Raw genomic sequence first — 121145 nt, 5'->3', positions numbered from 1 at the left:
ATGTTCGAATGCAGAATGACGCCGTCCTCTTTGATTTTTGGCATGCAGAATGTTTGACCACGGTTACGATTTGTCAAGGTGAATCCAAAGAGAGACAACCACAAATGATTATGAGAGAGATCTGCAGGTGCAGGTCAATGATAGGATTTTGGGTTGGCAGACCAGCACCACGTCATGCTGTTTGCAACCATAATTACATTTTGTGACATGGCATGAGTGCTTTTCCATCCAACCATCAATGGTAAAAAACCATTACTTGCCCTGATGATATGTTGAAGGTGGTACAAGGAGTATTTAGACTTTTTTTTAAATACATGTTGCAATACCACCAAGTAATATACTCAAAATTAAGTAAAGAAAGTAAAGAAGTAAAAGTAAGTAAAGAAGTATCAGCAAAATGTATTGACTGAAGCTGTCAAATAAATATAGTGGAGCAAAAAACTCAATATTTACTTTCAAGAGGTTGTGAAGTAGAAGAGCATAAAAGTGAAGTGCAAGTACCTCAAAATTGGGACAATCCAAGTACAGCACTTGAGTACCACCACTCTGAGGCTGTCACCTGCAGCTCTTCAATCCCAAATTCACACCAGACACAAGACGGCAGCCTTAATGCTGAAGAAATGTCCGTCCAGTCAATCCACGCCTACTCTGACGTCCATCACACTGTCACAGCGGGAGGACAAAGTGTCTTTACCAGGCTGAATGTTAGCAGGGATTCAGTGGGATAAAACTGTTTTCACCTGTTTTCAACTGTTTTCCATGAGAAGTTTACTTGAAAAACTTTTCTTTTTTTTTTTTTGTGTATTATTATGTCTCCTATCCGCTGTATCTCCACATGGTCACAGCTGAAACAGAAATCTCTTAGTGAAACTTGGGGTCTCAATCAATCAGGACAGATTTAGTCTTAACTTTTCACAACATAAACAGCAGGAGATTCATGTGATCTGAACGGCGGCTTGTATCACATTTAACAAGCCCGCATCTCAAATTGCTGCTTCACAATAAAAGCCTATGATTTACCAGTGGAAAGCTTTTATTGTGGAGGTGATATACTGCTTTGAATTAGCTGTATGTAGAGTAAATACAGCCCCAGCACAGCAGCAGAGGAGCATTCAGTGCTGACTGGTGAATAACTTTGGTCGATCCCTCCTGTAGAATAATCATCTTGTATTTCTCTCTCTTATTCCTCCCTCTTTCTCACCTCTTCGTCTCCATATTGCAGACTGTTTCCGTCTTGTTGTTCTTGTGTGTCTTGTTTCCTATGAAGCGGAGCAGGAAGGAGGGAGGAGATGAGCTGTGTAATCAACAGTGCTTCACGGGGCTCCATTCATCTCTCTGCCTCTATAGATGCTGGCCATAGGGGACACACACACAACACATACACACACTCACACACAAACATAATCAGAACAAACACAGACTGCACAGCTGGAGACATAAAGGTACACAAATGTATAGTGAAAAGCTGCCGTATCACTGTGCTACCACACGTTTAACAAGAGAGTAAGAGTCTACAGCCATGCTAACAGCTCTGTGAAGCTGCACTGAGACACAGCAGCGGTTTGAGCTAAATGCTAACGTTAACATGCAATATTGTCAAACCAATAAGTGCCACTGATCTGGTTAGCATGCTAACCTCAGCATGCTAACATGCTTGCTATAATAAGATATGTTATCTTATTATAATGATATAAAAATTCTGACCTGATTATGGTGACTGATGAAAATTTATGGGACGATTTACAATGACAATCATTTTTGAGACATTTTGCAATAAAATCCACAGATGTGTACGTCAAGGTGGCGCTAGAAGAAGAAGCTGTCCACACACTGAAATTTCAAATTCCCATGTTTTTATTAGTACAATGTTTTGACTTGCAAATTTGTCCTCTTGCAATATTTTGTTTTTGTAACTTGTTCTGGCTGGGAAGATATTCTATGTGAATAAATGGCTAATTTACCTCAACATCACAATAACAATCCAAGCCTGATTTTTATGCATCTTCTTATTTCTTCTTTGCTTTAGGCTATGACGCACATTACTTCATTGCAGAAGCATCTTGCGACATGAACCACTGTCCTCACTCCACTGTCAGCTTCAGCTGTTGTTCACTTTTTGTTCATTCAGCAAAAACAGGCCATAAAAAAAGAGTTTGTAAAAATATCAGCAGCAAATGAATCCCGTAATTGCCTATAAACAACCTTATCAACCCCGTGCAGACGTAATCTGTTTTGCTGTTGGATGCTAAAATGTTTTACTCGCTGGCTTTTTTATACAACGCTTGTCTTATTTGGGGTCCCCGTTCATGTTTGTGTTACTTTCAGTGAGCAACCTGCCGACGCTATAGAAAAGGCTCTTTACACTGCGATGCTTCTGTCCTTGTGTACTCTGCTGAGTGCACTGTGGCCAGTGAAGTGCACTGCTATCGTGTTGACAAGCGTTCGGCTGCTCGCTGTGAGCATGCTGTCCAAGCACACCTTATCACAGGAGCATTGACCTTTTACTACAAGAACCTGCCTCAGTCTCCGTCTCCGCCTTTCTCCTGTCACTGCCTGTCTCCATGCCTCCCTGCCTTTTGCCTCCATCTGCTCCTCTGCCAGACTGTCTTCTTTTATGCATTTCCATTTGTCTTCCTGCTGCTATCATCAGCTGTCTTTATTTAGCTGTTTTTGTTTACTTGCATTTATTTGTCTACCTGAAAATCCCTTATTTATGTTTGACTCTGATTTCCTGTCTGTTCCTACCATCACACTGATTCATGTTTCTATCCTTTGAGGAAAAATCAGAAACAAAAAGGGGAAATTTGTATTTTGTATTTAATGATGGTGCCCTCATCTCTGCATTAATTCAGTTAGTTCTCTGTCTACTTAGATGGATTGGATTAACTTTTTCCATACATTCCATCCATTCGATTTGCTTCATTTCAAACTGCATTTGCATAAAACGTCACTGCAGGAGCCACAACTACGATAACCCACATTCATTTTCCAGCACTCTAACTTGAAACTGAAAAAAAACATCTTGTTTTGCAGCTTAACTTTTTGAACGAGCTACGAGAAAAGTCCACTGCTAAAAGCAGTTGTCAGGCCACGTAGCTGATTACCTGCTCATTACACATTAAACAGCATGTAAATGTACCTTCAGATGCCACGTTGGTCCATTTACACAACACATTATCTGTACATGGCTTGTAGGCTACAGCAAAAATTGTGTCTCTTCTTCCCCTGCTGGTGCTCAGCCTGCCAGCAGCAACACAGACTTGCTCCAGCTTGCTGAGATAAGAGTATTTCTGATATTTCCCCATGGACTTTTTGTCTTCCTCTTAACAATAGAAAACTATTAATTGAAAAAACACAAATGTATAAATTATGTTGAGATTTTTTTTTTTTTTTTTTTTGACCCCAAAAATCATCAGACATGTGGTGGTATCAGCACCAGCCTGTATAAGTTACTAAATTTGAATTAAGTTTTATTGAAATCTTTGCTGCACATGAAGTTCGAAGTTTGGGTGTTTGAGGGTGTGTTCAGCCCCTTTGGCTCAACAGTCACTCTCACTTTTGCACTGTTCTTTGATTTGTACTGACAGGAAAACATTTGCAGAAATTATATCAGGGCAACAACAGAAATAGGAGCAGCATCTCCTCTAAGATAAACAGGTTTTGGCACAAAATAAGAAACAAGAGCTCAGAGTCCAAGAACAGTAGGTCAAAACATTGTTCTGCTTTATTAACAGGAGCTAGAGAGCAGCAAAAACTGACATTTATTTATATGAAAATGTCATAGTATTACTTCAAGTACGTTAAGGGGTCCTCCGGGCAGATTTCACTGAATTCATTCAGTAAATCGACTTCTACATTTTAAATCATGGATCACTGTATCCCAGTTTCAATCATTCCTGTCCACTTTAAGACCGGAGGTAAAACAAACTATGAAACAACTTGGCTTTCATCAGTGCATCAAAGAAGCAACTACAGACAGAGAAATTCTCCTTGAGCTCACCTGTAAGAACAGAGTCGTGTTTTACAACAGCCATGAAACACTTGCGATGGTTCCTCAGGATAAATGAGCTGTTTCCAGTTGTTTCTCAGTGGATGTTCAAGATTCATGTTCTTTTCCAAACTGGCTGTTTCTTGCATGTTGTGACACATTTTACATTCACAGCCAATGAATGTTGTTCATTCCTCGAATCAAACGAGGGAATAGCTCAGCAAAACACACACATATATGTCAATGCTAAGACACCGTAGGTTAAAAGTTAGCCATGTGAGGATGGTTAGGTATATTGATTAAATGTGGCAGAGTTACATGTTTCGCCAAGCTCACGTCTCTCATGTCATGTGTTGCACCTCACACACACTGATTTGATGGTCTTTATTTCTGCCTGCCACACACAGGGCAGGTTTCTCACATCCCACAGACAGTTTTAATTGAAAGAGCACAAGGAAAGTTAATTTATACTGTGCGCCATGAGCCACTTAAATGGAGAAATGAAAGTCCTCCCGACTGAACCTTGACCTGGACAGAGTGATTAGGACGGGGCATAAAGGTCACGTCTGTTCTGCCTGCCTGCTCGGCTGCCCGCCCGCCCAAACCTGGGTGTTGCCAAGGCAACTGCGAGTTGCAGCAGCAACGTCAAGATCAGCTGACACTGATGCGAGATGACAAGACCACCGGGAGAGGAAGAGAGAGTGAATGGAAAAGGAATAATTAAGGAACAGACTGAAGACATGAGGACGTTTCCCAACGGCGTGTATTTAAAGCGACGTGCTGGAAGAGAAAAACTGATGGAATAAGATGCAAATAGAGAGTCAGACAGAAGAGGAGAGATGGGAAATAACATGGAGGGGTATCGTCAGTGTTCAAATCAGTTATTTCTGAAATCACTCCAGCTCTAAGCTCACACACACACACACACACACACACACACACACACACACACACACACACACACACACACACACACACACAGCCATGTAGTCCGCTGAGATTATGCAATTGAATGTGTGTTATTCCATCATAATCCTGCCTGGCTGGGTATTAACACTGAAACTTTTATAAGAAGAGCAGGTCTAAAGTGTTCTCTTTCTCATTTTCTTCATCTCCTTTTTGAACATTTCTCTCTCTCTCACACACACTCACGCAAACACACACTCAGCTGGACGGTTGTCATTTCTGAACCAAACATCTCTCTCTATGTTCTAGCATTAGCATTAGCACAGCGCCCTGCTCTCTCCAGGTAACACTGCACTGAGTTTAGCTCAGCTGCTGAAGCTAAACCATCAGATAACATGGTGACATTTCTTCAGGAAGACTCATATGGCTGACGGTCGACATTAATCCTGAAACGTACTCCTTCCTTCAGATAGCAACACAAGTCACGGCTACATCATTACAATCTTTTAGTTTTTATATGTTGGTGAAAAATGTCATTACTTCAGACTTCTTGTTCTCAAATTGTCTATTGTCATCTTCATGGTAATTTTGGAACTTTGTGTTTTTATTCTCTGTTGTTAAGCATGTTTTTAAGCATTTCATCCTTCCTTCTGACTGTGTTGAACAATCTTTATGGCAACAAAGCAGTTTACCCCTGCAGGGATCAATAAAGCTTTCTGAATCTGAAGACAAAAAGAGTCAGGACGGCAGGTAACCAGCTGTCCAAAAACAAGACTAGAGACAACTGTTACCACGTTCACAACAGACGATTTGACAAATGCTGTGTGCAGAGCTGGTTGGCTGATGAGTCTCAGGTGTGCTCTGGTGATGGGGGCAGGTGGACCCAATCCTGCTGGTGTTACCTGCAAGACGCACCCACAAACAGACAGGGAGAGACAGACAGTACATTCAGGGGGAAAGGGAGGCAGTCAAATCTAACACAAATATTACTTCTTATCAATTGTTTTCGTCATGAAATTTTTTTTTGGCATAGTTTTAATTTGCATTAGCTCAGAATTTGTTTTGGATTTTTAGGTTTACTTTCTAACATATTTCAGAAATTCATTTTATTTTCAGATTTTCTGATTTCACATTTTTATTTTAGTTTCTATGACATTTTAATTTAACTGAAACAGAAACTTAAGAGTACAAAATGCAAAGCATGTTTAAAACTTCTGTCAAGTTGGCAGATTATTATGGAGCAAAGTCAAACTTTGTAGTATTTTCATTGAAATATTATTACTTTCCAACAGACATTGATACATGTTTGTGGTGAAAACGTGACTTCAAGAAAAATGTGCACAATTAAAACGAGGAAAAAGCAGTCCACGAAGAACAGAGGCCTCTGTGCTTGGCAGAAGTCCAGTGGATTTCTAGTCCATTGTCTCTCAGCCACAACTAATCACCCGCTTGTCCACGACTAATGGACCTTTGCAGATTGAGCCGCTGAGCACTGATGAAGTCAAGAAGTGACTGTGCGTCTGCATCAGGATTGTTCCTTCAGCAGCCAGCGAGTCTTTAGTTTCTTTGTTCTGTTGGAACATTTAATGTGCAGAACTGAAATCTATAGAAGACTATTTTTGAAATATAAACATGTATGTGATTCTTCAGACAAATTTTTTTGGATGTGAGTTCACCTGAAACCAGATCAACATTGAAGAAGTGAGTTGATGAAGCCTCTTAAACCTTTGCAGACATAATATTTTCACACACGTCTTTCAGTTTTCTCCAGTTTCCTGAAATACCATGCAACAAATGTTTAGAAAAAGCTTTCATACTTTAATATGCTTTCCAGATCATGTATTGGCTGGGAACCTTGTGTTTGTCAGTTAGGCTGTCTAACACACACACACACACACACACACACACACACACACACACACACACACACACACACACACACACACACACTGACGTCAGTCTGTCAGTCTTGCTGTGTCTCTGGGGTCCATCCAGGAAGAGACAGAAGGCTGAGCAGCCAGAGGTAAAGACCTCCGCTGAGCTACCACGGTGTGTGTGTGTGTGTGTGTGTGTGTGTGTGTGTGTGTGTGTGTGTGTGTGTGTGTGTGTGTGTGTGTGTGTGTGTGTGTGTGATAATAAGAACGTATGTGCGTGAGACAAAGAAACACAGAGAGCTTTATTTATGCTCATCTTTCTGTGATGCCATGATTTTCTGTGTGTTCCTGTGCAGACACGGGGACAGATAAAAGTGTTATATAACCATGTCATGATGGATCACCAGGTATCCTGTGCTCTGTGTGTGTGAGTGTGTGTGTGTGTGTGTAGCTGTCATAGTAAGCTCAGTCAGGGCAAATCTATCTACACACACACAAAGTGGAAGCACAAACCTCTCCTCTGTTACATCAGAGAGCCCAGTGCTCTTTATTTTTAGTTTTTCTATAAAGCTAAAAATCGTTTTTGATATTAAAATTGTATTTTTTTTTCCAATTAAAGTAAGAAATCCGTCTGTGGTTCTGTCTTTTTTCTTTGATTTGGAGGGATTCTGGTTAAACTACAATGTCATCAGTCTCACTTATTTCTTCATCTTCTTCAGCTGATAAACCTTTGATAGTTAATGTTCACACTGTTTGGTTTTGCGGTCTCACGTATGTATAAATAAAACCATAAAGACTGTATGAAACCTTGATATTTAGGGATTTTCATGTACATGTACACACACGTATATTTTAGTATGAATAGTCCATGCATCTAATCCTGACCTAAAACCCTAAAAAATGAATTAGGACCAGAAACTGTCATCCCTCTCACTGGTCCTCACAAAGACAGACGTGAAAGTCAAAGCTGATGGAGGAGAAGCAGAAATGTCCTCTTTTCCATCCTTGCTCCTTGTCAACGTTTGGTACCTAGGTTACCCACAATGCAACTCAACTGACAGTTCAGTCGGACATTCAGATGTGTTATGCTAGTAGCAGCTAATGTGGCCTCAAGTCACGAGCCTCAAGCAGAGACGAGGCGGCTTCAGGTGTCTGGTGACCTCACGCTTACTTCCTCCACACATGGCCTCAAGTGACATCATCTGAGGCGGTTCATCACATATGCAGTGAGGCCTGTACGCAGACTTTGTGTAAAATCAGCAGAGTTTCTCTTAAATGCAGTTTGTAGTGAAAGAATCAGGCTGAAAACATGAAACGGAGCATAAAAGATGTTTGTGACACACATGATAAAATACCCACATTGATATTCATTCATGTATACATAGATGCACACAGGAAGCGGAAACGTGCACCGTTATGATCATTAACACACACACACACACACACACACACACACACACACACACACACACACACACACACACACACACACACACACAGAAATGAGAGCAAATAAGCTGAAAGAAGACAGAATGTGTCTGAGCTATCGACAAACTGTAAATTGTGTTTTTGCCTGTGTGTGTCTGTGTCTGATGGAGTGTTGAACCATGGGAGGTGAGCGGCTTTGCACCAGCACGTGATATGTGCAGCTGCGTGTGTGTGCGCGTGTGCGTCCCAGTGGGCGTGCAGATACAGAGGTGACATTGATTTGTCTTTGAGGATGAGGCGTTCCCTCTCATGCCGCTCTTTCACACCTCTCTACCTCAAACCTCCAACCTCCTCCCCTCCTGTTTTTACTCCTTCATTATCTCTTCGCCTCCTGTCTTCCTCCCTTCCTCTCCATTTTTCACCCCTCTCCTCTCCAGCCACTCTGCCCATCCTTATTTCCTCTCATCTCTGATCACAGTGATGAGGGTAATTTGCTTTAGGTCCTCATGAAGCAGCCTCACTTCCTCACTGTGATGTGTTTCCTGTTGCAGTAGGAGATAGAGGCAGGAGGGTGGAGGGGGTGTAAATCAGTTGTTTATCAGCTGGGTGGAGGGAAGCGGTTTTATTCCATGAAGAGGCGAAGGGCTGGGAGGGTTTAGAAATGCGTTATTAGGTGGTGATGATCGAGGGGATGTTTTAACTATTGATACCTCAATCGCTTGCTCAGCCTCCGTGATGCTAGCAGCCACTCTGTCCATCACTTTGGTCCTGCATGAAATATCTCAACAGCTATCGGATGGACCGCCATGAAAATTCATTCACACGTTCATGTCTCTCAAACTGTAGAAACTTCAGTGATCCCCTGAATGTTTCTTCCACCACCACCACCATCTGACTGACATTTGTGTTTTTTTTTTTCTTGAAATATTGAGATTGTATTTATAATATGTGATGTTCATGTTCCTCTGAGGATGAGTTGCTCCTTTCTTAGCATGCTAACATTAGCATTTAGCTCAAAGCGCAGCTGTGCCGAACTACAGTCTCACAGAGTGGCTGTATTTTTCCTCACACAATGATCTCGGACAGATTTCAGGGAGACAAAAAGTTGTTGGCCACCACCAATTTTGCTGGCTGAAATTTATCAGCTGGAGCTAGCATAAGCTAATGCTAATGCTCTGAATGTGATTGAATTTTACAGTCAAATGTGTAGCAGTGGATTTATTTAGAGGTGCCTTTGTGTTAGTCTCAGTTTTAATCAGATTTTACACTAAAGTACTTTGAATACAAGCATGAAATTAGATATTTTATTCATCCTCGGGGGAAATTCATGTCACAGCAACAGCACATGAACGAAACACACAGAACAACAAATATTCCTCAAACACAAGCGCCAACAGGAAAGTAAAAGTTTATGCATTTTTAAGCGTGTGCATGCATAAGTGTGTAAACTGTGGTTTGATAAGACAGAGCTGCAGAGGTCCAGCCTGAGCTGATGGCCACCAATGATGTCCTGTGCTGCTGACACATTGGGGGTTTAAGTCTTCGGCTGAAGTCACTCATCTTCTCAACCAGCATCTCATGGAGGAGGTGGGAGGTGTTGCTCAGCGTGCACGCCAACTTGGACAACATCGTCTTCTCTGTCACTGCTTCCAGAGACTGCAGGTCGAGTCCTGCTCCAATCACTGTCCGGTCATGTTTAATAAATGAGCTTCCTGGAGAAAGACAGCTGTCCGATGGTTGCTGAGCTTATGTAGACCAGAACGTTCTCTCGTGTCTTTGATTCGTCCTCCCGCTCTCTGACCCAGAAACTGTGGAAGGAGAGAATCGACCTTCAGCGTCTCAGATGTGTTTTACAAACGCTCCTCCAAACACATGTGCGTGCGTGTGTGCGTGTGTGCGTGCGTGCGTGCGTGCGTGCGTGCATGTGTATTGGAACATGTTAGTTAATGCGTCTGCTGTCTGTGCTGCAGACTGAATCCCAATCACATGTTGGGAAAGTCTCTGGAGAATGCAGGTTCAATTCTTCTTTCCAGTCTTTCGTGTGTGTGTGTGTGTGTGTGTGTGTGTGTGTGTGTGTGTGTGTGTGTGTGTATTGACAGAGAAAGAGAGAGAGAGAGAGAGAGAGAGAGAGAGAGAGAGAGAGAGAGAGCGTGTAAATAATGATTTTGTGGCCGTGTGACTGTGAGTATGTGTTTAGGGGGAAGGGAAATGATAGTCAGTAAAGGGGAAATGAGTGAAAACACAGAAACCTGAATGTAAATGTGAAACATGTGTTTTATGGAAACTGAAATAAAACTGAATTGTTTCACAGCTTTAAGCAAAGACACAAACATTTACACAAACACTTCTTTGATTCGTCTTGTTGTCACTTCTTCTGTAGACTCGCATCATTCTTCAGCTCCATCCTCTGCTCTGTGGACCCACCCTCAGCCCACCGGGCTCCCCGGCTGGACGTCCCCTGGAGACAGCTGGACGTCAGGAAGTAACTGAGCTTGTCTATTAGATGCAAGAGGCATCACCTGTGTTTCTTTGGCCAACTGCTCTATTGAGTCTCAAACTGATCCTGGGATCCTGAAGTTTTTGGTTGATATTTGGGCTCAACACTGGTCAAACTGAGAGTTTAGTTGTGGCCACTGATGGCCTCGTTCATGATCATTATAGACTTTTTATGTTTTTTACAGTCATATGTTAATATAACATTAATCAATAAGCAGCTTATTAGACCTGCAGTACACGCTCTGATTTCATGTAAAGATAACAAAAGAATAAATTGCTTTACTTGGATTTGTACTTCCTTGTGTTCCTTCCACTCATGTAGCCTGAAACTTGGACATAATTATGAATCCATGTTCCCTCAGGAAGTCAGGCAGGGCCGTCTTAATACGTGTCCACATTAAAGCAGAAAAACGAGGCACTGTAACCCATTTTTAGTCACTCATCGCTCTCAACTCGTGTTTTCTCTCTTGTGCTTTATTGAACTCTGTCAGTATTAATTTTTAGGTGATTTCTCTGCCATCAGTGTGTTTCTTAACTCCTGCCTAATTTAACCTCCTGAGGACAATAAAATGTCCTTCACGGATGTAAAGTCAACACATGGATGGATCCATAATATTAGACATGTTAATTTGTTCATTTAGCAGAACCTTAAGCCTTTAGAGGTTAGTGGAGATCTGGAAAAGGAGATTTTTCCTCTGAAGGGAACAAAATGATCCAAACAGCACACAAACATGACACCTCCGATATAGCAGCTTGTCACAGCCCACACATCGAATATATGACATCACTGAGACGCCATCGGTGGCTACGATGAGCGATCACGGCTGTTTACGCGTGAGAGAGATATTTAAAGAGACAAACAGAGTGTGTGCTGTCTCTTTTCAGTCAGGAGGGAGAAGGAGGAGGCGCGGGCACAGATGGAGTGTTCATTTGCTTTGTTTGTGCCAGAAGTCTCTTTTTGGCAGACGTTAAACACCAACAGACTTTATCTGTGCTACAAATTCAACACGATGAGCCAAGTGCACAACAGCAAGCTCGACAGTGATGAAGCGACTGATCACCTGATGTTACCTGAGTCCAGGCAGTCGTGGTCATGCTAAGGAAGTGGACTTAATGGGACCGGTGTCTTCCTCGTGATGATGGTGACATGCTGATGCTAAGCAGGTGTAATGTTCAGTTTAGCTTGTTAGCATATTTGCTAATTAGCACCAAGCATAAGGCACAACTGAGACTAATGAGGATTGTCAGATGTTTTTACAGATGTTTTAACGTTTGACCTGATCGTGGCACAAAATGAAAAGTCTGAGGATGACCAATTTATTTCATGGGAACACATCCAACAGTTCTCAACACATTTCACTCAAAATCAGAGTGGTCAACCTCATGATGGAGCATGATTAAAAAAAATAGAAATAGAAATGCTGTGGATGTAAAGATGTAAAGTCTAATAGTGTGTCATGCAGCCACACTGGAGCTTTGGCAGACTCTGTCGCTTTGTCTCTCAGTCTGACTCTGCAGCTGGCGAAGGATCCAAACAGATTCTCCCTTCTGAGCCCAGCAAACACCACCAGGATCCACGACACTCACAGAGGCACTTAGAAATATAGATTTTTGTGTGTGTGTGTGTGTGTGTGTGTGTCCTCTTGTTCAGTTAATGAGTGTGTGTGCTGTACTGCAGGTACAAAGGGACAGCGGGTCCTGTAGGGGCAGAGGGAACATACCCTCATGTCAAGGACACAGATGCTGCCCAACTGTTCCATTTACACACACACACACACACACACACACACACACACACACACACACACACACACACACACACACTGTTTCTTCTTCTCTTCTTTCCTTTTATTTGTTTGTTTACAGATAATTACAGGGCTAATATTTACAAAAAAATGCCTGGATTCCACCAATGGGAATATTTTAGTCTCTCTGGTCTTTATAACTTCCATCACAGGAAGAATCTGAGAAATATGAACTTGTTGTCTCACAAAGGGGGATGCAGATGATTGCCACAGAAATAAGGACAAGCTGCAGTCACATATTTACTTCAGAGCACAAAGACTGGGTGCAGAGGTGGGTCAGTTTAAACTGGTTCCTTCAATATGACGCTGGATTAGTAAGTGGGAGAAATGGTCTCTTGCCTTGAGGCCCCAGAACTGAAGGGGCTCCTGTGTGAGTGTTCAGCCTGAAAACAGCTCTGCATTAAACAAATGCTTGGGACTGCATTGGTTTGAAACACAATGCAGGAAGGCAAGTTTGAGAAATATCTCCATTCATTCGAATGCACGCCAAAACAGCTGTTTGAGGCAGGAATTTACAAGTCTGGACAGTTGCTATCATGTCAAAGTTATCAAAGTTATCCTCTTAAAGTTAAATGATGGCTCTCTGGAACACGAGAGAATATGAGCTGCAGCAAAGCTTTTGCCTCTCTCGTATTAGAAAGAAAGAAAGAGAAATGAAAGCAGAAGCAGATCACAGGATCGAGTGACAGTCAAGATCAAAGATTTGAGAGACACTGAGAGTGAGGAAGAAGGAGAGAGTGATGGAGGAGACCTGGGAGACAGAGAAAAGAGGAAAATGACGAAGAACAAATGAAAAATAAAGAGAGGAGTGTCCTGAAAACGGTCATAAATCACTGTTTTTAAATCACTGAGTCAGTTTTACAATGTGACGATGCGACGATTACGGTTCGGTTAACACACAAAAACAACTTTGTGTAAGGTTTAAGGAAAGCTTAATAAAGGTTAAAATAAGTAGTTGGCTAAGATTAGAAGACCTGTGTTGTCATTGTTACAACAATACAGCTAACAGACGTATTAAACCTGTGACAAAGACGTGGTCTCTTTTTACCTCAGTGGATTCTCCTATTATAATTACAGTTTTCATCAGCAGAATGAAGTGAAATGTGTTCACAGCTCTGTGAATTGAACTGACATCATGAGGAGTGGAGGGAGGAAAGAGTGAGAGGACAAATAAGAAAGACCCAGAACAATGAGTGTGTGTAAGCAGCATTACTGTGATCTAATGTCCGCAACACGACATAAATCTGCAGTGTTGAATTCAGCTAAATGCATTTTACACACACACACACACACACACACACACACACACACACACACTCGCAGAAGGGCTGCAGGCTGCAGGTTGTCTGTATGAAGCATGAAGTGTGCAGGTTGGGCAGCAGATGACTGATGATCCCTGCGAGATTAGAGAGGCTCAGCACCAGAAGTGTTACGCAGGCTGAAATTCTGAGGGTGCACGATTAGAGCAGGGGGTCATCGGGGTCCTTCTCCAGAAAGATACAAGGATGTAATGACAATTTTCTGCAATTTGGTATATATGTATTCAAAGAATTAGATTTTCATGTTAATTATCTATCTGTTATGATCGATTGAAACGGTTATTCACTCACTTCTACATCAGCTTCGACGCTGCTGCCACTTCACCCCAAAATTCCAGGGACATAAATTGACATATAAAGACTGCAATATATCCACAATATAAATTAAGTTAGTGAACATGAAGAATGAAGAGATGCTCCTCTGCATCTTGATCTGGAGACATCAAACTGAATTCAGTGTGTTGCTAACGATCAGCTCACTTCCATAACATTAACACAGCTCTCCTTTACCAGTATTAACTAAATAGGATGCTATGCTATCACAAGTCAAGACTAGCTCGTGTGTTATATGTGAATTATGTCTATATTTCTCCAATGCAATGAATCCTGCAACTTTTGGAAGAAACCAACACCACAGGGACAGGGGTGTGTGACTTCTTAAGGTATGATCTATGACATAATTAGAAGAATACCTTTCACTCATCATATAAAAGGATCATAACTGCGAAAAGTGAAAGTCATAAAAGAATAAAAATGTGATTTAAAATGTTGAATGAACACGACGCATCTGCTCAGAATGACGCTGTGTTGTGTTGATGTGAAGTTCGGGTGCTGAATGTGATCTGAGGACACCTAAACATCTCACCGACACATTATGACAGCGAACGCTTCATCGTAACATTGATGCATTCCAGAACAGTCCAGCTTTGTCCTTGTTTGACTTGCTAGTAACTCCTTTTGCTAGTGAAGCTAGCAGTCTGTTGGTCCTCTGTGCAGCTGTTTATAGTCCCCAGAGGATGAGTCCAACAGACATTTGTGTCCTGTCATTTGTGTGCTGATGGATGGAATCCCAGACAGACTGTGGAAAATCTGCTGAGGTTTCCTCTAGCGCCACCATGAGGTTGACATTTGTAGTTTTAAATGAAATGTCTCAGCAACAAATGGATGCTCTCTCTTATTCTTATCAGCTTCTTTTGATTTTTGTTCTGCTCTCTCTTTCCTGTTCTTTCTGCCATGTTTATCTCTTGCCCTTGTGAAGCACCTTGCAACTTTTAGAAAATCAGCTACACTGGCCAAAAGATTAGTCATCACAGCTGAACAGTGGATCTTCTCTTTACTACATTATCTCTTAGCAAAACTCGTCAAAGGGGTGAAATGTGTATGGAAATTAAGCCATGAGTAAATGATGAAGGAAATGTCTTAAAACAAGTTTTAATTTTGCTTTCTTGTGGAAAGAAAACCTTCTCCAGGGTAGTCTCTCTAATTATTTAGGGAGATGGAATAAGTACAATGGAATCACATTTTACCCTTCGGGCATTTCATTGAGTTTCACCTTTGCTTTCCTGTCTGTTCCAGATACACAACCCTGCAACGTTAAAGCACGTCATCATGAAACATGTCCACAGAATGAGCAGCTGAAAAAGATTTTCGTATCATGGGATGCTGATGGCTGCTCTTACATGTGTCTGATGTGCAGGACTCGTCACCTGCAGCTAAAGGTACCAGCTCTAAGCTACGCTAAGTTTTACCTGCATGTCAGCTGAGTGTGTGTTCAGCTTCAAATGAACACACACACACACACACACACACACACACACACACACACACACACACACACACACACACACACCGCAGCTGCAGCTCCAGGACGGGCTTGATAAACACCGGTATTCTGCTGTTATGCAATACCTAACCTCTCCACAATTCTGAGCTATTTCATATATTGTGTAAACAGCCGAAGGAGAGACATTCAGCGAGTCCTGCAAAGTGAAAGCAACATTCGACACGATGTTTGACACTAACTCGAAAACTCTTATCAGCTGTGCATCATGCAAAGCTTCTAAGCATCTAAATTACACACAAAAAAGCTCCAATAGTATGTGTAGTTACACCTGTTCAAGTTTTGAAATGTCTGCCTCCAGCTCATTGCAGTGAGCTGCAACTGCAACACCTTCCCCCTTTTCTTGGATAATCCACAGAACAAGCCGTCAGCAGTTTACATAGAAACGATTTTGCTGGTAGGAAGTTATATCTATTTATGTAATCTTTCACCGAGCTCATTGCTTGCACTGTATAACATCTTGCTTACTTGACCAAATTTCTCCAGATGAGACATCGCAGTCAGGCCACTTCTCAGAGTTTCTGTTGGATCCACAGCGCCTTAATGTCAGCATTTCTTTGTGAATATGTAAATATCTTCTCCACAGATGAGGATCATCCCCGGGAGGGTGAAACAATGCAGGTGGCTCGGGCTTTGCTCCATAAATAGCTCGCAGGCTGTCGTCATTTGTTGGTGTGACATTTTCATCGTAAAGGTTAGATGTTGCAGATGTTGCAGGGCGCATTCTTCTCATAGCTGAGGCCTGTCGTGCTCCGCTGTTCTGTGTCATCGCCTGCGGTTACACTTGTTATTTCAATGTGATTTGTGAGATCTGATTCTTGAGATCAGACTTCATGAAATCACGTCACTGTATGTCCACACTTGGCATGGAAACAGTGCTTGCGGGGCTGCTGGGAGTATTTATTTAAAATGGTGTCTGCATTGCTTCTTCCTCATCTTGCTCTCCATCTCTTTATGTTGCTGTAACATTCTGGCTGGAAGTTCTCCAGACTATGCTTAGTTTGGGTCAGACCATTTTTGGCTTTACAGACCTGTTAGTAAATGTGTCCAGGTGTGACTGGAAGAAATGTGCAAGAGGAAAATGTAGGTCTGAAGCCTTTGATACTCAGTACCCTGCAAAAACAGAAGGAACAGAGTTTTTTTGTTCTCAAATAAAAGCCTCTTCAAATAAAAGCTCACGTTAAATTCAGCATAATGTACATTTCCATGGCATAAATTCTATCAGTACAGGAAGAGACTCATGCTATACATACATTTTAACTCTGGTTGCTTCATTTTATGGATCACTGTTAAGTTCCTGTTGATGAACCTCAACACTTCCTTCCTGTTTCATATTAAAAGCATACCAGAAAAGGAAAGGAAGTAAGCTGCAGGAAGATTGAATTTAATGTGACTGCACAGGAAGCACAAAGTGTGACCTGCCACTGGTGCAAAAAGCAAACACTGCTAACACACTAAAAGCCCAAAATGTCAACGTCATGATGTCGATAATGGAAATTAAGGTATTAACCAAACTCAGCGGGATTCATCCCGTGGAGACCACGAATGTCTGCACAAAATTTGATTGAAAGCCAAATCTGCTGAGATGCAACACAATGCCAACGACAGCTACATGTTCTCATAAAGGTAGTATTTATTACAGGTCTGTTATTTGGTGGAATTCTTTACCAAAAATGGATTTCAGAGTTTCAGTTCACTCAGTTGCTGTTTGACGATGAGCGTTTCCTTTTGTCATCTGTCACCTCAAAAGCAGTTTTAACTGTTCTACAAAGACAATTCACCTTCACCTGGAAGTATGTGGCTTCTCTGTGTGCCTGTTTAAATGACTAAACCTCAGTTTTCCCAAGGTTTTGCAGACTATTTCAACTAAAATCAAGAAGCGGCCACAGTGTGGGGAAGCTCTGCTTTGATATTTTGATCATGAGGTATTTCTAATTTTGGACAAGCAGCTCTGTCCCATTAAAATCCTCTCTGCCTGCAGGGGGCTCCTCTCTGAGAATGACTGCGAACTGTGAGTGAGGTGCTGCAGTCCTCGGTCCTCTGCAGAAAGGAGAAAGTCCTGACAAAGATTTCACATTTAGGATTTAAGCTAGTCGCATCTGATCTTACGTTGTTTGAGAGTTAAAAGAGGAGTTTGCAATGAGGAAGAGGAAGTGGTGCTCTGCATGCAGGTTACTGCAAAATCAACACAAGATGAGCTAATAGTTAAATTTAGCATCAGGTTCGGTTCAGTCAAGGCAGATTAAGCTCTCGTGAAGTGTTGGGATCAGGGATGCAGCTGTGATTGTGAAGGTTATGGTTACACACTACTGATGGCAAAATGTCACTGAGTGTCCTCAGGAGTAAAGGAGAACAAAATGTGTGTGTGTGTGTGTGTGTGTGTGTGTGTGTGTGTGTGTGTGTGTGTGTGTGTGTGTGTGTGTGTGTGTGTGTGTGTGTGTGTGTATCTGCCAAACCTCAAGTACTCAGTTCTTGTGTCTGAAGTGCAGCAGTCAGTTCCTTTTTGGGCATTTCAGCCTAGTTTGCAGAGAAATTGGGGCGCGGCCTCAGACAGACAGTTTATATAGAAACTAGAGCTCAGACTCTCTTCCGTCCTCTCTCTCGCTCTCTCTCTTCCTCTTCTCCGATCAATTCTTCACCAGCTCCTCGCTCTGTCTGACCATTTTTGAACTATTTTTTCCTTTAAGTAGTTTATAATAAGTGGTTTGTAGCTTTAGGGTTGCTAGGCTAACAGGTTTCTTCAAGTCTGTTTACAATGTCTGTCTGATCCGATACACATTTACTTAAATGGTGATTAAATGTGCATCAGACAGATTGGTATTATTACTGTAGATACAATAAGGAGGTGCACTTCAGTAAAAACTAAGGTCAGCAGAAGTCAGTCACAGGCAGCTGTCTCAAAGCCGTAAGGTATGCATGCATTGATCACAGCTTCATTGGCTTATCAATAGCTCCACCTCAAAATCTTGCCAACTGCAGTCTCACATTGTTGACACATGGACACACAGGACATATAGGCCCTCCATTCTGCATTTATCCTTCACAGAGCATCTGTTTTTCACTCAGCCGGGCCTCTTTTCCAGCTCACTGTGACACAGAAAATAGAATAAGCGAATATAGAGCCTTAAGTAAAATGATAACTAGTGATTTCACTTCCACAGTCGTGAGAAGGAGCTCAAGAAGACTCTGAAAAATTGTGAAGTCAGAGGAAATCCTTCTGAACTGATCCTTCTGCGTGTGACTGATGGACGAGCTCCACAAAGGTGGGATTTATGTGATGCCTGAATGGAAGTATTTCATGCTGCTCTTCAACAAGAGGGTGAGTGCTCTGTTAGCAGCTCATATCTTAAGCACTTAAAACAACACAGAAAAGGCAATTTAACACAGCTTTTGTTTCATTTTTTTCTGTTGTGACACTAATTGGGAAGAAACATGGACGGTTTTGCCACATCTGGCTTTCTATAATCCATTTTTGATGTGAACTGTTTGTACCTATCGGTCAAATTAATTTGATTTCATTGGCTGGAACATCACACAGCTGCTACTTTTAGAGCATCTTCAGACCTTTTCACTGTTATTAATGATTATTGATGTACCAGGTCAAGATGCTCTTTCTAGGAAAGCAGCAGTAATCAGTGACCGATCAGCATCACTGAAACACACATACACACACACACACACACACACACACACACACACACACACACACACACACACACACACACACACACTCAGTCTTCATATGATTGTCCCACTCCTCCATCTGCTCCTCCTCTCCAGGCGTTCATCGTGTTTTTCTGCTGACTCAACAGGAAGTCAGCTCTGTATTCTGCTGCTGCTCGTTCCCGCAGATTTCCCAGAAGGCCGCTCTCACTGTCCTGAGATTAAGACGCTCCACGCGGGAGATCCGGCTGTCTTCAGGGAGAAGTGGTGACGTGCACACAACCGGAGTGATTATTGCTTTCTGCCTTCTTCACTCAGAGATGTTGGGAGAAATTAAACTCTTAACAAGAACAATTACACATCAAGGCCACAAGTGAATCTTTGAAAATCTCTCATCTCATGTGGTCTCCTCCTCTCTTGGTCTTCAGTCACCAGAATAAAACACTGATGAACCTTTCTGCAAACCACAAATTTCTGCTTTTCATATCTATAATATCAATGTTTTTGCAATTAGTATCAAACTGACGTAGTTCAGATTAACATTAATGTATCGCCTCTGTCCAAAGTCTGGGTGTGTAAGTGCTGTCTGGAGTTACAATTTAAATCAAACTCCATGATTTCTGTTATAATAATACATCATTTAATTAAAACCAAGTTAGTAAGAGACACACAAACTGCTCTGGTTCGTCTTTTGTCTGCACGACGTTCAAATGAGATGAAAACATGAGGATTTATGGGAGTGATTTGTGGAGCAGTGGAACGTGGTAGAAAAGTTTATATTTTCTAGATTATAACCAGTATTTTAATGGAATCTGATGACTATATTTTCAACATATATATATAATTTGTTGTACTGGATCAATATAAATACATTGCAGTTTTCTATGTGTGTTTATGCACAAGCGAGGCATCATCTCTGCTTATGTTTACAAGCCCAGCTGGTCTGATCTGGTGCTTTTTACAAAAGAAAGCTGGTGCAAACCCAAAAAAAAGGAGGAAAAAAAAAAACACAATTTAACATTTCTCACAGTAAAATGGGCTTTCCTCTCAAGTCTTTGCATTTTTAAAGCTTGTTTTTAAGTTTGTTAGCAGAAAAAAGTTTCCCCGCATGTGAATCATTGTGAATTTTGACCACTGATATCAGTCTGTGTCATTACACTTGTGTTATTCTGAGAAGAAACATGTCCACACACACACACACACACACACACACACACACACACACACACACTGCCCCCACAACCACCCTCCTGTGAGTTCTTTAATATCCTGCCCTGTTTCTGCATCCAGCCAGTCCCAAAATAAACAGGAACCTGCTGCTTGTTTGACTCATTTAGCAGAAAAAAACACTGAATGGTGACAGAAAACTGCAGGAAATTCAAACACATGCATGCAATCGGCAATAAAATAACCAATAAACATAATTTAGATTAAACATATGTGAAGAGAAAATGTACGTTCACACCATATTATGCACTTGTAAGCACAAACCTATATAGTCAGGCAGGTAAGCACTTCCAGTGACAGCAGGGCTGCGTGGGGAGCATGTCAGGAGAGGGTTCATTACGCACATAGACGTACAGTTTATGCACAAGTACACACTTCCACACCTTGAGTCATCAAAGAAGCATCCAAAACACAACAGGAATAGCACTAATCCCCTGTTCTCCATGCTCTATAAATAACTGTTCTGTTCTTGTTAATCTGAGGAAGCGAGCGGGAGCCATGAAAACAGAGACAGGCTGCTCAGAGGACAGTTCCTGCCTCACTGGAGGTTCTGCTCATTTCCTGCATTCCTTCAATGCTTTACATCAGTGAGCACGCTCACATCCACACCAGTGTCCTAGTTACGCTCAGGTGTTTGGAGCGTGCAGGTGCTTGTCCCTGTAAACCCAGATTAGCCTTCATCGCGGGTTTTGAGAAATCTGATTATGCTAGATGAAGTGCTCAGGTAGAAATTGATCCTGATCGAGGTTTCTGATCGCTGTCAGCCACGTTCAGTGATGCGTCCTCAACCCGTGTTATGCAGCAGTATGTTATTCACAAATGTGATGATGAGTGATGTGCTGATGAATGACACACTGAGATGAATGTGAAAGTACATCGCTGCTCTGATGACACTTCGCTGGCATCTTTTTCCACTACTGACACCACTTTAAGTTACAAGTTATTAGAATAAGTCTCCAAGAAATGAAAGTAAGTCAATGTCCCCAAAACAATAATGTCCCCAAAAGTGATGAAAACCATCTGTGTGTGTGTGTGTGTGTGTGTGTGTGTGTGTGTGTGTGTGGCATAGTGTAAACCTTGACTGACAGGAATGAGGAGACAGCTGGTACTTCTCTCAAAAACATACAACATACAAGATGCATAAAATCTGTACACATACGCAGAAAAACACACCTCCATAGTGAAACACAGACCCCTCTCTCTCCCTCTCTCTCTCTCTCTCTCTCTCTCTCTCTCACGGTGACTGATAGTGCTGACAAAAGACTGCGATGAGGAATCGAGCCTGCACCCTCCCGGGATTTTCCCCACGTGCAATTGAGATTCAATCTGCAGCACCGAGACGAGGACCATTAACCAACATGTTGACAACGTGGACACGCTCATACAAACGCACAGAAACCTTCTAGTTTAGAATCAAGATACAGCACAAACCAAAGCACATGCGTCCGTCCATCAGCGCCGGTCTTTGGTCTTTCTCTGTTTGCTGATTTGTCTCTGATATCTTTAGCATAATTTTGTCTTTCCACCACTTTTTCTTTTCTTGTCCTGTGCTCTCAGGGTGGGCCCCCCTGTATTATAAAGGATAAATTCAAGAATAGCAGCCTGTCTTCCTGTCTTGTCTCTCTAATCTCCACCTGTCCTTCTCCTCCTGTGTCTCCCCGCCCATCCCTCTTTTTCTGGTTCCCATTACTTTCCAAAGCTGTCACCTTCGGACCAAATGGCTGTGTAGAGAAACTGTGACTCCATTGATTTTCAGTAGATCTTTCTTCTGCTTGGAGCCCCACAGCAAGGCCTGAGTTATAGGACTTCATAACATATTGATTAAAACTCTGTCAGATTGATTGAGGACTGCAGAGAGTCCTGCATCAAGGCGAGGCAGCTCTCAATCTCCTGGATGACGACCGGTTAAAGCCAGCATGCCGCCTGCAGCCGGACAGAGTGAACTCAAGAGGATTGTGTGCTTTTTTGCTATTTACAGCCTTAGAGTAACTTCTTCAACACTGGAAGATCCCCCTGCAGGTGTATTGATAAACCGCAGAGCTTCATTTTAAGATGACGTGATTGGAAAGAAACCACACATTAGGCTGAATTACAGGGAAATAAGTAAAATAATGCACACGCAAGTATTTTTCAGGGATCAACATATAGGCTATATCAAAATATGGCAAACATATGCAAAATTGGAAATGTGTTTCATTGTAGTGGTTCTTCACAGTTCTACCAGAAATGTATGCAGCACATGATAATACTGAAAGTCTAATCCTTTGCATGAATGGCATCTAGAATATTTCCATTTGAGGTCAGATTTCCACTGTTGAGGCATCGCTGTCTCAGTCTTATTTAGTCTGGTTTGACAAGTAGCTTATGGTTGCTAATGTAAGCTAATTTCGAGACTTACTGCTGTGTAACTGACTGATGTTACGCTGTGTTTTGCCATAAGAATTCACCATCGTGCCATCAAGTGCAAAAATTCAAATGAGACCTTTCAGAAAAATGCTGCAAACCGAGTAATGTACGCGAAAATGGCAACACACAAGGCGCTCGTAACTGTTTAACTGTTTAAAGTCACGTAAAGGCCAACTCATTTTCTAGCAAGTAGGGCAGCTAATGTGGCACTGAGTCATGTTTCCTCCACTGAAAGGACACCCAAGAGGACGATTTAGCATGTTTTATCGACTGTCAGAGCATCCAAGAGTGCTCTTCAGCCGCATTTATGTTTTTAACACAGAGGTGCTGGGGGAGTGATTGCCCCCACTTTGTCTTCAGATGACCTGTCAGATCTCCTTCCTCAGTGAAATACCTGAATAGTGGCTGAACAGTGACATCTCTTCATGTCAAAGCCGGCATGTTCAGGATGGTCTGCAGAGTCTTATTCTGTTCAGACTCTGTTCTGTCACCTCCTGTTGTCGTGTTGACGTGATGTAGCTCGTGAACTGGTCAAAAAGCAGATTTGTGAATTCTGAATGAATTATTAATTTAAGAAGATGACAGAAAATCAAGCAGTTCTTGAATACTGAGGATCTCTGCAGTTAAGTGAAGCCAACTGAGGACCATTTGTGTTCACAAAGGTACTTAATATTGTACAAATATAACCTGAATAACAGTCTAAAGACTAACTGTGTACATATTTAGAAAACACATGCACAAAACCTGAAATGAAAACTACACTTTTGGTTGAAGTTGAGTGATCCTAAAGCCTTCTCTGACAAAACAGCAACATCTTTAAGGGCAGGAAGTATTTTTTTTTTTTTTTAAATAGACCATTGATGAATAAATTCAGACCAACCTTTCCAAAATGAATGTAGAACGTCTTGAGATTAAACACTTCCTGTGGAGGACGATGATAATCTAAATTTAATACACTTCTAGGTCACAGCAAACTGGCTAAGCTGTCAGAAGAATGACAACCAGAACATGTATTTAGCATCTGCGGGTTTTTTGACAAATGGGACAATCTAAAGGCTTATTTCCCAAATGTCATATTGTGAAAAAAAGCGGTACATGCGAAGAAACTGATCCGTCACCTCAAAACTACCCAAAAGTTTAAGTGTGAATGTATTTGCAGAGACAATGTACGACTCCTGCAGCAGGTGGAAACTAAAGGTTTTCCCTCACTTTGCTTCAGTTCTATAAAACATTATTGTGACAGTATTGCCCTAGTTTTATTTCTTCACTTCTGTTATGTCTGACTTGTTTATCTTACATATTTAATCTCTTTATATTCTATTTTATTTCTCTTAATCTTTGTACTTTTACTCGTCTCATTGCTGCATTTGTAGTTTTGAAATGACAGAAGCACCTTCTCACTATGCTTTGAGAGGTGCTGTATGAACTAAGTATAATAATAATAATAATTATAATAATGATAAAAGAAAAAGTAATTGTATGAGAGAAAGCTTGTATGATTGCAGTTGTATGTTCTTCCAAAGAAACATTTTTTTTCATTCATTTGCAAAAACAGATTGAAGACATTCTTAAAATGAATAACACTGTCGTTGTTTTGTTTTGTTTTTATTGTATAGTCTAAAATGAGTTCATCCTTATGGAACTGCAAGAGTCACCGCGGATCAGACTGAGCAGCATTACAACTACCAGCAGTCTTTACTGCCATCTAGTGTCTGCTATCATGAGGTGCAGCATGAGGATGATTATGCAGATATCAGCTGTTTTTTTCTGGGGGGGGGGGTTTGAGTTTATCTCTGGATGAATACTAAAACTTTATCTCTTATACATTCATTTTTATTTCTATTTGTGTTATTGTTTACAGTACACAGCTGCACTCAAACTAAACACACACATATTGCTTTATTGTTCATTTCTGTATATTTATTCACCTTTATTCACTGTATGTATATCTATACAGACATTTTTCTTTAAATCTTTGCACTGGTTGAATAATAAACTGCACGTTGTTATACTGGATTTTTGCTGTGACAATAAAGTCTGTTAAATTGAATGCATAACATTCATCCTTCTACTGAAAAAGTTTTAGACTTTATCACTGCTGGTTTTCCCAACTGTAATTATTGAGCTGCTGTTCAGTTGTACTATAGATGGATACATAGATGTCCTGTAGATCTGCACTGATCCAACAAATAAAGCATACAAAGCCCTAACAATTGACAGTAATTATGATGAACAATAAATAAAACACAGCCCTACGAAACACATGCATGCACACACGCACAGCACTAAACAATCCCATCCCATCACAGGTGTGTGGAAGATGTATTGGACGACCCCTGTGGCAAACAGAAACAACCTCTGGTGTTAAGTGGCCTGACTGCAATAGATACAAAATGACTGCTTTTATCAGTTTAGCTTACACTTCTAGAAGCTGAAGAAAAGGATGAGTCAGGTCTGCCAGGAGTATCTGGATGTTCACTTGCTCCCAGCATTTTCAATGCAGACTGCAGCAGACGAGCAATCGGAGTTTATCTGTGCTTAATAAATTCAAAAATGACCATACCACGCTGTTATAAAGCCATATTTGGGAATTGGAATTGTTGGTTTCTTTGTAGATAAAAGAGCTTGGTCTGTACCAGCTCTATATGGAAAGTGTCCTGAGACAACTTCTGTTGTGATTGGCGCTATACAAATAAAATTGAATTGAATTGAATTGAATTGAATATTTTTATGTACTTCTCAGCAACATACATCTAAAGTCTACATGCAGCTTCAGATCCTTCCACCATTCTATATAAGACTTTGATCAGAAATATGTGGAGCTTTAATAATGAATTTCACTGGGGGCTTCTGCAGCTGCATTACAGGGGAAGCAACCAAACTGGTGCTTGGGTCAAATTTCCACAGTTATTAATTTATGATATATAAAATTTTCAGCCACACATGCACGTGAGAACACTTTGTATCTCACTGTAGTCTTTTTATGTGTCATCGTAGTATTTTTGTATATTTTTGTAGTCATTTTGTGTCTCTTTGTAGTCATTCAGCATGTTGTTCTAGTTTTTTTTTTTTGCATCTTTTTCTCGGCTTTTGTGTCTCTGTGGTCATTTGTGTGTGTTTTTGTTTTATATATTTTTGTACTTGTTTTGGCTCTTTGTTTTCTCTGTGTGGTCGTTTTGTGGATCTTTGTAGTCGTCTTGATCAAACAGAGGCTCTAGGCCTGTTCCAGGTGAGCCAGTTCAGTAGTCCACCCATGCATGAAACGCAATATAAATGTAGAAAAGCAAATAAATACATTCACTGGGCTAAGCAGTAAATACAGATCACACACACACACACACACACACACACACACACACACACACACACACACACACACACACACACTGAGCACAGCAAAAACAAAAGGTTTTAAGCATGTAATCTATCAGTTGCTGTCCACTTACACATTCTGCTCTTAGTCAATAACTTCTGATGTCACCGACTGATTGGATTTATCGATTTATTGATTTATTGATTGTTGGACTAATTTCCAGGTTTCCTGCTGATTTTAGCTGATTGTCTGGGCTTTTTTGCCCCAGCTTTCGCTGCATCTTACTTTTCTTGCTGATTTGATCAAATAGTTATTTAATTCTTTTTATTGATCATTTTCTTTTAGATTTAATGTTGTTTTTAAAATTCACCCAAATTGGTAAATCAGTGTCTGGTCGATCGATTGACAGACACTTGTTCACTCTGGTCCAGACTTGAATATCACATCAAATCCTGGATAGATTGGCACAGCGTTTGGTGCAGACGTTCATGGTTTCCACACAACGAATCTGAATGGCTTTGTGGTGGACAATTTGGGCTCAAAATGAAACGACTGGACAAATATTGATCAGTGCAGACCTCAATGTTCCATAAAGAATTCAGTGAAATTTTATGTCATGTTTAAAATCGCTCCTGATTTACTATATTGTCCTCTGAAAAGCAGAAATTACAGTTGTTCAATACTGCAGCTGTCAGTGGTGACGTGAAATGTTGATGATTCACTCAATTTACTTCTCAATAGAACAAGGCTTTCAAACTCAAATTATGCAAGGGTCACTGGCCAAATTGTAGGGGGCCAAGGGGGACCGCTTGAACACTCAGCTATCAAAGTAGATAAATGAATCATGAATGAATGAATGTATGAATGAATGAGTTACAGTCAAGTCAGGTCATCTTTATCTGTATAGCACATTTCATACACATGAAAACTCAATGTGCCATACAGTAAAATGTAGAAAACAAATAAACGAGACAGAAATCACATATGAATACTAATATATAATATATAAATCCAAAAACCTGAGAGACATGAAATATTTTAAGACTGCCTTTTAATAGAACATAGAGTAGCTGCAGATCTCAGGTCAGCACCATAACACCTAAACACACCTTCACCTGATTCTGTATTGATTCTAGGCACATTCAGCTTTATGATCAGGGAGGGATCTGATTGGGTTATAATTAGCAAGATGCCCAAAAATATCTACAGGAGCCAGGCCATTAATGGCCAGTTTCAGACATAGCTGCCATCTTCTTGTGTCTTTTTAATGTTTTGCATGACAAACATTGACAAAACGGTCAGAAAAAGGTCTGTAGAAAATGTATCGTGAAGCTGGAGTAATGACTGCTGATAGATGGTGAGTTTCAGGGTTTGCAGTGGTTGTGTAGGTGGCGTGGTGGGAAAAACAGGGCTGCTTGTTGTAAGAGAAACCCACACAAAGCTGGATCAGCTGACACGACGCTGGACTCAGATACGGCAGCAGCGGCCTCGTGGAGACAGTTGCCTTGGAGATCGGCGCACGTCATCCCGTCGCGGTTGCCATGGCCCTCCTGACGTCAAAGCCCCTCGCAAGATGCTCAGGAAACCCCCTGGCGCGGTCGCCATGGATACTGGCGGGGGAAGGGGTGGGGTTTGGAGGAAGCGGAAGTGTCAGAGCAGGCGGAAGTGGTACTGCCCTGAATACCTTGAGCAGCGAGCGGAGGACGGCTTGATAAATTCCCATCGTTCAGAGAATAAAATCGGGATACCTAGTACGCTCGAAATGTGAGTTCACTTGCTTATCACTCGATTATTGACTTCTGTACAGGATAAGGAGGGTCTTTCGAGGTGGACAGCAGCCCCAACGGTGGCCCCATTCCCTGCCTCTGCGGCGGAAGGTGCCTATTGTGGTTAGGGGCTGGGTGTGAGGATTTAGGCCGAGTCTTGTGGCCGAATGGCGTGTAATAACCCACAAAACACCTGCTATGACATTGCATGTGCTTTTTGTGCTGTCGAATGTGCTTTATATCGTTGATTTTGGAGGCCCAGACTCCGGTCGATGCCATGCGCGGTGCGCGTTGACCGTGTCGGGGGGGAGAAGCAGCACCCAGGTTTGGCCATTTTGACAGCTTAGCAGCCGTGGCCAGGCCGTCGCAAGAGCAGCCCAGACATGTTAGCAGCCAGTGCTAAGTACATGACACGATAGAAAACTTCAGGCTACTGCTGAGCTGCTGCTATAGCCGAACTACCGACATATCTGGCCTCATTATCTGCAGAACCAACAGCACAGCGTGTTTGACGATGTCTTTAGCTCAGATCCGTCATGGCGTGATGTTAGTGAAACGATAGAGATGCTAACACACCCTCCCTATTTCCCGGGAGTTTCCCCGCAAACGCGACTGCATTTTTAATAACGCTAACTTTCGATATCATGTAGCTGCCAGGGACGGTTGTGAAATCGAACAGATGCCGTATTTAATCCTCTATGTTTCAGCTCACAGCTCGGTGTTTGCCAATGTTGGATCGCCATTCAGATTGAACTGGGTCAGGTCCCGTTAGCGGCTAAGCTAACTGTTAACGGCCGTGCAGTGACGTTCTGTTAGCATGCTAGCTGGCGGTAATCTATCTCTCCATCTTAAAATTCCGCAGGGGAATGCGACAAGGAGGGCGTAGCTGTTCGCAGGCTGACTAAACGCCAGACCCTAATAATCACGGCCTGGAGCCTCCTTTAAAGCACTCATGTCAAAACGTTTCCTGGGGCGCTGTTTTTTTGAGCTGCTCGGTGCGTCTCGGCCGGGTTGCTGGTGAAAATGGTGTTCACAATTTTTCTCTGTGCGCATAAGCCTGTTAACCTCAATAGTTAGCTCGGCGGTTGGGTAACAGCATTGCTAATGTTATGTTGGTGGTGTGCCACACGATCGGAGCTGATCGAAGAGGCCGATTTGGATTAATTTTAACCATTGTGCAAACCGCTGCGGCAGTCGAGTCAACAGACGCTTCCTAAATGCGCATGTAACCGCAATAAGCGGCACTGTACCAAATGCTAAATGCTAACATCGGGATGCTAAAATGTGCTAAAAGCAGACAGATTAGCCTCGAAGGCGTAACACGGTTGTCGAAATGACAGCACTGCGTGAATGCCACATGCAGCCTGAGCATTTTCAGGATTCACGGTCCATATAACTCATTCTTTCTTTCTTTCATTTCTCTCCTCTGCACATACTTTCCTGTCTGTGCTTATTAATATCCCGTCAAATTCAGCGTTCAAGGGAAAAACCCGAGTAAAGTCAACGACCGCATTAAAGACACGTCAATAAAAATATATCTTCTTTTGTAGGAATTTAGTCCATTTAATGGTCACATAGCATATTATGAACCTGAGACCACTGACAGATGAAAATAAGATTGGAAAAAATGCACGAAAAGGGCAGCTAATATTAAATGTTTGTCAGTGTAGTAAAATACAATAAATTACAATTTATAATCAATCATTGTAATTGCTTTTTCATAAACATGGTGTCTTCATACAGAATTAAACACCGTCTTGTCTGTGGTTATATCATCATTATTATTACTATTATTATGATTAAAAGTATAGCATATAATAACCTGTTAAAAGTACACATCAGGTGGATTTTGGCAACAGCAGGTAAACCACCGTTCACCAATACCTTCAGTTTACTAGAATAATACAATGTGATTGAAAAGCACTGCTGACAGATGAAGTCCTTCCCCTCCAAGAGCAGAGGCTGTCAACATATTTTAGCTGAAGCAAGCAGTTATTTTCATCACTGATTGACTGGCTGTTTATTATCTTGATTAATCAGTTAATAGTTTGGTCTGTGAAATGTTAGAAACGGTTAATACACTCTTTGTTTTGTGCTGCTGAGGCCAAATATTGAGCTATTTGGTAAACTGTCATATGAGGCATGGGAAGCCAGTGCATGTTCTAGTTTTGGGCATTTTGTGTGAAATTTACTTAAATGATGTATTGGTTATCAAAAACTAGCTGCTTTTTCTGCTAAATGATGACTTATGTTTAAGATCTAAGTTACATGAGGATGTCAGTTATTTAAAGTGGCCCAGTGTACTATTATTCTGGGGTTAAAAATCCATGAAGTAAACACCACCTTTCCCATAATCATTATTATAACTGGTTTGGTGTTTCAATACAAAATCAGCTCTTACATGTACAGTTGTCAGTGTGTAATGTGATTAAAATCCCTTGTAATCTCTGATCAAGAACTGAAACTGACCTTGTAGCGATGCCCCTTTGAGGATTTGGTCAATCCAGAACAACCAGATTTGCCTTAAATCATCCTCAACACAACATTGTGGACTTCCGGCTTCTTCTCAGTGAGTGTTGTGATAATGGAGGAAATGGGTGTCTGAATTTATAATGATCCCATGCACTAATGGTTTCACCATTTTGGTTTTTTGGTAAACAAATGGAACGGCACTCAGTATCAGCAGATAATTGATTTTGTGATTCAGCCTTTAATTCAGCACTGGAAATGTGCCATCGTTGAGAGGCCAATAATTACTGAGGACTACAGGAAGTAAAAAAGAGGTCAAACTTTGAGAATGATAAAAGTTTGACCCCTACTATCTTTTCTGTCATGAGGTCTGGGCTCACGCAGTTGCGTCACAGTTGACTGTTTGTTTTCCAACAACTTTGTCTTAAATATGAATTACATTGAGAAAATGTGGTTAAATTCAAGCCGTCATTTAGTACAATAAAATATCAGATAATTATCTCTCAAACAGAACATTCCCCATCATACTGAGGCAATTTCTTTTTAAAATATACACTATATTGATAATTTTTAGTTTTTAAGAACACATTTATTTCATTTAGGTATACTACATCGCTACAGTGATTGTTTGCACAAGAGCACTTCCAACAATGAAGTTCATTGGATGTAATATACAGTTATTTTGATTTCAATGCTGATCATCGCAACGCAACTGAAATTTTTACAAATTCAGCAACATTTAGAGAAAATACCAGTTTTCACAAGTCAGCTAAAATGGAAGTTGCTTGGGTAAAATCAAATTGTGGCTAAAATGTTAATTGATAAGTTAAATAAATAAACACAAAAGTCCAGTACCTTTGTAAAGCGCTCCTGCTCTGTGGTTCACAACATGACCCATAATCTTCAATCAGAGTAGGAGCTACCATTGTATGGCAACCTCTGTGATGGTGGACGTGTTGATATTGAGTGGTGGTCAGTATTGACTGACGATTGATTTCAGGTCAGGCTTGAACCAGTGATTGATTGATCGTTTATCTGTTGATTATCTTTGAACAATTAAATTGACTGACCGGTATTTTTACACATGGAGAAAATGGCTCTTATCTGACACCATTAATTCAATGGAAGATAACATTTAAGCCACAGTTGAAGCACCTCTTTTGAACGTCATGATGGGTACGCTTAACCTTGGTGCACCAGAGCCACCATAGAACACACTGTGTACATAACAACGATCGACAGGTGTTTTAACCGGCTGCAACTTAACAGCAGAGAGGGCCTAAAGAAGAGAAAGCTGCTGTTTGGGAAACAAATTTCTTGATACCTCATTTAGTGTTTTGCAAGAAGATATATTAAAGCAGACCTGAGGAAGGATCTTTGTGACTGTTGTGCTTGAACCAAGCAGTGCACGGTGGCATGAAGCCTGGTGGTGGCATGTCCTGCTGTGTAGATGCTGCTTGTGAAGGTGGCAACACGACCATCAATGCAATAAAACAAAAATCCAAGAGGAAAGTCTGCGGCTGCTTCTCTTTTTAGAGGGGCGCAATCTAAGAGACTTGTTTTACAGCATGAAAGCGCAAAAAGCCGAATCCACACAAACAAACATAAATGTCCTACAGAGGTGACGTTACGCCTTGGTCCAGTCAAAAATTGAAACATGAAACACGAGAGAACAATAAGGGAAAATACTAGCTGATCTAGACTTTTCCAGATACTGTGTAACCTGCCAAAGGTGCTTTTACTCAATGATAGTTAATTGTTTTTTAGATAAATGACATTTGGTATCAACAAAGCCTAATCATATCTGCAGTTTGTCATTTTTGGACACCTCATTTGGAATGATTTTGCTCATTTATCAATATTATGTTGAACTTTTACCATCTGCTCTTTGGAGCAATGGAGTTCAATTATGGCATAGCCTGCTGTTTTCTACTGGTTTGGATTTTCTGACAGTCAGTCATGCTTTCAGTATCACATCAGAATTTGGTATCCGAGGCAACATTAGTAATTAGGGTCAGACTGGAAACTGATCTGATATCTGCCACTAACATATCCAGGTGAAGATGCAAATCCCACAAGAAATAGCAAATAATACAACTTCAGTTGAAAAAAAGGATGTAACTGATACAAAAAAAATCTTTGAACGACACTCAGTACTCCATTGTTCATTGTAATTGTTGTAGCTTATACCTCTTTTGCCCTCCGTAGGGAAACCCCATCCTCACCCCTCTGCTTCCACAGGGAGGCCAGAGGTCAGGTAAGCTTCAAGGACACTTGGACACAACTAGGTGGTGGTTGAATTTCCCTGTGGTGGAAGGGTGCTCACTCAGCTCAGCATCCAGACCGACGGGTGCAGATGTGAGGGGAAAGACGGATTGTGGTGGGGGTGTATTAACATATTTCTCCTCCCATGCGATCATCTGTTAGTTTATTCCTTAGCAGCTTGAATATAGAAATATTGCAAGTTATTGAAGGAAATTGGATGTGCAAGTGTAGACGCTTGAAGCCAAGTGTGGAGAGTCTGTAGCGTCATGTGTAGATATAAAGGAGACACAGGCGAGGCTGTGGCCTACTTAGACCTACAGATTCATCTGGAGAGCAGAAAGCCCTGTGGGACGAAGTAACTGGGAGCAGCCTCTTTGCTGGAATTGAATTGATGGAACAGTTCAGCATCTTTATACATGTTTCATCTTTTAAAACGTGACCCAAGTCCAACTCTGTACCTGTCCCACTGTATGGTTTTCCCCTCTGTTGTTTCTTTCCCCTCCTTCATCAAGCTAATTCTGTACCTCCGGCCCTCAGATCTTGCACACTCGTACTTCACTCACGTCTTTCTGTCTTCCTCAGTGGTTCTCTCTACTTTCCCCTGTCCGTCCTCCTTTCTTGCCTGCCCCAGCTGGTAAATGGAGAGCTTCAATGCTGAAGTCCAAACACTAACTCTGCCTTGCTGTCCCTTGTTCTTCTCCCCTGCAGCCTAAAAATGGATAAGAACGACCTGGTGCAGAAAGCCAAGCTGGCAGAGCAGGCTGAGCGCTACGACGACATGGCGGCTGCCATGAAGGCCGTGACAGAGCAGGGCCTGGAGCTCAGCAACGAGGAGCGCAACCTGCTCTCTGTCGCCTACAAGAACGTGGTATGGCATCTATCTCGAGGCTTTGGTTTCTTGTCGTGCTGAACAGACAGCTCGTGATTTGGTTCAATTTGCATTCAGTAGAATTTTATCTCATAAAACTAAGCTGAAGAATAAAAATGCCTAAATAAGAAAATACACGTATGGAGTGATATCAGTGGTTAATGCTGCTGCTGAGTTGGATTTTACAACACAGAAGTCCACAGTGTCCATGGAGACAGAGACAACATAGAAGCCGACTGACTCTAGAGAGCAAAGATAGTCCTGATTATATGCAGTCAAACGTCTCAACTTGAATAAAGAGTTGTTGTTTCTCTGAGCTGTATGGCGCTGTGAATAAATACACGAGCAAGGACAGGAAATCAAGACACACTGAAACTCCGGGGAAGTTTGGTGCTGTCACGATAAATATCATTGACTTCTTGCAACTTGAAAAAACAAGGAAAAAAAGTGATTTTTCAGCTCCGCCATGTGCATTAGCACAGGTTTGTTTTCCCAAACATTGTGCCACGATTTATTGTTACACCCATAACAAACACCGTGGTGCATATCAAGATAATGATTGAACACCTATGGCAGTGAGGACCGTCGCCCTCTGAAGTCTGCTCTTTCTGAAATAACTGCCAGATTTGTCTATGGAAACATTTCCTGTGGTGGTTTTAGGGCGACCGCACATCAGGCACCAGCTGCAGCGTTCGACTGTATGCTTTAATTTATCCTCTCTTGGCTCATCACTTGCTAAAACGCCATCTTTGAAGGCAGAGCTGCACTCCAGTGTGTGTTCTCATAGGAGGCAGAGATTTGTAATACAAAACAATCTGCTGTCGCCTGATGCTTATTCATAGCACTTACAATCTTTGCATTTAGCTTCTTTTCAAGTCGTGCATAGTCTGTCACTTGCTGACCTGCTGTAAAGATTTTTTAGTCTTAACTAGAAAAGCACACATTATGTAAGAGCAGCCTGAGGTTTTCCAGCACTGCTGCTCTATTTCTCATTGAGTTTTTCAGATTTTTTTTTTTAAAGCTTGCCAGCATTGGGTACCACTCAATACTTCTTTTGTTGTATTTTTCACCGTAACCCAACCAGGAGGACAGACACTCTGTGGCTATGTTTAGTGAAGACAGGGAAACGGCATAAACCGCAGTGATCTCACATGATAAGGAAGCAGGCTGTTATGCTCGATCACATTCTAACGCTCAAATGAACAACGTGGGGTTTGTATTTAGTCGACGACGATCTTCAGCAATTCAGGGTTCAAACCTCTTACGGTCAACAGAAGCAGATAGTTTTAATGGCATGGAATTAAAAAGCAGAGATACGTGTTTTTGGCATGTGTGGCGCCTCCTGAAGGTCAGACGCAGTGCTTTCGTATAAATAATGCGTGAACATGTCAACAAGGTGAGTGATGATGGCACAAATGATCAAAAAAACTAAAAGGTTAAAATGAGTTACGGCCTAATTCCTGCAAAGCCCCTGAAGTTTATTGACTGATGGAAGCCAAAGGATGATGGCCAAATTGGTGTTAATTCAGTCAAAATCCACAAAATAAATGTCGTAAATTAGCTAAAACTCCATCGTGGCAGACTTGTATGATGATTTATTTATTTATTTGAGATGTTGCACATCATTTCTAGTTATGGACCAAAGTTTATTGTCTCTAGCTTGTTCCAGGTAACAGCAAGACATCTCAAAATGTTGTCTTTTAATGTCAGTTTCTGGGTTGACGACGCTTTTGTTTCCTTTAGGTGGGGGCCCGTCGCTCGTCCTGGCGCGTCATCTCCAGCATCGAGCAGAAGACGGAGGGGAATGAGAAGAAACAGCAGATGGCACGCGAATACCGTGTGAAGATCGAGGCTGAACTCCAAGAAATCTGCCAGGACGTGCTGGTACGGAGATGGATGGGAAAGGGCATAAAGGGAGTGAGGGGGTGTGAAGATGGAGAGAGAGAAAGGACAAGATGGGTGGTGGTGATTGGGCGGGAAGAGCGGGACAGAAGGTAGAAAGAGGGAGAGGGAACGATGGAGGAGGAAGCACACTGGAGCTCTTGGCTGAGGATGGAATAACAGTCACATGGCGCTAACTCGTGGAGACACTAATAATGTTGCTAGCAGCGGCACTGGCAGCTGTTTAGAGTTGTCAAACAAAGATTTAATTTTCCTCTGCACTTTGGTATCTGCTTCATTTTTTCTGTTCAGTAGATGCGGCGGCGAAAGCTTGACTGGAAAGGCAGCAGAAGTCATGTGAAGTCGCCTGTAGTTTGGGGGGGGCGGCAGTGGGCTGCCTGGATGTAGATTCTAGAGCAACATGGGGCGTTTTTAAGTGAATGCGTTCAATGAACTGTTTGCACTACATCTTATTTTCTAAAGTGGCCACTGTCAGCTGAGGCCTGAGCAGGTGTTCACACTGTAGGGAAAAAAAAATGGTGTGGGCACACAGCTACAGATAAGAGACGAGAAGATGAAATATGATCCAGGAAGGCCATTTTGAGCTTTACATCCAGGAGTTTGAAGGCTCACCAGGTGACAGGATCTGACAGCGACCATTCATTTTTCAGGTGTGACGTAAACTGCATATTACAGCAGTGTCACTGCAAAGCAATGCTCCACCTGGAACGTGAGTGCATTTAATTGGTCGACGCGCTGCACTGCCAGGGGACGTTGCATTGTGGCGAAAGTACATCCAGGTGCTGGGTGACTCACAGCGGTCTGATTGAAACGACTGAGGTGGCTGCAGCTTGTCTTAATTCGCTGCTGGTGGTCTGAAATCGAGCGCTTGCCGAGGTCGCCAGGTGGTTTTTGTGTGTACCTTCTCTGCGCAAAGAAGCCTCAGTCCCTGGTTTTTTGTTGTTGTTTTGCTATTTACACCTTGTCTGGACTGGATGTGACATATTTTTTAGTCGTCCATCTGTCAGAACACTTGTTTTTTAGGCTCTGTATCCGATCAGGAATTCTTTGATCGGTGCCTGAAACATGACGAACAGGGTTAAACGCTGGTTGGCTGGCATGTGCTGCTTCTGGGAGAGAGAGAGAGAAATACAGTGAGGAAAACTCACAGTTGAGAAGCAGTGAAAATGTGTGCAGTTATCTTTAAACAGTTAATGTCAGAGTTAAACAATGGCTGATGTAAAGCAGCCTGACATGATGGGAGCTACACTGAGTCAAAGTCTCACTCAGCTGCTCAAACCCAGAGTTCAAAGATGCTGCTGTCGAAAAGCGTTTTGGAAAATATCTCGTGTAGTTTTTCATCAGGAGGCCTTTGATAGCTCTGGCCGTCATGAATAACCCCTGCAGTGCCAGGTCCTGACTCGGCTACAACACGAACTGCTCAAGGTCAAAGCAGACTCAGATTTTTAGCGCCTGAGCAGACTTCTAATAATATCTTCAAGGTCAAACTGGAAGCCTCTGCAGTGATGTGGTGCTGTAGGAATGAAGGGAGGGAAGGACGGGTGGAGACACGCTGTCCTTAAAGCAGCAGGAAGCCTGGGAGCTGTGATGCGTCTGCAGGACAGAAAATATGTCAGGAACTTAGACCTAGAAGAGTTACCAGCTGATGAAAGTAACAGCAAAAATCGAATCTTCTCCAATATACATTTGTTTTATTTTGAAACAGGAAACTGGTTGTAGATATTTTATTGTTATACATTCGAGCACAGGTGTTCACAATAGAGTCGTAAACAAAAACGGCACTGAAAAATGACAGTCCAGTGAACATATAAATTAATATATTTGCCGTCAAAGTAATGAATGAGTAACATAGAAGGCGCTCTTATTTCATAAAGCTTGTCATGGCGGACCACCAGAATGGGCGCAACACCCCCACAACCTGGTGCCGACTGCTGGAAACCAGAGTGATGACTGTGCCTGTCATCTCCTACCTAACAGACCTGACTGCCTGCTGTGTCATGCTGAGTGGAAGTACAGATGGGTGAAAGTGGAGGAAAAATCTTTCTGAATCAGTGTGGCAGAATGGATGGTGGTCCTCAGGCGGGAAACCCAGGGGTCACAAGTCCTTTTATATTGCAGTATTGGCATAAAGTCAGATGACTCATTGATTGACTTCATTGCCCCCAGTAGATGAATACATTGATTCAAAGCTATTTGATTTCACACAAGTAGCTTCTTTGCTCCTAATCTGCTGCTGTTTGTCAGCCATACTGTAAGAGGTCATTCACAGTTGATGAGTTGGTCGTTAATCTGGTGATTTCCGCCTGGTTTAGTGTCTGCATGACATTCCCGGGCCAGGTTACTGAAGTGAGCAGATTAAAGCAGGCTCTCTGTGGTAGAAAGTTCTTAATGAAATCACGGAAACAAAGCTGGTCTCGAGATTTCACCTCAGTCTGACTCCATCCCTCGATGGTCAAAGGAGTTCTTTCTGAGAGCGTGCAGTTGATCAGTTACAGTCTATAACTGCTGTTTTCCATTCATCTTTTATCACTTTAAAGCTTCTTTTGTACTGTTACTTTGCCAGAACCGCTGCTCCAAATTGTGGTTGGGGACCTCTGGTGCTAATTTAGCCTAGCTCATAATGGTACCACAGCTGGTAACTGAACAGATCTGCAGAGACCGCTATAGCTGTGCCACTTTTAACAGCAGGGCACGTTCAGGCGAGATGCTAGTCCAGCTGCAACACAGGTACCCACACAGTGACCCTCTTCAGGGTCACGAGGGCCAGGTTATACAAGAAAAAGAAGTGCAAAGTCGGAAAGTTGTGGAAAAGGTGAGGGGAGAGGGATTTCCGAAGCTATGCCACCACCTGACAGGCACTTCTGAAGAAGCATCCTGGCAGCTGAAGTGTGCTTTTACTAACTGCCAAAGACCGCCTGTCCTCTGCAGCCCATTACTAGCTGCTCATGGCTGGTTAGCTCAGACAGTCGTGAGCATACATGGCGTCAACCATGCTAGCTGCACCGAGTGGTTATGGTCAGTGTCCCTTGTGTGTCCTCCACATCATCACACACTTGATGGCCTTGATACATCACCTCATGTGTCCTTCACAAATGAAAAACTGAGGTGAAGTGGTTCATTTGTTACTGATGGTGTTTGAACACGTCTCAGGTTTGGTTTTAGCAGAGGCTGCAGTATAGAGACGTGTTCGTGAAATCATTTGTAATCAATGAGGCTGTGTACTTGTGCACTTTGTTTGTGTGTTTCCCAGCCGTTGCGCTATGAATGCAGCACCCTCCGGCCTGTACGTGTTTAAAAACCCTTCTGTTCGTCTGTCTGTTTCAGAACCTGCTCAGCGAATTCCTCATTCCCAAAGCAACTCAGGCGGAAAGCAAGGTGTTCTACCTCAAAATGAAAGGAGACTACTACAGATACCTGTCAGAGGTGGCCTCTGGGGACTCGAAGAAGGGTGAGTGTTGGCATTTTAGCCATTAAAAGTCGACTTCTTCTCTCACTGTGCTTACAGTGTAAGAAGTACGATGATCCTTCCGAATTAAAGGTAGAGCAAGCACATACAGTACTTATCATTGGGGATACTCAAGCAGCAGCAGCCCTGAACTCGCCGGGATTCAGTGTCTTGCTCATGGACGGCTGAGCTGAGAGTTGTTTGTTGACGAGGGGCCTTGAACCCACTTAAAGGGAGGATTCCTTCGTCAGCGTAGCACCTCGCTAATCAGTGCGTTTTTACTGCTCAAACATAAAGTCAGTTTGCTGTGTTGCTCAGAGTAAATACTCCCTTTTAATAAACAGAACATGGTAAACCTTTTCACCACTTCACCGCAGTAAAGAAACCACTTGATTACCAAGAGCTTGAAGCTCGTTTTTAGTGAATGATCCACTGATGGCGAGTCTGAACCAGCCGACATCAGAGGTGAATGATGAATTCTTCAAACATGACTAGTTAGGCTTCATATGTTCTTAGAGAATTTAAGGAAGTAGTCAAATAATTGTAGAATAAGGCAGGTATTCAGAAGATGGCCCATCATCCAGCGTCCTCGTTGCACTGTGGTGCAGGAAATGAAAAGTGAGCGAAAGACATTTTCCTCGTGAGTCTTCTTCAGTAAGAGGACACTGAAGACATCAGTGTTTATGGGAGCAGTCTCAGCCATGATGTCATGTGCTCACATTAGTCACACCAAGGTTTTACAAGTGACTGGCAGTGAGACCGACTCGTAAAACTGACACTCAGCCTTCAAATGGTTCTGTGCAGATCATCAGGGATCACAGATGAATTACCCAGTCATTCACCATGCTGTGCTTCTGTCTGATCACACTGACCATTTTAGACATTTTCTACACCAAACAACTCATAGATTATTGTCCATTTCCTGTCCGATACTTTGGTTTATGAACAAATGCCTGCAAGCTCAGCTGTGCTAACATGCTAAGCTAGGATGGTGTATTTGGTAAACATTATGTACCTGCTAAACATCAGCTAGCTGCCATTGTGAACATGTTAGCATGCTAACGTTAACATTTAGCTCAAAGCTGCCAGTGTGGCTGTGGACTCCTTGTCTTCTTTGTTCCCATATACCAAATAGTTGACAGGACAGCTTTGACTGCGGGTCACAGTGAACGGGTCCTCCTGTGAAGGCAGTTTGTTGATGTGTCGTTGATATTTATGTTTGAGTGAAATGGAAGTGACTGGTGTCTGTTTGTGTTGTAAAGGCACGGTGGAGAACTCTCAGAGGGCCTACCAGGACGCCTTCAACATCAGCAAGAAGGACATGCAGCCAACACACCCCATCCGGCTGGGCCTGGCCCTCAACTTCTCCGTCTTCTACTACGAAATCCTCAACTCGCCCGAGCAGGCCTGCTCTCTGGCCAAGCAGGTGAGTGTGTGACACTGTGTTCATTCATGACAGAGCCCTGAATTTGAATGTTTTATGGTGATGCAGGTCGTGGACAGGTTCCTCCACTGAACAAATGCCAGTTAGCAGTCAAGGTGGAGGACTATCTTGCAGGCTGCTGAGCTGCTGCTGTTGGACAAGATTGTTAGATATCAAAGCGTCAGAGGTCTGCAGTGACTTCTAGCATGTTTGGAAAAGGTGTGCGGGCGGCGCCCACGATCAGGGCGACTCTTCATGTGAAAGTGGACCTGACAGAACCACTCGAGTCGTATGGAGCAGCAAAAGTCAAGTGCACCTGAAATGAAAGCTTTCCCTGAATCCAACTTGATCCGACAGCAGTAATTTAAAATAGCTCAAAAGGCAACTACACGTGACGGATCACAAGCTGCACTTTTACTCGAGAGCGCTCCAGAAAGCACGCGCAGAAATGGAACCAGGCGAACCCAGTCTGCGTGAGAAAACGTGTCCCGTCAGCTAACCTTCCCATTCCTCCCCGCAGGCTTTCGACGAGGCGATCGCCGAACTCGACACCTTGAACGAGGACTCGTACAAAGACAGCACGCTGATCATGCAGCTACTAAGGGACAACCTGACTGTGAGTATGCAGCCAAAGATCATGTGTCTCTACACGCTGTGCGGCGTCCTAAAGGTGATCAGAGACTACAGCAGGTGGAAGTGTTTGGAAGACTTGTTAAATATTCATATGATTAATCTGACTGCACACAGTTGGTGATAGATGCTGAGCTTCAGTCAGCAATGAGGGCGGCTTCTGAGGAGCCGTTTGGGACAGAAGAGTGAGACACATGAGACAGACAGACTTCTGTTGTGGTCTTTTCACGGGCCTCTTTAATAGCAATGCTTTCTTGACGAAAACAGACTTTTCTCAGGAGCTCCTGCTTGTCTGCTGCGCTCAGAATGAAGTGAAACAAACGTCACGAGTTGTCACATCCTCGTTTACGCTGACGGGATGACCCAAAGACATTTCCTCTCTCTCTCTCTCTCTCTCTCTCTCTCTCTCTCTCCATTTCCGCAGCTGTGGACATCAGAAAACCAGGGAGACGAGGGCGAAGGCGGCGATGGCGAGAACTAGAGCGCACTTCACTGTTAACCCATCCCCACTCTCTTCCTCCTCCTTTTATCTCCCTTCCTCTTTCTTCTCTTCTTCCTCTTCTTCGTACACATAAACAGCCCGTTCATTCCCTCGTCTCACTTTTTCAAGCCCAGCCTCCCGACTTCCCTTCTGTATAACCAACAGCATGAATAGTACCTGACCTTCACAAATGGAAATTTAAAGAAAAAAAGGAGGGGGAAAAAAGAGAAACTACTCCATCAGCCCACCATCCCTCCATCCCTCCTCCCACCCTCCCCTGATGATGGCACTCCAGGGCGGCCAGCGGGAGAAAACCGCTGGTCAGTCTAGTCTTATAGCGCACGGAGGGTTTTTATCCAAACCACAGATCATGTCTTTGGAGCCCACGTTCCCCCGTTTTTACCCTCATTTAATCTTCCTCCATTCCTCCTGTTCTTCCCTCACTCCTCTTCCCTCCCTCCTAACATCTCAGTACGTTCTCTCACCCTCCCCCCTCCTCCCCCCCGCCTCTCTCTAGCGAGTTAATGCATTTATATAGTTGTCCATCCCTTCTCTTTTGGCTTTTCTTAGTGTACTGGCGAATGGCTGGTTTTATTCCACTTTAAACAAAACAAAAGGTTATTAAACTGTCCGTTTATTTTCAACAAACACTGTGATGCTTAGTTTTTCCTCCACTTTGCCACCAGGCTCTCGTTTGAGGGCAGAAACAATATTGAGCTGGGAGGGGGGGGTGTGTGAACAGCAGTGCGATTCTGCTGAGGTTTATACAGAAGGGTCCTCCTAACAAGGCTGTATTGTGACACTGACAAATCTAAAAACAAGTGTTTTACCTGCTGTGTAATCAAACACTCACCGTTTTTATTTCACTTTCTAACTGGGACCCCGACTCTTTCGTTCGACGCCATTCTGCATATTTCCAGTAAAACTGATTCGAAGCACGATGAGAAACGAAAAAGCAAACATTCCACCTGAACGTTTGAGCAAACTTTTCACCACAAACGGGACCCACATGCTTCCTCGGATCCGCCTCCCGTCGCGGCGCCGCTGCGCATCGGTCGGCTGCCCCGACGCTAATCCCTGAACACGTCATTTCCCTTCGCGGTTGCGTTTCTCCTTTTCTGTGTGTGTATAACAAATCAAACTCTTCTTTCCAGTTTTTGAAAACTGTAAAATTGTAAAACATTTTTAGAGCTTAACTGTAAATCTGTCTTTTGGAAAACGAAACGGTTTGTCGATGTTGTTCGTTAACACCTGCTTGCAATGAAACCCTTGAAGCCGTTACAGTCAGCTGCTGTTGCTTTGGCATTTTTGCCCAGATCATTTTTTGGTACCCCCCACCCCCCATGCCCCTTAACTGCTTGTACAGATGAATCCAGAAAAGCCCCACGTTTCCACTCACCACCCAACGCTGTGATTGCCAACAAGGATGCATGCCGACATTTACCACCATATAAATCTGCTGCGAGCGCTGAGCGGGGAATCACACACCCTGTGGATCCACGCTTAAAACTTCCTGCTTCCTGTTTTCCAAATCCTGAACGGTGGCTTGGCCAGGTATCGTTCCTGCATCGACATCGGCTAACTGGCCCGACGCGTCAGGTGGTTTGTGACACAGAACAGGAAGTCCACCATGTTTGGAAAAGATCAGGCACTTGTTAAAAGAAAATACTTGCAGGTGATTGGACGAGCCATCTATCGCAGACAATCACGGGTTAATTTCAACCAATCAGACGGTGATGTTGGAGTGAGAAAAGCCTTCAGCGCCGCTCTTCCTCCTCTCAGTGAAGATTTAACTTAAAAACCAGAATGAAGCAGTGATTTTTAAGTGTCACTGAATTTGTAATTTGGATCACGTTTGATGTTTTCAAACATATTTCTGTCAAATTGACCATATAGTTTTTTCAGATTGGATCTTTTACAGCGTGAACATTTGAGATGGAAAATTCAGCCCGATGGCACGACGTTGTCCGTGTTCACATCCAAAACTAAACTTTGGCCCCAAACTTCGAAGAATATCAGCCGACCGGCAAGTCTGCCAGGCGTAGAAGTAGTTCAGGAAATATTTTTCGTCTCCACTCAGTGTCACAATAACCTTGTCATGAACCATCTCGACATTCCACTCTGTAGGTGTAGAAAAGTCATGTGTCTCAATGTTTTTTTTCTTTTGCTGGGGACAAATGTTTTCATGCACTGAAGTTTAAAAGGTTAAAAAAAATCCTCCCTGCCGCTCTTTTTCTCGTTAGCTGAACAAAAAGGCAGTTATTCTACGCTTTCTAAGGAAAAAAATGATCCCATGCAGTAGTGAATGTGGCACCGAGCCTGTCTGTATATCTGGTATCTCAAATCATTTTGTTTTTACTGACCAGTATTCTGCTTAAAATAAAAAGGAAAAAAAAAAAAATAACCCAAAAAAAACGACAAAAATTTTTTCTTTTTTTTTTTTGCTTCTGTGACGGTTTTATTGCTTAGCGCGCACGTGGTTGTGAAAATTTAGACTTTAGAAGCTCAAGGACACCAATAAAAATGAGAAAATGACAAAAAAGAAATCCCCCTCGACCCCCCCACACCCCCACCCTGGCTATTGACGTAATATTAGATTTGTGTATGTCTTTTAAAAAAAAAATGCAGCTCTAGTTTCACCTTACATGTTATAAACAGGACAAAATGTAAAAGACAATTTAAAGTGAAATAAAGGTTTTATCAGTTCCGAATCAGCCCTGTTCTGTTTATTATCACCTCCAGCCTGTTAATGCTGCATGTTTTTTTTTTTTTAACATTATCTCATTGAGTTTTCTGTCTGACGACGCAGGAGGTCGAGGCTTAGAGCAGCAGGAAGCATTTAAAACACACTCAGGTGTCGATGTGTGTGCTGAGCTTTTGGGTGTGACGTTTGGGACAGAAATGCAAATATTCAGCAGGATAACAGAAGGCTGTTGAGTTCTCCGGGACCGTGTTTGGTTTCCAAACTGTTTTATGCAAATGAGGCGAGATGCAAATTTTTCTATTCTCTTGTGTTTATCGCAGAAGGCGGAGTGAAAACACGTCTGCCAAACGACTCGGGTTAGACGTCGGCCTTCTTTTTCATGTCACGCGACGACTTCCTTCACCTTTCGTTGAGTTCAACACCACGAAGGCCTTCGAGGAAAGCTCGTGTGTGTCTATTCAAAGCTTTTACGCTCAGTTAAGATGGAAATGAGGGTTAGGTTTGTGTGTGATGGCTGGCAAACTTCTGCTTGTGCCTCAGTCTGAGGTCAGACAGCTTCAGGCGCATATGGAGTTTCGCTGGCAGAAACAAGGTTTTACGGTCTAGCATGAATCGAAATCTCATTTTTCACACTTGACCTTCAGCCGCTGTAATCGTGCCCTGCGCTCCCTCCTAGACGCTACCCCTCTTTGCTTGAATTGAAGCAGATCTGAGTGTGCTGCCAACGCAAACATCACTTATCTTAATTTGCTAGTTGCACTTTCGACTTGAGGTTGTCTGCACACGCAGAGGTCGGCGCAAATATTTAAACAAAATAGTGATAGTGAAGGTTTCTGCGGTGGGATGTTGGGCAACAAAACGTGAGAACCTTTCCCAAAATGTGCATCCTGAGCGGGAGGACTCAGGCGTCCTGGAGTGCAGACATGTCCTGTTTCAGGAAGACCGTGCTGCTTTCATGCCTGAAACGCTTCCTTTTCAGGTGTGAAAGATGGCAGACGTACGGAACCTCGAGCGTCACAACATGTTAGGTCTCGTTTGTTTAATCTGATGTGTAAACACAAAAGTCAGCCAGGCCAGTAACTTCCTGGAGTAAACTCTAGCACATCGTCCCCATAAAACAGTGAATTGTTTTTACGCATAAACAGGAAAATTAGTGAGTTTGAGGTGGTGGCAGTCGGAGGTCAGAGCCAGGCTAGCTGCTTCTGTCTTTATGCTAAGCTAAGTTAGCAGCTGACTGTTACATTGAGTTGTATCGATCCTGCCGCCACAAATGTAGAACTTTTGCTTTAAATAGGTAGAGAAGACACTGTTGATCTGTTTAACAAGTTTATTTGCAGTTAAAACAGAAGCAAGTTGACAAAAAAACAGCAGAAATATGATAAAACAAAGGATCTCCGTTTCCAGGAGCGTCGGGCCGCGGCGGCGCTGTGAAGCTTCTGGGTTCAAACGTGCAAACGTGAACAAGTGTAGACGTGATTCTAAAACTCTCCCTGCATGACCAACAGAAGCGAAGGTGCAATTTTGCTTAGTCTGAAACCAGAAAGCGATGTTTCACACCGTCGCTGTTCAACAGAAGCGAATCCGGAGCAGCAGACGGAGGATGAAGACAGGCACTTCAGGCAAGCTGGAGATCGCCAAGCTACAGCAGGACCACAGATTTGACTTGTTTCACAGTAATACAATGACGTAAAAAAAGAATGAAGCTCGTTTCACGGAGAGGATACTTGGACTTGGTTCAGATGTGTTTCAGACATCTGGATCAAGGCAGGAAAGAAGGTAAGAACGCACCAACATACTGAAAACATCCGCTGGCTGACGCCGCGTTCACGTCAAGATCCAAGTCGTCGTTAAAACTCCAGAAGTCAGGCTTTTTGGAAAATAATCCAGACGTGCACAAAAAGGAGAAGAAACGTGAGCTAAAGTCTGCCAATGAAGGTCATTAAACGCAACCTGAATGTACATCTTATATGGTATTTTTAACTAACACAATAATCTTACTCGTCTAAAATACGGGACTCTTCGTCTCTTTCATCCGTCCCATGTGACACAAACACAGAAATCTCAATCCAATAAGAAACACACTCAAAACCTCAGGAAACCACACAGGATAAATAAATGACCTGAGTGTAGAACATTATCTAAAAAAATGGCTGTTTACTTGTAATTCAGATGCAGAATAAACCTTTACGATCACCAGTGTTCAGGGAGCCGAGCTGCTTGATTTACCCCTGAGAGGAGGGCCCTCCATCTTAACACAGGAGGGTGGAGCTGAAACGAAGAGTTTATTCACAAAAGAATCACCTGCAGCTGCTTTGATCGTCAGTTTGCTCGTTTCAGGTTCTCGACTGAGGATTCACTGCTTGTCTCTGTTTTATGGGACAGTAACATTTTAGCTTAGGCTTCCGGGATGCTGATCAATAATCAGAATGATCAATACTGACAGTAATGACGAGCTGAAGCTCTAATTAAGAACGAGAACTTGCTCCGTGTGACGGTCGATGCTGTGAGAAGTGGACCTCGAGTTGAGATCGTTTTCTCTTACACACTGATTTTAAGGTCAGGATGAACCTCCGGGCTCAATCAAATTAAAGTTTCAGTGTCTCCACCTGCTCGACTTTCCCAAACGGTGACGGTAAAAGGTCATTCTCAGAATTATGACGTCCACCACGTCAGCTCTTAAATAATCATAAATACTTTAAACTGCCAGTGACACTAAAACTGGTGAAATACAAACATTGTTCGCCGACCAGAGCTGCGTTTTCCAGACGACCAAGCTCGCGTTGGTTCGGCGTAGAGGGGCTTCTGGGAAACGCAGGCCGGCCTTCCAATCAGAGCGGTTGAATTGTGCCACTGCTCGGCGGTTCGTCCTCCTCTCTGAGCGCAGTGGCAGATCCTTACCGCCGCCTCCGGGGTCCCCGACGCATCGTCACTTCTTCTTCTGCACCTCCTGCAGCAGCTTCAGCGCCGCCGTGTTCTTTGGTTCCACTTTGAGCAGCTCGTTCAGGTCGTCCACGCAGGCTTGGACGTCCTGCAGGGACGACAGAGGTAAGAACTAAGCAGAGAGCCAAGGGTGAGTTTGCAAGCAGGTTTGGGAATTATGGGTAATTCTACAAGCCCGCACTTGTAGAATGTGCGAGCTTCAATTTCAATTCATTCATCACTGAAGAAGGCTTTCATTCTGAAATAATTGTGTGAAAAACATGAATCCTGAGCATATTGGACGATCTGTGGAGATTCTTCTGCTCTAAATCTCACTGCTGACAGATCAGAGCTGTGCTTTATGACAAATTAAAAGCAAAGGTTTACATTTAAGACTTATGATGGAAAATCCTGCATCTGTCATCTGCTGCTGCTTGATCCCCCGGCAGGATCCCGCTAATGGATCCTTAACCTGGCCCTGCCTGATGAGGCGTTTGCTGTCAGCTGGTAAACTCACTTTCCTCTCGCGGCTTTTTCTTGACTGGTGGGATTTGTTGTAATAATTTCAACTATTTAATCTTGTTTTACATCTTCTGTTTGGATTTCATTTACATTTATTACTTGTTTACTTTACTGTATATATTATTATTCATGAAAGTAAGATTTACTGCAGATAAACATCCCAAACTGTCCAATATTTGAATTTAAAAACAAAGATTTAAGTCAAAGTTTAGCTACTGACCAAACACAGATGAGCACAGAGATGCTCGGCTCGTCTTTTTGCTCTTTTTTTAGACATTTTTCACACAGCTCAACCCTCCAAACAAAAGTCAACGCTGTATGGAGCTGCGAGCTAACGCGTCCTCTCAGTGTGTGTGGAATACTGATGAGAGGCTGCCGGGGGGAACGTCGGCAATTATCGAGGCAGGAAACACTTTTATTTTGTCACCCGCCCTGAAACCCTCCACACAGAAGCACGACGGCTGATCGCTCTGTGTGGGAAGCAGAAGGAGAAGCGCAGCGACGAAGACGCAGCCTCTCACCTTGAGCTCCTTGTGAGCCTGGGCCCTCCTGTAGAGAGCCTTGACGTTGCTGCTGTCAATCATCAGAGCCTCGTCACAGTCTCTGACGGCGTCTGTGTACTGCTTCACTGACAGGTAACACAGCGCCCTGACAACACACACACAGAAACCACAGTCAAATGTTAGAGAGCTTATATGAAGGATTTTCTATCCCAAAATCTGTTTTAACTGTTGACCCAAAAAAACTCACCGAATAAGCAAAATTACAGTATAATAACTGTAATTTCCTAAATCTAATACATTTATGTCCACAGGAGATTCTGATAAAAAAGGACACCTCACACAAGTCGTCACTCTAGAGGCTGTCAAAGGGCTAAAAACATGGCTGTGTGAGCGGGGAGCTGACCCACCGGTTGGTGTAGGTCGTGACCTCGGCAGGGTTGTGTTTGAGGCTCTGGCTGTACTTCTCTATGGCCTTCTTGTGCTCTCCTTTCTTCACCAGGGCGTTGCCTTCTTCTTTCAGCACCTGGCCTTTCTTTATGTCTTTATCATTGGGAGCTGACGGCAGGAGGAGCGTGAAGGGGAAGACAGAAGAAGAAAACCATATTACTGGGATGTGACTTTATATCCTACAAGACCGCAGTGAGCGCAGACTGTAGGCATATAAATGCACATATTTAACAAAGACAAAGGTGTAGAGAAACAACTAAGCCATTTTAACACATGAATGGATTCTTTTTTCCACAGAAAAGACTTCTAAATATGTAATTCTGAAGAACAGAGATGAGTTTTTAGGTGTAAAATCGATGCCACCAAACTGGTTATCATGGAAATGAACACGCTGACACAGGAGGTCTTTCTAGCTGCATAAAATCCCTTCAGTGACATGTTGGACTGCAGGAAACAGACATCCTCTCACCAGCTTTGTTTGTTTGCGTGGTGCCGTTCTGCTGCGGCGTGGTGGTTGTCTGGCCAGCGTTGGCTGTGGTTTTGCGGGCGAGTTTCTCTCTGACAGACAGAGGAACGGCGGGGATGGGAGGAAGCTTTTCTCTCCATGACGGTCCGTCTGCCTCTGTGAGCGCCTTCGTCATCCTGAGACACAATCAAAAACAGTGAAATAAATGTAAAAAAGGAAAGAAAATAAACACCTGAACAGATGATCAATGCGGCTGTTGTTGGGAGTCATAATGATACCAGTTCTTCTCTCTGAATCTTGTCTGAAATGCTCATCAGAGTGGATAAATGTGGAGACTCTGGGTCACTCCGCCTCGTACCTGTTGGTGCCATCGTGAGCGGCTGCTATGTTGCAGTCGATCTGCAGGGCGGTCTTGTAGTCGATGTAAGCCAGCCTGTAGCGCTCCAGAGCTTCATAGGCCGCAGCGCGACGCAGCAGAGACTTGACATTGAACGGGAACAACTCCAGAGACCTGAGAGAAAATAGACACCGTTTAGAAGTTCGACCTTTAGCTGACGCTCGACCAGGTGAGACAGAACAGGTTTGATCTCCAAGTGTGAAAAGGTCAAAGCTGCAAGAGACCACCAACACCCGAAAGACGTCTTTTCTATTGACAAGACTCCAAATAACATGGTGTCGAAGTCTAAATGTTAACTATGAATTACAAATAAACACTTACATGTTGCAGTCTTTCACACATTCTGCACAGTTGCCATCTTTCAGGTAGGCTGCTGCACGGTTCGAGTACAAAACAGCCAGATCCTCTTGTTTCCCTTTACCTCCAGAGGAAATAAAACTCATTAATAGGAGCAACAGGTAACGTAGTCTCAGTCAAAAATCAATCAGAAACGTCCATTTAGAGGACACAAGGAGAGGAGGAAGAGAGAAGGCCGGCTGACAATGACATTAAAGAAAACTCCTGCACGTGTTTTGGCTGCAGCCTTCTTCTGCAAACTGCATCGCCGTCCAGATGGACAAAAGCTTTACATACTGTGTGATTAGATTGTGCTGCTTTGATTGCAAACAGACACGGTTGTGTCCAGACTCCTCAGAGAGCGCTGTGTGGTCCACGGGTAATGTTTAAACCTCACTTACTTTTCTTCTCCAGCTCTTTGATGGCCTGGCTGTAAAGACTGGTGGCCTCTCCGTACTGGCCTGTCTTGAAACATTCATTTCCAGCCTGTTTCAAGTCCACCCAAGACCTGGACTTCTGTTTCTGAGGCATCTCTTCTGTTTAACAGTGGTCTGAAAAGATGAAACACTGGTTACCATCTGTGCGTGAACATGATATCTGTGAACTCACCACGGTGCCAGAACCAAAAGTATCCTGACATTCCCCAGAGGAAACTGTGTGAACCTCCTCTGAAATAAAGACATGATACAAGTCATCCTGCCTCCACATACAGTGAGCTCTCATACACTATACTCTGCATATACTCTTTTCAAAGTACATCCATCACTGCTTATGTCCATCTTTTAACTTCATGTGAACTGTTGCTGCAGTGATCAGCATGCATCTATATTCACTGTGGTATTGTTGACACGTTCAGTGTCTTTACAAAGATGGAGGTGGACAGATAAGGGCCAGATCTGTGCACCCCCAGCAAATATCAGACAAAACTTAAAACATCAAGTGTATGGGTGCAGCAGAGGCCTGTGAGCACAAAACACATCTAAAGACATACTCATATGTCAGATTTAAGCATACTGGATAGACCTGCTTTATGAGGTGGCAAAGTATTTTAGCTGTCATGTTACTGATGGGCCACGGACTAACCTGCTCTGGATCACACTGTACACAACTGCCTGACTGTCTGAGCTGTACATTCAGCAGCGACAGTTGATTAAAAACCTGGATTCCTGATAAAATATGCAGCTGACATTACACCATTTGGATCTACTTTGCGGCCAGTTTATTAGGTTCCCCAAGCTAAAGGTTGTGGTTTTCAGAAGCTTGTATTTTGTACGACTTTTCTGGTATTTATTATACCCTCCATAATACAGTTGGGGTGGTTGAATCGAACCACCTTAAAATAGTTTCAACAAAAACTGAGCTCATAAAGGTAACTTAGATTTTAGCAGTTAACTGTTAAGCTAATGTATAACTGTTGTTATTAGTTTTAGCTAGGTGGACCAAACAAAAACTCACCTGAATAAAACAAAGACTTCCTATTTTCTTGTGATTTCCACCCACATTATTTATCAGAATCTGTCTTTAAACAATTTAACCCTCGTTTTCCACCACACCGTGCGGACTATACAGCGTATCCAAAATGTGTTAGCTTAGCTTACCTAATAGCTTAGTTGCTAAAACACATTAGGATTTTGACAGTTTGTCAACAGCAACACTCAAAGTTCACTTTAAAAGGAGGCACACCTGGATTACGTTCCAGAGTTTCCATTTCTTTCAACAAACGTAACTTCCACTCTTTTGTTGCTCAAGTGCTAAGTTAGCTCGCCGGCTAAGTTGTGCTAACTCAAGTGGCATTCGAGTGCTGTTTAACGATAGCTAACTTACAAGCTAACCACACTGCCACCGCTAGCTATGCTAATGTTCGGAAGCTCACATTTCTTACCGGTTGCTGGTTCTCAGAGTTAGCAACGCCGCAAGGAGTCCTCTTCACAACACAGATGACTTGGTCGAAACGACTATCGGAACCTGAAACTGTCTGCACCCCTTGAGTACGTAGTTAATGCTGACATTACTCTGTGTACTGTATTTTCTCCTGGTCGATAGGACCCACGCGGCTTCCCTGTGGGTGCGCGAGGAGTTAAATGGGGGTATGGAACTTGCCGGCAGATTCCAACAACTTCTTTTTGCTAATCAGGAGGCTACTGCTCCGTATCGGTTTCGCTTCTCTGTCACGCTACGTTCAAGTTCCTCGGAAATTATAAACTTAGATGGATGGAGCGTAGTGCTCCCTCTGGTGGCCAAATTGAATAACTCATCTGTTGAGAGATGACAGGGAGAGTCAGAGGTGATGGAAATATTTACATACTTAGGTTTAATTATGAATAACACAGTATAAAAATACTCAATTACAAGCAGAGTTCAAGCAGCAAAAATGTTATTTAAGTAAAAGTACACATGAAAGCCACTATCAGAAAGTAATACTTACATCTACGTATGTTACATCAAGAGCAAAAATATACAAGTCATATACAGCAAAATCTCTCCTGAAAAGGTGGAATCATTACCTGTAAAGGTGTTATTTAGTGACAGTCTGCCCTCCATTCAGGACTTCTTCACTGTGGTCTCATCACACCACACATCACACAGGCGCTACAGAGCACTGGGAGCCAAAACAACCACACACAACATCATTTTCATAGTATATGATAGCTCTAGTCTACAACTCCAGACGAAGTAATGGGCCTATAATCAACCAGGTGAACACAGAGATGAGCCTTTGTGCAGTTTGTTCCATTAGAGGTTGCGGCCCTGTTTCCCATAGCCTTGAACGCATCTTCAGACAGAGCACCGCAGTTGGTCGGTTTCTATTTTAGAGAAGAGGGCGAAGATAACAGATGTTTAGAGGCAAATCTCGCGATGTTACAGTTTGTTCAAGTCTGGAGCAAAAACTGCTGCTTCATCCTGCCTTTGATAGATTTCTCTCCTGCGATTTTGTCTTTTATTAAAATTACGGCAACTTGACTGCACTAAAACTGCATTTTGTCTATTATTTTTGCATATTTTGCTGTGTTTATTTAATGAGTTTCTTTATTGTGCTTTTAACTGTTCCTCTAATAGATTTTTGCCTTGTGTAAAGCACTTTGACTTGCCTCTGTGTTTGAAATGTGCTATAAAAATCAGTTTCTCTCATGTAATTAATTTTGACTTTAAAGTACCTCTACATGTATGTTTCCCTAAAATCCAAAACACTGTATCTCCAATATGCATGTATAGGTTTTATTTTCCTCATCAGGGACTTTAGATTTGTGTCAGCCTTTATCAGATTTATGTGGACCTTCATCACAGGTTTTAGTGTGCATATGATTTGTGAGCAGTTAAACCAAAGAGCTATTTGGGATTGTTTCATTTAAGGATTTATAGAGGGGGTAAAAGACAGTGAAAGATCTGTGTAAATGAACATAATATTATGTTAAAGAAATCTCTTTTAGCATTCTTATCCCTTGACCAAGGGAACCACTGGTCAAGTATAAAGCGAGACATTTCTTATTATTACATAGTGTGAATACAGAAAGAGCATCACTGTTAACACACACAAAGGACACAGGGTTTTCAGTAAACATTTTATTTGTAGTGCATTGTTGAGACATTCAATAAAACAGTGCAAATAATGATACAGTCCAGCTGTCTTATTTTGTTTAGCCACAAGGGGACACTTTCCACCAGCTCGCTCAGCTCCAAAGACTGCATTTATGTCACAGCAGGAAATTTTACTTCAGTCACTGCAAGGTGAAGATATTAATATACAAAAGATTTATTCTGTTTTTTAGAAAGACTTAAACTTTAGACATGTGACTCTTTGAGGGCAGGAGCTCACAATGACACATACTTAGATGCTTATTCCTCCCAGGAACAGGAATAGCATGTATAGAGAATTAATGGATTGATTTTTTTTAATGCCGTTAAAGCTGAGTTTAAAGGACTTCAGGTTTAACCGGACCCCGAATGTCCCTCGTGATTGAGAAAAGAGTTGTATGTGTGTGCATCAGGTTTAGCTGCATTCTTCTGTTATGAAACAGATAAGAGTTTGAACCTGAAATGTCACTGCCAGTCTTAATGCACTGCAATACATCTTTATGACATATTCTTTTATGAAAGTACACAGGGCCAAAAAAGTGCATATAAAACGTTTCTAGATGTCGTCAGATCTACACTTCTACAGTCATCTGGAAATCACTGCAGCGGACGAGCTTACAGTTGAGTCTTTGTTAAGAAAAATGATGGTGTTCAAGTGTAAAACACCCTGCTGCTAACGCATGTCTTTGGTAAGCAAACGTGAAGGATCCTCACTTGTGATTCTGGAAACCATCTATGACAGTGATCAGTATCAGCCTCAACATTCAGTGTCTGCTGGTGTCTAACGCACACCTCAAAGGGAGACACTACAGTAAAACATGTCATGTAATGCAAGATATCACCACCAAACTTCCCCAGCTGATTATTCACATTGAGATGATTAACAGAAATCTGAAAATTTAATAAACTGATAAAAATCCTTTTTTTTTTAATCTATGAGCTCCAGCTGGTTGAGGAAATTAATGAGCCTTTTTGTATTAAATATCAACTTTTTCAGGATGAAAGAATCAGCTTGAGGCTCTGTGCCACACTCTGAAATCAGAGAGTACTGAGAGATGGACGAATGGTATATATACGTTTTGTTACCTCTTTCTCATCAGCTTTTCATTCAGAATGATATTTTGCTAGTCCTAGGCTATCTTTACTCAATCTGCACCCAGATTTGATTGATATCAACAAGTTTAAGCTCTTTCTTATGAAAACAACTAATAAAAGAAGCTTTCAACCAGTAAGAAAGAAAACCACACCTGCAGATGCAGACGTAATAACAGAAAGTAAATAGTTCCTTGAATGTAGCACCAAAGACTGTATCTTACATCCTGTAAAAGGTACCTCACGCATGCTGACCCACCCTACCAAAGATGTCTTCATACATCAAAAGCTGTAAAAATTCAGAAATATATGCGTCATAAAGAGTCATAACTCTGACACTTTGTATATGTGACTCTTAGTAAAAGACACTGAAGAGTGATGGCTTGACATTGACAGTGCAGCTGCTCTTCATGTCTCTGAAGGTGGAGCAGTCGAAGTCGATCATTAGAGTCTTCTTTCCCGCCTTGTAGGGAAAAAAGCTGAATTTGACACGTGTTCGGCTGTTGGGCTTTATGTCTGGAATCCTGTGGGGAACACAAAGAGCAGTAAGAAAACCAGCTGTCCAGAGTTTGGATTGGCAACTCCACTTTCAATTTACGCAATGTGCAGCAAAACATCTCAGCATCACAATAAAGGTATCAACCCACGAAATCCATTTGGTGCCAACTAGAATGCATCTGTAGCACCAAGTCTCAAAAACTGTTAAAGCTGAAAATCTGAAATGCTGCCTCAGATTCATGACTGTTGCTAATTTAGATTAAATCATAATCACTACTTGACGAACCCTAAACAGCCCTCACCATAACCCAAGGTTTCACCCTAAAATTTAACAATTCCGTTACGGAGACTTGTGTTTTGTCCCTACAAAGTTGATGGATCCGGCACCATGAGTGGGCCTCCAGTGCTGGGACCCCACAAATATAGACAAACAAGTATAAACTCACACACACACACACACACACACACACACACACACACACACACACACACACACACACACACACTCACTGGAATTCCGTGTAGTCTCTAAACAGGCCACTTCCTGAGAAAGTCATGGTGCAGTTCTTCAGCGTCTTGTTGACCGGGTTCTTGAAAACCACTTCCCCGTTTGACTTACAGTTCAGTCTGACCGTACCGAACACCTGCAACACACGCACATTTCTGTTGACCTGCTGAAACAGCATTACCCATCATGCATCAAGAGAGAAAAACGGAGGAAACAAGAAACTGCATCGCTCCTTCACCAAACGCAGCTTCATAACAGCAACACTTGAAATATACTGTCTGAAGCTTTAACCACACAACACAGAAAAAAAGGGCCCATAATCCAAAAGTGCATGAGATGTTTGCCCCAGTTTAACTTCGTGGAGCTTCAGGAGCTAAAGAGCAGGAATTTCTGACATCAACAAAGCCAGCGAAAAACAACTTCAAGAACATTGTAATAAAATACAAGATTCTTTGTTGTTGATTTTGTTGCAGGCAGTGATGGAAGATGGTGGATAAACTGTGGACTTTTCTCAAACACGGCTGATCTATTTCAGCCAACTTTATATTCTTTCCAGCTTTGTCTGCAAAAGTAGGTCTCAGGGGTTTAACCGTTTAATTAACACCAATGAAAACCTCTTATTTAGATCTACTGTTAAAGATAAATTGCGCATTGATGGATGAGGAGCAGTAAAAACCATGTGACTGATTGTGAACAGCCAGCGAGTCCAATTTACAGCTCGCAGCTCTACAGATGACAACATCCACCACTTACAGACTGAGATATCTCAGCCTTTCAGTGGATTGTCATGTAAGTTTGCGTAGACATTCATGGTCTCCAGAGGATGAAGCCCCTAAGCAGGCTGACATTTGTGGATTGCCATGACACTTCATACAAATATCTATGTTTTCAGTGCTTTGGTGATCCCTAACCTCTAATCCTGCAGCACAAGTAGGTCAGTAAGTAGTAAATTCTCATGCGATGAGCTGAAATGGAACTGGAATAACTTTGATGATCCTCTAACTTTTTATCAACTGATGTGCTTTGTGTTTAGGGCCAGTGGTGGCTCAGATTTGTTCGCATCCTAGATAGCTAAGATGCTATCAACATGTTAGCATTGCCAAGGAGCATTAAATTAGCATTTAGCGTGTCTGTCAGCTAATGTGACAGACAGCTGGACAGATGACAGACAGACAGACAGACAGACAGACAGACAGACAGACAGACAGACAGACAGACAGACAGAGGTTTTTTTTACTGACGGTGACTGAGATGGGAGGGTCCTGCAGGATAACGTCATCCTCAGCCAGGTATATGTTGTCTGGCTTCTGTTTGTCTGTGATTATGGCAGACACCTTCATGAAATCACAGTGCAACATGTGTTTCTGGTAGGCTGAGTATGGGACCAGGATTGGGATGGACAGATCTTCAAGAGGCAGTGGAAGAGAAGGGATTTTAACTCAGTTAACAACAAATTGCATAAAAACATACAATATTTGATCATCTAAATCTCGTGGTGCCCACACATGCAGACAGTTTCAGTTTTATTTGCCCGCCCTCTGATATCAATTCAACAGCAACATATCTGTCCAGAAACATCCACAGAAGAGGAGTCACCTTTCTCAGGCTGCAGTGTCTCCTCCTTCACATGAGACTGGATGTTTGCAGCTGGTGAGCCGTTGTAGTTCATGGCTTGGATGCTGATGTTGACGGACAGCGGCCTGGCAACGCTGCTCCTGCTGTGCAGCTCCAGCTTCAGGCTCACATCCTTGCCGTTCACCGGTTTGGTCACCTGTGGCATCAAGCAATGAGAAATCCTGTGAAATTCAGTACTATAAACAATATTTACTTGCTTAAGAAAATCAATAATAGAATTGTTTATCCAGACAGCTACTGCACCACAAACATTGATGCCAACATCCTGTTTTAAGGTCCAGAAATGCATTCCTTTTTCGGGTTCTCTTTTTGAAAGAACTTCAGGGCAAACATTGCTGAACTATTCAGGAACTTGACCTGATATATGTCGGCTTCATTATCTGCATCCTGTCGTTTTTGTTTTGTTTATTCTTCTTAATGTGCTCCAGTCTGTTTCCTGTGACGGATGGGGTGTGACCAATTCACAACATGGCGGGAACAAAAGAACCAAATTTGATATTTTCAAAGGTTAAATTTGTGCCTTTACAAGAAAACTGACAATAAAGACGTGGCTGTAAATATAGCAGCAAGAAAATTTCCCAGCGGGACTTGAACCAGAGACAATGCGATTTGTGCTCATGATCTTAAACCCTCAGACGAACCGAGTCTTATTTCAAAACAACTTTAATAAAAGACAAAAATCCTCTTCAGTAACTCTACAGGGAACTTTGGGAGTGTAGTTTCTGTGATGTACCTCTTCAAATCGTATGGACACTTCAGGCGGTGGAGGGATGTTTTCTGGGGTTACTTCATCTGTACTCTCTGTGGTCTCATGGTCTCCCCCGTTCGTCTCTCCACTCTCCACCGTCTCCTCCATCTCTTCATCGTCAACGTCATCTTCAGCCTCTTCTACCTCGCCAACATAGGAGTAGTCTCCGGTGCAGGCGTATTTGAAGACCAACCTCTCCATGTCTGACCCTGTAAAGGTTCATGATTCAGTCAGTTTCCAGAGCCACTGCTGTAGAGCCTGAACATCTGAAGTCTCTGCGACCTGTTCCTCAGGTGGACTCACCTTCTCTGTGTTTGTAGGTGTCGGTGATGTCCAGCCGCCTTGTGGAGTTGATGGACTTGGTGGAGATATTCTGACCGACTTTTTTAGTGTCAGAACTGATTTTCACCATCGAGCCATCAGCTTTGACCTGACAGATGAGAAGAAACAACAAAAAGAAACATTTTGTTAAATAAAATCAGGAATAAACCCTTTCTGAAGCTCAGATTTGCTTCATCTTTCACTGGATGTTATGTGGATGAGGTTAGGCTGGAGCTGCGCTCACTGACCAGCCAGTCAATGCAGTCGGCGTTGACCTCAGCGAAGACAAATGGGATGTCATATTTGAGGTCTGTTTGTCCATCCCGGATGGCTTTGACCGGGGCCGGACCACAGCAGTAAATCCCTGCAGGAGGAGAGACCATTATAACCATGAGCTGGAGTGGGAAACCTCCACAGACTAGTTTTCATCCTGATTTGTTACGTAATGTGACTTAAAGCCACATCATGTATATACACGTCATACAATTTTAAAGAAACATTCAAAAATCTGGTGAAATTCGGCGGCTGCATTCAGAATGATGATGAAACCACTAACCAGGTATACAAGTGATTTGTTGGGTGTATTCATGAGAGGATTCATGCCCTGACAGGATTAAAGCTCATGTTTTTAATGATTCCTGATCTTGTTGCACCATCAGGTCAAAGTAGGCTAACAGTGACTGGGGAGGCCAAAAAGGACAAGAGTCACATTTCAGCAGTCCTTTCTCACATTTCCTACACCAAATAAGGACAGCATTATAACATCCATAGTATATTAAATAAGTATTCATATTAATTACATAGATTTTTTTTTTACTTCAATCTAAATGTCAAGGAAATCTATAGTCAAACTATGTTTTCGTCATCCACAATCTTTCCAAAGTCAGTGAGTAACGCTGTTGAATTGTATCCACCAAAATAATCGTGATTATGATTTCTGCCATAATCGAGCAGCCCTTTGATCTGTGAGGCAGATTACCATGAAACCCTCTGAGCACATTCGTGCACCCCACTCAGCAGCGAACGTTCAGCAGTTCAACACAAGTCACCTGATGAGCGCTGACGTGTTTCTGTGGGATTGTTTACTTTCCTTCAGATGTCGTTTTCTCTCAGGACAAACCTTAATCAGAGCAGTTTTAACATATGTAAAACATTTTTTGCATGGCTCTAAGAATAGCAAAAGCATCAGTATTTAAGCTTCAATGTGAGTTGAAGTGGTTCATATTCCAGAATATTTCAACGCACACTGCAGCTAAAACTTCTGTGGAAGCAAACCATGTTTGAAGGTTTAGCAAAAAAAAAAAAAAAAAAACTTATTTTATATAGGTTCTTCTTTTTTAGAATTATTGTGCAACACTCTCAATAAAATCTGAGAGTAGAAAGAGGTCGGCATGTACAATTAGGACAAGCAACAAGGCCATCAGAGCAGGGAAGAACAAGCGTCCCAGTTAAAGTTAAAGAGATAAACAAGAGTCTGTACCATCACTCTTCTCCTGTGGCGTTGGATCCAGAACTTGCCAGCCGTCATACTTGCCATCTCTTGCCAGGTCTGGCCGCCTCATCCAGCACTCCACCCACACATGGAAGTTCCTGAAACACAACACGACGTTCAGACTCTGCGACAGCACACTGACACAGAAATTATCTACTTCTGTATCACCTCCAAATGATTCAACACACCATCCGTCACTTCTTCTGGCTCTGGAATATTTTTAGGTTGAACACAATATAGACACTACAGCGCCTCTAGAATATTCTTTAAAGAGCTGTAAAACATATAAAATGAGTTCCATATTGGTCTGCGATTGGCTTTTGATTTGTGATATCACAACATCGTGCCCCTACATGCACACGTTAAACTCAGATTTAAGGTAAGCACAGAATCAGCAGATGAATCTGAAACCAGGCTCCTGGTGTCAAACTGCACATGCATCATTGTGCACAGTGAAGGTCAAACATCCAATGAAGTAACAATAAGAAATGAGACCACATTCTGGACTGGTTCCATAAAGGTCCAGCAGCACAAGCTGGAGTCATTTTGAACTCCAATGTTATGAATACTTTGAAATATCAATCGCATTGTAAAAATTTGAAAGTCTGGAATGATATTTTACAAACGCTGTTTTCTGATAACAGACTATACGTGTATTGTGACATGTCATAGTACCAGAAATAGTATTTAAAGAAACTTGGACATTTAAACCCTTCACCATAATGGGCAGTAATAACTTTCATTATTGGCAGATCAAAAGCTCTTGGGTGTAATGACTTAAAGAGAATCACCGCACCCAAATGATATTAATGTGCACATTAAGTACTGTGGAAAACCACAGGGGATTGTAGCTGCAACAAGTACTGACATGCTGGCTTGATTTTTGGCTTGTGTCTCATGGCGCCTCTTCATTCTAGTGACACATTTCCTGCAGGGACACCGGCATACTTCTCCGGTTTGTTTGTTGTTGTTGTTGTTGTTTTCATCAGATAGCGTTTTTTTTTGGTTACCTCCAAGGTGCAGCATTCATCTGGAATGTACATTAGACACCCACAGGGATTTACCGCACTGTGCCAAACTGAGGAATTAAAGTGTCAGCAAGTTCAAACCTTGGCACCATTTGTTGGCAGAATTATTACCAGAGCTTAATGGAATGTTTTAGTGCCTTTCAGCTCATTTTTTTCTTCGCTCTCACTGCTCATCATCCCCACCATGGCTTAACTAATACAACATCTTCCCCCCTCAAAAGTATTAGTTCTCTCATGGTTGTCCATCATTTTAAGTCAGGACTGTAACAGTCTTTTAACATCAAACTGAACAAACTCAGAACTTCGTGATGTGATATGAAAAAATAAAAATAAGCCAGAGCACTATGCCAGTGTCCCTGAGGGAAATGTGTAGCCAGGTTTCATAAGGTAAGATCAGAATAAAGCGGCATGATGAGACACAATCTCAAGCTAAAAAACAAGCCAACCTCTCAGTGATTACTGCAGTTACATAATTGGCTTGAAAGCACATTTTCAATTGTTGCTTTCCAATTTACTTGATACATATTAATGTGATTGTTTGGGTGTGAGGATTCTCTTTAAGGTCATCACACCCAAACAAGTTATCACTATTAAGTGTGCAGCACACAAAAACGTCATACTCTGATATCAGAAAACAATATTTAATACACACTCTGCTGCCTTCAGGCTCACTCTACTCAGATGATTGACTGGTAACGGCGGTAAAGACAGAGCAACCAACCCACAGTGGCCAGTCTGACTATGCCGCTGATGCTTGAGTGGACGTTATCATGGTAAGATTAAGTCGTTTGTTCAATGCCCCCTTTGCGTACCCGCCACTCAGGCTGGGTTGATTGAATTCACCCACGTTTGGCTGGTGCATCTGTTATGATAATGTGATGTAATGGTGAAAGGTGACTGTGCTGTTTAGTAGATACGATATCATGGTGATATATTGGTCACATGAGGTCACGTTGAGCATAAGGAAACCGGAAACATTCTGTGAAGGTACGTTAGCTGAAAACCTGCCTTGAAGCTCACGCTGTCTGCGCCTCGCCATCTGTGCATTGACAAAATAAGAAATTGTAGCCTCTCACCAAACACTGTCATGGGATGGTTTCTCTCTGACGCCGTAGTCAGCGTGGTACACATCAACGATCAGATTCCTGTTGGTGTCGTGGGCTGACATGAAGTTGGTGACCACGCGGCAGGGGACGCCCAGCAGGCGCATCACTGGAACCAAGAAAGTGGGTTGGACTTACTGGCACTGTACTACACTGGTTCAAATCCTATTTACAAGATAGAGGCTACTTTGTGTCAATTGGTGAGCATGTGTCTGAACAAAAAAAGATGATGTGTGGGGTGCCACAAGGGTCCATTCTCGGACAACTTCTTTTCAATATCTACATGTTACACCAAGCTCAGATTATGGAGCATCATAATATTTCTTATCATACTTATGCAGATGATACACAACTTTATATTTCTGTCATCACATGACTACAGTCCCTACTTTCACTGAGTGAGTGTATTCATCAAATCAGTGAGTGGATGTGCCAGAATTTTCTTTTGCTTAATGCAGATAAGACAGAAGTGATTGTATTTGGCCCCAAAAATGAAAGGTCAAAGATCAGTGCTCAACTTAACTCCATGTCACTGACAACAACAAATAAAGCCAGAAATCTTGGTGTAATTATCGATTCTGACCTGAACTTTAACAACCATTTAAAGCTCATTACCAAATCAGCCTACTACCACTTGAAAAATATAACCAGAATTAAGGGATGTCTGTCCAAAGAAGATGTGGAAAAACTTGTTCATGCATTCATTTTCATTAGGTTGGACTATTGCAATGGAGTCCTTACTGGCCTAAACAAAAAAACAATTAGGCAATTACAGCTGATCCAAAATGCTGCTGCATGGGTCCTTACAAACAGCAGAAAAATGGACCATACCACACCAGTCCTCAGATCACTACATTGGCTTCCTGTGAGTCAAAGAATAGACTTGAAAATCTTACTGTTGGTCTACAAAGCATTAAATGGTCTAGGACCAAAATATATTCTAGATTTATTGACTCCATATGAAGTATTCAGACCCCTCAGGTCATCAGGGACAGAACTATTGTGTGTTCCAAGAATCAGAACCAAACAAAGTGAGGCAGCTTTCAGTTATTATGCTCCTCACCTGTGGAACATTCTCCCTGCACACCTGAGGTCTGCACCAACTGTCAGTTCATTTAAATCAGGGTTGAAAACATTATTATTTGCTACAGCTTTTACTTAAAGTAAATATGTCTGCTCAATGATTTTAATCATTTTAAATCCCAATTTATTGTCTTTTAGTGGCTTCTGTTTTTAATTTTCCTCTAAATGTATTTTATTTTTATTTTTATATTCTCTTCTAATTTCTTTCTTTATTTCTCTCTTTCTTTGACATGTATGATTTTAATGTATTTGCATGCTTCTGTAAAGCACTTTGAATTGCCTGGTGTATGAATTGTGCTATACAAATAAATTTACCTTGCCTTGCCATGCCATTCTGCAGCTCCTACTGGAAGCCATTAACACTCAGCAGCTATTCAAATGAACTTTATATATATACACACACATACAAGGGAGGTGACTGTTATTAACAGACTGAAGCTACTCCAAACTTACTCCAAGAGTCATGCGATCAATGTCAACATGAGGTCTTGTCATAAGATGTGAAAAATATGTTTCAGTGTTGTAGTGCTCTACTCCTAGTCATAGCACAACATATAACAAGGGAATGTACATTGGCATTAGCATTCTTACTTATTTTACTCATTTTAGTCAATTAGTTATAGACAGTATTTATTTTCAACCAATCAAATTAAAGTTGAGAAGCAGCATATTTTTTGTTGGGGCTGCTGCTAAAGATAATTAGTATGTTAAATAGTTTTTTTTTATTCATTGATATATTGTTTAGTTTATAAAATGTTAGCAAGAGAAATAGAGAAAACTGTCCATTACACTACCCAAGTGTTGCCCAAACAATCCCAAACCCAAATACATTCAGCTTACAATCATAAAAAACTGAGAAAAGTGGCAAATCTTCATATCTGAGAAGCTGGTAACAACCAATGTTTGATTGTTTCCTGAATAAATGGCTTAATTAAATAATTAATCGAGTATCAAAATGTTGCCAGTTAAGTTTGTGAGAAGTGACAAATAGAGTATTTGAGTAATTATTTCAGAACTAATATTTATCTTTCCAGACATTGTTACCTGAGCACATCACACCAGCGAACACCCAGCACTGGCCATACTTGACTGGGCGGCAGTCTCCTCTGTACCACTGTTTAAGGATTTCATGACTGCCACTCCAGTGAGAGGGTGCCTTGCCGCCGCTATATGGAGTACTCCATCGTCCCTCCAACACACCGTAATCATCCTGACAGTTGATCTGGAGGAAGACAGACATACAGGAAAATCCTCATTCCCATAATTTTTTTCTCAAAATTGCAACTCTATTCTACAGAGTACGCGTGTTTTAGCATCTCATGCGCACGTTTTAGTATTCCGTGTGCTTGATTTAATATCTCGTGTACATGTTTTAGTATCTTGTGCGCTCAATTTAGTATCTTGTGCGCACGATATAGTTTTGTTTTGTTTGTTTTTTTCGTGGCACTTTATGAGCTCCATATTATTCTGTCAGATTTGGACTCCTTGTAAGATTTTCCCTCCAAAGGATGGTCCACAGACTCTTTCACGTCAGAAACATTTTTTTAGATCTACATCATCTACATCGGCTCTCGTCTTCTTCACGTCTTTACTGGCACATTGCAAACATTAACAAAACAATTCTACCATTAACTATCAATATGTGGAACTGCACAAAACCAAAAGAAGAGCTAAACACTCATGTCAGCATGCTAACATGCTTACAATGACAATGCTAACATTCTAAATGTAAAATAGGTATAATGTTCCATGCCTACCATCTTAGTTTATTGTGTTAGCATGCTGACATTTTCAGAACACTGAACACCCAAATGGTGTGCAGGTCAAAAAATGGTATCACATGGCATCACATCATTGCTGGATTTGGGTCAAAATGTCATCCAATAAATGTCTTTGCGACACAGCATTGTTGCTCTAAAAGTTTTATGGATGTATCTTTAAAAACCACACAGAACACGTCCTACCATGGCGCTGATCACGCGGCTCACGTAGATGGGGTTACAGCGAGCAGAAACATCATCAGCTGGGTCAGCTTTGTGTTTGTGGTTGAGGTCCAACATCTTCATACAAATGTCCACCATATTGAACTCAAACTGGAAACAGGAAAAATTGAAGATAAATTTAGTTTTATTCATAGCAACACAGTAGCATTTATCTGCAGATGGGAATAGTATTTAAACTTTCAAAGAGACATCAACTGCTATTGACTGTACATTGCAGTAGCTGTATTCATACTTGGCAAATAATAGTAAAATGTAAAATGTATTTAAATTCAAAGTGACAAAATTTGGTCACTCAAATTGGCCAGGTCAAATTCAGATTCTAAAATACAAGAATTTAAAACTGAACAACTAAAGAGTAATCATGCTATTTTCAACTACTTGTTGTTCTGGATTACCTATTGAAAGTGTCTGATTTCAGTCCCTGTGGGTGTGTGTATTAATGTCTTTGCCAAACTGTATTTTGTAGTAATGGACAAGCGCCACATGATGACAGTAGCTACATTTGAAGGGTCAGATGGGAACTTTGCAAATCATTGAGTTTTTTCCACAATACATTCCTGCACAGTACCTGTCCATAGTCCCAGCTCATAGAGGAGATATAGTTTCCACTTCCTTTGAAGATTTTTCCCTGTTCATTCATCACATACTCCTGTTTTTCGTCCTCATCAGCCAGATACACCCAGTCATCTACAGAGACAGTGAATTGATGCAGACGACAGACAGGCAGAGAGACAAACAGACAGGCGGACGGATGATAGGAAGATTGATTAGTTGGTGAAGATGTACAGTCACTTTACTTAAGTAAAAGTTCTATATTCAAAATCTTACAAAAGTAAAAGTACACAGTGATAGATAGATAGATAGATAGATAGATAGATAGATAGATAGATAGATAGATAGATAGATAGATAGATAGATAGATAGATAGACCTACCAGGACACCAGGGGTTGAAGAGCACCACAAGGTCTGCCACAGTCATTTCCTCATCCCTGTGTTTGGCACGCAGGATGTACTGCCCCACGGGGGCATCAGCCGGTGGAGTAAAGGTCAGGTTCAAGAGGCCCATTTGCAGGGAGGAGCTACTTTGAAGCTCCAGCTTCCACACTGCCTTTGCTGATGGTGACCACCTAACATCATCAGGGATGCTGATACGTGACATCGTCCCCCGGACTTCAGATGGGTAGTTTCCTGTGGAGAAGAGTCGTTACCCTGTATCAGTGGGGCCTGATAGTAGTTACTGCTACTCTGCTAAGTTAAGCTAACGTTAGTTGCCTTTAGCTACAGTTAATCAGTGTTTGATATCTCATATAATAATGTAACGTAAGGATAACAAACTCAATTAGCAAGATATCGTATCATCAAAAAGGATGTTTCAAAAACACATTACAGCTAGGGAGAAATACATAAGTATTTTTTAAATTAGCTTTAAGCTAATGCTAGATGTGGCTCCCTCCAAGCTCCCTTGGCAACTTGATGTTTTCACACAAAGTATCTATTTGTATGGCATGTTAAGATGTAAATGAAAAAAAAAAAGGTTCTAAATGTCACCTTCCTGTCATAACTCAATGCTGACTAAATATTTAGTTGGCCTTGTAAAAACTATTCAAAACGAATCATTTTTATGAAAGATCAACCTGTCTCTGCAACAATGTGGAGCGGGTGTTGTTGAGGGTTGAACGCTTGGGTCAATTTAAGACTCAGGTTGAAGGGTTGGCCTCGTCTCACAATCAGCTCATCCACTGAGATTTCACTGGTGTGGTGCTCAGTGTTGTTGATCTTACACTGAAGGTCCACTTCACCATAGACTGAAAGACATTAAAAACATACAAACATGAACAAGTTAACAGAGTCCCCGAACAGAATATCCGTATCTGTATCTGAATATCTGTCAGGTACTGAAGGAGTTTTCTAGAGAACAATTTGCTGGCAGTAAAATTTAATTTATTTCTATTCACTTTTTTGAAAATAAGAAAGATGGTGTACATCATTTAATTTTGTTTTTTGCATCAATTGAATATAATTTTTAAAGCTGCAAAGACTGATCCACTAGGCGTCAACTCCTGAATTAGCTATTATGGTAAAATGAATATCTTTGGGTTGTGGACAAAACAAGACATTTAAGGATGTCCTCTTGGGCTTTAGGAAAGACTGATTGACATTTTTCACCATTTTCTTTACAGACCAAACCACTCATTGACTAATCAAGAAAATAATCAACAGATTAATGGCAATGAAAACAATTGTAATTGTTAAGGTTTGCATGACCATCTCTTTCATGTTCAAAACTTCTGTATGAGTGAAATGCATCAAAAATTCTTAGTGCAATTTATGTGGTTGCCACAGTGGTCACGAGGAACTGTAAAAAAATCATTGCGTACATTATGCATTACGTCAGCACATAATGAGTTTCTAAGTCACAGATCACTTAATGCCCCTTTGAATGTAAAAAAGAAAAACAATCGGTCGCGTGGATTAAAGTCTTTCTCAGACAGACAGACACTGAGATCAGTGCTCCTGGTGCTGAGCCAGGTGTGAGAATTTACTCAGCTCACCTGAAGGTGTGGAGATACCTCGATTAATCTTTAAAAGTTACAGTACATTGGTGGCAGAAACTAGGACAGGGCAGGGAGCAGGCAGTTCAAATATGTAAACAGACTCAGCAGACTGTAAATGCCAGTGTGAGTTCGAATATGTGGTGAAGAAATATGTGTGTGTAAATGGGGCAAGACCCAACAGGACGGGATGAAAACTGAAGAAAATCCTCATTTCCACATGAAGCTCTCTGGGCGGCAGACTGACATGTGCCAAGATTTCTGACCAAAGGGAGCGTTTACGTTTTAGTTTAGCTTTTCATCGTTCCTTTGTAACCTTCGGAAACATTAAAGCTGCAACTCATTAACATTCCACACTAACAAGGCATCGTGAAAGATGTTTTTGTGATGAACCCAAAGAGCATCATCGCTTGACTTTTCAGCATTTTAGCCTTTGTCTGCTCACTGTTTGGGTCTTCCAGTCTGCAAATTTCCTGTTATCTTTTCGTTGCATCGCTGTCATCATCCCTGTCCCAGCAGCAGCAGCAGCAGCAGCAGCAGCAGCAGCAGCAGCAGCAGGAAGCTGTTTTCAGTGATCAAGCTTTGATAAACAACCTACTGCTAACTTTTTGCTCAGCATCAAATGACAAAGTTCGCAACTAGTTCACTCTCAGCTCTCACAGTGTTGTTTTTGGCAGCTGCATCCAAAACGCAATTAGAGAGTGACTGGTGAACAAAGGGGAGCATTGAGCAGCAAAAGGCCAGATATCTCCCCCCAGCAGTGGCAGATCTGTCAAAACAGCTTTCTAAAACACTGGAAAGGTGACAGGAACCATGTGACAAAACAGCATTCTTCAAAATGTTTTAATTCACTGTTTGAAGTCCTCACTGAATTGTACGTGTCATCCCCTAAAATTGCTACTATGCAACTGGTGTATGCCAGTGTTAAAACATGTGTAATCAAGCATCACACACATTTCATTCACTCACATACGTACAGTGCATGCAAGCAGCTTTGGGCATCTCACTGGATGCAGAGACCCACACAGGACAAGACACCATGACAAAGGTATTCAAACAGATTCTTTGGTTAAAATCGCTGGTGTACTTACTGGATTCTTTCCTTTCCACTGTCATCTTTCCAGAACTTTTTTTCTTCCAACAGGAGACGTAAGGGCAGTAAAATGCACACTGGCAAGAAGTCAACACTCAGACTGAGACTGACACTCGATGTTTGGTCTTAAAATATCTGTTAAGCCTAACCCCGCCTCGAATGCAAATCCAAATTTCACTTTGTGATGTGTGCAGGTGCTTCCTCCACCCACATTATGTTACCAGTTAGTAAATCATTGCTTATGCAATTATGATTGTTTATGATGATAAACAATGTCATGATGGTCTGCGCACTGAAATGGAAGTCAGACATGGCAGTCCAGAGGATAAACTGCACTGTTGCTTGTACAACCCTGATCCCTAAGAAGTTGGGATGCTGTGTAAAACACTGTGAATTAAACAGCAAGTTGGGAAGGGGAGCAAGAAAAGACTGGGAAAGTTATGGAATGCTCCAGAAACACCTGTTTGGAACATTCCACAGGTAAACAGGTTGACTGGCAACAGGTGATAGTATCATGATTGGGTATGAAAGGGGCGTCCTGGAAAGGCTCAGCAAACAAGGATGGAGCGAGATTCACCACCTCGTGAACACACGATTTTAGAAAGGAGATTAACACATGAGCTCAGGAACACTTCAGAAAACTGTGTAAACGCAGTTTGTTTGCAGATGTCTGGATTGTGTTCTGTGGAATCAGGGTGGCAAATTGCTGATTGGGTGAAGAATGTGGATTGCGCAAAGTGGTAAATTAACTAAACTGGCTCATCCTGAACGGACGAGGAAACTTACTTGACACAGAAATGACGGGGAGCAACTGAGGTGACAAAAAAACTAAATGAATAAATAATCAAAGTCACTTTTGAATCCAGTAGATGTTCTGCAAAATCAGTCATGATACACCACAATTCTAAAACTATCAATTCCAGCTGCTTTGAGCACGCTTTCAACAAAAGCTTAAGATTAGTTGTTAGTTTAAAGAGGCATCAGATAATCTATCTGTCTATCATATGACTACATGTTGCAAGTAGAGCTATGCAGAACCCAGAAGTCCTTACAGCAGCTGATGGAGATCTAAATAAACAAACAAAAGCTCGGACACACATGAACGCCTCGTCACGTCACAACAAGTCATCAGGCTGAGCAACAGTCACGTACGTGTTTCCCAGGAAATGTCAGCTTTTCTTGTAGGTGATTATGAGCTCATGAGATACTTGACATATTGTTAACTAATGATTTAATGATGAAAGTGAAGTTTAACAATGAAAAAACAACACATTCTGCCTGATATTACTTTGTGTGTCGTGTGGTTACATGACGGTCAGCTTGAAATTTGTTCCATATCTTATTCTTCACTAATATTGGCTGATACTGGGATGTGATGTAATATTATTCAATAATTAATGTGAAACTTCTGTCATCTCTGAATCACTGTAAGTGACCGTTTCTAGTGCTGAACATGTGCATAGGTGTGTGTGTGTCTGGAATGATGGATAGGGCAGGACCTGAATTCCGAAGTCTGAGTCAGAAAGTTCAGCAAATTGAGAATTTCCAGCAGTTGATGGTATCAATGGAATAATGATCACTTAAATAATCAGCAGCCCTGATTCCATAAATGATGGGACACAAAAAAAATCAATAAAACTGCAATTATTTGTAAACAAACTGTGTTTGTTTCTCAAAGTGTTCTTGAGCACATGTATTAATCTCCTTTATCCAATCATGTGTTCACAAAGTGGTGAACCTTTCTTCACCCTCGCCCGAGCCTTTCCAGGATGCCCCTTTCATACCCAATCATGATCCTATCACCTGTTACCAATCAACCTGTCTACCTGTGGAATGTTCCAGACAGGTGTTTTTTAAAGCATTCCACATCTTTCCCAGTCTTTAGCTGCTCCTGTCCCAACTTGTTTGAAGCTGTTTAATTTACAGTACGTTTTGCACAGCGTCCCAACTTCTTTGGAGTATTTGTCAAAAAGGATTAGCAAGTTATCACCTTCTGTTTTAAAGATGTTTTACACTGCAGCCTAAAGTTTTTGGAATTGGACTTGACACTGTTTTTATTTTCCTGGACTGGTGCTATTACTAGAAAACTGCAGCTGATATCACATAGTGCAAGTGGTGTAATGTAATTTACTCTGTGTAACATCAAGACGCGATGAAATTTGTTGTTCTGTAAATATGTGATTTGGGTTCTAGATACATTGATTTTATTGAGTGCAGAAAACATGAAAATGTCCCATATTTGTTCTTTAAAATGAGCTTTTATTTAAGAAATGAAATGATTTGGTTCCTGTTACATCCTTTGTTTGGTGTTTGTGTCCATTATGTGATAAACAAATGAAGCAGCAAACTGTTTCTTATATGTTTACATCAATAAAAAAAGCCAGGCTCCATTCTCTTCATTATGCTTTGACTGAACATAGTTTATCTTGTTGTCAAAAACAAAGTTTGGTGTCTTATTTGATCTAGTATCTCTTCCATTTGTCTCATTCTGAAATGCTGTTGACTGTGGGCTTTTGTCTTAGTAATTTATTTGAAACCAGTTCCTCTGAATCATCTTTCTTCAGGCTCAAACAAGAGATTAAGAGAGGCATGATTTTGTCCACTGTAGCCAAAAATTTAGATGACATTTTTTTAAACTTGAACGAACTAGATAGCGTTTTAGGTGGCAGCCACAGTCCTGTTTGTTTAATTTAGAAATGAGAATTGTTGTTGTGCGCTGGACCACCAGGAGGGAGCGGTGCACCAAAGCTTGGCGGCTTGTTGGCAATAATGAAGACGCTTGTTTTTCTAACCTGACTGTTTCAGCAGGTGTGGCAAATCCTCCGTTCACTGGCATCAACCTGAAGATCAGTGGGAGACTGTCGGTGTGAAGACAGGCAGAACGGAGACACTCGGTCAGATTACTGAAAGGATTAAGTCAACCTTTCATTCATGCTGCTGGCTCTCAGTAACACTCCCATTAGAGAATACACCTGTTCTTCTGAGCTCAACACCTGGTATCAATTCAATATAAAAGATAAATGTTTGTTTGTCTGCAACAAAGTTTCCCATTGACATTTTGTACCCATAAATTTAAAATTCACTCCATATGAAGACAATATTTTAGAGTGCATCATAATGCAGAGACCACACTGGTTAAGTTACAAATGACCTTCTAACTGCATGAGATAAAGGACTCTGTACTTATTAAGTATTAATGATGATTCCTTTGTGCACGCCCAAGTTAGTCAGAGTTCCACCAAGTTGTGGACTTGGACCGATGTTGATCTCCCTATATGCGCTTCCTTGAGGGCAACATTACTTGGAAACACTCAATTTTCTTTTGCTATGCAGATTATACCCACCTGTATTTATCAATGAAGCCAAACCAATCAGTTAACTTAACTTCAGGGATGTAATAAGGACATAAAAACCTGGACCACCGGCATCAGTGATACCAAACTTGGACATTTGTTGGCCCTAAACTCACTATCTAATGATACAGCTATACATTGCCGTGGCCTCCAGTGCCACTCTACGGGATCTGGAAGCAATCTGCGGACTGCCTTTTTTCAATACGTAACATCACAAAAAACAGGACCATATTGTCTCAAGACAATGCAGAAAAAATCCTTTGCATTTCCTCTCTATCAGGCTGCTAAATGCTCTCCAGGTGATCCGGATCGTTGCAGCTTGTGCTCTGACAAAAACTAGGGAAAGCAATCATCTGCACTGGCTCCTGAAAGCGAATTTCAAATCCTTGTCCTTACCTACACACCCTACATGGTCATGCACCATCAAATCTTAGAGAGCTCATCAAACCCTATTACCTAGCTGCAACAGTACATCCAGAATGCACGCTTACTTATGGTTCTCCAAAACTAGAATGTGGGCCAGAGTCTTCAGCTATCAAGCTGAACCATCTTCCAGTCTCAATCCGGATGGTAAAAACCATCTCTGTGTAAGAGTAAGCCTCAAACCTTCCTGTATGATTAAGCTTACAGTGAGTGCCGGCTCATGCTTGCCTTGGACCAGCCTCTAGTTATGCTGCTACAGGATCAGACGTCTTGACACACTGAGCTCCTCTCTCCTCCTCTTTGTACTGGACTGCATTCAGAGGTCTTTCTTATATTCTGAAAAATGTTCTGGACTCAAACGAGTACTTCTGTTTGAGCTTGCTGTTGACCTACAACGCGCTGCCGGAAGTTCTCTTTGGCTTGGTTTTCAGCATGTTTTGTCTTTGCTGTGATATTTTATTCTCTGTATCAGTGGTTCCCAACTTTTTTTTCTTGAAGCCCCCCCTTGCCTTTGTCCAAGACAAGCCAGGCCCCCCAACCCCAACTCCTACCCGCATACACTAAAAGAACAAAGTCAGAGGTCATAAATAGCTTGATGAATTTAAATGTAAACCAAAATTATGTTTTAATTTGGAGTATACAGAGTTTTGATTATCCATTTGGGTGTGTTATTGGGAGTTTAGAAATTTAATGTGCCCAAATATAATTTTGGTAACCTCACAACCTCAGTGCAGACAAAATTGTGCGCACCCCCTGCGATCTCTGGTGCCTCCCAGCGGGGGGCCCGGACCCCAGGTTGGGAACCACTGCTCTATATCATAAATCAAGTAGGCTTTGTGCTGCTCTGCAGCTGCAAATGTCAAATGTCTGCACATGATTTGTGCTTTGTCTCTCAGGCCTGCATTTCAAAGTTATAGAATACTTAAATCCTCGTTTAGTCTCTTTGGCTCATTCAAGACAGGCTTTTCAAAATGACCTTCATTGAGCACTCCTCTGATGTTTTATGATTACCTGTTTTTCTGTAAAAAAAACTGTTTATCCATCTTCACATTCTGGTCGTTAATATTTTCACATCATATCAACATTAATAAGGTAAAACTAATTCACAAGCACAAAATTATCTGTCATTCACTGTACTTTTAATGGTGAAGCTTAACTTTGTGTCCTAATCTTTGCCAGATGTATCTGAACGTCTCTTTGTCGGGACAAAGGTAGAACAAAATGTCTCTTCTCTGTTCTTGCTGTTCATTTGTCATGAAAGACCAATAACTCAAGACAATTATAGAGGTTTGCATGTTATTTCAATTAATCCAGTTAATCCGACAGTCTGTCCTGAAACGGTTTGTGTATCTGGCAAAGAGTCAAATGTTCATTAACTGCATCAACAAGGTTATTGACATTCAAAGTTATGCAGAGTTGCATAATTAACCTTGTTTCTACAGAAGATTTAATGGGAGGACACGAGACCTTCCTTTAAATACTTTTGGGCTGTCCACCCACGCGCACATCCACACCCACAAACGCAGCACTGCAGCCTTTCCCTCCATACATAAAACCACACAGCAGACACACTTCTAACTGTACAGAAACACACACACACTAGCTGTCCTGCTGAATCAGGTCTTTGGCCTTCTGCAGGTTGTGGTCCACGGCTCCGTCTAAGAACTGAACCCAGGACAGCTGTGATTCCCCGCACACGTGACTGGACCTGGCCGTGAGGAAAGAAGCGGAGGATTGAGAGAGAGATAAACAAAGACAATAATTTAAAGATTAGGTTCTCTTTGCTGACGTCTCATTTAGATCAGTCACAGGAGGAAACTGGCAGCGAATGAGTCGACTGGATTTGCTTTTTGTTTGATCTGATAAGACTGATGACCTGTCGGATTTACAGAAACAACGCCCAAGTTTCTCAACCCTCCTCAAACACACCCTCCAACTTTCTCTGAGGACATCTGTCCTTTCCCACCTTCACCACTGGTTCCAGGAATTTTTACTCACCATTAACCTTATTCCTCATTGGTCCACTTCAGCTGAGCTACAGCACTGAGGCTCCTTCATGATTAGTCACACTTAAAGAACCGTCGCAGTGATTTTGCATGAATGTGTTGAACCCTTTCTGAAGAAAACCTCACGTTTTTATGATTTGAAACAACAATAAATATAGACAGAGGAATCTCACCTGATGATCTCCAGAACTTTCTTTAACAGCGCTGCCAGTTTACACACCTGTAGGTAAAAAAAGATAACAGATTTATTTGTACTTCTTATTTATTTCAACTTTTATATTTACATGTTGGGTGGGGCTAAGCTGCTATTAAAATACTTCTGTGTTTTTGATTGTTGTTTCTGATTTATGTTTCATACAACATCCCAACTTTTTTGGAATTGACAGCTTTTAAAGTCCCACAACAAAAGCAGGGTGGGAACCGGGAACAGTTTTCTTTGGATGTGCCTGAGAACATTAATCTGCATGTCAAAACAGAGACAGAGAAGACAAATTCTGCTGTTTTGTAATTTGGACGAATTGAAACTTTGAAAGAAAAATCTATAAAAAATAATCTACAAAAAGTACGACTGCACATCAACACATTTTTCTTTTTATTCATTGCTTATGTGTTTAATCTATGAAATGAGAAAAGTCAAAATGTTGACGAGATCGCTTCTTTTGTCCGACCAACAATGCAAATCCTAAAGTTCAAAAATAATATTAAACACAGAAAAGCAGCAAATCCTCACATCATGACTGAAACAATAAGGTTTTATCATCAATGCGACAAAGTTAGACACAGTTTGAAGTGACCAGTTTATTTAGTTTTGTTTCATTTAAATTCAAATAATTCAGTTTTTTAGGATTCAAATACGTCATTCACTCGTTCTGTTCTTGCACACCGTTTTAAAATTGCATTATCACTATCAATTAATGATTATTTACATAGCTGACGATCGATTCCCTAAAGTCCCTGCTGAAAACACACGGCTTTGATTAATAAAAGTGCGACAGCCTTCTGTGTATTTTGTGTGTAGTGTTCATACTCGTTATTGTCCTCTATTATTGTTTTTATCCTGCTGTGGAAAAACTCTTCCAGTGGGGAATTCCAGGAATATTTCAGTATAAGTGTGACTCCTCTGTGGACCTTTCACTGTACTCTCATTAAATGAATACAGACCTGAGAACAGCATGACATTTAAAGGGGTTATCAAGGTGTAGTCTGAGTAACCTGTGCAACAATTCTGGACTCAAAAAGATATTCTGACTGATCTGCAGGACACTGAGCAGATGTCATCAAGACCGAGCAGCACAGAGTATCCAGATTACTGAATGTTCAATCTGTGGTGACATCCAGGAAACTGAACTTCTGACTAAGTTTCATTATTAATGATGGTGTGTGTGTGTGTGTGTGTGTGTGTGTGTGTGTGTGTGTGTGTGTGTGTGTGTGTGTGTGTGTAGTCCATGGGCGGGTAGAGACAGAGAGCCAGATCATCAACACTGAGGAGAAAAGACAGCAGGAGGAGTTTCGTCTTCATGACTGTAAAAAGTGACACTTCACTTCCATTAAAAATGAGCAATGTGGGAAAAAACGGTGGATTAAGCCTTTGAAGTGTCACAGTCCAGCTGGTGTCTTTCAAAAAAGCATCTCAATCCAAGACAAAGTAATAAATACTTTTCCATTGATAGAAGTATTACAGGTTTGTAGGAAGACGAGCCTTCCTTCAGACCTTCTGCACTTGAATTGAACTTGTTAGACTGAGCAGAAGGAGAATTTCAACTGTTTCACTGCATCATAAATTGGTTTAGTTTCTAATTTGGTTATTACAGATTTACATGTTGACGTTTAAGTTAAGTTTTGTGTAATGATGGAAATTTAATGCTGCGACTGAGCAGTTTGGTCCTTTTCAGTATCGACAAGCAAAAAATACACGATAGCATAACCGTGCGTGTGTGTCGTGTGGGTCGTCCAGCTGAGCCACACTCTGACACGTGCTAACGTCACTGTTGGCTTTGACGGCCGACGTCAGCTTCCTCAGGCACACTGCTAAGGCGTTCATCAGCCCCTGGCACGGACCAATCACGCGCCGGTCTTTCTCTGACCAGTAAGTGTCCTGGTTGCCTCGAGGCTCCTCCCCTTCCCGGTCATCATTGAGGACATCGCTGAAAGGGTCGTGTTCTTCGGATAACGCCTGGGTGAAGAGCTATCTTCAGTTCATCCGTCCAGACTCAACACGTGTCCACATAAATAAAGTGAAAATCAGTGAAAATGTAATCCAGTCCCAGTGGTTATTTAGCCTGTGTATTCAGTATTAATAGGCACACTGTCTCTTTAAGAGTCACAACAGTAAGCTCCGCTTTATGGCTGTAGAGTGGCGATCTCAGAGCAGGGGATTTCGCGGGTTCACTTGACTTTTATGCTGAGAGAAGATACAGCAAAATGTAGCCAGTCTCTAGCCGTCGTACATGTCAAGTCACCACTTTTATGATGTTTCCTGCTAGGTGAGCACACATATATTGGATGTGTGTGGTTGTGCTTGTGTTGTGAAAAGAGGTAATTTGCTGGTGTATGTGTAAATGTGTATTTTTCAATGTTAAAATGTTAATCGCTAGCTTCAACGCTAATCGCTAGCTTAAATGCTAATCGCTAGTTAAGATGCTAATTGCTAAGTCATAACTGACAGCTAACAGCCTTTTAAATTAGTTGTTGAGTTGTTTGTGTGTGTTTAATATTAACACTGTACAGTAAACTCTACTGACAATGTATATGAGTTTAAAACTTCACTTGACTTTTATGCTGAGAGGAGAGAAGACAAAGCAAGCTGTAGCCAGTCTCTAGCCGTCTTACATGTCAAGTCACCACTTTTATGATGTTTCCTGCTAGCTGATGGGTGTGGACCGGAGCCAGGTAGAGACTGCTGTTTCCCGGACGTGTCGCCGCCACCACCCAGCTATGCGCGTGGATCACTTGAGTATCAGGTACAGGTACCCAATTTTGTTTTCTTCACTGGAGTTTTTTTTTTTTTTTTTTTTTTTCTTCCTGGACTAAGGAATACCGGATTGCGAATAACCACAATCTGTGGAGAGGTTTAACTGTTCATTATTCAAGAACAAAAGGATTGATTTAGTTCTGATAAACACTGAAAAGACATTGCACAATAATTTTGGGTTTTGATATTTCAGCAACTAGATTGTTGTCATTTAATTTTGTTGTCTGATTAAGTCAGATCATTTGTACCAAAGCCGAAGACAATTTATTTTGGTATTTTACTTTATTTATTTATTTTGTGTGTGTGTGTGTGTGTGTGTGTGTGTGTGTGTGTGTGTGTGTGTGTGTTTAATATTTTTGAAGTGATTGTGTCACTACAAATAAAAGACATGTATTGAGTTGAACAAACTGACATTTGATTTACAGGAAAGGTACGTTCCAATCCAACAATATTTTTTTGTTGTTGTTTATTGGACTTGGTTAGCATACTACTGCCAGACCCCGGAGTAAATTCCTTGTTGAGTACATTTAATCTATCTGGTCTCATCTCTACTTTTTGTTACTTAAGGAGGGACAAAATGCTACTCAGTTACAAAAACACACCTGTTCAGTCTCCTCAATGGCGTCTTTCACGACTCCAATCTGAGCGGACAGAACCACCAGCACTGCCGCCTTGTTGTCTGTGAAACACACTCTTCATTGATAAAACAGAAGTACTTCAAATCTCACAGAATTCCTCAAACCAGGACAATGATGAGGCCTGCATGATGTCAATTAAAGACACTTTTAAATATATTTTTTTTATATGACCTCTAGGAAAATGGGATTGCTGAATGGTGAAGTAAAGCATGTGAAATCTTCAGTCTTAAAGTGAGTTTTGTGTGATGCCTTGATTCACGAGCTTCGTTCTTCATGAGGAGAGAACAAAGACTGTCAGAGCGCCTCGAGCCATACACGCGTTAAGATGTAGACCTGTCCAACGATAGATACACCTGATAGACAGCATACTAGTCTGATCATATTGAGCTCTAGAACGAGGCCAAAGCGTGCTCACACTTCAAACTTGATCTCGCCCTGCAGCCAAACTGTGAGAGCCACATCCGGATCACTGAGTACACATTTACAGCTGCTCTGCATGTGCGCGACATGATCGCTGCTGCTCTCTCTTCCTTCATCTCTGAGATTTGATTTTAATGTCCTTTATACTCATTTAGAAATCGTTCCCTGAGTAAACACCTTCCTATATCAGCAGTAAACTTTTATTTCATGCTTCAGCTGAAAACACTTCCTTTGACATGTTCTGTAAACCACATCTGGTGACGCGGCTTTCTAAACTGTGATCTCAAAACTGCAAACTTATGCGTTATGTTTTTAATAAAAGACGCATCATTTTAATCTGGCTCTTAATCTGGGGTAATCTTACCTTCTCTGTTTTTTACTCTCTGCTATTTATAGAATATTTGGGAACTTTCTCATTCGCACACAGACTCTTGATTAAATGTGGATCATAAAATAAAGTCTATAGAAAGTTTGGTTAGACTTTCAGTACAACATCGCCACCTGCAGGCTGCTAGTAAAACCACTGATCTAACACCAATACTTCTACTGATACTATACCTTTAAAACACACTAAAGTGCAGGATGCGAGGGCTCCAGAGAAGAATCGACTTCTAAAATCTGAACATTGAGACTTTTTCTTCTGAGTCTACTGACCTCATGGCAACTGGGCAAACTGGTCGCAGGCTGACCACACGCTTCCTGTTGATGTCAACTGTTCCTGGGTCAGGCTAGAGGTCAGTTTTCCTTTAGCTTGGACTTAACTATGCTTTTTATTTCTGATTTACTATAGGTAATATTTAGACTGACCTCAGGCAAAATGGTAGCTTCTTTAGCATTCTTGTCTGCCAGTTCATTTCCTAATACTCCTATATGAGCTGCCACCCACACAAAGGCAACATTAACCCCAGAGCATTGCAATCTATGCACCAACTGCAAAATATCCACTATAATGTCTTGTCTGGACTTTGAAGACCCATTCTGGATACTTAGCAGCGCAGAGATGGAATCTGATGCAACTACTACCCTCTTTGGCCAATTATTCTCTACCCAAGAAAGTGCTCTCCTGTATAACTCTAACTCTCCTGTATATACAGCTAGATTGTCATTCAGCCTTTCCCTTCTGCTTATCCTATACCTGGGTATAACAAATGCTGCACCCACTTTGTTATTTTCTGCTTTTGCATCCGTATACACTATTACCCTATCACCATATTTATCTTTGATATACAGCTCTACAATAGAGCTATTGATTTCCCCAGTGTTTTTAAGTTCTATAAGGTCTAAATCAACTACAGGACTTCCCATCATCCACAACGGGACTGCTGGGAAGTTGACTGCAGGACTTGCTTCAATGTTATGCAGATGCATTTCTTCAACTTTTTGAGATATGATCCATCCAAAACTTCTGGTCTGTTTTTTGTCTCTCTCTCCTGACATTTAAGAAGGACAGATTGGCATATATGATCTTCCTTATGCCCCTTTAGGTTTGCCCAGTACACTAATGTTAACTGATCCCTTCTCATATAAAGAGGCATCTCCCCCATCTCAACCTGTAATGCATTTACAGGGGTCATCCTCCTAGCTTGACGACACAATCTCAATGCTTGAATGACATCCAATTTCTTTAAAAGAATATTGGCTGCAGACCTATACACTACACACCCATAGTCAAACACAGATCTTATAAGTCCTGTGTATATAGTTCTCATGGCAGGCCTACATCCCCACTCCACTCTTCGCAAGCAACGCGTAACATTCAACACTTACATTTGGCTATCATTTTCTGGATATGCACAGACCATGTTAACCTCTTAAACCAAAATATCTGAAATTGTCAACTCTTTCTAGAGCTTTACCTGAAATTTTTAGAACTACCTCTTGATTAATATTTTTCCTTGTAAAGAACATAGTTTTAGTCTTGTCTATGGAAATTCTGACTCAAGAACCCATTTTTGATCAGCATTTACTGCTTGCTGCATCTTACCTACAACATGGTTAACATTCCTTCCTCTCTTCCACATAGCACCATCATCTGCAAATAAAGCCACCTTAATAGACCCCTCTATATTCTTAAACACATCATTAATCATTAACAAAAATAATACTGGACTAATAATACTGCCTTGAGGAGTACCGTTCTCTATTGAATACTCTTTGCTATAAAACCCATTGATCTTAACTATGATCTTTAACACCTTGCATTTGAAGTTTGACAAGAAGGCCTTCCCTCCACACCATATCATGGGCCTTCTCTACATCAAAAAAGATCGCCAGCACTGTCCCTTTATTTATCCGTGCCTTCCTTATCTCATCTTCCAGAGCAAATACTGGGTCCATGGTTTCTCTGCTTTTCTTAATACCACTCCGGTAGCTCTGCATTGGACCTTTTGGACCAGCCTATCATTGACCATCCTCTCCATAATCTTCCCCATTTGGGACGTTAGTGCAATTGGCCTGTAGTTACTGAGTTTCTTACCATCTTTCCCTGATTTCCTAATTGGGATAATTATCGATACCTTCCATTCATTTGGAATAACACCTTCTATCCAAACCTTGTTAAACAAATGTACACTACATCTTTCCCTTTGACACTTAAATTCTCTACCATAGCATAACAAATCCTATCTTTCCCTGGCGTAGATTCACCAACTTTCCTCAATGCCCTATTAAACTCCTGTATAGAAAATCCTGTATTTAACATCCCACCTTCCCCATCATCCTCATATAACTCACCTCTATATTTTGCTATTGTTGATTCTCTCCCGGGCTGCACGGTGGCGCAGCAGGTAGTGCGCGTGCCTCACAGCAAGAAGGTTGCCGGTTCGATCCCTGGGTCAGGCAGGGCCTTTCTGTGTGAAGTTTGCATGTTCTTCCTGTGCATGCATGGGTTCTCTCCGGGTACTCCGGCTTCCTCCCACAGACCAAAAACATGCTCATTAGGTTGATTGATGACTCTAAATTGTCCGTAGGTGTGAGTGTGAGTGTGAATGTTTGTTTGTCCTTGGATGTGGCCCTGCAATCGGCTGGCGACCGGTTCAGGGTGTACCCCGCCTCTCGCCCATTGTAGCTGGGATAGGCTCCAGCCCCCTGCAACCCCGAAAGGGATAGGCGGTATAGATAATGGATGGATGGATGATTCTCTCCCATTGCACTCCTCTTGAGTTAAATTTCCTGAACTGTGCACTTTAACTAACACCTTTGTTACTGCCTCAGCTTTCTCTCTGCTATTAGTAATAATCCTCTGATCCTCTATCATTACTGGATAGTCAAACTCCTTTCCATTCCCCCTCATTTTCTTGACCATGCCCCACACTCTCTGTATTGGGGTGGTTCTCCCACTAGAGTCACAAAACTTCTTCCAATGTCTCTCTTGGCCTTCTTTATAGTACACCTTACTTTCCCTTGACATGTCTTATATTTGATTAAATTTTCAAAATTATGTGTCCTTAGACCACCAAGGAACACCTCTACTCCTTTCTTTTCACTCAGTCTTACGAATGGCAGCATCTGCAGTAGTAACTACACCATTAGTAATGTCTTTACACAACAACTCAATACTTTGATTATTGTTAGCCCTCAGTAACTCACTCTCACTTATCTCTGAAAATGTCTCCCAATCAGCCTTCCACAGAATCCGCCTATTTATTCTATTTGAGTCACTACAGGATAGTGATCACTACCTATAATACTTTCCCTTAATACTTCCCAACTACACCTATCAGCTACTTCTTTAGTGACAATGGTAATATCTATCACAGATTCACTACCTTTTGTCACATCTATTCCTGTGTATGTTCCATCGCTCAAGCACACTAATTCATGTTCATCCAAAAACTCTTCTACCACAACACCATTGACATCATCCTTATCTCCCCAAAGAGAACTGTGTGCATTAAAATCCCCACACCAAATTACCTTCCCACTTAAAATTTTCCAGATCTCATCTAATTGCCCGTGATCTAATTGTTTACAAGGATTGTAAAAAATGATGATACTCACACTTCCCTCTTTTGTCCACACCTCTGTAACTATGTATTCCAGTTCTTTACCTCTCTTTAATTCCCTATACTGCAAACCTCATTTTATGAATGTAACACATCCTCCACCTTTTCCCTCTCCCCTGTCCCTTCTAAGGCTTGAATGCCCTTTAATAACAAATTCTAAAGACTGCTTTAGCCAAGATTCCTGAACACAAATTACATCTGGCTTGCTTTCCAAGTCCTGCACAAACCCTTTAAATTTTTGCCCATTAGCTATAAGGCTTCTAGCATTCGTTAAGGATGATTTATCGATGGTGATACAGGCTCAGCTGACTCTCCCTGCATAAGATCTGTCTGAATCTTTTCCTAAGACAGATTCCCCATATTCAGAAATTTTGCTGCTGCTTTCACAATCATTTTTATTTTCTCCGTTTTCATTTTCACTTGGTCTGCACAACTTACCACATAGGCTATAAATAATACTTAATTTTCTGCACCAACTATGCTCTCCCTAGGTGCATCACTCTGACTTTTATTTAACACTTGTGCTCCCACTCCTTTAGACCTAGGCTTACTCTCCTCATTCACTACTTTGACCGCCTCAGCATAGGATAAATTCCTGTTTGCTCGTACTTGCTGTACTATTACCGCCTGCTTTCTAACTGGGCAGCCACTGTACGGCGCTGTATGATCTCCACCACAGTTACAACACTTCCTCCCCTCCTCCTCACACTCTCCATACTCATGCTCCCCTCCGCATTTCCCACACCTCTGCCTTCCTCTACAGACTTTTGCTATGTGTCCATATCTATGGCATTTGTAACACGTGACCAGGGATGAAATGTATGTTTGCACATTGAAACTCAAATAACCCTATCTTTTCGTCCCACAGAATCTCTGACTACTTCTAAGATCAGGATTACTGTATTCCATACTTCTCCAATCCTCCCCATCCTCATCAGAATTCATTCTAAAATCCAGACCCAGTCACAAATCAGATTATGCCAATAAACAGCAAATATTGATTTAATGAAAATTTAGAAATCGCTGGATTTCAAACAAACCGCCTCTCCACATCCAAACTCCTTCTCCAGTGTTCCACATCATCACGCTACATTCAAGTCCCTCGGAAATTATAAACTTAGATAGATGGAGTGTAGTGCTCCCTCTGGTGGCCAAATTGAATAATTCATCTGTAGAAAGATGACTGGAAGAGTCAGAGGTGATGGAAATATTTACATACTTTACTTAGTTAAATTATGAATAACACAATATAAAAATACTCAATTACAAGCAGAGTTCAAGCAGCGAAAATGTTATTTAAGTAAAACTACACATGCAAGCCACTATCAGAAAGTTATAACTACATCTACATATGTTACATCAAAAGCAAAAGTATGTAAGTCATATCCAGCAAAATCTCTCCTGAAAAGGTGGAATCATTACCTGTAAAGGTGTTATTTAGTGACAACCTGCACTCCATTCAGGACTTATACTTCTTCAATGCAGGGTCATCACACACACTGTTCCAACTTCTCCCCTCTGGTAGGCGCTACAGAGCACTGGGGGCCAAAACGACCACACACAACAGTTTCCATCCACAGGTCATCACTCTAATTAAATCACTTATATAATGTCAATAGTCCCTTGTTGTGGGATTGTGGGATCAATAAAGTCCTATCTATAGACATTTTATGTTGTTGATCATTCACACACACACACACACACACACACACACACACACACACATACATACATATATATACAGTCGTCCTCAAAATTATTCATACCCTTGCTAATTCTTGTGATTTTTTAATGTAGTGATGATATGAATGCAATTTTTCAAGTTTGTGTACCAGTTATAAGTGACCAACAATTGAAAGAATGACAACAATACAAAATTCAAACAAATCTTTATTTCAGAGGTATCTTATTGATGGATTCCCAAAAAATACCATGTTCAAATTTATTCATACCCTCGTCCTTTGTCTTTCTTTAATAGTCAATCGCATAGCCTTTGTTCTTTAAGACTGCTTCTAGACGATTCTTGTACGTGTCCACAAGCTTCCTGCATGTCTCCTGTGGGATGTTGGCCCACTCTTCCTTGGCGAAAGCCTCAAGCTGGGTCAGATTGGTCGGTTTCCTAGCCATCACTCTGGTCTTCAAGTGATGCCACAAGTTTTCAATGGGGTTCAGGTCAGGACTTTGACTTGGCCATTCTAGGACGTTGACATCATTGTCTTTGAACCATTCCTTCACTACCTTGGCAGTGTGTTTAGGATCATTGTCTTGCTGGAACGTCCAGTTGTGGCCAAGCTGGAGTTTCTCAGCAGATTCCTTCACATTTTCATCAAGGATCCTGATGTAATCCTCCTTTTTCATGGTTCCTTGGACCTTGACGAGATTCCCTGTGCCACTGGAGGAGAAACATCCCCATAGCATTATGTTCCCACCACCATACTTGACAGTGGGCACAGTGTTCTTCGGTCTGTAGGCTTCTCCTTTCTTTCTCCAGACATACTGAGTATCCATATGGCCAAATAACTCCAGCTTTGTCTCGTCAGACCACAGGATGGTTGACCAAAAGCTGGGATCTTGCTTCAGATGACGTCTAGAAAAGGCCAGGCGAGCTTCCAGATGTTTCTTCCTGAGCAACGGTGTCTTCCGAGGTGTACGTCCATGGAGACCTCCTCTGTGCAAAACTCGCTCGATGGTGGACCGTGACACCTGTGTCCCTGCCGGGTCAAGCATTTCAATTAGGGCCTTGGTTGTGGTCTGTGGGTTGTTGTTGACCTCTCGGCAGATTTTCCTGGCAAGTTTAGAGGACAACTTAAGCTTTCTGCCACGCCCACTGAGGTTTTTAACAGTGTTGAACCTCTTGTGCTTGTTGATGATGCTCTGGACGGTTGACACAGGGACATCATACTGCTTGGAAATGGAATTATAACCCTTTCCTTCACTGTAGGCACATACAAGACGGTGATGTAGGTCCTCGCTGAGCTCCTTCTTCTTGACCATGATGACCAGAAATTGGGAATGACCTGAGCACTTTTCCCCTATTTATACTCTTCTGGAAGGATGGGGTTTTTTTGTTTTTAAATCAGTGTTTAACATTTGGTCAACAATGTTAAAGGGTTTTATTCCATTGTGACACCTTAAAGTAACTACAGGACAAAGATTACCACATTTGGTACATTTTTGTTGAAATATTTAGTCAGGGGTATGAATAATTTTGAACATGGCATTTTTTGGGAATCCATCAATAAAATACCCCTGAAATGAATATTTTCATAAATTTTATATTGTTGTCATTCGTTCAATTGTTCACATATAACTGATACACAAACTTAAAAAAAATGTAATATTTCATCACTAAATTAAAAAATCACAAGAATTAGCAAGGGTATGAATAATTTTGAGGACGACTGTATATATATCCATCCATCCATTTTCTATGGCGCTTATCCCTTTCGGGGTCGCGGGGGGGCCGGAGCCTGTCTCGGCTGTCAACGGGTGAGAGGCAGGGTACACCTTGTGTGTCGCCAGCCAATCGCAGGTGAAACACCATTCACACTCACACCTAGGGGCAATTTAGAGTCACCAATCAACCTAATGAGCATGGAAGCCGGAGTGCCCGGAGAGAACCCACGCATGCACGGGAAGAACATGCAAACTTCACACAGAAAGGCCCGACCCGGGAATCGAACCTGCAACCTTCTTGCTGTGAGGCATGCGCACTACCTGCTGCGCCACCGTGCAGCCATATATATATATATATATATATATATATAGATAGATAGATAGATAGATAGATAGATAGATAGATAGATAGATAGATAGATAGATAGATATAGGCTACTGACTGCCACACCGGGTTCGAATCCCGCTTAGGACAGCATATCCAGGTGGGTCCTTAGGCAAGACTGTTTGCAGTTAGATGCTTACACCTCAGATGAGAGCAACAATAACAGATAAAGCCATACCGGCTCGGACATCGCCCAGTCCAACAAGGTCTGTGTTAGGTGTTGGGGGACCAGGACACCCTAACAAGAAGTTGGCTATTGAAACATGACATACATGGAGCAGGACAGAGAACAAAACACTGCTGGAAAGCTACTACACCAGCAACCCCAGTGAGAAAGGGTATATGAAGAGGATGTGGGACCTATGGATGCCTTGAAACCCCTCTGGGAGTTCATCAGGGAGATGGCCCCCAATGATGATCTGCTGAGTGAATGCCTCAGGCAGCAGAAGCCCAGTAAGGAGGAGCCAGAAGGGTTGGCATGGACAGACAAGCCCCTGCATGGCATGCACCAGCTTGAGGAAGTGGCTGACATAGCAAAAACATACCAGTGGCTGGACAAGGCTGGACTGAAAGCACAGAGGCACTGATCACAAGAGCAAACCTTGAACACAAGGTCAATAGAGACTGGGATCTACCACAGCAGACAAGACCCCAGGTGCAGGCTGTGCAAAGATGCCCCTGAGACAATCCAGCATTTAACAGCGGGGTGTAAGATGCTGGCAGGGAAGGCATACATGGAGCGTCATAACCAGGTGGCTGGCATCGTACACAGGAACATCTGTACTGAGTATGGGCTGGAGGCCCTAGGAGGTGGAAGACACCTCCAAAGGTGATCCAGAACAACCAAGCCAAGATCCTGTGGGACTTCCAGTTCCAGACAGACAAAGTGGCGATGGCGAACCAACCAGACATGGTAGACAAAGAACAGGAGACAGTCACAGTGGTGGATGTAGCGATCCCAAGTTACAGTAACATCAGGAAGAAAGAGCACGAGAAGCTGGAGAAATACCAGGGTCTCAAGGAGGAGTGGGAGAAGATGTGGGGCATAAAGGCAAAAGTGGTCCCACTCGGAGCGGTAACCCCCAAACTGGGAGAATGGCTCCAGCAGATACCAGGAAGAACATCTGAGATCTCTGTCCAGAAGAGCGCACTCCTGGGAACAGCCAAGAACACGGGTGAACACAGCGATGAGCCTTTGTGCAGTTTGTTCCATTAGAGCTTGCGACCCTGTTTCCCATAGCCTTGAATGCATCTTTAGACAGAGCACAGCAGTTGGTCGGTTTCTATTTTAGAGAAGAGGGCGTAGATAACAGATGTTTAGAGGCAAATCTCGCGATGTTACAGTTTGTTCAAGTCTGAAGCAAAAACTCCTGCTTCATCCTGCCTTTAATATATTTCTCTCCTGCGCTTTTGTCTTTTATTAAACTTGTGGCAACTTGACTGCACTAAAACTGCATTTTGTCTATTATTTTTGCATATTTTGCTGTATTTATTTATTGCGTTTTTTTATTGTGCTTTTAAATGTTCCTCTAATAGATATTTGCCTTGTGTAAAGCACTTTGACAGAAGCCTCTGTGTTTGAAATAGTACCTCTACATGCATGTTTCCCTAAAATTCAACACACTGTATCTCCAATGTGCATGTATAGGTTTTATTTTCTCCATCAGGGACTTTAGATTTGTGTCAGCCTTTATCAGATTTATGTGGACCTTCATCACAGGTTTTAGTGTGCATATGATTTGTGAGCAGTTAAACCAAAGAGCTATTTGGGATTGTTTCATTTAAGGATTTATAGAGGGGGTAAAAGACAGTGAAAGATCTGTGTAAATGAACATAATATTATGTTAAAGAAATCTCCTTAGCATTCTTATCCCTTCCATTATCTGCTGACCCCTCAGATTAATGTTAGGAACCGCTGGTCAAGTATAAAGCGAGACATTTCTTATTATTACATAGTGTGAATACAGAAAGAGCATCACTGTTAACACACACAAAGGACACAGGGTTTTCAGTAAACATTTTATTTGTAGTGCATTGTTGAGACATTCAATAAAACAGTGCAAATAATGATACAGTCAGCTGTCTTATTTTGTTTAGCCACAAGGGGACACTTTCCACCAGCTCGCTCAGCTCCAAAGACTGCATTTATGTCACAGCAGGAAATTTTACTTTTGCTGATTTTTTTAATGCTGTTTAAAGCCAAGAGTTTAAAGGACTTAAGGTTTAACCGGACCCCGAACGTCCCTCGTGATTGAGAAAAGAGCTGTGTGTGTGTGTGTGTGTGTGTGTGTGTGTGTGTGTGTGTGTGTGTGTGTGTGTGCGTGTGTGTGCATCAGGTTAAGCTGCATTCTTCTGTTATGAAACAGATAAGAGTTTGAACCTGATTTGTCACCGCCAGGCACTGTTTATAATACAGCTTTATGACATATTCTTTTATGAAACTACACGGGGGCAAAAAAGTGCATATAAAACGTTTATAGATGTCGTCAGATCTACACTTCTACAGTCATCTGGAAATCACTGCAGAGCTTACAGTTGAGTCTTTGTTAAAAAAAATGATGGTGTTCAAGTGTAAAACACCCTGCTGCTAATGCATGTCTTTGGTAAGCAAACTTGAAGGATCCTCACTTGTGATTCTGAAAACAATCTATGACTGTGATCAGTATCAGCCTCAACATTCAGTGTCTGCTAGTGTCTAACGAACACCTCAAAGGGAGACACTACAGTAAAACATGTCATGTAATGCAAGATATCACCACCAAACTTCCCCCAGCTGATTACTCACAATAAAATGATAGATTAAGATGAACAATGAAATCTGAAAACTGAATAAACTGATAAAAATCCATTTTTGCCATCGTTTAAAAGAATAAAATGTTATATGAAACAAGCTAAAGATGATATCTGAACAAACCCCTCTGTAAAAACCTTCACAATAAAATCATGAATAAAACTGGAAATGAAACTGGAAAAACACAAAAGAAGACAATACGAGTGAAGAGGGTAAAAGTAGATATGAAATACTAAAATAAACACCTAAATGTGTATTTTAGATGTTTTCTTTCCACTAGTCTGAAAGAAGAGAAGCAAAATATCCCAAAGTCTCAAAAATGTTTCCCCATAAACAGCCACAGATGTTAACCGCCTCAATAAGATTCAATGTAAAATGTTAAAAGAGAATCGTATCTATTTAAGTAAAGACCATCAATTGTGTCCTACTGTGGTAAGTGACCAATGCATGAGGGCTAAACTAACATTTCAGGATCCATCCATCCATCCATTATCTATACCGCCTATCCCTTTCGGGGTTGCGGGACATTTCAGGATTTGAGAGATAATTCTGGTGTAGTTTTCTCAGCTTTGGGCAACATCTCTGCTGGTTATGGCGACGCTGTGCTCAACTGGAACAAAGCAATGTCATTACAGCCACGATCAATGGGGCAACAAACACGAGCAGACGACCGGGCAAATTGTGAACAAGCTGGATAATGCTCATCCAGATTATCTGAACTACATCATTTTGAGGTAAAACATAAAGCGAGTACAACTGAAACATTGGGCATAATTATTCACTGTTCAGGAAAACTGCACATAACGACAGACAGCAGAGCAGGTCGAAGTGGAAGCAGGAAGCGTGTCTGTAAACAGTGACAGATGATACAACGGACAGTCTGGTAGCAATTTCACTGTTAGCTCGGTTTGTTTCCATGCTGTATGACTCTTGTTTGTTGCCCCGTCAGATTTCCTTCCTCATTATTTCAAGGCCTCTGTAAATGTAAATGGGGAGCTTCACTCCGGTTTGTCTGCTGGTATTCTACATTTGTTCTAAATAGTCCCCAACAAATGCACTACTTCTTCCAGCTTGAGTAACGTTTTTTAAAATCTATGAGCTCCAGCTGGTTGAGGAAATTAATGAGCCTTTTTGTATTAAATATCAACTTTTTCAGGATGAAACAATCAGCATAAGGCTCTGTGCCACACTATGAAATCAGAGAGTACTGAGAGATGGACGAATGGTATATATACGTTTTGTCACCTCTTTCTCATCAGCTTTTCATTCAGAATGATATTTTGCTAGTCCTAGGCTATCTTTACTCAATCTGCACCCAGATTTGATTGATATCAACAAGTTTAAGCTCTTTCTTATGAAAACAACTAATAAAAGAAGCTTTCAACCAGTAAGAAAGAAAACCACACCTGCAGATGCAGACATAATAACAGAAAGTAAATAGTTCCTTGAATGTAGCACCAAAGACTGTATCTTACATCCTGTAAAAGATACCTCACGCATGCTGACCCACCCTAGCAAAGATGTCCTCATATATAAAAAGCTGTAAAAATTCAGAAATGTATGCGTCATAAAGAGTTCTAACTCTGACACTTTGTATATGTGACTCTTACTAAGTGACACTGTAGACTGATGGCTTGACATTGACAGTGCAGCTGCGCTTGATGTCTCTGAAGGTGGAGCAGTCGAAGTCGATCATTAGAGTCTTCTTTCCCGCCTTGTAGGGAAAAAAGCTGAATTTGACACGTGCTTGGTTGTTGGGCTTTATGTCTGGAACCCTGTGGGTAACACAAAGAGCAGTAAGAAAACCAGCTGTCCAGAGTTTGGATTGGCAACTCCACTTTTAAAACCCATGAATCCCATTTGGTGCCAACTAGAATGCATCCGTAGCACCAAGTGTGCTGTCAAATCTGAAACGCTGGCATCAAATGCTGCCTCAGATTCATGACTGTTGCTAATTTAGATCAAATCATAATCACTACTTGACTAACCCTAAACAGCCCTCACCATAACCCAAGGTTTCACTTTAAATCTGTTAGGATCCTGCTTCCCTGTCTCTCCTAGTGTGTCTCCTTGCCCTTTTTCCTTGTGTTTGTTGTCTGTCTGTGTCTCCCCTGTTGTTGTGGCTGGGCGTCCCTGTACCTCAGCCAGCTCCGCCTCCCTCTGGATTCCCCTGTGAGCATGCTTCCTGATTTGGCAGAGTATTTAAGGGGTGCTTTTCATTCCATAAATTGGTCTCCTTGTCTCCTCCACTCGCTTCCTCTCCTCGCGTCTTAGCTCCGCCCAGCGAGGGCATGAAAGAGGGATGCGAGGAAGGGACGTGAGGACGGAGGAAACGAAACTCCGAAATGAAAAATCCTCGCTCCACAGCGTCAGTCCGAAGCGACATCAATTACTGATGACGTTTGCACAGCTGTAAAAGCTGTAAAACGTGATATTTTGGTCAGATCTGCAGTCAGACTGTTCTACTCCTGATTGCTATTGATGAGGTTTCAATTATATGCCGTTAGAGGCATAACAGAGGACGGGTGTGTGGTAGATTAAACCAACAGCCTTGTAGCCTTGCTTTAAAAAAACGTAATATACCAAGAATTTTCATTAATTTCTTGGTGACAGATACAATTGTTAAAAGGACACAGTTGAAACAAGAATCAAGATTACATTTGTGAAGACCTGCTCCCACCATGATTCAAACGTGTGCCACATACGACACGCCCCTTAAATAATAAAAGACTTCCGTGTAGGCTACACCGGTGTATCCTCACTCTGATCTCCTTCAGAAGCCTCCTCTCTCCTCGCTCCTCGTCTCCTTCAGGTGCATTTAAGCAATTGGAAGATCCTTCATCATGGCGGAGGGGAAACGACTTTCGGGTCGACGAAGGAGAGAGGAGACGAGGAGGCACAATTCAATGTAATGAAAAGCACCCAAGGAGAGAGCTCTCTCCTACCTGTGCTGGATTATTCCTTATCCTTCCATGACGGTGTCTGGTCTCTTGGTCATAAGTACTACATCTCTTTTGTCCTTCTCTCCTCCTGAGAAAAAGTTAATGTTCCACTGTTTTGTCTTAGCCACTGATAGTGTGCTCTTTCTTTTGTTTCAGTGCCTACCTGCCGCTTCCACGCGTGCCTTGATTGTTATACCCGCCTCGTTGGAGCTCCTTTTGTTTCACCCACTCCTTTTGAGTGCGTCTTTTGTTTGTTTTCTGTCCACTCGTTTGAGTGCGCTTTTGGTTCGTCCCTTTTGTTAATAAATTTGCATTTTTGCAAGTCCTGTCTCCAGGTCTGCATCATTGGGTCCCACTATTTAGTGCCAGAAAGCCTAACAAAAATTTAATGATTCTGTTATGGAGACTTGTGTTTTGTCCCTACAAAGTTGACGGACCCGGCACCATGAGTGGGCCTCCAGCGCTGGGACCCCACAAATATAGCCAAACAAGCATAAACACACACCCACACACACACACACACACACACACACACACACACACACACACACACACACACACACACACACACACACACTCACTGGTATTCCATGTCGTCTCTAAACAGGCCACTTCCTGAGCAAGTCACAGTGCAGTTCTTCAGCGTCTCGTTGACCGGGTTCTTGAAAACCACTTCCCCGTTTGACTTACAGTTCAGTCTGACCGTACCGAACACCTGCAACACACGCACATTTCTGTTGACCTGCTGAAACAGCATTACCCATCATGCATCAAGAGAGAAAAATAGAGGAAACAAGAAACTGCATCATTCCTTCACCAAACGCAGCTTCATAACAGCAACACTTGAAATATACTGTCTGAAGCTTTAACCACACAACACAGAAAAAAAGGGCCCATAATCCAAAAGTGCATGAGATGTTTGCCCCAGTTTAACTTCGTGGAGCTTCAGGAGCTAAAGAGCAGGAATTTCTGGTTTCAGGTTTGTGAGTGTGAGCTGACCCTGCAGCAGCACTCAGATCCAGCTCTCACAGGACTGAACACATTGCTCTTGCATAATAATCCCACAGCGGAGAAAAAAAATAGACGATTACAGCCTGCAGCCTGCAGCCGAAAACCCACAGACATAAACAAAGCAAATGAAAAAAAACTTCAAGAATATTGTAATAAAATACAAGATTCTTTGTTATTGATTTTGTTGCAGGCAGTGATGGAAGATGGTGGATAAACTGTGGACTTTTCTCAAACACGGCTGATCTATTTCAGCCAACTTTATGTTCTTTCCAACTTTTCCAAGTAGATATCAGTTCGACCATTTAATTAACACGAGAGCCAATGAAAACCTCTTATTTAGATCTACTATTAAAGATTATTTGCACATTGAGCAGTAAAAACCATGTGACTGATTGTGAACAGCCAGCTAATCCAATTTACAGCTCGCAGCTCTACAGATGACAACATCCACCACTTACAGACTGAGATATCTCAGCCTTTCAGTGGATTGTAATGTAAGTTTGCGTAGACATGCATGGTCTCCAGAGGATGAAGCCCCTAAGCAGGCTGACATTTGTGGATTGCCATGACACTTTATACAAATATCTATGGTTTCAATACTTTGGTGATCCCTAACCTCTAATCCTGCAGCACAAGTAGGTCAGTAAGTAGTAAATTCTCATGCGATGAGCTGAAATGAAATCTCCTCAGGGTGAACTGGAATAACTTTGATGATCCTCTAACTGCTTTGTGTTTAGGGCCAGTGGTGGCTCAGATTTGTTAGATTTGTTCGCATCCTAGATAGCTAAGATGCTATAAGCATGTTAGCATTGCCAATGACCATTAAGTTAGCATTTAGCATGTCTGTCAGCTAATGTGACAGACAGCTGGACAGATGACAGACAGACAGAGAGACAGACACTTTTTTTTTTTTTTTTTTTTTTACTGACGGTGACTGAGATGGGAGGGTCCTGCAGGATAACGTCATCCTCAGCCAGGTATATGTTGTCTGGCTTCTGTTTGTCTGTGATTATGGCTTCCACCTTCATGATCTCACAGTCCAACATGTGTTCCTTGTAGGCTGAGTATGGGACCAGGATTGGGATGGACAGATCTTCAAGAGGCAGTGGAAGAGAAGGGATTTTAACTCAGTTAACAACAAATTGCATAAAAACATACAATATATGATCATCTAAATCTCGTGGTGCCCACACATGCAGACAGCTTCAGTTTTATTTGCCCGCCCTCTGATATCAATTCAACAGCAACATATCTGTCCAGAAACATCCACAGAAGAGGAGTCACCTTTCTCAGGCTGCAGTGTCTCCTCCTTCACATGAGACTGGATGTTTGCAGCTGGTGAGCCGTTGTAGTTCATGGCTTGGACGCTGATGTTGACGGACAGCGGCCTGGCAACGCTGCTCCTGCTGTGCAGCACCAGCTTCAGGCTCACATCCTTGCCGTTCACCGGTTTGGTCACCTGTGGCATCAAACAATGAGAAATCCTGTGAAATTCAGTACTATAAACAATATTTACTTGCTTAAGAACATCTGAACAATGGACTTTGTAATCATCTTAAACTTGAGATGCTTTTGGGAAATGAAGCGTAAGTGTTTCTTTTTCATAATGCAGAGCAAAGAGCAACTTGTGGGAACAAACGTGAGCCTGTTCTGTGCTGTGAGATAATAGAATTGTTTATGCCTACAGCCACGGCACCACAAACATCGATGCCAATATCCTGTATTAAGGTCCAGAAACGCATTCCTTATTCGGGTGTGCTTTATATCCACAAACAAGCACAACCGCTCACATAATTATAGGTCAGATTGTTTTTACCGTTAGAACTGTGTTTGCACAGGTTGAACCGATATGGGTTATTGAGCCTGGTCATGACTGATGTTCTTTTTGAATGAAGTAAAGATATTCAATATTTAAAATCAAAGAGGCTGGTTTCAAATTAGTTTTTGAAAAGCTATTCTATACTTTCACTCAAAACAAAACGCAGAACGCTGTTTCTGTGGATGTACTGTAATTTTTACTGTCTTATTCTATCTTATTGTAATCTTCTGTTTCACCTTTATGTCTTATGTAAAGCACTTTTAACTGCCTCCTTGTTCAAAGGCAGAGTTCACATAAATGTGCAGATCTAATGTCTCGGGTTTATGGAGTTTTTTCTTCCATGATCTTTTTGGTTGTTCTTATGAGTTTCCTCTTTCTCTTTTCGAAAGAACTTCAGGGCAAACGTTGCTGAACTATTCAGGAACTTGACCTGATATATGTCGGCTTCATTATCTGCATCCTTTCGTTTTTTTTCTTTTGTGTATTCTTCTTAAAGCATTCATTGTATGGAAGTCAATGTGTAAATTTTTGCTTTTACAAGAAATTTGACAATAAAGACGTGGCTGTAAATATAGTAGCAAGAAAGGTTCCCAGCAGGACTCCAACCGAAGACGGTGCGATTCGTGCTCATGATCTTAAACCCTCAGAAGAACCAAGTCATATTTCAAAACGACTTTTATAAAATGCAAAAATCCTCTTCAGTAACTCTACAGGGAATTTTGGGAGTGTAGTTTCTGTGATGTACCTCTTCAAATCGTATGGACACTTCAGGCGGTGGAGGGATGTTTTCTGGGGTTACTTCATCTGTACTCTCTGTGGTCTCATGGACTCCCCCATTCGTCTCTCCACTCTCCACCGTCTCCTCCATCTCTTCATTCTCCCCCGTCTCCTCCAACTCTTCATTCTCCTCCGTCTCCTCTATCTCTTCTATCTCAACCGTCACCTCCACCTCTCCACTCTCCATCGTCTCCTCCATCTCTTCCTCGTCGACGTCATCTTCAGCCTCTTCTTCCTCGTCATCATTGGAGTAGTCCCTGGTGCAGGCGTATTTGAAGACCGACCTCTCCTTGTCTGACCCTGTAAAGGTTCATGATTCAGTCAGTTTCCAGAGCCACTGCTGTAGAGCCTAAACAGCTGAAGTCTGTGCGACCTGTTCCTCAGGTGGACTCACCTTCTTTGTGTTTGTAGGTGTCGGTGATGTCCAGCCGCCTTCTGGAGTTGATGGACTTGGTGGAGATATTCTGACCGACTTTTTCAATGTCAGACCAGATTTTCACCATCGAGCCATCAGCTTTGACCTGACAGATGAGAAGAAACAACAAAAAGAAACATTTTGTTAAATAAAATCAGGAAAAAAAAACCTTTCTGAAGCTCAGATTGGATGTTATGTGGATGAGGTTAGGCTGGAGCTCTGCTCACTGACCAGCCAGTCAATGCAGTCAGCGTTGACCCCAGCGAAGACAAATGGGATGTCATATTTGAGGTCTGTTTGTCCATCCCGGATGGCTTTGACCGGGGCCGGACCACAGCAGTAAATCCCTGCAGGAGTAGAGACCATTATAACCATGACTTAAAGCCACATCATGTATATACACGTCATACAATTTTAAAGAAACATTCAAAAATCTGGTGAAATTCAGCGGCTGCATTCAGAATGATGATGAAAGGAATGACTAACCAGGTATACAAGTGATTTGTTGGGTGTATTCATGAGAGGATTCATGCCCTGACAGGATTAAAGCTCATGTTTTTAATGATTCCTGATCTTGTTGCACCATCAGGTCAAAGTAGGCTAACAGTGACTGGAGAGGCCAAAAAGGACAAGAGTCACATTTCAGCAGTCCTTTCTCACATTTCCTACACCAAATAAGGACAGCATTATAATATCCATAATGTAAGTAGCCAGCGGAGTCAGGTTTTTGTATTATTCATGTTCCCAGAAAGGTAAATGTTGACGTCACTAGCCAGTTTTGCCACAGTAGTCGACTGGCTCCCAGCAGGTGGTCGGGAGAGTGAATAACACAAAGTAAATTGTAAATTAAAATGAACAGAAGTTAAATTAAAATTTTGTGATGTTTGACAATAAGCCCAACATTTATGCGAGTGTGTTTTTGTTTATCACCGAGTGCAGTTGGTCCAAGGCTGGTATTTGACCATTTCAACGCTATCTCTATCTAGTTTGCACCCTTGGTAGGCGAAGAGAGGTATGTGGCATTATAAATATTACTGGCGTGTTGTCTTTGTGTTAATGGGCTGCTGGGGTGTGCATGGTATTGTTATTCAATGTTGATTTGTTTTTTGTAATGTTTGCATTATGTGGTTTTAAGGAAATATGTTAAATACTATTGGAGTTGTTGTTATGTTAAGAAATTGACTTTTGATATTTTTGCTATGTGATTTTAGTTTCGACTCTAAATTGTCCGTAGGTGTGAGTGTGAGTGTGAATGTTTGTTTGTCCTTTCATGTGGCCCTGCAATCGGCTGGCGACCGGTTCAGGGTGTACCCCGCCTCTCGCCCATTGTAGCTGGGATAGGCTCCAGCCCCCCGCAACCCCGAAAGGGATAGGCGGTATAGATAATGGATGGATGGATGGATTTTAGTTTCACGGTACTCTGAAGAAGAATAAAGTCATACCAGTCGAACTCAACGCTGTGATTATTGATGCCAAGGGCTGCTACACATAATATATTAAATAAGTATTCATATTAATGATTTGTTCTATTTGTTCTTATTATAAGACATAGATTTTTTAAAACTTGTTTTTCAGTTGAATTATATCTAAATGTCAAGGAAATCTATAGTCAAACTATGTTTTTTTTTATAAGTTCAGTACATCCACAATCTTTCCAAAGTCAGTGAGTAACGCCGTTGAATTGTATCCACCAAAATAATCATGATTATGATTTCTGCCATAATCGAGCAGCCCTTTGATCTGTGAGGCAGATTACCATGAAACCCTCTGACCGTGCACCCCACTCAGCAGCGAACGTTCAGCAGTTCAACACAAGTCACCTGATGAGCGCTGACGTGTTTCTGTGGGATTGTTTGGATGAGAGTAGAAAGAGGCGGCATGTACAATTAGGACAAGCAACAAGGCCATCAGAGCAGGGAAGAACAAGCGTCCCAGTTAAAGTTAAAGAGATAAACAAGAGTCTGTACCATCACTCTTCTCCTGTGGTGTTGGATCCAGAACTTGCCAGCCGTCATACTTGCCATCTTCCGCCAGGTCTGGCCGCCTCATCCAGCACTCCACCCACACGTGGAAGTTCCTGAAACACAACACGACGTTCAGACTCTGCGACAGCACACTGACACAGAAATGATCTACTTCTGTATCACCTCCAAATGATTCAACACACCGTCCGTCACTTCTTCTGGCTCTGGAATATATTTAGGTTGAACACAACATAGACACTACAGCACCTCTAGAATATTCTTTAAAGAGCTGTAAGACATATAAAATGAGTTCCACACTGGTCCATGATTGGCTTTCGATTTGTGATGGCACAAAGTTGTGCTCGTACATGCACACGTTAAACTTAGATTTAAGGTAAGCACAGAATCAGCAGATGAATCTGAAACCAGGCTCCTGGTGTCAAACTGCACATGCATCATTGTGCACAGTGAAGGTCAAACTTGTTCCTGTTAGAGAAATTCTTATACAGTACTTTATGCCCGGTTTGTATGATCACCTTGTAGTGACCTCATATTATTACTTGTGTGAGAGTTTGTGCTACTATCTCATGACGACAGAGGCTGCGTCCAGTGGAGTGAAGACCAGAAGGAAACAGAGCATTTCTGTTCCTCTCCTCAAGGCCATCTCACCTGTTTGCTCCTGTGTGACAAACAACGAATTGTCTTCACCATGAGAGTGGCAAGAATGCAAGCCTCCGTCCATTTGGCATTACAAAAGTCTCATGTAAACTCTGCATTATTGAACATTTACACTGCAGGCTCTCTGTACTAACTTGTTCCCAATGTTGTTGGTGTAATTGATGGGACAGTTATGTTTATGGAGTTGTGTCAGTTCAAGCAACTACTTGCATAAGGCCAACAATCATAGAAACTGATGAAAGCTGAGCCATTGTTCTCTGTTAATAGGCCTATCGAACTAAAACTGCGGTCAAAGTAAACCAAAACGATGAAGATACAGACCTGACAGCCAAACAATGAACTAAACTCACTATAGGGTCCCACAAAGTTGAGTGAAGCTGCAGATTCAGGTGTCTGTAGGTATCAGGTGTCAACTGTCTATCGGTCTGTTGGTTCATTATAAAAATATTGACACATATATACATTCTAGAGGAAATATAAAGCAGAATTAACAGAAATCCAGAAAAAAATCTATTTTTGTGATAAAATCAAGTGATTCTCCACATCCTTCAAACTAGGACCCTGATGCTCTCTGTTTTGTCAAAACATGAATGTCTCAGTGCTGGTATGTCTCGAACTCCAGTGTAATGAATACTTTGAAATATCACTCAGCATTGTGAAAACTTGAAAGTCTGGAACGATATTTTACAAACACTGTTTTCTGATAACAGAGTATATGTGTATTGTGACAGTACCAGAAATAGCATTTAAAGCAACATGGACATTTACACCCTCCGCCCCAATGGGCAGTAATAACTTTCATTATTGGCAGATCAAAAGCTCTTGGGTGTAATGACTTAAAGAGAATCACTGCACCCAAATAATATTAATGTGCACATTAAGTGTGGAAAACCACAGGGGATAATGTGTTTTCAAACCGTTTATGTAGCTGCAACCAGTACTGACATGTTGGCTTGATTTTTGGCTTGTGTCTCATGGCGCCTCTTCATTCTAGTGACACATTTCCTGCAGGGACACCGGCATACTGCTCTGGTTTGTTCAGGTTTTTTTTTTTTCCCATCAGATAGCACTCATTTGGTTACCTCCAAGGTGCAGCGTTCATCTGGAACGTACGTTAGACGCCCACAGGGATTTATCACACTGTGCCAAACTGAGGAATTAAAGTGTCCGCAAGTTCTAACCTTGGCACCATTTGTTGGCAACGTAAGTTCAAAAGATCTATTTGCTGAATCTTTGCACGACTTGAAGTAGCTCTTAAATATATTTTTGTGGATCACATGACTGCTTTTATGTGAAAAGGTCATTTGCAGAGTCAAACAGAATTATCACTAGAGCTCAGTGGAGTGTTTTAGTGCCTTTCAGCTCATTTTTTTCTTCGCTCTCACTGCTCATCATCCCCATCATGGCTTAACTAATACAACATCTTCCCCCCTCAAAAGTATTAGTTCTCTCATGGTTGTCCATCATTTTAAGTCAGGACTGTAACAGTCTTTTAACATCAACTGAACAAACTCAGGACTTTGTGATCTGATATGAAAAAAATAAAAATAAGCCAGAGCACTATGCCAGTGTCCCTGAGGGAAATGTGTAGCCAGGTTTCATAAGGTAAGATCAGAATAAAGCGGCATGATGAGACACAATCTCAAGCTAAAAAACAAGCCAACCTCTCAGTGATTACTGCAGTTACATAATTGGCTTGAAAGCACATTTTCAATTGTTGCTTTCCAATTTACTTGATACATATTAATGTGATTGTTTGGGTGTGGTGATTCTCTTTAAGGTCATCACACCCAAACAAGTTATCACTATTAAGTGTGCAGCACACAAAAACGTCATACTCTGATATCAGAAAACAATATTTAATACACACTCTGCTGCCTTCAGGCTCACTCTACTCAGATGATTGATCGGTAACGGCGGTAAAGACAGAGCAACCAACCCACAGTGGCCAGTCTGACTATGCCGCTGATGCTTGAGTGGACGTTATCATGGTAAGATTAAGTCATTTGTTCAATGCCCCCTTTGTGCACCCACCACTGAGGCTGGGTTGATCGAATTCACCCACGTTTGGCTGGTGCATCCGTTATGATAATGTGATGTAATGGTGAAGGGTGACTGTGCTGTTTAGTAGATACGATATGGTGATATATTGGTCACATTGAGCATAAGGAAACCGGAAACATTCTGTGAAGGTACGTTAGCTGAAAACCTGCCTTGAAGCTCACGCTGTCTGCACCTCGCCATCTGTGCATTGACAAAATAAGAAATTGTAGCCTCTCACCAAATACTGTCATGGGATGGTTTCTCTCTGACGCCGTAGTCAGCGTGGTACACATCAATGATCAGATTCCTGTCGGTGTCGTGGGCTGACATGAAGTTAGTGACCACGCGGCAGGGGACGCCCAGCAGGCGCATCACTGGAACCAAGAAAGAGTCAGTCACAGAAGTTCATATCAGTGTGTTGGTTTCTCATCATTCTGCAGCTCCAACAGGCAGCCATTAACACTCAGCAGCTACTCAAATGAACTTTTTATACGTATACATAAATACTGCTATGTAGAGTGCATTAAGGTCATGGAGTGCATAAAGTCATAAAGACAGGCTCAATAGCATCCCTGGTTAAGCACAGGAGACACTTTGTTTCAGTTCTAACATGCCCTGTGAGGGAAAACACAGTAATGGCAGAAACACAAGGGAGGTGGCTGCTATTAACAGACTGAAGCTACTCCAAACCTCCTCTAAAAGTCATGTGATCAATGTCAACATGAGGTCTTGTAATAAGATGTGAAAAATAGTGCTCTATTCTTAGTCATAGCACAACATATGAGCATTAGCATTCTTACTTATTTTACTCATTTTAGTTGTATACACAGTATTTATTTTCAATAAATCAAATTAAAGTTTAGAAGCAGCATATTTTTGTTGGGGCTGCTGCTAAATATAATCCATCCATCCATCCATTTTCTATGCCGCTTATCCCTTTCGGGGTCGCGGGGGGGCAGGAGCCTATCTCGGCTGTCAACGGGCGGGAGGCGGGGTACACCCTGGACCGGTCGCCAGTCGATCGCAGGGCAACATATACAGACAGACAACCATTCACACTCACACCTAGGGGCAATTTTACAGTCACCAATTAACCTAATGTGCATGTTTTTGGTTTGTGGGAGGAAGCCGGAGTGCCCGCAGAGAACTCACACATGCAAAGAACATGCAAACTTCACACAGAAAGGCCTGACCCGGGAATCGAGCCGGCGACCTTCTTGCTGTGAGGCACGCGCACTACCTGCTGCGCCACCGTGCCTAAATATAATTATTACGTTAAATAGTTTTTTATTCTTTGATAAATTGTTTAGTTTATAAAATGTTAGCAAGAGAAATAGAGAAAACTGTCCATTACACTACCCAAGTGTTGCCCAAACAATCCCAAAGCCAAATTCAGCTTACAATCATACAAAACTGAGAAAAGTGGCAAATCTTCATATCTGAGAAGCTGGCAAAAGCCGATGTTTGGTTGTTTCCCGAATAAATGGCTTAATTAAACAATTATTATTACAATTATTATTACGAGTATCAAAAATGTTGCCAGTTAAGTTTGTGAAAATGGACAAATAGAGTATTTGAGTAATTATTTCAGAACTAATATTTATCTTTCCAGACGTTGTTACCTGAGCACATCACACCAGCCAACACCCAGCACTGGCCATACTTGACTGGTTGGCAGTCTTTTCTGTACCACTGTTTCAGGATTTCATGACTGCCACTCCAGTGAGAGGGTGCCCTCCCGCCCCAATATGGAATTTGCCAGCGTCCCTCCAACACACCATGATCATCCTCACAGTTGATCTGAAGGAAGACAGGCAAATAAGGAAATCCTCATTCCCATCATTTTTTTTTCTGTTTTTTACAACTTTATTCTGTCAGATTTGGACTCCCTGTAAGATTTTCCCTCCAAAGGAGGGTCCACAGACTCTGTCACGTCAGAAACATTTGCCAAGTCTTTTTTAGATCTACATCGTCTACATCGGCTCTCGTCTTCTTCACGTCTTTACTGGCACATTGCAAACATTAACAAAACAATTCTACCATTAACATTTTCAGAACACTGAACACCCAAATGGTGTGCAGCTCAAAAATGGTATCACATGGCCTCACATCATTGCAGGATTTGGGTCAATATGTCATCCAATAAATGTCTTGCTGCGACACAGCATTGTTGCTCTAAAAGTTTTATGGATGTATCTTTAAAAACCACACAGAACACGTCCTACCATGGCGCAGATCACGCGGCTCACGTAGATGGGGTTACAGCGAGCAGAAACATCATCAGCTGGGTCATCCTTGTGTTTGTGGTTGAGGTCCAACATCTTCATACAAATGTCCACCATGTTGAACTCAAACTGGAAACAGGAAAAATTGAAGATAAATTTAGTTTTATTCATAGCAACACAGTAGCATTTATCTGCAGATGGGAATAGTATTTAAACTTTCAAAGAGACATCAACTGCTATTGACCATACATTACAGTAGCTGTATTCATACTTGCCAAATAATGATAAAATGTAAAATGCATTTAAATTCAAAGTGACAAAATTTGGTCGCTCAAATTGGCCAGGTCAAATTCAGATTCTAAAATACAAGAAATTTAAAACCGAACATCCAGGATACCAAGTGTAAGCCTGAATGCTGAATACTGGGTAACTAAATTTTCCTGTGTTTAAAGGGATGAAAGTGGCAAATATGACACCCCTATCTGTACTACAAGCATTAAGTAATAGTACATTTTCTCAAATGAAAACCAGTAGTCAAATAAAAGGCGGGTCTGAAATAAAGGCCGGGGCATGGCTGACACAAACGAATAAATGCCAGCACTCTGATAGAGACTGGGGGAAAAAAACAAGGGTGGATATACTGTCATATTATGTGCATGCCAACTAAGCATAATGTATATTTCCATCACTTTAAATTTATACATTCAACAGTACAATCATGCTATTTTCAACTGCTTGTTGTTCTGGATTACCTATTGAAAGTGTCTGGTTTCAGTCCCTGCAGGTGTGTGTATTAATGTCTTTGCCAAACTGTATTTTGTAGTAATGGACAAGCGCCACATGATGACAGTAGCTACATTTGAAGGGCCAGATGGGAACTTTGCAAATCATTGAGTTTTTTCCACAATACATTCCTGCACAATAAAAGCATTGGACCAGATCAAAATGACTAGAAATAAAGACCTGCCTGTAATACAAGCCTGCTTCAAAAAAAGGCCTGTTACCTTCTGCAGTTGAGGCAGATAAAGGGTCCGACCACAATTTGAAGAAATATGGTAATAACTGTTTCTTTAATCATGCAAGTGTGACATAAGCCTCTGGCCATGAGATTATCAAAACTGTGCTGACTGTGCATCACACTGAAGTATGTAAGTATGCATGTGCGTGTGTGTGTGTGTGTGTGTGTGTGTGTGTGTGTGTGTGACAGTACCTGTCCAAAGTCCCAGCTCATAGAGGAGATATAGTTTCCACTTCCTTTGAAGATTTTTCCCTGTTCATTCATCACATACTCCTGTTTTTCGTCCTCATCAGCCAGATACACCCAGTCATCTACAGAGACAGTGAATTGATGCAGACGACAGACAGGCAGAGAGACAAACAGACAGGCGGACGGATGATAGGAAGATTGATTAGTTGGTGAAGATGTACAGTCACTTTACTTAAGTAAAAGTTCTATATTCAAAATCTTACAAAAGTAAAAGTACACAGTGATAGATAGATAGATAGATAGATAGATAGATAGATAGATAGATAGATAGATAGATAGATAGATAGATAGATAGATAGATAGATAGATAGATAGACCTACCGGGACACCAGGGGTTGAAGAGCACCACAAGGTCTGCCACAGTCATTTCCTCATCCCTGTGTTTGGCACGCAGGATGTACTGCCCCACGGGGGCATCAGCCGGTGGAGTAAAGGTCAGGTTCAAGAGGCCCATTTGCAGGGAGGAGCTACTTTGAAGCTCCAGCTTCCACACTGCCTTTGCTGATGGTGACCGCTTACCATCATCAGGGACACTGATACATGACATCGTCCCCAGGTCTTCAGATGGGTGGTTTCCTGTGGAGAAGAGTCGTACAAGTACTCTATATCAGTGGGGCCTGATAGTAGTTACTGCTACTCTGCTAAGCTAACATTAGCTGCCTTTAGCTACAGTTAATCAGTGTTTGATATCTCATTTAATAATGCACTGTAAGGATAACAAGCTCAATTTGCAAGATATCAGTTCATCAAAAAGGATGTTTCAAAAACACATTACAGCTAGGGAGAAATACATAAGTATTTTTTAAATTAGCTTTAAGCTAATGCTAGATGTGGCTCCCTCCAAGCTCCCTTGGCAACTTGATGTTTTCACACAAAGTATCTATTTGTATGGCATGTTAAGATGTAAATGAAAAAAAAAAAAGTTCTAAATGTCACCTTCCTGTCATAACTCAATGCTGACTAAATATTTAGTTGGCCTTGTAAAAACTATTCAAAACGAATCATTTTTATGAAAGATCAACCTGTCTCTGCAACAATGTGGAGCGGGTGTTGTTGAGGGTTGAACGCTTGGGTCAATTTAAGACTCAGGTTGAAGGGTTGGCCTCGTCTCACAATCAGCTCATCCACTGAGATTTCACTGGTGTGGTGCTCAGTGTTGTTGATCTTACACTGAAGGTCCACTTCACCATAGACTGAAAGACATTAAAAACATACAAACATGAACAAGTTAACAGAGTCCCCGAACAGAATATCCGTATCTGTATCTGAATATCTGCCAGGTACTGAAGGAGTTTTCTAGAGAACAATTTGCTGGCAGTAAAATTTAATTTATTTCTATTCACTTTTTTGAAAATAAGAAAGATGGTGTACATCATTTAATTTTGTTTTTTGCATCAATTGAATATAATTTTTAAAGCTGCAAAGACTGATCCACTAGGCGTCAACTCCTGAATTAGCTATTTTGATAATCGATTAATTGGTTTGAGCAAGCTTTTAAATGGAAAAAAAATGTGATTTCATCTTTTTAAATGTAAATATTTTCTGGTTTTTATGATGGTATCTTTGGGTTGTGGACAAAACAAGACATTTAAGGATGTCCTCTTGGGCTTTGGGAAACACTGATTGACATTTTTCACCATTTTCTTAACAGACCAAATCACTCATTGACTAATCAAGAAAACAATCAACAGATTAATTGCAATGAAAACAACTGTAATTGTTAAGGTTTGCATGACCATCTCTTTCATGTCCAAAACATTACGTCAGCACATAATGAGTTTCTAAGTCACAGATCACTTAATGCCCCTTTGAATGTAAAAAAGAAAAACAATCAGTCGCGTGGATTAAAGTCTTTCTCAGACAGACAGACACTGAGATCAGTGTTCCTGGTGCTGAGCCAGGTGTGAGAATTTACTCAGCTCACCTGAAGGTGTGGAGATACCTCGATTAATCTTTAAAAGTTACAGTACATTGGTGGCAGAAACTAGGACAGGGCAGGGAGCAGGCAGTTCAAATATGTAAACAGACTCAGCAGACTGTAAATGCCAGTGTGAGTTCGAATATGTGGTGAAGAAATATGTGTGTGTAAATGGGGCAAGACCCAACAGGACGGGATGAAAACTGAAGAAAATCCTCATTTCCACATGAAGCTCTCTGGGCGGCAGACTGACATGTGCCAAGATTTCTGACCAAAGGGAGCGTTTACGTTTTAGTTTAGCTTTTCATCGTTCCTTTGTAACCTTCGGAAACATTAAAGCTGCAACTCATTAACATTCCACACTAACAAGGCATCGTGAAAGATGTTTTTGTGATGAACCCAAAGAGCATCATCGCTTGACTTTTCAGCATTTTAGCCTTTGTCTGCTCACTGTTTGGGTCTTCCAGTCTGCAAATTTCCTGTTATCTTTTCGTTGCATCGCTGTCATCATCCCTGTCCCAGCAGCAGCAGCAGCAGCAGCAGCAGCAGCAGCAGCAGCAGCAGCAGCAGGAAGCTGTTTTCAGTGATCAAGCTTTGATAAACAACCTACTGCTAACTTTTTGCTCAGCATCAAATGACAAAGTTCGCAACTAGTTCACTCTCAGCTCTCACAGTGTTGTTTTTGGCAGCTGCATCCAAAACGCAATTAGAGAGTGACTGGTGAACAAAGGGGAGCATTGAGCAGCAAAAGGCCAGATATCTCCCCCCAGCAGTGGCAGATCTGTCAAAACAGCTTTCTAAAAAACTGGAAAGGTGACAGGAACCATGTGACAAAACAGCATTCTTCAAAATGTTTTAATTCACTGTTTGAAGTCCTCATTGAATTATACGTGTCATCCCCTAAAATTGCTACTATGCAACTGGTGTATGCCAGTGTTAAAACATGTGTAATCAAGCATCACACACATTTCATTCACTCACATACGTACAGTGCATGCAAGCAGCTTTGGGCATCTCACTGGATGCAGAGACCCACACAGGACAAGACACCATGACAAAGGTATTCAAACAGATTCTTTGGTTAAAATCGCTGGTGTACTTACTGGATTCTTTCCTTTCCACTGTCATCTTTCCAGAACTTTTTTTCTTCCAACAGGAGACGTAAGGGCAGTAAAATGCACACTGGCAAGAAGTCAACACTCAGACTGAGACTGACACTCGATGTTTGGTCTTAAAATATCTGTTAAGCCCAACCCCGCCTCGAATGCAAATGCATCACCCCATGTGACCTTTGTTTAACTATTAGTTTTAATTGCACTCAGACCATCGAGAATGAAGATTACTGTGTTTATTTTGTTACATATGTATAAGAGTATCACTCAGTACTACGACTGCATTTTAGACTGACTACTGTATGCGGCTTCGAGTACTGTGCCATCTAAAGGTCTGATCCGGGTTTCACTTTGTGATGTGTGCAGGTGCTTCCTCCACCCACATTATGTTACCAGTTAGTAAATCATTGCTTATGCAATTATGAATGTTTATAATGATAAACAATGTCATGATGGTCTGCGCACTGAAATGGAAGTCAGACATGGAAGTCCAGAGGATAAACTGCATTGTTGCTTGTACAACCCTGATCCCTAAGCAAGTTGGGAGGGGGAGCAAGGTGGAAAGGTGTGGAATGCTCCAGAAACACCTGTTTGGAACATTCCACAGGTAAACAGGTTGACTGGTAACAGGTGATAGTATCATGATTGGGTATGAAAGGGGCGTCCTGGAAAGGCTCAGCAAACAAGGATGGAGCGAGATTCACCACCTCGTGAACACACGATTTTAGAAAGGAGATTAACACATGAGCTGAGGAACACTTCAGAAAACTGTGTAAACGCAGTTTGTTTGCAGATGTCTGGATTGTGTTCTGTGGAATCAGGGTGGCAAATCGCCGCTCGGGTGAAGAAGGTGAATTGAGCAAAGTGGTAAATTAACTAAACTGGCTCATCCTTAACAAACGAGGAAACTTACTCGACACAGAAATGACGGGGAGCGGCTGAGGTGACAAAAAAACTAAATAAATAAATAATCAAAGACACTTTTGAATCCAGTAGATGTTCTGCAAAATCAGTCATGATACACCACAATTCTAAAACTATCAATTCCAGCTGCTTTGAGCACGCTTTCAACAAAAGCTTAAGATTAGTTGTTAGTTTAAAGAGGCATCAGATAATCTATCTGTCTATCATATGACTACATGTTGCAAGTAGAGCTATGCAGAACCCAGAAGTCCTTACAGCAGCTGATGGAGATCTAAATAAACAAACAAAAGCTCGGACACACATGAACGCCTCGTCACGTCACAACAAGTCGTGTGTGTGTGTGTGTGTTTGTTTGTGTGTGTCTGGAATGATGGATAGGGCAGGACCTGAATTCCGGAGAAAGTGAGTCAGAAAGTTCAGCAAATTGAGAATTTCCAGCAGTTGGTGGTATGAATGGAATAATGATCACTTCACAACAGAAGTTGTCTCAGGACACTTTCCATATAGAGCTGCTACAGACCGAGCTCTTTTATCTACAGAGAACCAACAATTCCCCCATGAGCAAGCACTTGGCGACAGTGGCGAGGAAAAACTTCCTTTTAACAGGCAGAAACCTCGAGCAGAACCAGACTCTGGGTGGGCGGCCATCTGCCTCGACCGACAGCCCCAGCCCTGATTCCATAAACGATGGGACACAAAAAAAAAAAATCAATAAAACTGCAATCATCTGCAAACAAACTGTTTGTTTCACAAAATGTTCCTGAGTCCATGAATTAATCTCCTCTATCCAATCATGTGTTCACAAAGTGGTGAACCTCGCTCCATCCTTGCATGATCCTATCACCTGTTACCAATCAACCTGTTTACCTGTGGAATGTTCCAAACAGGTGTTTTTTAGAGCATTCCACATCTTTCCCAGTCTTTAGCTGCTCCTGTTTGAAAACGCTGCATCAAATGCTGTTTAATTTACAGTACGTTTTGCACAGCGTCCCAACTTCTTTGGAGTATTTGTCAAAAAGGATTAGCAAGTTATCACCTTCTGTTTTATAGATGTTTTACACTGCAGCCTAAAGTTTTTGGAATTGGACTTGACACTGTTTTTATTTTCCTGGACTGGTGCTATTACTAGAAAACTGCAGCTGATATCACATAGTGCAAGTGGTGTAATGTAATTTACTCTGTGTAACATCAAGACGCGATGAAATTTGTTGTTCTGTAAAAATGTGATTTGGGTTCTAGATACATTGATTTTATTGAGTGCAGAAAACATGAAAATGTCCCATATTTGTTCTTTAAAATGAGCTTTTATTTAAGAAATGAAATGATTTGGTTCCTGTTACATCCTTTGTTTGGTGTTTGTGTCCATTATGTGATAAACAAATGAAGCAGCAAACTGTTTCTTATATGTTTACATCAATAAAAAAAAGCCAGGCTCCAGTCTCTTCATTATGCTTTGACTGAACATAGTTTATCCTGTTCTCAAAAACAAAGTTTGGTGTCTTATTTGATCTAGTATCTCTTCCATTTGTCTCATTCTGAAATGCTGTTGACTGTGGGCTTTTGTCTTAGTAATTAATTTGAAACCAGTTCCTCTGAATCATCTCTCTTCAGGCTCAAACAAGAGATTAAGAGAGGCATGATTTTGTCCACTGTAGCCAAAAATTTAGATGACATTTTTTAACTTAAACAAACTTTTTGTACCCATAAATTTAAAATTCACTCCATATGAAGACAATATTTTAGAGTGCATCATAATGCAGAGACGGCACTGGTTAAGTTACAAATGACGATTCCTCTGTGCACGTTAAAGTTAGTCAAGTTCTGGATGTGGACCGATGTTGATCTCCCTATATGCGCTTCCTTGAGGGCAACATTACTTGGAAACACTAAATTTTCTTTTGCTATGCAGATTATACCCACCTGTATTTATCAATGAAGCCAAACCAATCAGTTAACTTAACTTCAGGGATGTAATAAGGACATAAAAACCTGGACCACCGGCATCAGTGATACCAAACTTGGACATTTGTTGGCCCTAAACTCACTATCTAATGAGCCAACCATATTGTCTCAAGACAATGCAGAAAAAATCCTTTGCATTTCCTCTCTATCAGGCTGCTAAATGCTCTCCAGGTGATCCGGATCGTTGCAGCTTGTGCTCTGACAAAAACTAGGAAAAGCAATCATCTGCACTGGCTCCTGAAAGCGAATTTCAAATCCTTGTCCTTACCTACACACCCTACATGGTCATGCACCATCAAATCTTAGAGAGCTCATCGAACCCTATTACCTAGCTGCAACAGTACATCCAGAATGCACGCCATCTCTGTGTTTAAGAGTAAGCCTCAAACCTTCCTGTATGACTAAGCTTACAGTGAGTGCCGGCTCATGCTTGCCTTGGACCAGCCTCTAGTTATGCTGCTACAGGATCAGACGTCTTGACACACTGAGCTCCTCTCTCCTCCTCTTTGTACTGGACTGCATTCAGAGGTCTTTCTGATGTTCTGAAAAATATTCTGGACTCAAACGAGTACTTCTGTTTGAGCTTGCTGTTGACCTACAACGCACTGCCAGAAGTTCTCTTTGGCTTGGTTTTCAGCACGTTTTGTCTTTTTAGGTTCGTTCAGAGGCAGAGGCATTTCAAAATTACCTGAGCTACCTTCATTCGGCACTTCTCTGATGTTTTATGATTACCTGTTTTTCTGTAAAAAAACCCAAAAAAACTGTTCATCCATCTTCGCATCCTGGTCGTTAATATTTTCACATCATATCAACATTAATAAGGTAAAACTAATTCACAAGCACAAAATTATCTGTCATTCACTGTACTTTTAATGGTGAAGCTTAACTTTGTGTCCTAATCTTTGCCAGATGTATCTGAACGTCTCTTTGTCGGGACAAAGGTAGAACAAAATGTCTCTTCTCTGTTCTTGCTGTTCATTTGTCATGAAAGACCAATAACTCAAGACAATTATAGAGGCTGTCCACCCACGCGCACATCCACACCCACAAACGCAGCACTGCAGCCTTTCCCTCCATACATAAAACCACACAGCAGACACACTTCTAACTGTACAGAAACACACACACACTAGCTGTCCTGCTGAATCAGGTCTTTGGCCTTCTGCAGGTTGTGGTCCACGGCTCCGTCTAAGAACTGAACCCAGGACAGCTGTGATTCCCCGCACACGTGACTGGACCTGGCCGTGAGGAAAGAAGCGGAGGATTGAGAGAGAGATAAACAAAGACAATAATTTAAAGATTAGGTTCTCTTTGCTGACGTCTCATTTAGATCAGTCACAGGAGGAAACTGGCAGCGAATGAGTCGACTGGATTTGCTTTTTGTTTGATCTGATAAGACTGATGACTTGTCAGAATTACAGAAATAAACAAAACAACAAATAAACAAAGAGGGTGAATCTCACCTGATGATCTCCAGAACTTTCTTCAACAGCGCTGCCAGTTTACACACCTGTAGGTAAAAAAAGATAACAGATTTATTTGTACTTCTTATTTATTTCAACTTGTTTCTGATTTATGTTTCATACAACATCCCAACTTTTTTGGATTCAAGGCTGTAAATCTGCAGATTGCACAACAGTTTCTGTGGAAACTGACAAGCTGGGGCATGTGAATCAATTACTCTGAAGAGCAGCTGGCACAATCACTTCGTATCACTTTACCACTGAACCCAGCCTGCCCTGACTGCAACACACTGTAGGTTTTGGCAGTAAAACTTGAGGTTTGACATCAATTTGATAAGAGCACAAAGAGCTGCTGATCCGGATCAACAAGTTTTTAAAGTCCCACAACAAAAGCAGGGTGTGAACTGGGAGCAGTTTGCTTTGGATGCACCTGAGAACATTAATCTGCCTGTCAAAACAGAGACAGAGAAGACAAATTCTGCTGTTTTGTAATTTGGACGAATTGAAACTTTGAAAGAAAAATCTATAAAAAATAATCTACAAAAAGTACGACTGCACATCAACACATTTTTCTTTTTATTCACTGCTTATGTGTTTAATCCATGAAATGAGAAAAGTCAAAATGTTGAACTCTGTTGCAGAGAGCCAAACGAGATGTTTCAGATCGCTTCTTTCCTCCGACCAACAATGCAAAACCCAAAGTTCAAAAATGATAGAAAACACAGAAAAGTAGCAAATCCTCACATCACGACTGAAACAATAATGATTTATTATCAATGCAACAAAGTTAGACACAGTTTGGAGTGACTGGTTTATTTAGTTTTGTTTCATTTAAATTCAAATAAATCAATTTTTTAAGGATTCAAATACGTCATTCACTCGTTCTGTTCTTGCACACCGTTTTAAAATTGCATTAGTCAATGACCGATTCCGTAAAGTCCCTGCTAAAAACACCCAGCTTTGATTAAAAAGTGCGACAGCCTTCTGTGTATTTTGTGTGTAGTGCTCATACTTGATTATTGTTTTTATCCTGCTGTGGAAAAACTCTTCAAGTGGGAATTTCCAGGAGTATTTCAGTGCATGACTACTCTGTGGACCTGTCACTGTGCTCTCATTAAATGAGAACAGCATGACATTTAAATGAGTTATCAAGGTGTAGTCTGAGTAACCAACAAACTTCTTTAAAAATGTTTCTAATTGCATAGCTCCAGATGTGTTGCAGATAATAAATAATTGTCTTCAGTCTGGTGTTTCCCCAGGCCTTGAAAACTGCAGTAATAAAACCTCTCCTAAAAAAAGACTAATCTGGATGCTTCAGTAATAAGTAACTACAGGCCAATATCAAATCTTCCCTTTCTAGGAAAAATTACTGAAAGGGTTGTTTTTCCACAAACGCATGCTTTCATGATGCAGAACAATTTCTTTAAGGCATTTCAGTCTGGATTTCGTCCACACCACAGCACTGAGACTGTACCGATCAAAGTTTTTAATGACATACATCTGAATAATGATGCTTCCAAAACCTCAGTCTTAGTATTATTAGATCTCAGTGCTGCCTTTGATATGGTTGATCAGGACATACTTCTTGACAGACTGGAAAAGTGGGTGGGACTCACTGGCACTGTACTACACTGGTTCAAATCCTACTTACAAGATAGAGACTACTTTGTGTCAATTGGTGAGCATGTGTCTGAACGAAAGAAGATGATGTGTGGGGTGCCACAAGGGTCCATTCTCGGACCACTTCTTTTCAATATCTACATGTTGCCCCTAGCTCAGATTATGGAGCATCATAATATTTCTTATCATACTTATGCAGATGATACACAACTTTATATTTCTGTGTCATCACATGACTACAGTCCCTTACTTTCACTGAGTGAGTGTATTCATCAAATCAATGAGTGGATGTGCCAGAATTTTCTTTAGCTTAATGCAGATAAAACAGAAGTGATTGTATTTGGCCCCAAAAATGAAAGGTCAAAGATCAGTGCTCGACTTAACTCCATGTCACTGACAACAACAGATAAAGCCAGAAATCTTGGTGTAATTATTGATTCAGACCTGAATTTTAACAACCACTTTACCAAATTACCAAATCAGCCAACTACCACCTGAAAAATATAACCAGAATTAAGGGATGTCTGTCCAAAGAAGATGTGGAAAAACTTGTTCATGCATTCATTTTCATTAGGTTGGACTATTGCAATGGAGTCTTTACTGGCCTAAACAAAAAAACAATTAGGCAATTACAGCTGATCCAAAATGCTGCTGCATGGGTCCTTACAAACAGCAGAAAAATGGACCATATCACACCAGTCCTCAGATCACTACATTGGCTTCCTGTGAGTCAAAGAATAGACTTGAAAATCTTACTGTTGGTCTACAAAGCATTAAATGGTCTAGGACCAAAATATATTCTAGATTTATTAACTCCATATGAAGTATCCAGACCCCTCAGGTCATCAGGGACAGAACTATTGTGTGTTCCAAGAATCAGAACCAAACAAAGTGAGGCATCTTTCAGTTATTTTGCTCCTCACCTGTGGAACATTCTCCCTGCACACCTGAGGTCTGCACCACCTGTCAGCTCATTTAAATCAGGGTTGAAAACATTATTATTTGCTACAGCTTTTAGTTAAAGTAAATATATTTGCTCAATGACTTTATGAATTCTAAATGCTAAATTATTGTCTTTTACTGGCTACTGTTTTTAATTTTCCTTTAAATGTATTTTATTTTTATTTTTCTATTCTCTTCTAATCTCTTTCTTTCTTTGAAATGTATGATTTTAATGTATTTTTCTGCTTGTTTTGAATTGTGCTATACAAATAAATTTGTCCTGCCTTGCCCTGCCTAACCTGTGCAACAATTCTGGACTAAAAAGATATTCTGACTGATCTGCAGGACGCTGAGCAGATGTCATCAAGACCGAGCAGCACAAAGTATCCAGATTACTGAATGTTCAATCTGTGGTGACATCCAGGAAACTTCTGAACTTCTGACTAAGTTTCATTATTAATGATAGTGTGTGTGTGTGTGTGTGTGTGTGTGTGTGTGTGTGTGTGTGTGTGTGTGTGTGTGTGTGTGTGTGTGTGTGTGTGTGCCTCTCTTACATTGTTTTCTACTCCGCTGTAGTCCATGGGCGGGTAGAGACAGAGAGCCAGATCATCGACACTGAGGAGAAAAGACAGCAGGAGGCAGGGCTTTGTCTTCATGACTGCATTCGTTTTGAAGCTCACTGTAAAAAGTGACACTTCACTTCCATTAAAAATTGAGCAAAGGGGGGTAATATAAAATAAAATAATGGATTAAGCCTTTGAAGTGTCACAGTCCAGCTGGTGTCTTTCAAAAAAGCATCTCAATCCAAGACAAAGTAATAAATACTTTTCCATTGATAGAAGTCTTACAGGTTTGTAGGAAGACGAGCCTTCCTTCAGACGTTCTGCACTTGAATTGAACTTGTTAGACTGAGCAGAAGGAGAATTTCAATTGTTTCACTGCATCATAAATTGGTTTAGTTTCCAATTTGGTTATTACAGATTTACAAGTTGAAGTTGAAGTAAAATTTTCTGTTTGGTGAGCAGATGCCAAAAAAAAAAAAACTTTACACTTTTATTCTAATGAAATTTAATGTTGCGATTTAGCAGTTTGTTCCTTTTCAGTATCGACATGCTAAAATACATGATAGCATGAGCGTGTGTGTGTGTGTGTGTGTGTGTGTGTGTGCGTGTGTGTGTGTGTGTGTGTGTGTGTGTGCGTATGTTCCTACCTTGGGCTGATTTCCTTGGTGATGTCAGCCAGGTCGTCCAGCTGAGCCACGCTCTGACACGCGCTAACGTCACCGTTGGCTTTGACGGCCGACGTCAGCTTCCTCAGGCACGCTGCCGAGGCCTTCATCAGCCCCTGGCACGGACCAATCACGCACCGGTCTTTCTCTGACCAGTAAGTGTCCTGGTTGCCTCGAGGCTCCTCCCCTTCCCGGTCATCATTGAGGACGTCGCTGAAAGGGTCGTGTTCCTCGGATAACGCCTGGGTGGAGAGCGATCTTCAGTTCATCTGTCCAGACTCAACACGTGTCCACATAAATAAAGTGAAAATCAGTGATAACACACCTGTTCAATCTCCTCGATGGCGTCTTTCACGACTCCAATCTGAGCGGACAGAACCACCAGCACTGCCGCCTTGTTGTCTGTGAAACACACTCTTCATTGATAAAACAGAAGTACTTCAAATCTCACAGAATTCCTCAAACCAGGACAATGATGAGGCCTGCATGATGTCAATTAAAGACACTTTTAAATATATTATTTTTTATATGACCTCTAGGAAAATGGGATTGCTGAATGGTGAAGTAAAGCATGTGAAATCTTCAGTCTTAAAGTGAGTTTTGTGTGATGCCTTGATTCACGAGCTTCGTTCTTCATGAGGAGAGAACAAAGACTGTCAGAGCGCCTCAAGCCATACACGCGTTAAGATGTAGACCTGTCCAACGATAGATACACCTGATAGACAGCATACTAGTCTGATCATATTGAGCTCTGGAACGAGGCCAAAGCGTGCTCACACTTCAAACTTGATCTCGCCCTGCAGCCAAACTGTGAGAGCCACATCCGGATCACTGAGTACACATTTACAGCTGCTCTGCGTGTGCGCGACATGATCGCTGCTGCTCTCTCTTCCTTCATCTTTGAGATTTTAATGTCCTTTACACTCATTTAGAAATCGTTCCCTGAGTAAACACCTTCCTATATCAGCAGTAAACTTTTATTTCATGCTTCAGCTGAAAACACTTCCTTTGACATGTTCTGTAAAATGTTTTACGAGACATCTGGTGGCGCCGCTTTCTAAACTGTGATCTTAAAACTGCAAACTTATGTGTTATGTTTTTAATGAAAGATGCATCATTTTAATCTGGCTCTTAATCTGGAGTAATCTTACCTTCTCTGTTTTTTACTCTCTGGTATTTATAGAATATTTGGGAACTTTCTCATTCGCACACAGACTCTTGATTAAATGTGGATCATAAAATAAAGTCTATAGAAAGTTTGGTTCGTGTAGTCGGACTTTCAGTACAACATCGCCACCTGCAGGCTGCCAGTAAAACCACTGATCTAACACCAATACTTCTACTGATACTATACCTTTAAAACACACTGCAGAGCAGGATGCGAGGACTCCAAAGAAGAATCCACTTCTAAAATCTGAACATTTAGACTTTTTCTTCTGAGTCTACTGACCTCGTGGCAACTGGGCAAACTGGTCGCAGGCTGACCACACACTTCCTGTTGATGTCAGCTGTTCCTGGGTCAGGCTAGATGTGAGCAGAAGAAGAGGAGGATGAGAAGGAGGAGAGAGGGAGGAAGTCAGGGAGCCGAAGAGACCGAAAAGGATCTGAACACTTCTTAAAGTTTACTGTAACGCCTGTAAATAATATTAATGTGTGTCCTACAGAAGGAGCTTAACACTTGTGCAAACATATATTTTGGATTTCCTGTTCATTCTTCTGTTTGTCTGTTTTCACTGACATTAAAGGGGCATTAATAAATTCAATACAGATATGATAACAATAAACAGGTATTGTAACTACACCGTTTGTGTGTGTGCATGACATCTTATTCTACTTCGACTATCAATTAAAACTGTCTGTCTGTTTGTGTGTGCATGCACCTCTGCAGCGGTGAGCTCAGTATGACCTCCAGCAGCTGTGCGACTCCATCCAGAACCTCGACCGTGGCGTCTCTGACCTGTCGCCGCAGACTAACACCTGCAGACAGGAGCGACGACAGAGTGCTGAAGTCAAGATGCTGACAGAGATTTGCAGCCATTTAAAATCTATCCACAAACTCTCACACAGCAGGCACAACAAGTGTTAGGCAACATGTGCTTCTTTACTCGATATGAAGTCTAGTCTGAGTTTCACTGCACAGTTTTAACTCCTGTGATTGTCTGCATGTATGTTTGCAGGGCTGCTGATCACGATCGACAGAGAGAAACTACTCCTATCAAACCAAACCACATTTAAGTGAATGAAATCAGGCTGAAGCACGTTGTTCTTCTGAAGTGACTGCTGGACTAAAGCACAGTCAACCAGCTGATTCCTGGACTCTTCTGGTAAAGAGCGGCTGTTACCTTGGCTCTTAGGTAGCCAGTAGTACACTGTAGACAGAGTCAGGACGCTCTTCAGGATGGATTCTGCTAACTTGTCTCTGTCCTGCAGAGACAAAGGAGGAAAGAGAGACAAAAAGTCATAAATATGTTCAATAAGTGTTTAAAACGTGTTGCTTTTATCTCAGTGTCTTGTTGGTGCAGCATAAACTCAGGAGGGCGTCATTGTCCTGACCTGTTGAGATGGCAGCGGGGGTTTGGAGAAGGCCAGGCTGAGTTTAGTGGCTTCCTGGGACACTGCCTTCACTGCCTGGTCTGAGGACAGAAGAGACAGTTATTTCACATAGAAAGGATCCACTAAATGGCTTTGAGATGATTTAACACCATGTTGGCTGGATGTGTTTCTGGATGTAAGAGGAAGATGATGGGGTGGTATCAATATAAGGAGGGCCTGAGGTTTAAATGAATTCACATGAAATCTTGAGTTTCTGGAAACAAAACCTTGTCCAAATAAATAAATAAATAAATGGATGCCACAGAACTGAGTGTGTTGCTTGATATAAAAATTCTGAATTTTGACATATGACATCTAACGGCCGGTGGCAGAACAAGACTTCCAGGGTAACAAGATGGGAAAGTTTACATTCATGGGGCCCTGAGAGAAGCTTAAAGGGGAGAAGGAGGCCAAGATATACTCAACTCAGAGTGTCCCAGAAGTTGGAGAGGTTGAAGGCTCCATCTGATTCATTGGACTCTCCATCTGTGGGGGAAAATGAGCATTTTGCTTAACAAATCTTTCCTTTTCCAAGTTAAATTTACAGACAAATGCCATTTTCAAAAGCCTAAGTGGAAAAGGTACCAAACCCAAGCTCCAAGCTCCTCAGGCGTGACAATAGGCAGCTTTTCTGTGTTTTAAATCATTGCTAACTGAATATATTTGGGTTGTGGACTGTTGATCCATCATTTGAAGATTAACTCCCGTAACTTGTGATGGGTTTTTCTTTTGAATTGTTTTTGACATTTCATGGACTCAATAAGTCTTTACTTGCAAAAGGTTTCAGGATGCCCTCAAGGTTTTTTGGGAGGATGGAAATAGAGCACAGGTAATGTTATTCCCTCTGTGTGCTTGTATTCAGTCAGCTGCTTTCCCCTGTTGTCTCTGTTCTTAATAGCTGTTGTTGATTATACACCAATGTTAATGTTCGTTTTCCAATTTGTTTCCTGAATTGTCACGTGTATATATCACTGGAGTAAACAATAACAAACACTCCCATCTGGTTATTTTATCCTTCCTCGTGTTTTATATTAAGATCACTGAGAGATGACATGAATATTAAAACACCTCGCAATACAACTCAACAGCTGCACCACAAACTGACACCGCAGAACTGTTGCTCCAGCTGGGTGAAGATAACCTGATAATATAGCTGATCTATGACAAGCTGCTCCAAGCGCTTTACAAGGAAATGGCAACTTGCTAACGGTTTAGCAAACAGACGTTAACGTTATCACTGTGGCATGAATCTCGATAACACGTACAATTAAAAACAATAACTCTTAGCTGAGAAACAAAGCGTCAATAAAAATAAATAAATAAAGGTTTATCTTACGTCAAAGCTAAAGCTAGCACACTTAGCTTGACTTGGGCTAGCATGCGTACAGCTGGGTTAGAGGCTAACTTAGCTAACTATTTGTGCTGCGTCACATCTGCTGTGTCACATTTACCTCTGACTCGGTCTCTAATGCACTGGATGGAGTTCAGGAGATTTCGTAAAGGCACAGACACATTTCCACCACGATTATCAGCACTCATGTCGCCCAAGTTTTCAGGCAGCTACCCTAACGATAGATGCATGCGTGTTGTGGAACTATAGGAAGAGCAGGACGGCGAGCCGGGGACATTTTTAAAGGAGGCACCGGAACGGGGACAAGTGTAAGTGACACATTTAAAATATGTTAGCGACTTCCTGTGGTGAAAGCTAAGTATTGCATCCCATCACGTTAAAATTAATGTTTCTACCAATATGAACATGGTTTTGTTGAATTTTATTTTTTCATTAAAATAAAAATAAATCGAAGGAGCTATTCTAAAACAACCAAGCTCAATGTAGACGATTTTTTTCATCTGTAGTCTGTAGATGAATCTGACATATCATCCCTAAGAAAGGATCTAAATTTAAAATCAAAACAGTTATTGAAAGTAGTAAGTGGTAGAAAGTTGGTTAATTGCAGATTTGCACTACTGAACGATATCAAGGAGCAGTTCCTGCATTATTATTATTATTATTATTATTATTATTATTATTATTATTATTATTATTATTATTATTATTTCTGGCTTTGTCTTGTGTCAGAATCTCATTCTAAGACCTTAATTATTCTGCTTTATTTATTTCATGCTCAACCACCACAGAAAACTTTGGCCATGGTCACATTATTTCAGCATAGGTGTAGCCTACTGGTATCACTCCTTTGATGCCACCATCACATGGTCTGCTGTGGTCTCTGTACTGAATGGGAGCTTAGAAACGCTGAAACTGAACAATGGTAGTAACAGGTAAAGTAGCTACTGAGAGAAACAAAGTGGTTTGTTAATTCAATAAAAGACTGAAACTCTATCCATCAAGCAACAATCCACTGTGGTGCTACACAGTGACTGAGTGCAGCTGCAGGTTCTCCTCAATGTGTCACGCCTGCTTTAGTCCACTAGGTGTCACTGCCGCGCTGTCCAACAGTGGTACCAACCTGTTTATTCTGATCGTTGTGTCTCTTCATCCATCAGGACTTCACTGGATTCTGAGGAGGAATTCCTGCTTTCCTGCTCCTCAGAGTCTCGCCAGTCTCCATGAACATGATACGACTCACAAGCAGCACATTTGTCTGCTCTTCATGTGCATGTAGGAACATTACAGAACAGGTAAAGTTATCTGTCCTCCTCCTCTGTGTGTGTTTGCAAATGCAGATTATTCAGCATCAACACAGAGGACCAGTGAGGAAGTGAGACCGTCAAAGTCAAGGCCAATGTCTTGAGGGAGGCCTATTTGCTATTTGTAATACTCGCTGGCTGTAGCAACTGAATTTCCCCAATGTGGGATCAATGAAGTCTTAACTTATCTTAAAACCATTGAAGCAGGAACTTCTAACTGTTGAATTTTAAGCAGCCAGTCAGATATGATTACACCACTGTTGCTGGGTAGAATATTTTACGACTCAGAAGCCTCAACCAAGAAGTTGTTGGACAAAAAGAAAAACACAATTACATAACAGATAAGAAACAGAGCTAATTGGTAGAAGCAAGTTTTAGCAGAACTAATTAATTTTTTCAGGAATATCTGCACCTTAATTGTGAACAGCCAGCCTGATATACACATACTGAGGGGAAAACTGAAGGGTTTCAGCGCACCCTTGTGTCTCTGCACTGTGTGGTTCTGTGTGCACAAATCAGTATGCAGTTTTTGTTAATGTTATGAAATTGTCAGCTTCATTATTACACCAGTAATAAACTTTCATTTATTCCTGAGCGAAGATGACAAAGTCCACATTGGGCATCGCTGTGCAATCGAGGCTTCACCTGCCTCTTCGGGTGCATCTA

The 121145-nt window shown here is 41.6% G+C and overlaps 5 protein-coding genes across 9 annotated transcripts; 1 reads left to right on the top strand and 4 right to left on the bottom strand.

Annotated features, from left to right (window-relative positions):
* The first annotated feature begins 27890 nt into the window (after positions 1-27890).
* ywhaba (tyrosine 3-monooxygenase/tryptophan 5-monooxygenase activation protein, beta polypeptide a) lies at positions 27891-44225 on the top strand. The gene is made up of 7 exons (XM_070959925.1): positions 27891-28029; positions 33474-33633; positions 35377-35517; positions 38860-38983; positions 40243-40406; positions 40924-41019; positions 41458-44225. The coding sequence occupies exons 2-7, from the start codon at positions 33481-33483 to the stop codon at positions 41512-41514; spliced, it is 735 nt and encodes a 244-aa protein (XP_070816026.1). The 5' UTR covers positions 27891-28029; positions 33474-33480; the 3' UTR covers positions 41515-44225.
* Positions 44226-45530: 1305 nt separating this feature from the next.
* tomm34 (translocase of outer mitochondrial membrane 34) lies at positions 45531-51980 on the bottom strand. Its single transcript, XM_070959924.1, has 8 exons — positions 51691-51980; positions 50210-50359; positions 49794-49893; positions 49434-49586; positions 49079-49251; positions 48570-48717; positions 48181-48307; positions 45531-47246 (listed from the first exon to the last, which is right to left on the bottom strand). The coding sequence occupies exons 2-8, from the start codon at positions 50337-50339 to the stop codon at positions 47145-47147; spliced, it is 933 nt and encodes a 310-aa protein (XP_070816025.1). The 5' UTR covers positions 50340-50359; positions 51691-51980; the 3' UTR covers positions 45531-47144.
* A 2848-nt stretch (positions 51981-54828) lies between these two features.
* On the bottom strand, positions 54829-68580 carry LOC139351804 (protein-glutamine gamma-glutamyltransferase E-like). The gene is made up of 15 exons (XM_070993813.1): positions 68537-68580; positions 66528-66698; positions 65827-66081; positions 65461-65579; positions 64854-64982; positions 63934-64111; positions 61780-61915; positions 59664-59773; positions 58432-58547; positions 58166-58292; positions 57848-58071; positions 57076-57250; positions 56721-56884; positions 55482-55615; positions 54829-54997 (listed from the first exon to the last, which is right to left on the bottom strand). The coding sequence occupies exons 1-15, from the start codon at positions 68559-68561 to the stop codon at positions 54829-54831; spliced, it is 2232 nt and encodes a 743-aa protein (XP_070849914.1). The 5' UTR covers positions 68562-68580.
* Positions 68581-73216: 4636 nt separating this feature from the next.
* Positions 73217-119459, bottom strand: ccndbp1 (cyclin D-type binding-protein 1). 5 transcript variants are annotated; one of them, XR_011602044.1, is made up of 12 exons: positions 119279-119459; positions 118254-118313; positions 117789-117868; positions 117578-117659; positions 117116-117212; positions 116686-116759; positions 115561-115637; positions 115218-115477; positions 114562-114622; positions 111446-111492; positions 110671-111220; positions 73217-73290 (listed from the first exon to the last, which is right to left on the bottom strand). XR_011602044.1 is itself a non-coding variant. In XM_070958785.1 (12 exons), the coding sequence occupies exons 1-11, from the start codon at positions 119364-119366 to the stop codon at positions 111112-111114; spliced, it is 1035 nt and encodes a 344-aa protein (XP_070814886.1). In that variant the 5' UTR covers positions 119367-119459; the 3' UTR covers positions 73318-73913; positions 111072-111111. The 5 variants fall into 5 exon arrangements, 4 of the variants coding, with proteins under 4 accessions (XP_070814886.1, XP_070814885.1, XP_070814884.1 ...); XM_070958785.1 differs by lacking the exon at positions 73217-73290 and adding an exon at positions 73318-73913 and having other exon boundaries at positions 111072-111220; XM_070958784.1 differs by lacking the exon at positions 73217-73290 and adding an exon at positions 73318-73922 and having other exon boundaries at positions 111085-111220.
* On the bottom strand, positions 90337-107131 carry LOC139329204 (protein-glutamine gamma-glutamyltransferase 5-like). The gene is made up of 15 exons (XM_070959391.1): positions 107088-107131; positions 105089-105259; positions 104388-104642; positions 104010-104128; positions 102800-102928; positions 102197-102374; positions 100813-100948; positions 97857-97966; positions 96121-96236; positions 95869-95995; positions 95443-95774; positions 94163-94337; positions 93808-93971; positions 92449-92582; positions 90337-90700 (listed from the first exon to the last, which is right to left on the bottom strand). The coding sequence occupies exons 1-15, from the start codon at positions 107110-107112 to the stop codon at positions 90535-90537; spliced, it is 2337 nt and encodes a 778-aa protein (XP_070815492.1). The 5' UTR covers positions 107113-107131; the 3' UTR covers positions 90337-90534.
* Positions 119460-121145: the final 1686 nt, after the last annotated feature.

Source organism: Chaetodon trifascialis, chromosome 3 (assembly GCF_039877785.1).
Source record: "Chaetodon trifascialis isolate fChaTrf1 chromosome 3, fChaTrf1.hap1, whole genome shotgun sequence".
In the NCBI taxonomy this organism is placed as follows: domain Eukaryota; kingdom Metazoa; phylum Chordata; class Actinopteri; order Chaetodontiformes; family Chaetodontidae; genus Chaetodon; species Chaetodon trifascialis.
This window is presented reverse-complemented; position numbering and strand designations above follow the sequence as displayed.

Excerpts from the sequence above, each read along its gene's own strand:
- ywhaba (XM_070959925.1), top strand. The coding sequence starts at position 33,481 with ATGGATAAGAACGACCTGGTGCAGAAAGCCAAGCTGGCAGAGCAGGCT. Across the intron at positions 38,984-40,242 it reads CTCTGGGGACTCGAAGAAGG|GCACGGTGGAGAACTCTCAG; the intron begins GTGAGTGTTGGC and ends TGTGTTGTAAAG. Across the intron at positions 40,407-40,923 it reads CCTGCTCTCTGGCCAAGCAG|GCTTTCGACGAGGCGATCGC; the intron begins GTGAGTGTGTGA and ends TCCTCCCCGCAG.
- tomm34 (XM_070959924.1), bottom strand. The coding sequence starts at position 50,339 with ATGCCTCAGAAACAGAAGTCCAGGTCTTGGGTGGACTTGAAACAGGCT. Across the intron at positions 49,252-49,433 it reads GCTCACGATGGCACCAACAG|GATGACGAAGGCGCTCACAG; the intron begins GTACGAGGCGGA and ends ATTGTGTCTCAG. Across the intron at positions 48,308-48,569 it reads GTCACGACCTACACCAACCG|GGCGCTGTGTTACCTGTCAG; the intron begins GTGGGTCAGCTC and ends GTGTGTTGTCAG.
- LOC139351804 (XM_070993813.1), bottom strand. The coding sequence starts at position 68,561 with ATGACAGTGGAAAGGAAAGAATCCA. Across the intron at positions 65,580-65,826 it reads CTTCAACCCCTGGTGTCCTG|ATGACTGGGTGTATCTGGCT; the intron begins GTAGGTCTATCT and ends CTGTCTCTGTAG. Across the intron at positions 57,251-57,847 it reads TGTCCATACGATTTGAAGAG|GTGACCAAACCGGTGAACGG; the intron begins GTACATCACAGA and ends TTGATGCCACAG.
- LOC139329204 (XM_070959391.1), bottom strand. The coding sequence starts at position 107,112 with ATGACAGTGGAAAGGAAAGAATCCA. Across the intron at positions 105,260-107,087 it reads AGTGGAAAGGAAAGAATCCA|TCTATGGTGAAGTGGACCTT; the intron begins GTAAGTACACCA and ends AATGTCTTTCAG. Across the intron at positions 93,972-94,162 it reads GACACTGCAGCCTGAGAAAG|ATCTGTCCATCCCAATCCTG; the intron begins GTGACTCCTCTT and ends TGCCTCTTGAAG.
- ccndbp1 (XM_070958785.1), bottom strand. The coding sequence starts at position 119,366 with ATGAGTGCTGATAATCGTGGTGGAAATGTGTCTGTGCCTTTACGAAAT. Across the intron at positions 117,660-117,788 it reads CCCCGCTGCCATCTCAACAG|GACAGAGACAAGTTAGCAGA; the intron begins GTCAGGACAATG and ends TTGTCTCTGCAG. Across the intron at positions 117,213-117,577 it reads CTGGCTACCTAAGAGCCAAG|GTGTTAGTCTGCGGCGACAG; the intron begins GTAACAGCCGCT and ends TCCTGTCTGCAG.